Raw genomic sequence first — 121,896 nt, forward strand, 5'->3', positions numbered from 1 at the left:
GGGGGTTTATACGAAACCGAAACCGTGATTTTGCTCTCCCTCAAAATACACACAACCAAACTTAATGGAAATCTACCTGCCTTAATGGAAATTAATTTCTAAACCTTTTCTTCTCATGTGCATCATTTCAATCACTTACAGGAAAGATAGTATGATCAAACTCTACACGAACATTGGCCCACCCAGTACCCATATGTGAGCCAAATGCTATGTCACATAATTATCCGAAAAGTAATGCAATGTAAGATAATCTTACACAAATTTCAACCTATTCAACGTTTCTGATTCAATCTGACCCATGAATAGATTAGATGCGAGAAAATATCATAGGACCAGTCATTTAGATCGCTAAATACTGCGCCTTACGGTACAATCCTTTGTCGATATGACGTACCGTTTAGCAGCAGTTAATCTGTAAATGAAGGTCTGCAATATTGTAAACATTCATATACTTTCGTATGTCCATCTGTATATATTCATTGATGTCGATTTGTAGCGATCGAGAAAGGATGTGTCTGCTATTGTAATCAGTACTCCCTACACCGACTTCGACTGCTGGCAGTAGGAATGGGGTCCTTCTCCAACTCCTGTGTAACTGGCATTAATAAGGAGGGCCTACCATTTTAATGAATAATTCACTTTTCGATTTGTCTTGCAGAAGGCAAGGGATCATGCAGTTTTGTTCGAAAGTCCCCTACTCTATTGTGTTTGGCTCTAGGCCAGGGTGCCCGCCATTATAAACAAATGTTCCAATCTAAAATTTGACTAGCATTAGGCATAGTGGCCTGCTATTTTCATGGAAACTCACTAATTCCATGTGACTGGCAGTAAGCTGGCTAGCAGCAGTAAAAAGGGACTGTCATTATAATGATAACTGCACAACTCAATTTTTACTGGTGGTAGGGAAGTTGCCTGGTATTATAATAAAAACTCCTCAACTGTAACCTGTCTGAAAGTAGGAAATGGGTCTGCCATTGTAACTAAAACTCCCCAAATCGATTGTGACCGCGCAGTAGGCATTGGGGCCTGCAATTATAACGTAAACTTGCCAACTCGATTGTGAATGGCAGTAGGCAAGTGAGCCTGGCGTTATCATCACAACTCCGCAACCCTCACTTTACATTGGAAACAACGTATGTGGACCTCCCCATGCTATTTCTCGGATAAGGCTAAGAGACATGCAATTTTAAAACAATCTCATTTGCTGCACGCACAGTATTTACGTCGATATCCGTATACAATGTAGAATACCGTAGCGAAGCACGGGTACATTTGCTAGTCTTATATATGGCATTGTTTAATTCACCTCAGAGATAATAATCACAGGGGGATAAATCGAAGTACCGAGGCGTCAAAAATCCCTACTAATAACTCTGTTCGTGAATCACTTTAGCAGTGTAAGCAATGGCAGAGTCCTGTTGAAAAAATAAATGCACAATCAAGATCCCTGTCAATTCAACGGAAAAGTGGGTTTAGTACAGTATTCGCATCAGTAACCGAATAAACCGTTTTCTCAAACTTTCACTTCTGATGGCCTGCCATACAGCGATTTTTGCGCCATTTAGGGCCATTTTATGTACGAAGTCAAGTTTAACAACACTCCAATAACGACTGTCGAGTGAACACACATGATCAGGGAGGTAAAAACATGCCTTGTCTAAGAAGAATGTTAAATATGGGTTTATTTGTCCACCGTATATAGTTTCCAGACTCCACTCAAGAAATGTGCGCCTACGTACAGGGTCATCTAGTAGAAGAGCATGTACCACAGTAATTTTATACGGCTTTAAGTGGAATAATTTAGAAGCCTTTTGCACAGACGCATACGAAATTAACATTATTTTGTCGTGCAAGACGACGAAGTGTTTTTTAGGATAATTTTCTAAACGATGAGAACGGTGAGAACTACACGCTGTCGTTTTGGTTTCTTACGTTGGATATTTCCAGTTTCCTGAAATTTATTCTAAAGATTATGGACTGTTTTACGACTTGGAACGTCTACATCCTGGAATTTTTCTTGAATCCGTGTTCGAACTTCACGAACTGACCGAGTTAGCACATATGGATCGTACATAAAGACACGCTACCATAATACCCATTATGACTAATTATAGAATTAAGAAAACACCGAGCGATTGGCCGTGCGGTTGTGAGCTTGCATTCGGGAGAAAGTGAGTTCGAACCCCGCTGTCGGGAGCCCTGAAGATGGTTTTCTTGTTTCCAGTTTTCACATCAGGCAAATGCTGGGGCTGTACCTTAACGTAAGCCCACGACCGCGTCCTTCCCTCTACTAGCCTTTTCCTATTCTATCGTTGCCACAAGACATATCTGTGCCGGTGCGACGTAAAGCAATTTCTAAAAAATTAGCGCAAAACACACACACGAACAGCTGAAATACGACTGCAACATCGGGCGCTTGTACAAGGTCAGCTAATAGCGATGCTCGCGCACACAAAACAAAGACTCGGGTGAAAGAGCAAAACATGTGATGGCATACCACGCCATCCCCTTCCCGCATACAGTGAACGAGCCGGGAGCTCACCGACTGGAAAAACACTGCGCGCGCCGGAGTAAAACATATCTGATCACCAGGCCCCGGATTTTATTGACCTAAAATGCTTTAAGAAACGTACCAACAAAATGACCGCAAAATTCTCAAAAAATGTCCTACAAGCTGACAAAAATGACCTAAAACACTAATTGTTTATTGTTTATATGTATTTCTAGATAGGAACAATAAACATAACTCTATAGTTTTTACATTACAATATTTCATTTCTTTGCTTTGGAATCTCTCTTTTCCTTAGAAACAAATGTGAGAAGATCTGTAGGTCATAATTGTTTTGACACCGTGTAGTCCATAAAGATAAATGGTCTGTAAAGGAAAACAACTTTCCTGTATAAAGATAATCGTACTCTAAACTTCCAAAGGTGAACATTCACGCTAACTTTCTAGTACCTAGGTACAGAAAGTGGTTGGATGATGAAGTATAAGATGGATACAGGCTTAAAAATCACCAATAAGAAAAGATAAACAGTTATCACTGACAAAATAAAGACACAAAAAAAAGACCTCAATTTAAAGTACAAAACTGACGAAAAGATTACTTAATAAATGTGCATTCCTGTAATCTGGGGGTCATAAACAGGATGTGTACGTAAGTTAGCAACGCGTATGATGCACCAATTAAAAAAGGACATAATATTGAAATACGGGCCCTGGTGATCACTCTGCAGAAAACGACTTGAACCCGCACCAGTTGGTTTACTACAGTCAATCTGAACTCTTTGCTACTCTTGTCTTTGCCATACATCCAAGTAACGAAAGGAAAAGGCAACTAGCGTTTCTACTGATAATCGTGACATAATTAGGAACCGCTATACTTTTAATAAACAGACATTTCACCGGTAACATAATGGATTATCGAAAAAAAATTCAAAAGTTTCAGAGAAATGGGAAATTTACGGAATTAATAGATTATTCCAGTCTCTAATTCCTCTTCCTATAAACGAATACTTACCGCAATGTATCCTCTTGAATTCCAATTTTATCTTCATATCACGACCCTTCTCACTTTTAAAAACTCCATTCAAGCTTGTTCGTCTACTGCTGCAATGTCACTCCACGCCAACTGTCTACTGACAGCTCAAAACATACATCACAAGTCTTTCCAGCCCAAAGATTGAAACATTTTCGTAAGAATACCTTTTATCGCAAATCGTTCTGCTTTACCTTGGATCCTTTCCAGTTCTAGAATCAAGTAATCCTGGTGAAGGAACCATACTCTAACTTGCCAGTGACTTGTTCGGCCTCGCCTTTACATCCTTACATGATCACATTCTTATACGACTTCAAGCATTTAGAATCTTTCACTTCAACTAACATAACAAATTTGTTCTACTCGATCTCAATGTATGGTCTGTCTATCATAACGCAAAGAAAAGTACGGCATGGGATATAAACGCTACCATGCGCTATAAAAATGAAATAATTTGTAACAGCCCGCTGCCTATCAACTCTACCAAAGCGATATAAAATTAACTTTGAGAACAGGCCGCGACTCACCACTGCGAAGTACTGTCTATCATGCGTTTCTTCATCTCTTTATCTTAACGACCTATGGCTTCAATGGTTCAAAACAATTTCTTAGCTGTAACTTATTATCTAACACACGGGTGTCAAGTGGTTTCCCGTTTACACACCAGGTAACTGCTGGGGCTGTACCTTCATTAAGGCCACGGCCGCTTCCTTCCCACTCCTAAGGCCGGACCGAGTACTGGGCCGAGTCACTCGTTTGTTATTTATTGAGAAGTAGATGTGATTACTTGAGGAAGAGAAAGGGTGCGGGGACATGGTTATGCGAAGTAGGAAAATGAGGAAAACGAAGAGATCATACCTGCCATAATAGAGGAAATCGAAGATGACATTACCAACAATTTTTTTTTTTTTTTTTTTTTTTTTTTTTACACCAGAGTCAGAACTTGTGATAAGCAGCATCACGAATGTTTTTGTTCTGTACACAGCAGATTTGACGTCCCATAAACATTCGTGTGTTTTGTGCTCTTGAATGAATTTTAACGTTGTTTCACTACTCCATTTAGCCATTGTCATTGAAGAAATCAAATTGCAGCGCGCCAGACAACACAAGAACACTCCTTCACAATTGACTTGACTGATTACACTGACCAAGTGAAGAGCGAGTGAAGCGCCGAGGTGAGTGGGCAGGTGGTGGGGTACTCATTCGGCCGAGCAGTTGGCCACGTTTCTATCCACTGTCTCGCCCAAATCGCTCGCTCGCTACTAGGCCGAGTACTGGCTGTACTTATCACATTAGCCGAGTACTCGGTAGGTGTAATGCCGGCTTAACCTCGATTGTCATGACATTTTTATTTGATTGAATATCACTTTTGCTTATAGGGTTTGTATTATTTATTTCAGCCTTAGTAATTTTTTATAGTGATGAATATATATATGGTGATTTAACTATTAATCGATTTATTATTTCGGTATTAATGTTTGTTTTATCAATAATGTTTTTAATTATTAGACCAAATTTAATTAGAATTTTATTGTGATGAGATGGATTAGGTCTTGTTTCTTATTGTTTGGTTATTTATTATCAAAATGTGAAATATTATAATACGGGTCTATTAACAACACTATCAAATCGAATTGGGGATGTAGCGTTGTTAATAGCTATTGCGTTAATAATAGCGTATGGGAGCTGAAATGATGTGTATTATTTAGATTTTGGTAAGGATTCTTTTATTATAATATACACTGACTGACAGAGCAAATGCAACACCAAGAAGGAGTGGTTCGAAAGGGATGGAAGTTGGGGAAAAAGCAGAGACGGCACGGACGAATAATTGATGTTTATTTCAAACCGATATGCAGGTTACAAAATGCGCACGGCATCGACTCAGTAGGATGTAGGACCACCGCGAGCGGCGATGCACGCAGAAACACGTCGAGGTACAGAGTCAATAAGAGTGCGGATGGTGTCCTGAGGGATGGTTCTCCATTCTCTGTCAACCATTTGCCACAGTTGGTCGTCCGTACGAGGCTGGGGCAGAGTTTGCAAACGGCGTCCAATGAGATCCCACACGTGTTCGATTGGTGAGAGACCCGGATAGTACGCTGGCCACGGAAGCATCTGTACACCTCGTAGAGTCTGTTGGGAGATGCGAGCAGTGTGTGGGCGGGCATTATCCTGCTGAAACAGAGCATTGGGCAGCCCCTGAAGGTACGGGAGTGCCACCGGCCGCAGCACATGCTGCACGTAGCGGTGGGCATTTAATGTGCCTTGAATACGCACTAGAGGTGACGTGGAATCATACGCAATAGCGTCCCAAACCATGATGCCGCGTTGTCTAGCGGTAGGGCGCTCCACACTTACTGCCGGATTTCACCTTTCTCCACGCCGACGCCACACTCGTCTGCGGTGACTATCACTGACAGAACAGAAGCGTGACTCATCGGAGAACACGACCTTCCGCCATTCCCTCGTCCAAGTCGCTCTAGCCCGGCACCATGCCAGGCGTGCACGTCTATGCTGTGGAGTCAATGGTAGTCTTCTGAGCGGACGCCGGGAGTGCAGGCCTCCTTCAACCAATCGACGGGAAATTGTTCTGGTCGATATTGGAACAGCCAGTGTGTCTTGCACATGCTGAAGAATGGCGGTTGACGTGGCGTGCGGGGCTGCCACCGTTTGGCGGCGGATGCGCCGATCCTCGCGTGCTGACGTCACTCGGGCTGCGCCTGGACCCCTCGCACGTGCCACATGTCCCTGCGCCAACCATCTTCGCCACAGCCGCTGCACCGTGGACACATCCCTATGGGTATCGGCTGCGATTTGACGAAGCGACCAACCTGCCCTTCTCAGCCCGATCACCATACCCCTCGTAAAGTCGTCTGTCTGCTGGAAATGCCTCCGTTGACGGCGGCCTGGCATTCTTAGCTATACACGTGTCCTGTGGCACACGACAACACGTTCTACAATGACTGTCGGCTGAGAAATCACGGTACGAAGTGGGCCATTCGCCAACGCCGTGTCCCATTTATCGTTCGCTACGTGCGCAGCACAGCGGCGCATTTCACATCATGAGCATACCTCAGTGACGTCAGTCTACCCTGCAATTGGCATAAAGTTCTGACCACTCCTTCTTGGTGTAGCATTTGCTCTGTCAGTCAGTGTAGATTAGTACTATAGTAGTACTAGCTGCTATAACTAAAAGGGCGCAGGTTCCTTTTTCTTCGTGATTACCAGCAGCTATGGCTGCCCCGACACCTGTATCGGCTTTAGTTCACTCATCAACGTTGGTTACAGCGGGGGTCTATTTACTAATTCGATTTAATAGAGCATTTATTGATACTTGATTATCTAAATTTTTATTGATTATGGCTGGTCTTACTATATTTATAGCAGGATTGGGGGCAAATTTTGAATTTGATTTAAAAAAGATTATTGGTTTATCGACTTGGCAGAAATACTTGTGCACGAGGGCGTAAGTCCCTTCCCCTCCGTCGGCTTGCACTTCCCCATGTTGCTGACTCAGGACTGTCTACCGCTGATAGACTCCAGTTACCTGTACTGATCTACAAGTAATGGTTGAAACAATCAGCTGCATAGAGCTGTGACATGAGGACTGACACACTAATTGTGTGTGTGTGTGTGTGTGTGTGTGTGTGTGTGTGTGTGTGTGTGTGTGTGTGTGTGTGTGTGTGTCAACATGGCTGCTTGAAGAGATGCTACTTTAATCATAGCCTATTTTTGTTTTAAGTGTATAAACATGACGTTTTGCTACAGAAGGGATTTGGTGATATAAATGCTGAGTGAGTTTGCGACTTAAAACCGCAAGAACTCCTTAAGGGTATACGGAAAGCAATTTTGGAGGGGAAAATCAAAAAAAGGTTTTTTGGTTGTTATTAAACTTTGGAATTTCCTCTTTAAAATGACATATAATTCTTGAACAAATAATGTATAGAAGCATTTTAAATGATTTTTTAAAAATTTATTGTCTTACGCACGGTGAGTATTCTGCCATGGCATGGCGGATGACTTATTGTCAACATTTTGACGTTTCATTATTTTTGTGCATATCGTGCTGATCTAGGAATTATTTCTTTGTTTGAAAGTAGCGTTGTCTTAGATTATTGTATGTTAGTCATATTGTAACAGCTTACATTATTGATAGTCCTTTGTTTGCTGTTTAGCAACAGGTTGGGCCACGTTTTTTCGCAAGATCTTTCTGTGAGTTTATGTAAAGTTTGTGGAAGTTATGCCTCAATTTTCGAACAAAATGTTCAGGAAACGTGTGGCGAAAGATGAAATGTCCTTCTTCAACTCTGCCAAAACCCATTGTTTAGAACATCCACGATTTGAAGCAGGGCCGAATACACCTAACCTAATAAACGTGAGTGAAAATATTTCTGAAACCCCGTCTGATAAGACGGATGCTGGGACTGAGTGCTCATCTAATAGAAAACTGAATGGTGTCCAACAGAAATACGATAACTTTCGTACTGGACCTCAAATTAACGAAGTGATAGATATATCGATTTTATCTGATATATTAAAGCATAAATTATGTTGCAAAGAGTGTGGAAAGTATGGAATTTCCTTGAAAACAAAGAGACATATTGGCCTTGCTACTGACTTAGAACTTTTCTGTGCTTGTTGTTAATACAGTGTCAAGTTTTTCAATTCCTCAGCTATAAATAGTTTACAACAAGACAAGAGCCTTTACACTATAAATATTAGATTAGTTTATGGCACTCGGTCATTAGGGAAGGGCAGAGCAGCAGGTGGGCTCCCGAACAGTAAATGCTATGCATTCTATAGACATGGAGAGACTAAGATCATCTGAAAATGCTACCAAGTACATCATGAACTGTGGAAGAAACAGGAGAGCAACCAAGAAAAAGCTTCTTGATGAATTGCAAGAGGATACTGATTATCTCAGCAATGCACCAGGCATGCATTGATGTTGAAACTTTGGAAGCGATTTCCCACAAAGTTACTTTTTTCCTGCAAAAGGAACATTATCTCAAAAACTATTACAGATATCACTATGAAATTTTCAGTACTCCTTTGTAAGAGTATGCCATATATTCTGAAGCAATATAAACAAACATATTGCAAAAGTTCTGAGGTAGGCTGGAAAAAATTCAGGAGAATATTAGCAAAAAATTTTGCATTATTAAAAATATATATTTTTTCCAAAAAATGATCTTTATTTTAATGATCTTAGCATCAGTACACAGCTAATATGCCTGTTTATAATATATAAAATTTTCAAGAGTCTGCGTCAAACAGTTTCTGAGAAAATGTTCCTTAAAGGTGACGTAAATTAACATTGTGAAGATAGGGCTTTCCGTATACCCTTAAATGGGAAACAAATCTGCAGAAAGCGTTTTCCAATCAAATGAAGCGTGTAGTCACTCTTCGACATCATTTTCAACATTTGATATAAATGCTGAGTGAGTTTGCGAACACACTATATATGCTGGCTTTCATGTACCCAGTAATGAGAGTTGCTCCATAGAAATATTAAATTTTCTGTGTTCACCTCAAATGAGGATTGGCCCGCTTTTGCACACACAGCATCAGTTGTATAGAAAATGAAAAAGAATGCTGTCGAGCTTAGAGTCAGTGACGTAAATTGTTCGTTCCCTTTTCAATACAGTTCAATTGATTCGCCTAAGGTCGGTGACATCAGTCTGAGATTGTTTGAGTGCGACAATTCTGTGTCGTTGGATTCAAGCATATTTAAGGGACTACTGAGGGATAAAACTCCGACACCCTTGAATCTATTTAGTGGATAATAAACATATTATATTTTTAAACTTAATTTTATTCCATAGTTATTTGAACAGCTCGTTACGACAATGGAACTGCTCTTCACTAAATAATAATAAGTTCATCAAAGGACGTAACTGCTTCTCGATGTCAATAGAATATAAGCCTAATAATGAGGGGTTTTCTAAGCAGTATTTGTCGAGTATTGAATCTCGGAAAGATTTGTAGGTCATAATTTTCACCTGAAAATCACATTATGCCAATAAAGTTATCTGCCATTAAAACTCCAAGCAAAGTAATAAGCCAGACAGGAATAACTAGGAGAAACAAAATATTGTTTTATTTCATCAACAATGATATATTTAATAACAACAAATAATTTCATGTCTTAGTTTCATATTGCAATACATTTATGGGAACAGTAAACAAAGATCATTTAACCTCCTTAGTTATAATGTCTAATTGGCTGTACATACTATTTCACATTCACTCACAACTGTTCAGAAGCGGACTATCAGAGTTTATTCGTGGATTATAAACTTCAAACTTTGGCTATATAAAACTTATCCTGTGTTCCATACTCGATGACTAATAATTATTGACAATGAAATAAATATTTAATCGTCGTCACCTAACATTTGGTCCTTTAGAAGAGAACTTACCATTTCTCTCCCTTTGTTACTGACGCTTGTAATTTATAGGTCGATTGGATTCTGAGCATTCATTCGCACAGTGAAGGTACTCTACTTACTACTTGCATTGAGATACCGTTTGCTTGGGGGATATTTGGTGATGTTCATTTTATGCTAGCAGCAATGATAGGATCAAGGATCAATTTTGGACATAATTCGTGCTGAAAACAACTGAAGTTTGTTTTATTTTGTCTATATTTACAACAATGCGTCGAATGTGTAGCCTACTGCACATATTGTTAAGCACTCAATGTTGACATCTATTACTAAGTGATCATAACAATCATAATGAATTACATACACTTTACTACTGTCTTTGATGATAAATAAATTACCTCGTTGGAGCACTTACAAGCAACTTTAGTTCGACTATCTTCAGCAACTTATTCTTGAAACAAGAACACTTAACACCTTGTCTCATTATCAACAATGAGGTTATAAACAGCATGTTGGTAATGAACACAAGACAACGAGTGTTGATGTCCCGGTAGCCAGTAGCTGAGTGAGGACCGCCAAAGGAAAGTCGGTTCAAAGTGCTTCCAAAATGTAATTCATGTACTATGAAAACGTTATTACATTCAGTAATTGATTACCACTTGTTAATAAAAGATCAGTGAAGGAAAGATATTCCTACTTCTCATGCTTTCTGAAACCTGATGAAATTACGAAGCAAAGTTTGTAAGATACGGACATGAAGTCAGAATGAAAGAAATCCCCGATTCTATGACTCTCAATAGTAATTGGTGTTCATATACCACAACACGCATGCCCAGAATTGGTAAGAAAATGTCGAAGAACATGAACGTGTGATTGAAATGACTGAATTCCACAAAGCGGAGGGTTATGTTCCTATTGACTGAGTTTTGTCTATGGCAACGCATGTGTGGGTGAGAGCACTGTCTCATGGTAGGTTAGAGGTTGAACGCCGCACTAACTCATCGAGGATTTTGGCGATGCAAGGTGGGAAAGGGCGAGGAATAGGAAGATGGTGGCCGTGGCGTTAGTTAAGGTACAGCCCCAGCATTTCCGCACGGAAAACCATCTTCAGGGTTGCCGACGGTGGGAATCGAATCTACTATTTCCCGAATGTATGCTCACAGCTGCGTGACCCTAACTGCGCGGCTAATTCGGTCGATCTGATAGTAGGCAAAAAAAGTCTGAAGGGCAGTATAATGCAGGCACAACAAGCCTGCGTGTTCAGCCACACAGCGGAAGACACGAAACAGTCACAGAAAGGCAACACGAAGAGCGCGTGGACAAGTTTAATCGAACCAATCGACGTATGAAGCAGGCCGACATCGCCACAGCTATCAGGTTTTCACTTCGGCGAGTCTATCCATGCTTTTGTTTGATACTGAAAACTGTGGGCGCGGTGAGATCCACAAATACTGACTCTCGAAAGGCAACAGTAGCGGAAAATGGTTTCGTCAGAAGAATCTGTCTCGATATGCACTGCAAAGTGACTAATTCCTTCGCCGGATGATCTCTGGTGACGTGTCCTGGGCACACCATTATGATCCAGGAAACAAGCTAAAGTTAATAAGAGTATATATATAAGGACTCAACTAAATTTGAAAAGTTCAGACACCGCTTCAGCGGGGAAGATGCTGATGACCATCTTCAGGGATTGGTACGAGATAGTCTACACAATATTTGTCGGCGTGACAACACTGACATGTATGAGGGAACTTTGTGGAAGCTCACCCCCCGACTGCTGCGAGTTCGTGGCGAGAAAAAGAATGTTCTCCCCAAGACTACGCTAGAGCACACACGAATCGACAAACACAAGATACATTACGGCGTCTCAAATTTCATTATGTTTTACACCATTCGCCTTATAGTCTGTATCTCGCACCTTGTGACTTGCCTGTTTCGAATATGAAAAAACATTTCAAGAGTCACCGTCGGACCTGCGACGAGGTGGTGTCAGCAGCAGACCCCTGATTTCTTCATCAATAGGATGCGGAAACTTGGTTAAAGTTCGCGCGTGTGTATGGACAGGGATGGTAACTACGTTCAAAAATAAATAAGTGTCTGGTAGAGTATATCCTAGGCTCTAAGCAAACTCACAGTTCTGGGCAGTATTTCTCATATTGTTGAAGTTTTCACATAGGAAGTAAAGCTTTTCAAAACGCTCTTGTAGAAATACAAAGAAAAATGAAACTTGGAACACAATATTCTCTGCACGCATACTAAGGAGATTAAGAGTAAATGCACAGTTCATACAGGCTTTTTTCCAGGTACAGTACTAACCAATAATTCGCTAAACTGTACATTTCTTTACAAAGCACGACGTTGTCATACGTAATTCCCACCCGAAAAGAGAATGTTGACTAGATCTAACGTGCCAGACTTAGCACTGGATTGTAACCATGACAGATGATATACAGTACATACAATGTCTTATTTCCACCTCCACTTGAAATGTGACTTCAGCTTAAGTTACACTATATCACAGCACTAGCTCCAGTATTTGTCATAACAATATTTGTCACTCCAAAAATCTTGAAGTTTGTTGTACACCTTTGGTGAAGGATCATTATAATTAAGTGCCTCACACAGTCTACAATAGTGAAACACTGGCGTTTGAAAGTAGCCATGCTCATTTAACACTTTGAAACATTTCTTCCACTCAAAGTATGCATTATACTCCGAGTGTGATTTATCTAGATACTGAAGAAATCTAGCTAAATCAGCAGGAGAGGCAAATTCTGAAGCGTGGATGTAAGATTTTGGCGGGAGTAGCCTCTTGCTATCTTCTTGGGATATGCCCATTATCACAGGCACAGCGCCGTAGTGATAAGCATTCCACCAAGCCTTCTCGGTGACGTAGTCCCGGCAGTTGGAGTTTTCAAACGCCAAATAGAACTTGTATTTGGACAGAGCAGAACATTCTTTGGTAAAGTGACCGGGGCAGCTGAAACAGAAGACGAAGTCAAATATGTATTCCATGATAGCATTATTCAGGCAGTTGGAGAATTATTTCTTACAATACAAAAAATGAAATTGAGTGTTGGTGTGGTCGAAGGTAGCGCTATCTGTTGTGTGAAGAGTTTTTTTTTTGTTTTTTTTTTGCTATTTGCTTTATGTTGCACCGACACAGACAGGTCTTATGGCGACGATGGGATAGGAAAGGCCTAGGAATGAGAAGGAGGCGGCCGTGACCTTAAGGTACAGCCCATTTGCCTGGTGTGAAAATGGGAAAACATGGAAAACCATCTTCAGGGCTGCCGACAGTGGGATTCTAACCCACTGTCTCCCGGATTCAAGCTCACAGCTCTGCGCTCCTAACCACATGGCCAACTCGCCTGGAGATTGAGAGTTGCAGGGGTATTGGTGTCATGTGAGAGTTTCAGGGGCACTGGAGTCACTATAAACACCGAGGCAATTAACCGTTCACAATTAAAATCCTACGACCCAGCCGGAAATTGAATTCGAGACGAGTCAGCCACGGAGCTGGAAAGAAGAAAAAGAAGAAGAAGAATGTGTTTGGCTACTGCACCATGGCGCAGCCCTTGCAAGACACACCCTGTGATGAGACAGAAGGCATGGCTGTGGGAATTTAGCTGCATGTCGCAGTAGTGAAGGGAACTGTGATGTGAGAGTTGCAGGAATGTAAATGTTCTCCCCGTTTATGACTCCTTATTCCTTCATTTTTCGAGTGATCATTTCTTCCAGTTTTCCTTCATATTTTGATCGTCATCGTCATATTTCTGATCAGACTGTTCGATCGTGGCTGATTAGATAGACATCTCTTCCACAACCCGCACAACGCACTGAAAGGTGGGACAAGAAAGTAAATAATTACGAGCTAGTCAGCCTCGGGAGGTCAAGTGAGTAGAGAGAGGTTCGATTACCTCCTCAGCCATCCTCGAAGTTGTTTTCTGTGGTTTCCCACTTCTGCAGACAGATACCGGGACGGTACCTAACTTAAGGCCTCGGACGCTTTCTTCCCTCCTCCTTGTCTATTCTTTCCAATTTTCCCATCCTCCTCGGTGAGGTACTGGTCCTCCTACCAGTTGTACCCTCAACCCGAAGTCTCACACTCCAGAACACTGCCCTTGAGGCGGTAGAGGTTTGATTATTCTCTGAGTCTGAGGGAGAAACCAACCCTGGACTGTGAAGAAAGAAAGAAAGAAAGAAAGAAAGAAAGAAAGAAAGAAAGAAAGAATGAAAGAAAGAAGGAAAGAAATAATAATAATAATAACAATAATAATAATAATAATAATAATAATAATAATAATTTGGTTTCAGTTAATAATCCGGGTCAGAGGATTTATTCAACTCGGTTCAGTAATCCAGCCGTAAAAGTAGTATAGCAGTCGTGGTCATCCAAATAACAATAATGAGCACGTGGAATACGCAAAGGTGAGGTATGTGCCCATACACGAGTGAAACAAATGTAGTCTTTCTGATAAACAGTCGCGGAGGGAAATTTTGTCAAAAGGAAGGCCAGACGGAGACGAAACAGGTGTCATCACTCCAACTCCTCCACTACATGGTTCGCTATCCAAACCTGAATTTTAAAATCCCTTACTCAGCTCGATTTTCAGGACATATTATCAGCTCCTCTCTCTCAGTGTGGTCTCCACAATATTGAGCATAGTAATAAAAACAAAATAGCTCACATTTATACCTATACTGCAAGCTAAAGTACTTTTTAATAGCATAAATGTATTGTTATTCTTCGTATCGTCTCGAGGCCGTATCAACTACTAACTTACTAACGTACAACTAACCTCTTAAGCCACTGCACTAATGGTTCTGTCTTCCTACAACAGTGTGACTGCAAGAAGTTTCTGTCTCATTAATGTATCTCATTTTGACGAATGAAAGTAAATCAAATAGCGAATATTTAAGATAAATATTATATTAAAGTGGCCCGCCTATTCAATACATATATAATTTATTAAATCTAATACATGTTTAATCCCTTAGAGAGTCTATCTCTTCTCATTTTCCCATTCCCCTGCGTGCGGTACTGGTCCTCCTACAAGTTGTATCCTCAATCCAAAGTCTCACACTCCAGAATACTGCCAATGAAGTGGTAGAGGTTTGATTCTTCACTGAGTCTGAGGGAGAAACCAACCCTGGACGGTTAATTTCACTACAATCGACCAATATCATGTACCTCTAATTGTTTAACTGTGTAGCGTAGAACATGCATAGAAATTAATATACAACAAACAAGATAGGAATTTATATTGTCTATTACTACTGTTATTTGTAATTAACAGGAATAAAGAAGAAAGTTTAGAAATTAACATGGCGTCATATCGGTATCGTAGCCCTGGGACCTCCACTGTTTTGTGCAATTCGAACCATAGAGACTTGAGATGTTAGAAAACTTTTATGTAACAAGCTTCAACAGCTTCATTTCTAATAATAATCCCGTATTGACTAGATATCAAATAGTGAATATTTAAGATAAACTTACTGTAAATAGTATAAACAAGTGGTCCGCCTATTCAATACAATTTATAATTTATTATATTAGTACATGTTTCGTCCCCTAAGGCACATCATCAACTATAATAAATTAACATTAATATATCGGAATACAGAATAGATATTATTAAAATTGGCAAGATACATTAAAAAGCACTGATGTATGGTACGACATTTAAATACAATCTTAGCAAATTTTGCTAAAATTATAAGTCACAATCGACTGTAAAGTATTAATTATAACAGCAGACACCCCCTTTTTGATATATACAAATCGACTTGAATGAATATATATAGATCGGCATTCGAAAGTGTATGCAATTTACAATATTGCAGACCTTCATTCACAGATTAATTAACTGCTGCAAAACAGTAATGAAATGGTGTATGGCTTTTAGTGCCGGGAGCGCCCGAGGACAAGTACGGCTCGCCAGATACAGGTCTTTTGATTTGACTCCCGTAGGCGACCTGCGCGTCGTGATGAGGATTAAATGATGACGAAGACGAAACATACACCCAGTCCCGTGCCAGCGAAATTAACCAATTATGGTTAAAATTCCCAACCCTACTGGAAATCGAACCAGGACCCCTTTGACCAAAGGCCAGCACGCTAACCATTTAGCCATGGATCTGGACTACAAGTGTGTCAAACTATGAATTATACGTTAACAAAGTACACAATTTACGTACAATCGAGAAATACAGCCAAATCTAACGTATAAAGGACAGAAATACGACAAAAATTCATAGGGTCAAAGGTGTACATCACTCCAAATTCAACAGAGAGTGTGCCATGCGTTTTGTGATACGACTTACCGTTTAGCCACCAAATACCTCTAAATTAAGATCTGCACAGTCATTAAATTTTGCCTCCATTTTCCAGTATTTTTCGGGGATAAAAAATGAAACATTTAAACATCCCGTAATTGTTTCCGTCGGTTACAGGCTAAAAGCTACAATTCTGCCATTTTTAAATTTTCTAGCTCGTCTGTCAAATTGTGCCGCCATCTTGATTTGGGGGAGGGGGTTAAAATGATAACTTTCAGGAAACTTTTAAGCCCATGAAACCTAAAGGTTATCGTTTTGAATAAAATATCCGACTGCGTTCTTATACTGAGCCCCAGATTTGAAACCCCCAGCGTGGCCTCCTCAGGGAATTTTGAGAATTGTCGATTTTTCCATGGATCCGGAAGTCACCAGCTTTCTTGGGACCAAGCTTTAAGTTTCCAAGATGCCTGAAGTGCCTCATTAATTCACGTCTATTTTCAATTGTATTCCTTAGTCGATATACAGTATATATATCGCTCCAATCCGACTTCCATTTACTAATATAGATTATATTTCACCCTCTTCTCTATAGTATTTTTTTTTTTCAGAGAATAGGTAATATTTGTAGACCTCCACCACCCTAAACGGGCCGAACTTGTACTTTAACGTACGGAGTGTCACTATTCATCTCAGCGACCCCGAAATCTAGGGATTCGACACTATTTTCGATTATTTTTATATATCAGTCCCCCTCGTCCCCTACCCCCAAAGGAGGCTGAACTTGGAATTTAAAAACTCTGAAGTGTCACTATTCATCTCACCAACCCCGGAAACTATGGATTCGACAATATTTTCGATTATTTTTATACCTAACCCCCAACCCGAAGGGTGCTAGGGATGGATTAGCCCCACAGTGCTCGTGTCTAGATAGTAAATCATAAGTGTGCCAAGTTTGGTTGATATTGCTCCAATGGTTTTGGAGGAGATGTGTCATTTACATACATCCAATCATGTTTATATAAATACTAGCAAATGTACCCGTGCTTCGCTACGGTATTTTACATTGGATACAGATATCGAAGTTAATTACTGAACATGCAGTGAATAAGATATTTTAATAGCATGTCCCTTGGCCCGCTCCCCACCAAATCCCATGGCTCAACAGCCCCGAACGACCTTGGCCTACCAAGCGACCGCTGCCCAGCTCGAAGGCTGCAGGTAATGAGATGTCGTGTGGTCAGCACGACGTATCCTCTCGGCCGTTATTCTTGGCTTTCTTGACCGGGGCCGCTATCTCATCGTCAGATAGCTCCTCAATTGTAATCACGTAGGCTGAGTGGACCTGGAACCAGCCTCCAGACCCAGCTAAAAATCCCTGATCTGGCCGAGAATCGGACCCGGAGTCTCCGCGTAAGAGGCAGGCAAGCTAATCCTACACCGTGGGGCCGGCTATGTCTCTTAGCGTTATCCGAAAAACAGAATAGGGAGGTCCACATATGCTGTTTCCAATGTAAAGTGCGAGTTGCGAAGTTGTGATGATAATGGCAGAATCCACTTGCCTACTGCCATTCACAATCGAGTTAAGAATTTTCATTACAATGGCAGACCCCATTGCCTACTGTACGGTCACAATCGATGTGGGGAGTTCGTTACAAAAGCAAGCCCCATTTCCTACTTCCAGACAGATTACAGTTGAGGAATTTTTATTACAATGGCAGGCACCTTCCCTGCTGCCAGTCGACATTGATTTGTGCTGTTATCATGATACTGACAGGCCCCTTTTCCTAATTCAAGTGAGCTTACTGCCAGTCACACGAAGTTGGAGAGTTTCTGTTAGAATAGCAGGCTACTATGCCTAACATCAGTCACATTTTTGCTGGGTAAAATTGCTTATAATGGCGGACACCCTTCCCTACTGCCAAACGCAATCGGGTAAAAAGGTTTTGAAAAAAATTGCATGCTCCCTTGCGTTCTGCCAGTCAAATCGAGAAAGGAATTATTTATTACAATGGTGCACATGAGTTGGAGAAAGACCCCATTCCTACTGCCAGTCAAAGTCAATGTCGGGAGTACTGATTACAATAGCAGACACCCTCCTGCTGACAATCACAACCGATTACAATCGCAGGCACGCCCGTTCTAGATGGCTACAAATCGACTTAAATATACAGCGTTATTCACCTAACACCTTACACGGAAATAACTTCTAAACCATTGAAGATCTCGGCATTTTGTTTTCATATTCGTAAATGGTACTCAGGGTCTTGTAAAAGAACGTGCTACTTAGTCTCATGGGGTGATTAATAACCGAGATATTGATACCAACTCCATATTTTTAAATAGAACGGCACAAATTCATACATCTGGCCTAAAAGTTCAACTGCGTACAAGTTCAAATATGCAAGTATTTTCAATATCGGACAGTTACTTTTTAAGATATCAATAAAAACCACATTTGGGCTTTTGCGTGCCGCATCAGACGGCGTGCAGTCGGCCAATGACGTGATGGCATGCAAGCTGCTTCCTGGCATTGATTCCAGCCACAGAACGGATACCAGGCATGTACTGTAAACATAATGTGATGTACCGTAACATACCCTGGACGTGCAGCGTTCCTGTATGACTGACAAGCACACAACGCTGAAGGGAGATTAAAGTTGTTTTGTTTTGTTTTTACATCCATGTGTAATAGGTTGCGCTCAGTTTAGCGTCGTTTCCCGCGGATGAGAATAGCAAGGATTTGGAAAGGAGGTCGGCCGTGGTCTATCCCAAAGTAACCTATCCGGCATTTGCCTGGTGTTCAACATGAGACACCATGAAAATCACTTTCAGATTGGGCGACGCAAGACTCGAACTTGCGCTCTCCCGAACGCACGCTACTACAGTCGCGCTTGAGCTGCGCGGAGATTAATGCGTGTAAAATAAATTAGTAATAGTGTTGCTGCCATCTCACCACGATCAGCTCTGAACATCCCACATAATAAGTCGAGCTGTTTGTCTCCTAATGTCTAACGTATCCCAACCCAAATAATCCAGCATTGGTAACACTACACCTTCGCCTGAAATAGCCCAGCACAAAACGAGGTTCGCTTTGTACTACACACACACCCAAGCAAACGGGGCTACATGACCACGCTGTCAAAGCCCCGGAAATGAAATAACAACAAACAGCCACTCTTCTCCGCAGCTTGTCGAGTTTCTTAATCACGTGTCGCGGCTAGCATTCGTAGCTGTCGCCGCAGTCGTCCGAGTTCAATTCAATTTCCGGCTCTGATAAGCAATTTAATTCTGGTTGGAGGGCTGGAGCGGGGTACATTCAGCCTCGTGAGGCAAAACGGAGAAGACGTGGGTTCGGCACCTATCTCAGCTATCCCGGAAGTGTTTCCGTGGTTTCCCACTGCTACTCCAGGCAAATATCGGGATGGTTCCTTACTTACGACAACCGCCACCTCCGACCCAATTCCTCACCTGAATTACAAATAGAGTACACTACTACAGACACCACAATAACACAGGTTATCAGACACATTCTAACAAACATGCAGTGCACACACACACACACACACACACACACACACATCCAAGCACATGGGGCTTCACGACCACGATGTTCAAGCCCCGGAAAGGAAATAACAACGGCTATTCTCTGTACCCCATCTAGTGTCTTAATCACATACGTCTGGAGAGGAACCCGAACAATAAGATGCATTACTGGAAGTGCGACCGTATAAGCAATACTCTTCTGGAGTCGACTTATTGTTTGAAAATGTGGATGTTGTTATGCACTCGCAGTGTGAATGACGCACGTCCTGCAAATAAATGGAAGTAATACGGTATTGTAGCTGCTATTACAGGGCGTAGGAGGAGAAGGTCTTGTACGCCCTGTCATATCGCTGATACAGCGCCGCTCGCAATCAGTATTCAGTGAGTGAACGGACCGATCTAAAATTGAACCGCGACCTCATAATACAGGGAGTGGGGTAGAAATAAGAATTATAGAGTCAAGATAAGGGAATACAATCCCAAAGTGTCAAGGTAAAATAATTGTTCAAAGAAATTAAGACACACATTGGGAACATTAAGGCGATGCAGTTCTGAAAAGTTGAAACCAACCAGGTATGGTGAAATATTTGAATATACACGGGATGTTTGCGAGTCTCTTATCACGATATGTACACGGTCAAAGGACAACGAGGCGAAGCTTAGAGAACGCACATAGGCCGGAAAAGTTTCAGATATTCAAGCTTCCAGAACAATTAAGAGATTATAACTTTACCAAAGAAGGAATATTACAGACCAATAGGAAAACGACAAATCAGAATCACGAGGTGTACGATGTCATCGGGGAATGGTAGTTTCGAGAACACTGAGATGACTTAAGGAGGGACAGAGGAGATTAGTCAGTCAGTTGTTGGCAGTCAGAGAGTTGGAAACAGAAGTCGGGAGCAGGGAAGTCCAGTAGGACAGTAACCCAGTCAGGTCGCGAAACAGTATTCAAGTAAGAGCTCGAAGTCAGAATCTGCCAGAGACTGGTAACTAGTACTCTTGGGCAGTGTGCCGGGAATTTATCTACCCTTGGATGATGGAGTACTAGGTCAGGTAACACTTGAGCGGAATAGTTTAGCCGCGGTACGAAGTGAAAGCCTTTCAGGAGCAACAGGCGACCAGGGAACAGTACAATTAATTGGCCAAGGATTCGATACCTATAATCGTCTCACTGCAATTTAAGACAATCCCTAAGGAAAGTGGCTGTAAAAGACTTTGATTGTTCATCTTACCGACAAGTGAAGGTCTCTGGAGGAGCCCACTTAATAGTCGTTAATCTATACGGAAATAATTCAAGGGAAGGAAGCACTTTAGAGGCGCAGAGTATCCATACTACAGACTCGAGCGAGGACAAGAACTTTACGAGTATTGACCGGACAGTTGGGAAGAGGTAACCACGGGGACAGTAGATCCAGAACATCCATTAAGGCCAACACCAAAGGGGTCACACTGACAGTAGCTAGTAGAAGTAACAGAACTGCATCCTCTTGGGTAACAGTGAAGAAAATCAGTGAAACCAGTGAGTGTTCGTGTGCGCAAGTGAACTTATAACTTGAGGAGGGAAGACGTCGTGGACAACAGCATTCTCCCGAAAGATAAGTATCAACTAGTATTACAGATAGGAAACCAAAGACTTCTTAAGGGGGGGGGGGGGAGACATAGCTCAACACGGGGAAAATTGGTCAATACTCATTCGATTGTTATGTATGCTACAAACGTTGTTGACAAATGCTGCACATACCCCAGGATTGGCATGCTTAAGAGCAATCAGAAGCAACTTCAATAATGTCAAAATTCTAATTATAACGTTCTAAAATAAAATGTTCAAAATTTCTCGCCTTTTTTTACAATATTATCACGGTTTCCTTCATAACTCTCTTACTGATTCACGGATAATTATATTTTTTTTTCAGAGTTTCCTCCCATAATGTTGTACTACAATCTGTACCTCATTCAGATCAATAGGATTTACGTAGAATCGATTTTATGTAACTTTTTTGTTTAAAAAGCTATTAATATTTTCTGGTGCTCGGAATAAAAACGCGACAAAAAATCCAAATCACAGTCTATGTTAATGATTGAGGTTCATTTTGTAGCTGGAGTTTTGATACACACTTTAAAAAAGGAAAAGTACGAAAATTCTTATAAACTTGGAATTTATACGGGAAACTGATATACTGTTAAAAAGGCGGGAAATTTTGAAAATTTTAAAATATTAAAATTCTGACATTATTGAAGTTGCTTCTGGTTGCCAGGAAGCATGCCAATACTGGGATATGTGCAGCAATTGTCAACAACAATTGTAGCATATTTAACAATCGAATGAATATTAACCTATTATTTTTCCTTTGTTAAGCTGGGTCTCCCCCCTTAAGTAGCTCGAAGTGTAAAGGTTAGGAAGTTCCCTAGAAGCAAGACAATTCTTACCAGTTGTATAAAGTTGTATATAATTGTAAATTATTGTACAGTGCATTCAATACTATTTCAATATAGTTGGCTAGGTAATTAGCCACTCTTACGTGGTGTTGTCATTGTAGAGCTTTAGTGCATTTAGAACCCTTTCCAGTCCCCAGCATGCCGTATTCGTAGGATACGACACCCCTGTGTTTCGGGAGTACCTACGTCTGGAGTACTTACGCAATGCCCTACACAAACCAAGAGAAACTGGACATGTTTCTCCTGTACGGACAGTGTGGAAGGAGTTCTAGGAGAGCTTCGCAACTGTATGCTGAGAGGTATCCCGCTAGGGATCATCCGTCTCATATGACAATCCGACGTCTTTGCCGCAAGTTGTTGCAGAACGGATACTGGAATAATAATGTGAAGAGAAACAGGAGCACACCAGCGACAGAGAAAGAGAAGGCAATAGGCGTTCTGGCGGCCGTCGCCCATAATCCACATATACTACCTCAAACGCAATTGCACGTGATGCCGGGATAAGCCAGGCAAGTGTCATTCGTATTATTATTATTATTATTATTATTATTATTATTATTATTATTATTATTATTATTATTATTATTATTATTATCTTTTGCAAGTTGCTTTACGTCGCACCAACACAGATAGGTCTTATGGCGACGATGGGACAGGAAAGGGCTAGGAATGGGAAGGAAGTGGCCGTTGCCTTAATTAAGGTACAGCCCCAGCATTTGCAATTCGCATTTTACAGCGACACAAGTTTCATCTCTATCACGTATCTTCGCATCATCAACTTGATGAACGAGATTATGGATAACGTGTGGATTTCTGCCGTACTGTTCTTTTGCGAGTACGGGACGATAGGAACTTCCTGCAGAGACTTCTCTTCACTCAAGAAGCGACCTTCAGCAACCATGGGGATATCAATCTATGGAATATGCACTACTGGTCTTGTGAGAACGCACACTGGCTCAGGCAGGTGGATCATCAGCGGCAATGGAGTGTCGATGTGTGGTGTGAGATAATCGGCGACCATATAGTAGGGCCATATTTTCTTGAAGGTGCTTTAACGGGGAACAGATATGCCGAATTTCTATCAGAAGTGCTACCGGCTCTCCTGGAAAACGTACCCCTTAACATACGACAGGATATGTGGTTCCACCACGACGGGTCTCCTGCCCACTATTCGCTTGTGGCCCGGCAAGTCTTAAACGAGATATAACCAGTCGATGGATCGGACGTGGAGGCGCCATCAGGTGGCCAGCACGGTCAACTGATTTGACACAGCTGGACTTTTTCCTCTGGGGTACGTGCCAGGACATGGTCTACGCGCAAGCTCCAACAACATCACAGGATCTCAAGCGACGTATCATAACAGCATGTGCTGCAATACCGAAGGGAATCTCTTCGCTCTGTGACATCATCCCTCGCGACACGACTGCAAATGTGCATTGCCGTCGATGGCCAACATTTCGAGCACATAATTAAATAGACGCATTGTGTACGTGGGTCACTGAGACGCACGTGTTCAATCATCACCTATCTCGTATCTTCATTGTTGTGATAATTCAGCCTGCAGTCAATGAACGATTGGCCACGAGTGGCTTTGCCACATAAAGTACTGAACTCGTTGCCAACATGGTATCTACATACAAAATGTCCGCCTCATAACAATTACACTGACGAGACGTTATGTTCGCGTGCCTACGCCCTTAGGATCACTTCCAATGAAGTGTACCTCGGACATTATTAATTTGCTTTTCTAGCAGGAGCTATTCCAGTGTTTTGTGTTATATTTATTTCTCAACTCATACAGTAGTATGTACTGCACACTAAAACGAGTGACAATTATAGCTTTCGTTACGTTCCTTTCAAGCTAAAGTACTTATTTTATTCTTTTTAACTCATCAACCCTCCATATCCTGCCATGAGTTCGCCTGTCATACACACTTTGCAAACCCATGACATGTGTACGAGGTGCTTACATGCCTGGTACCCATTCTAGGGGTGAACTCACTCCCAGGAAACTGCTTGCACGTCACTATGTCCTTGCCCGACTTCACGCCGTCTGATGCGGCATGCAAAACCACGCATACTGTTCTTATTTATATATCAAAAATTAATTATCCGATTTTGAAAATACTTACATATTTGAACTCGTACGCAGTTGAACGTTTAGGCCACCTGTATGAATTTGTGTCGTTCCATTTAAAAACATCGAGGTAGTATCAATATCTCGGTTATTAATCATCCATGAGACGAAGTAGCACGTTATTTTCCAAGTCCCTGGCTACCATTTACGAATATGAAAACAGAATGCCAATATCTTTAATGTTTTAGAAGTTATGTCCGTGTAACATGTTAGGTGAATAACCCTGCATATAAATATTGATCGACATACGAAAGTATCTGCATGTTTACAATATTGCAGACCTTCATTTAGAGATTAACTGCTGCTAAATGGTAACCATATCGACAAACGGATTATACGATAAGATGACTCATTTAGCGGTCTAAATGTCTGGTCCTATGATATTTTCTCAATCTCTACCCCTACACCGAGTTAGAAACGTTGAATAGGGTGTAATTAGGGTAAGGTTTTCTCACCCTGCATTACTCCTCGGATACTTACGTGACAGCTACAAATATAGAATTTGGCTCACATATGGCTACTGAGTGGGCCAATGTACGTGTATAATTTGATGATCCTATTATTCCTATAAATGATTCTAACTATCAATCATACGTGTAAAAAGTGAAAACTTTATGTATAATCAAGAAATACAGAAAAATCTAACGTATAAGGGATTCAGATCCGACAGAAAGTCATAAGACCAAAGTTGTAGATCACTCCAAATTTTACAGAGGTTGAGCCATTCGGTTTGTGATACGACTTACCGATTAGCCATCAAATAACTCGAAAGGATGGTCTGTGCCGCCATTAAAATTGCCTCTATATTTCGATATGTTTGGGCGATAAAAAATAAAAAGTTTAAGAATCTCGTAATTCTACCGTCAGTTACAGGCTAAGAGCTATAATTTTGCCAAATTTAAGTTTTTTAGATCGTCTTGCACATTGTGCCGCCGTCCTTATTTGGAGGAGGGGATTAAAAATTAGGGCATTCAGGAAATTTTTAATCCCATGAAACCTATAGGTTATCGCTTTGGCTAACTATATCCGACTGTGTTCTTATGCTCAGCCCCAAATTTGTAATACACGGTACAGTATATATAGATCACTCCAAACCGACTTCCATTTCTTAATATAGATTATATATCAGCCCCACCCTAGGGTTTTCTTGCCATTTGTTTTACGTCGCACCGACACAGATAGGTCGTATGGCGACGATGGGATAGGAAAGGCCTAGGAATGGGAAGGAAGCGGCCGTGGCCTTAATTAAGATGCAGCCCCAGCATTTGTCTGGTGTGAAAATGAGAAACCACGGAAAAAATCTTCAGGGCTGCCGACAGTGGGGTTCGAACCCATTATCTCCCGGATGCAAGCTCACAGCTGCGCGCCCCTAACCGCACGGCCAGCTAGGGGTTCTAAGGGCATCTTGTACCCACAGTAATTTTCCAGATATTAGGTAATATTTGTGCAACCCCCACACCAAAGGGGGCCGAACTTGTACTTTAAAAATATCTGGAGTATCACTATTCATCTCAGCGTCCTCGAAAAGTATGGATTCTACACCATTTTCGATTATTGTTTGTCTCACTGCCCCCCTCGCCCCCCCCCCCCCCCCCCGCAACCGAATGGGGCCTGAACTTGGACTTTAAAAAATCCGGAATATTGCCATTCACGGATAAATATGGATTCTATATTATTTTCGATTACTTTTGTATGTAAATCCCCCTAGCCCCCCACCAAAAAGTGGGTTGAACTTGGACTTTAAAAAATGTGGAGTGTCACTATTCATCTCAGCAACGCCAAGATTTGTTTTGGACACAATTCTCAATTATTTTTAAACCTAACCCCCCTGACCCCACACTCCTAAGGGTGCTAGGGATGGCTTAACCCCACAATGCTCGTCTCCGGATAGTAAGTCAAGTGTACCAAGTTTCACTGAAATTGCTCCAATGGATTAGGAGGAGATGTATCATTTACACACACACACATCCATTTTTATATATAGTAAGATAGATATAATTTTAATCGCACTTTCCCTGGATATTGAGTTCTGTAAAGTTATATTCAGATTTTTACGTGCGATACTGTCCGAGATAATTATGCAACCAAACCTACCACTGCATACCTATAAACCAGAAAGTGGCATATTTAAAAATAAAAGTTTTAAATATTTAATGAGAGAGACAGAATTTTGAATTGAATATATTATTTAAAGTTAAAAATTTGTAACTTCTATTTAATTCAACTTAACAACGGAGTATTGAAATTTGGATCCTTCCTTCTATTTAATATTGAATATATTAGGTACAATTTGTCACAGGGGCTAGTGAGTCCCTTAATGTAGCCTGTACAGTGAGTACAGTACGAGTGTACAATTATTATCTTGTTAATAATTGAAGCGAGACTTAAAACCTTAAAAGTATTTTAATTATATTTAATTAAACATGGGAAGTCTAAGTCAAAATATCAAGGAGTATGTTTTGTGTTGAGCGAAGGCATATATACGACATGTAAAATAATTTACAGCTGACTAATCTCAAGTACTGGGTAGGTAAGGGTTATTCTGCCCGAAGGTAGGGCCGAACCTCCGCAGAGGTGTTCCTGAGCTGGAGTTGGCGTGCGGTAGGGTGGCCAGTTCCTTTCCGCTCCTCCATTCCCTTACCCCCCACCAACAGCGCGTGGCAACCCATCCAGCTCCTGACCACGCCCAATGTTGCTTAACTTCGGAGATCTCACGGGATCCGGTGTTTCAACACTGCTACGGCCGTTGGCAAGTACTGGGTAGTTACAATTAAACTTTCTCTACTTAACCCACTCAGACAGGAAACTATTTATAGTCCCCGTACCAAACTCTGTACGAATAATGTCCAGGTTCTAGGATACAAGATTTGCATGGTTCACCGGTACGTGAACGAGAGTTTATCAGAGGAAAATTCACTCATGTGTCAATCTAGAGCAGGGCCTCTCAAACGCCCAAAATCTCACGCGTGCAGATAGAGGCGCAAGTGCTCCGTGCACTGTGCATCGCTGCCGCTCGGCATGGCTCGGATCAACGCTTCGTCTCTGGGCTACTCGGCTAAGCTCGGCTCAACTCGCCTATGCTCGGCTCAAGTCAGCTTGGATTTGGAGCGCTACGGCGCAAGTGGGGCAGAGGGAGACAGGCGAAGCGAGCGAGACAGGCGTGAGGAAAGAGAGAGTAAGCGCTATTGCTCCAAATCGAGGAGTGGGGGGTCTGCACTCCGTTCAGCCAAGCCAAATCGTCTCTTGCACCGTGCACAGTGCATGCACCACGCGCATGCACCCTGAGAGGCCCTGATCTAGAGACAAGCAAATTAATTGAGGCATCAGTAGGGATGTTGCCAGTATATCGATAAGAGTAAATATCGATGTTTTTCTATCGATATTCGATATTTCAGTATAGACGTCTTTGTTTTGATACGTTTGTTGTATCGATACTATTTAATGATGTTACTGAAATCCAAATGATCGTTAGAAAAATGAAGGAATAGTAGTACGGTATTAATCGAACAGTGAGTGGAAAATTATAATTTAATGTAAACTTCATAACAGCCTATGAATGTGAAAGAAAGACACGAGGTATTTTAATATTTAAAAAAAAGGTAGTGACCGATAACAATGACATTGTTGGCTATCCATTTAGTTGTGTGTGTATGTATATATAGCATACCTGCTGTTGGCCTGTTGTAGACATTTTTGACTTTGCGAGTAAATCTGAATTATTCGTCGCGTATAATATTTCTGCATTGGTGGTTTCTCGAGGAAGTTACTTCAGTTGCGGAAATGGTCCTGGTACAGTGTGGATGTGGATTCATTTCACAAAAAGACAGTTAAATGTCACAGTGTAGCAAACAATGCTCTAAACATTTCATATTCATTGGAAATACAACAATATTTAGATCACGATACAACACACAATAAATACGATACCTATATTTGATTCTCTAAATTGTATGGCTTTTCTTGGGATCGCTATGATCCCAAATTTAAAGATCTTCAATATAATTTCAAATCCTTGTGTTTCGAAAAAAAATCACTGTTATCGAGATATGTCGATACAAAATTTTTCAGCAGCATCGGCTTAATTAAAGATCGATATCGAATGAAATATCGATATTTTAGTATATCGGACCGTCCCTAAGTATCAGACACACTCAGAGATACTTCGTGCAGCCGAGTAGCAAACTATCGTACGCTTCCAGACTGTTCTGGACAAAGATGTGCGCCATTTCTAGCACACTTTGTAGTGTGACGAACGCTACGTTAAAAAGCACAGAAAACCAGGCTTATTGATTGTATGATACGGCAACGCAGTTCATGTGTTTTACTGGAACTGGTTATCCACTGTCTACCTTCCCTATGTCTTTGGCAATGTTCACATCACGTTTCATCTTCATGTGATAGCTCGTCTTTCACATAGGGACTGTTAATCCTCCATTAGTCGCGTATGAGTCTAACAGCCTATTTTAGTTTTAATATTTAACCAATCGGATGGTAACAATTAGGGCTCGGATGTTTATGCAGTAATAGGTTAGAATGCAAACTTACTGAAGCGAGTAATAAGTAGAGTCCACCCGCACAACGGTATTGCTGTGTGGTTTGCATACACATTAGGGGTTTGGCCCATTAGAAACCCTAGAATGTATTTTGTTAGTAGGAAATATCGACTAGCCCGCTCTAACATAATGTAGTGGAGTAACATAAATTCTAGCGGTTCTAATGAGCCGAACTCCTAATGTTTATGCAAAGTCATAGCATTACCGTCGTGCGGGTAAACTCTACTTATTACTCGCTTCAGTAAGTTTGCATTCTAACCAATTACTGCATAAACATCCGGGCCCTAGTAATAATATTTTTGGTTTTACACCCCACTAATTACTTCTACGATTTTCGGAGATGCGGAGGTGCCGTAATGTAGCCGCGCACGGATTCTTGACCGTGCCAGTAAATCTAGCTACCCAGCCCGTCCCTATGAGATGAGTTTATATTCTTATTGTTTCAGGATATCTTACATCATACCTTGATAGCATTTTCCTGGAGAGACGAAATGGGGAGCCTAGTACACACAGGCGATCATAGTCAGCTGCTGCGTCCCATGGAACTGATAGCCCCTGCGCAGGAAATTATGTAACCTTCTGTTAGTGAACGGTCAGAGCAATTACTTCAGTTCAGTACGCGGCGTTAGTACATCTTCGTGTGGAATACACTATTTCAATGTCGTATGCGAAGCTTGCTGCTTACTGAGCATGACTGAAGAGGTATAAGACTAATTTTTGTGACGCAAGACTGTTCCAGCATGGAGATATATTGTGAAGAGCAACCAGAAGGACCCTTTGGATGCAGTCATATTGAGACTTCCAGAACCAAGTCATGGTAGGTACAGGATGGAACATCACGGCCGAGCCGGACAGTTGACCAAGACGTGCAGAGAGGACTACGTACAGTACGAAGAACTCACGATGCCTCGCAGACGCGTTAGACAGCCTATCCAACAACTGACAGCATTTGACAGACCCGCATTGTCGGCCTGCAGGAGGCTGGTTGGTTGTATCGTGCAATTGCCAGGCATGTGAACCATTCAGATGTCACAGTGGACCAATATTGGACTCAATGGGTACATGAGATCACCCAATCACATCGCCTGCGTTTGTAGTGGTGCCCTTCCCGGGAGGCATGGGCAGAGGACGACTGGCGTCGCATCATGTCCTGTGATGAGTCCCGCTTCTCCATAACTTTCGGTGGCCATCGCGTGCGGGTTTGGCGGCGTCGAGGGCAGAGGGTAGATCCTGCCAATATTGTATAATCCCCGGCATCATGATGTGGGGATTCATAGGATATGCGTTAAGGTCACCTCTAATAGTACTTCGGCAGACTTTTACGGCTCAGCGAAACGTCACAGACATTCTGCGTCCGCACGTCATACCTCTTACGGTACAGCACCCTGAGACAGTGTTCCAACTAGATAATGCACATCCACACACAGCACATGTCTATGGACTGCCTAAGCATGTTGAGGTCCTCCCGTCGCCAGCAGGATTCCCGGACCTCTCCATCATTGAACATGTGTGGAATGACATTGGAAGGAGACTCCGTCCCAGTACCAACTTGCGGGCTCTGGAGGGACAGTTGCAACAACTGTGGACGAGCTTGCCTCAGGAGAGATCCAAAGACTGTTTGACACCATCCCGAACCGCGTAATGTCATGCATTGCGGCCAGGGGGTACCAGTTTGAAGTTAGTAAAACTCTCCCACAGGCACAGTACGAAAACACCACAAGGAGCTATCAGAAATGTTCGCTTTTCCCAAAAGCCATCAGCAGTATGACAGCATCTCTGGTTTCATGAACTGTTGTTTCATACATTCCGAAAACAGTAAATATGTGGTTTTCCTTTCAAGTCTGCATGTATCATCAATGAGGTATCAGATGGTATGAAGAAGAAGCCTTAGATTATACTAAATTGTAACACCACCCCGGAGATGAAGTAATTCATAAATTAAGAGGAATGTACAATGTAGCTGGATCAATTTAAACGTGACCGATTGTAAGCTATTTTAAGGTCCTAAACATCGCAGGAAGAAAATTAAGAATTACGTTCGTGAGAAAAAATGAATACGCCAACAGACATGAGAATCAGGGGAAAAATGGCTCGAAATTTCCTGTTAGACCAGACAAAATATACAGGAAAGTCTGACAGAACATGAAAAATCATTTGCGATAAATGTCTCAGAGGGCCATATCTCTTCAATATTTGCTCTGATTAGGGTTAGGATATTACAGAAGACGAGTTTTACTACCTCTTGAAACTTCATGGACAATGCACAAAGTGTCAGTGACTCTGAATATTATTAACAATACATTTAACTGGAAAAACTGTTAGCTAAAGTCTACTCATAAAAATACAGAACATTATTAATGATTTTTAATAACAGGAGGGAGTTCTTGATAACATTATAAGAGCTGACAAATTTGTTAACATTGTAGATATTATATCTTGATATTATCAACTCAATTTTTTTTAAACATTCATTTTAATTATTCATGTGTACATAGTAAATTAGCAATAATATACAGGTGTCCTTGAAGAAGGTTCCAATATTTACAGAGGAGGCAGCACGCAACAAACGAAGGAAGGTAGGTACTGTAAACATTGGTCACAAACCCACGCAGTTATGGTTCGCTCCCACTACCATCAATGATCACGATCTTCGCATAATTTACGGAGGGTCGTGTGCAAGAAAGGGTGGAAACAGTTTCTGCCTAAACATTGGTCCTAAACGACTGCAAATGTGGCACTTGCATGATGGGGCACCGGCCCATTTTCATATTAGGTTTATGTGGCACCTAACATGGATCTTCCATGATGGAATGGTCGGTGGGGACCAATACCTTAGTCTTCCCGTTCGCCCGACCTTACCCCTTCAGATTGTTGGCTCTGGGGACACAACCCTGGTGAATATGGTCCCCACAAATGATGTAGATACACTACGGGAACACGGGTTCACTGCCTGTGGTGCAATATGGCAACAGCGAGGGATTTTCCAACGAATGCGTGATTCCAAGCGACGTAAGGTGGAAGGCTGTATTGAAATGGACGGCGGTCACATCGAGCACCTGTTGTGAAGAGTAGATCACTGATGGCAACAGTAGAGGACTAACTCCCCAGATATTGAATTTGCGACGAGTGTTTATAGGACTATTTTTCCTTTGTTTATTGCACGCTGCCTCCTCTGTAAATATTGGAACCGTTTTCAAAAAAAAGCCTGCATATTCCTGAAAAACAAAACTAATGAACAATAACTTCAGAAAGAACAGCACGGGCCACCAGATCCAACGCGATTATTGGCGTTCCGCAAACCCACGCACCTGACCGAAAGTTAAGTACAGAAAATTTAATTGTAACTATCTCGTATTACAAAGATTACGGAGATTCAAATGGGTTGCTTTATTTGCAATAATGAACTATGTTGATGATGGGCAAGTAGGAGGCAGTGCGGTTTTCTTAACTACTGAAAGGAAGTAACCAATCAATTTTCAATAAGGAAAACTAGAAAATGATTTTAGAATATGTCCTGGTTTATAGAAAACTTAATGTTATGACGAACGCAGTACACACAACAATTATTCGCGAATTAATGTCCTCGATTGAATATTTATAATACTCAAGTAATGCATGCAGTCTATACATTACGAGCTGTTACATTCTTCCAGGACGGAGGTTCAAAGGCGTGGTGTTAGCAGAATTCGTAAAGGGGTGAAAATTAAATGTATTTAAAATGTTGTGATGCTGTGCATGCGAATGAATTGTTGAATTTAAGAGTACGGTGGACGGGAATTTGAAGGGTGGATTTTTGTACCTGTCCCTTCTGTCAAGGATGGTGTTCATTGGTCTGAGTAGGTTATAGAGATAACATGGGGAGAAACAGAAAGAGAAAAGAGAGAGTTATATCTTTTTTTTATTAGTTGTCAGTCTAAATGAACTTACTTGAGATTTCCACAACGGCCGTACACGTCAACTCGCACATGCTTCTGCAGTTCATGGATATAATCCCAGCGGCCATTACGGCCACCACAGTTAGAGCCCATCACAGCCACTAGAGCAGTCTTATCCTTGGCGTAATTGTGTGGAAGGGTCATATAAATCTGCCTCTGCTCTTCTGGGTCGAGCGGTATGGTTCGTCCATAAGGAACAGGTACATCAGAGTCCATCCTGTAATGAGGGCATCACTGAGGCTATGAAAATTAATTTCAAGCAAACGACCTGTTGTATATTGTATATATGACAATTGTTGATGTTACTCCAGCAATGTTTAAGTGATCCGCCGTAGATGGACACCAGAAGTAATAAGAAGGTATAGCAAACAAACAAACAAACAACACTAAAACACCATAACCTCGTAAGTACACTGCACAAACATTTCTACGAGGGCTATACATAAAGTAGGGACGATATTGATAGTAACGTATCCACACAGACGCGCACGAGATGCTGTCAGTTGGTACAATACTTCTATTCACAAATTAATATACATATTAATCACCGTATCACAAAACTTGTAGAATATCAAAAAAGCCGCCATATTTAGACAGTTAACAACTGACACCGAATACCACCGAGGTTACACTTTGAAGCGCAGTTGAAAACAGATTACTACCGCTCAATTCAACATGGAGATTGCCTAATCGGCATGTCAGCCACGTGCTACTGAACCTCTTCCAACAACTACCAATGATTAACTTCAGTAACTCAACAGTAACTGACTTCACCGTCAAGATCGTCCCTTTATATATATATATATATATAGCCATATTTCCAGAAAGATACGTTAGGAAAGAAACTACCTTCTTGAATATTCCAGAGTGTAGAATATTCTCCAACATTCTAGTGCCTTATTACCATTCTGGAAGTTACAGTGCGTTTCAAAATTACGGATTATAAATTATACGGGTAAGAATAAATTAATTTACAGGTATTTACATTAACGGAACCGATATAAATGCCTATGTACAACACATAACCTCACATAAAATACGTTCATTCAACTACGTAAATAATAGTTACACTAATACTAAATGGATGTACACTTCATAGCTATACATACAAGCAATGATAATAATAACCATAATCGAAAAATAATAATAATAATAATAATAATAATAATAATAATAATAATAATAATAATAATAGTAAAATAATAATTATTATTCTAGCTCGATATTTGCGTTAGTTACCCATGGATGAGATAATATTTTCAAGTTATACCTGTTATCGCACTTGCGTCAATAGAATGCAATATTTAATGAACTAACAAGCACGATTACATTACATTCTTTCAATGTAGTCACCCGCCAAATATCGGGAAGCCGTTGGGGACCACTGGCAAGGCGTTCTCTGCTGATGACAGCGACGAAGCACCCTACTGCGTGGAGCACAGTTGTCACGTCAGTAAATTAGCGGCTTCGCAGGGAGTTCCTTCAACTTCGGAAACAGGTCGAAGTCACAAGGACTCATGTTTGGTTAGTATGGACGATGTTCCAAGACGCTGCAGAAATGAGTCTCCTTCATTGCGGTATCCGCCCAGTGGATGCCAGCCGGTGCATACCGGCCATTTCTGTACGTCGCTGACTTGATGTGGAACCCAATTTTCCTCATATTAAGACATTTTGTTAGTATGTGCCACACAGTTTGATTACCAAAATTACGGATAATTCCTGGATAGTCCATCGATGGTCTAAGGAAAGGAGAGCACTCACTATGTCAATATGATCTTGAGGAATGGACGGCCGGCCTGTGCGACGCAAATAAGCAGTCTCATTCCGAACCGCACGAAACGTCTTGACCCATCATGCAACCGTCCTATTACGGTAGAGGCTTTACATAATCCTCGATACCTTTTGAAAACATGCTTTAGAGCGGTGAAATCGACACTTCACCTCAACACCACTCCCAACTGGACGCCCACTACACATCGACAACAGTGCCACCTGACCGCTCGAATATCGTATCGTATCTCCTGCGAGTGTCTGGACTACGTTGCCACTACTGTATTTACAGCCCTCGTAGATTACCTTCCCGCTGTAAAACTTTAAATACCTGATCAGAAGAATAGGGATACATTGAAATCCAAAGTTGAACTCTGATAGATTTTATCTCAAGGTAACTATCAAGAGCAGTATTCTTTTAAATAATTAATATGAAATCAGTTTTTGGAACACCAGTACTTCCATTATGACCATCTATAATACTAGAGTGTATGATAACAGGCAAAATTTGCAACTAAAATTTGTTCACAATTGTAGACATTAATTGTGTACCATTTCTGGACCTAATGTTGACGTACAGTATATGTACAAATGAAATGCCCAGAATTATGACAAGAAATACATTCTATCTTCTCCACTAACAGAGTCTGGATCTAATCCTGCATCGAATTCTTAAATAAACCGGTTAGGTGTGACTTAAAATAATACAAATGAAAATGTAATTTCCTTAACTTATACGAGCACACTGTCTTTCTTGTTCTAGAGGCACTGTTTTACATAAAGAATATACATGAAATGTTCAAGAAATAAGACAGTCTAGTTCACGGTTTTTTTCTATGATCTACAATAAGCTAGTTGAATGTTCAAGCGGCAAAGATCGCTCAAGATACCGAAATATTTTTTTCCATATGAAGAGTTGTACACTCGCAATCATTAGTAACTGACCTCAAACCCCATGGCGCAACAGGCCCGAACGGCCATGGCCTACTAAGCGACCGCTGCTTAGCCCGAAGGCCTGCAGATTACGAGGTGCCGTCGGGGCCTCCATCACACCGTCATATAGCTCCTTAATTGCAGTCGCGTAGGCTGAGTGAACCTCGAACCAGCCTTCTGGTCCAGGTAAAAATCCTTGACCTGGCAGGGAATCGAAGTCGGGACCTCCTAGTAAGAGGCAAGCACGCTACCCGTACACTGCTGGGCCGGCTCATTAGTAACTAGTGGTCAGAAATATTAATTGCAGGCAAGCAAATATGTACAGCTCTCAGAATCGCCCAGTATCGGCTTACACCCTGTCTCGTTGGTTAGATCATAGCCATCCAGAAGCGTAATACATGCACACAACTGAAGAAAAAAGATATATATGTCAAATAATTTGCGGACAACTTCTCCTGTTTCTTTGTAATTCTTGTGAAACAGGACAAAACAGGCCGTTTTAGAGGACAGTCTCGTAATATGGCCACCCATAAGAATGTTGCTTATGACCAGTTTACACACAAAATGACTATACCACACTGCACATTTCTGTTTTTGGATGGGGTTTCATTTTGCTTTCCTCTTCCAATAATATGTCGTGGAGAAGTCACTATCTAGCCATAAACGCGACAAGACTTCTGCGTACCGGGCGAGTTGGCCGTGCGGTTAGGAGCGCGCAGCTGTGAACTTACATCCGGGAGATAGTGGTTTCGAACCCCACTGTCGGCAGCCCTGAATATGGTTTTCTGTGGTTTCCAATTTTCACGCCAGGCAAATGCTGGGGCTGTACCTTACTTAAGGCCACGGTCGCTTCCTTCCAACTCCTGGGCCTTTCCTATCCTATCGTCGCCATCAGACCTATCTAAGTCGGTGCGAAGTAAAACCACTAGCAACAAAAAAAGACTTCTGCGTGTATTTTTTCCCCTTGGTATAGAAGGCATAGGACAAAGACAACTGTCTACGTAGCGTAGCCCGTGGAATGTCACAGGACTTCGACGCTTCTGAAAAATTCAGTCGACCGGAACTTACAGTGTCTATTGCTTCCCTCCTTTCTATAACCCAGCTCTGGCACTGCATTATTTTGACGCATTTTAGACGTCTACATATATCAAGCGGTAAGTTAAACATATTTGTGAAATTTTAGAATTTTGCAGTGCATTTCAATCAGGTCAGAAACTAGCCTCTATAAGCCTATGGAAGGAGAGCAAAAATAGTGGAGTACTTGAAATATTTCATTCTGTACCATTTTATGAAATACATTTTAAAACTGCATGTAAAATATAACCATGTCCACAGGTCAGTGCAAATTCGAATGAGCCTAGTAAACAGCCGTGAAGCTAACCGTATTACAAGTTTCACGATCTGCACTATATATATATGTAATATCCTTATGTTGTGTGTCATTCACAGCGATATGAGTAAACGAGAAAGTTATAACAGCTAAAATTAGTATCAGTTTTAAATTGTTATGTCTTCTTTACAGGAAAAATACAACAAACCTTTCAAGACCACGACTTTTGAACATTTTAAAATAAAAATACGTTTATTTTATCGAAGGGATTGTCTCATATTCACCGTGATGACGTACACAGTTATATCTATCAGCATGAGTTGTAACTACGTTCATCCTGATTTCTGTTATCTTCAACTGATATATTGAGAAAACGGGAACGTTTGAGAGACCGAAACTGGTACCATAGCCTAAATAGGTTACAAGACCATCATACCGGAAATGTTTAGTGAAAAATACTACCTTTCAATGAGGTGAATCAATACTTGTTTTCCATTCTTTTGTATGAAAACACATTATCTTCATAGATATGCACGAGATAGAATGCCTTACACTGAATGTGAGGAATGACATCTCAAAAAAATAATGTTGATCGTGGATGTTTCGTTGTAGGTGTTTCCATGGTACATTGTGGTGGTGGTGATTATTACTTTAAGAGGAAGTATGAATGAATGAATGAATGAATGAATGAATGAATGAATGAATGAATGAATTTATTGAACTGAACATAACAGGCTTTCGCCCAGTTACAATGTTCCAATAAAATAAACACTCACAGACTATAGCTAGACACTAACTACTTACTACTTAACTACTTCTAAATCTACTTTGTAGCATATTGCACATGGGCGGATCGCCAGCTCCACATGCAACACACCACCTAACTAAACTAACTACTTTACTACATAAATATACTACTTAACTACTTCTAAATCTACTTTGTAGCATCCTGCACATGGGCGGATCGCCAGCTCCACATGCAACACACCACCTAACTAAACTAACTACTTTACTACATAAATATACTACTTAACTACTTCTAAATCTACTTTGTAGCATCCTGCACATGGGCGGATCGCCAGCTCCACATGCAACACACCACCTAATTAAACTAACTACTTTACTACATGAATATATATTAAGCCGCATAATGTGGTTAAGTGTAAGAGAGGGCCAAGAGCCCTAACTTCGCCACAAATAAATAAATAAATAAATAAATAAATAAATAAATAAATAAATAAATAAATAAATAAATAAATAAATAAATAAATAAATAAATAAATAAATAAATAAATAAATCCTAAATCTGTCTGGCCGCGACATCACCCCTGCTGAGGAACTGCTACCACCCTTCCCTGGGATGTCACGACCAGACATGTCTCATGAGGCTCGGAAGCCGATACCTCATAGACCCTTTATGCCGTCAATGTTATTTCCTCGCCACTCCTTCCTGTAACAACCCACATGTGTGCGGATTGCCTAGCTCTACATGTAGGCTGTCACACCTGTATTTCACTGCCGAGACGGATTCCATAACTCGGCTCATCTTTCACTGTCTCATTGACAACTTACTTCCTCTAACCTAACACTATTCACTACTTTACTCTACTTTACATGTGCAGACGTACCGAATCAACACTTTAGCTTGAAATAGGTCAGGCCTATCCCCGCCTCTTCCAACTCTACTGTACGTCAGCAGCCAAAACAAACAAACTAAAAAAAACTAAAATAAAACCAAAATAAAATAAAATAAAACGGGCAGACAGACACAACCAACAATCTCATTAGAAGGTAGCCAAAACAAACTAACTAACAAAACCAAATTAAAATAAAACAGGCAGACAAACAACAAACAAGCTCATTAGAAGTAATACGGTACGACTTACATATCAATGAACTGGATCTACTAATTAGAAATATACAATACCTAAGAAACAAGGGAATAAAACTGAACAGATATAAAAAACGAAAATAATACTAAACTTATAATTATTGTCGCCCTTAGTTATTAGTGAGTTAAACTCTATAATGTTCCATATCTGTGAATCAAATTTGTTTTATGTACATACATGATTACAAAACTTCGTTATTATTAACCCATACAGAGATGATACTTCAGAGATAACTACTTTCCGTATGTTTTCTTCTACTGACTATAATGATTTTAAACTTCTTATTCAGTGTACGGGTAACTGGTCGATTTGGAGTCTCCCTCTTCCAACTTCGGTCGTCCGAAGTAGGAGAGCCGAGACTTGGTTCATCCTGAAATACTAGCATGCATTCCTGTATGTGTAGCTTAAGTGTCCCATAATATCCTTTCAACCATGTGTTCTCGTGCTAATTTCGCTGTTTCATTTTTTTCAGCAGCATGTGCCCCTTCCCTCATGCACTAATTTCATTTTTTTCTCCCACAAGCTTGTTATAATTGTGAATAGTTTTGATAGTTTCCCTGGCCTTCTCCATTCCCTGTTTATTAATTTGACAAGAGTATAGTACTCAGATTCTCTTTCCATTTTATTTATCTCTTCCGCTTCCAAGTATTTAACCCGTAATGCTCTTGTACTTTCACACTGTCTCAAGAAATGTGCATTTCCTAACTCCTTTTCACACAATAAACATGTATTTGCAACTTCTGTAAATGCCTTATTTTTATAAACTCCCATCAACCACCATATCATTCCCCTGTATTCTCTTTTGGTTAATTTATCATGTATTATTTTCATACCTGGATATATATTCATTAATTCCTCCAGAGTTCTCCTATTATTACCCTCAGCTCTTAGCCTTTGTATTTCTATATCTTGCTATCTATCTGCTTTACGTCGCACCGACACAGATGTCTTATGGCGACGATGGGATGGGAAAGGTATAGGAAGTGGAAGGAAGCGGCCGTGGCCTTAATTAAGGTACAGCCCCGGCATTTGCCTGGTGTGAAAATGGGAAACCACGGAAAACCATCTTCAGGGCTGCTGTACCAATCAGTTTTGCTCCTTCTGCTACCCTCTGTGCCACTCTCCCACAGACTTTTCTTTCTTCTAAATCGTTGTCCCAATAGTTCCCCATCCCAATTCCTTCTAGTATTTTCTTTAGGTTGCCCGCCCAGTACCCATCCTGATACCTCATTTGGTGTCGGTAAGCTATATCTAGAATTTCTCCCCCTCCTCCCCTTTTTAACCTAAACCAATATTTTATTAATCTCTTAATTATATCCACTTTTGTCAGTACACATTAATCTTGCTCCACTATTCGCTGTACATATTGGTAAGCCTGTAATTATTTTAATAAATCTACTAGTGACTGAATCGAGCATTATTATTTCCCTTTCTGTGCCCCATACTTCTGAACCGTATATCATTTTAGATTTAATCACAGCGTTGTATACATTTCTTTGTACCCTAAAATCAATATTAGGCATCCTGTTATCTAATATTCTTATACTAGCTAGGGCTGCTGTACCAATCAGTTTTGCTCTCTTGACGTGTTCAGACCAATTTCCATTTCCTGATATGATAATTCCTAAAAATTGTAACTTATTAACTACTTCCAGATTTACTCCTTCAAGATACCATTTTTCTTTTTTGCTAATTTGTTCCCGTTTTTGCACACCATTAGTCTAGTTTTCTGTGCGTTAATTTTCATATTCCACTCTTTACAGTACTTCTCGATACCATCAATAGTTTAAGAGGAAGTACAACTGGGCAACCATCCTTTTCCATGGTAGAGATATGATTTGAATAAGATGGGACTTCGCATGTTTGGTTCATTCTCGATTAAGTGCCTCTCATTCGACAAGATCAGATCATTTTGTTGCACGTAATATTAACGTCGTCTGTTGGCATGAGACTGAACCGAGTCCTACCGTCTGCTGTGAATTTTTCACGTACTGAATGCGAGAACTGACAAAACACTCGTTAATATTATTTTCTCATTCACTGCAGTGAAGTTGTCATTTTGAAGCAAGTTGCAACATTAATATAATCTACTGGCTTTAATCTGAACGACGTCCTGCTGCCTGCTTTGACGTGTTCGTATTACAGAGAGCAATATTAGCAAATAAGTACAATAATTAATTTTTTTTCTGTTCTGGGCATGTAAGTGTCTGGGTAGTATTTACTCACATTGTAATGACATATTTAATAGGTGAATTAGAATCATTTACCGGCAGATTATATTTATTACTAGCAAATGTACTCGTGCTTCGCTGTGGTATTATACCTTGTATACGGAGTTGTACGGAAGTTACTGCACACGCAATGAGTACGATTATATTACATTGTACGTCTCATAGCACTATCCGAGAAACAAAACGGGGAAGACCCCATACGTTGGTTCCGATGTAAGGTGCACTTTGGGGAAATTTAGATGATAATGGTAGGCCACATTTCCTACTGCCATTCACAATCGAGTTCGGAAGTTTCTACAATAATGGCAGGCTCACTTGCCAGATACCATTCGCAATAGAGGTGGACAGGATTCATTATAATGATAGGCCCCTTTTCCTAATGCCAGTCGCAATCGAGCTGGAGGGATTTGATAGTATCCGAGAAATGCTGCGCTCCGTAAAGTATAAAGAATAGAGATACTACAATAAGGAGTAGGACCAAAGTTGAAGATCTCTCCAAATTGAGCAGCGTTTAGCCACCAATTTTCCCGGAAAGAAGATCTGCACCGTCATTGAAATTGCCTCCATATTTTGATATGTTCTGGGGCCAAAAAGTTATTCATTAGAACAGCTTGGAATTTGTCCTCAAAGGAAAGAGCGTCCAGCACTCGCATGCATACGGAGTAATTAAGGAAGAAAATATTACAGTTAAGAAAGATGAAATTAACACAAAATAGGATTATAACTGATGGGACAAATATGTAAATACCAAGTGGATGTGTTGTAAAATGAAATGTATCTCACTAAATTGTGATGATATGAGTTAGGATGTAAGAAGGCAGTAACAGAGGAGAAATTTAGTTGCAGGGATTCTTAGGTAAACAGATAAGAAGATGACTTATGGTGTTATTCCTTAAACCTAAGGAGGAAATACAAAGGCAATAAATCAAAGCGGAAAACAGAAGTAGAAGATAAATCAGTAAAATGTATAGCAAATGCCAGAAAATACCTTGCGGTGTGAAATCATGGGCTACACTCCACGGCACTGTTCAAATATTAACAGACCCTTTAGAGCTATTCGACGACGATTGCAACCTCCAACGGGATTCCGCAAATATCCTGCAGAATGTCAGCATGACATTTTTCTCGTCTTCTACGCGAGGAACAACCATGAATTTACAGAAATTTTGAAGAAAATTGCATTAGCCTATGTTACTTCTCTGCTGGCATGCAACCAGGGACGTTGCCGTGCTAAGCGGTAGGTTCGTTGTCGGTCTATCGGCCACTCAATGCAGAGCATGAAACCCGCAGAAAGTAGTAATTTCCTTCGTTATTTGAAGAGTAAGCGAAATTATGCTCAGAACAAAAGTTGTCTAAAATTTCCATGATGCTTGTTGTTTAGAGGGGCCTAACATCGAGGTCATCGGCCCCTATGGTACGAAATGAGACGGAATGCGATTACAGTTTAAAAGTACAAAATTCATCCACTGACCAGGATTCAAAACGGGATGATGAGGAATAAATTAATGAATATGAACTTAAAACAATCAGTGGATAAGACGCGCAATGCCTCGCATTCCCAGAAACAATATTACTGACCAATGAACTGCTTCCAAAGCCCAATCCTGAATTGATGATGCTTGTCTAAACGGGTCAATATCTATGTCAACGATCCCGCATAATGGCATTTATCTATAGTAAAGGAGAGCCATAGTATTTCTCAAGTTGCGGTACTAATCAAAGGTAGCGTAAACTCACGGTGTTCCAAACATTATGGTACTACTCACAAGTATTGTACGTCGTACAGGTAACGCAGACCTCTGGTGTTTCTCACACAATGGCGCCACTAACAGCCAACGCAAACCGATGATGTTCCTCACCTAGGTGAACTAATCATGGGCGCCGGTATTCCCGTGGTGTTCCTCACATAGTGGGTACTAATCACAGGCAACGCAGACCCACGGTGTCGCTCATATAGTGGTACAACTAAGGCAACGCCCAGACCCGTGGTGTTGCTCACATGGGTACGACTCACGGGTACTGGAAGTCCACAGTCCACACACACTGCTGCTACTAATCACAAACCTATTTCGTACCTGATATAGTGGTACTACTCTCAAGTAAAGGCGACCCATGGTGTTCCCCGCGTGATGGTACTAATCAAAAGTAGTTTCATGGTTAAAAGACAATCTTCCCTTGGTCGCCCCTTTTAGTGGCCTCTCACGACAGACAGGGCATACCGTGGGTGTATTTTTCGTCTGCGTCCCCTACCCACGGGGAGTAGAGAGAGAGAGAAAAAAGAAGAGGAAAGAAGGGATCCGTCACTTCGAAAAATGAAGTAACAGACGAAGAAAGGCAAGGGCCACGAAGGACGTGAAAATGAAAGACTCCCTAGGCTTCGAATGCTCCAATACCGTCGGGGTCGAAAAATAACAAGAGTTGACCAAGGGAGGTCGGACAGCATAGACGAAAGTGAGGAGCCTGGCACAAGTAAGTGGAAGCAATGCCAAGACTCAGCTAAGGGCCCCATGGTCGCCAATCCCCACTCCCAAGCTGAGAGCCCCTTGGTCCCCTTTTAGTCGCCTCTTACAACAGGCAGGAGATACCGTGGGTGTATTCTACATGTGCGTCCCCCACCTGCAGGGGGTTGTCTAAAATGAACGGACGTTTCATACTGTATGTAGTCCGCGGATTTTACAGAATATCAATAGTATAAGACAAAATGGAAGAAAACGGTTGAGGTTTCCCTATAAAACCCCATTCTATTCAGTGATTTTTAAGTCTATGCATATCTAAACCTTCCTCCGGATGAGTATAAAACGATAAGTTTGTGGAAAGATGATTCGAGTAACGTTAAGTCATAGGAAAGATGACGATGGTGCTTGTTGTTTAAAGGGGCCTAACATCGAAGGTCATCGGCCCCTAAGTCACAGGAAAGAGAGAGAGTAATATACAGCGTGAAGCGAAATTCGCGCGCTCGGGCGTCGCAGCGCGACTCCTCACATGGCAACAATAAAAACATGTCTCTCACAAAAGTTTGTCCTGCGAGTATACCCGGCAGAAAAAGAACGTTGAAGAGTGGCAATCTGGCAACACTGTAACCACATGTAGGATAACTACCTCTGTCAGCACATATTAGCCGTGCTGTACGGTTGATGCAGTGGATAGAGTTTTGGGTTAGCGTGTAGGCGGTCACGGGTTCGATCCTGTGTTGAAGCGCATTTTTTATTTGCTAATTTCTGTCAGACATTACATACTGTAATACAGTAAGACACCGTTTCTTAGATCACATGTATCCTACATTTACAAAATTTAGCAATGCTGAACACGTTGTAACGCATCTAGTAGATGAAATGGTGCGAATAAATTCACGTCCACGAAGTTTGAAAGGGCCTCTTTCAAAGCTGACCAATGAAAACGAATGTTCGTCCAATTCTAGGATCGTAGTATGTAAGTGCAAATGGTTTCTAGAGGACCGCTGCAATCGCTGTTGACGATTAAGATACCAGATACCATACCACGTGGACTACATTTACGAAATAAAAAACATACGCCTCAACCCTGGATCGACCCCTCGACCTCCTGCATGCTAACCCAAAACTCTATCCACTGCACCAACTGTACAGCACGACTAATATGTGCTGACAGAGGTAGTTACCCTACATGTGGTTACAGTGTTGCCAGATTGCCACGCTTCAACGTCCTTTTTCTCCCGGATATACTCGCAGGACGAACTTTTGTGAGATACATTTTTTTTTCTTGCTGGCATGTGAGGAGTCGCGCTGCGACGCCCGAGTGCGCGAATTTCGCTTCATCCTGTATCTAAATACACAGACCTCCACGTCTAACATAAAATTAACATTAGAAAATACAGAGGAAATGAGACAGGCTTAATCATATGGGACGATGTAACTATGGCTCCCCATCACGCACTTTCAGCAGTGGATCAGTTACCTACCATCAACAACAAATCACCTTTCGCTAGACAAGTGATTTTGCTTGGTGCAGACTTCCGATAGTACCTGTCACTGTCACAGAACAGCTGTTGTCCAGTCAAGTTTAAAATATTCTACTCTATGGCCCAACATTTAGATTTAACTTCAATGAATGACTTCCACATCTCAAAAACAGAGAAGTAAGTCAAATGGTATTAGCGAGATTCGACAAAACCAGTTTTCAAAAAAACATATTGTGCGAGAGTCACTTGGTTTTTCTTTTCATCGAAGTGAGAGAACATCTTTTTCCAAAATACCAATTTTGTGCCCAAAAACGGTCAAGGTAACTCCATCAACCAACAGGTTCTAAATAGTTCGATAGGTGACTAAATAACGTACTTTATTTAGCATTGACTCTGTAGAGTCCGATGATGTTAATGAAGTTAATAAACCTGGTTTGTGCAACGAAACGAGACTGACTGCACTTAATCCAGAAAAAAATATCGTTCATGCAGAAATTCTGACGGGGAAAAGTATAGAAGAATATTTCGTGTGCCTAACCTGTAATCATCAGAACAGTTAAGATATTTATCGCAATGAGTGATGAAACGGTCAATCCCATCCTTGAAAAAGCTGAAGGGCTGTCGATGGAATCACGTCTGTAACCAATCATACTCATCGTCGTTAACTAGCATCTTAACTACCGGGTGTCCACAAGTAAACTGACTGTGTTTAGCATGGCACAGCACAGGCTGTAAAGATTGTAGGGGTCTGAAATTGCAAAGGTGTGTTAGCTCAGCAATACGCTCGCGAATTATGCCAGAACAATTATTATTATTCCAAAGTCTTGCCAGCAAGCGAAAATATGGCGCTGTAAGCAGTTAGAGTGTACAATATTGCGTAACTCTGATGTCAGTTCCTTGGTAACGCTTATTGATGCCCTTTTGCTGCGAAACCTTCAGTAACGACCGTATCATCTCCGGGCATTTTCCAGATGTGTGGCCTTCAAATCCCTCGACCCAAATCCATGTGACTTCTGGTTGTGACGATATTTGAAGGATCGTGTCTATCAGAGACATGTCCGGCCTCTTACTTACTTGTCGGCGATACAGTACATGTAGGTCTTTGGCCTCCTTAATCACCTGCCTTTATTTGTCCCGGTCCTCGGCTTTCCTTCTCCAGCAATTAATTCCCATCTTTCTAAGGTCATGTCCGGCCTCTTACTCACTTGTCTGCGCTACAGTACATGTAGATCCTTGGCCTCCTTAATCACCTGCCTCTATTCGTCCCAGTCCTCGGCTTTCCCTCTCCAGCATTTAACTCCCATCTTTCTAAGGCCATGTCCGGCCTCTGCCTGATCTAAAGACTAGCATACAATGACATGTCGCTCTGATGCTGCGGGCAACTGTCGACCATGCCGTGTTACGGATGCAGCACGTTGCTGATTTGGGAGGCCATACTGAATATTTTTTAAATCATAATTCCTAATAAATGTGCCAGAACCACTGTTATCGTGTGTTTGACCTTTTCTGCCATTTTTCTGTGACACTACAAATTCTTACAGTGCCACTCATGGTAGCAAGACTTGGAAGTAATGTTTTTGGCCATAATTCGCAAGCTCATAGCTGAGTTAGCTTATCTACGAAATTGCATACGCCTACTATCATTATAGCCCGTACTGTTCAGTTTAATTGAGAACACCCGGTAGTTCAAGTGTACATACTCTCAATTGTGTTTCCACGCAGGGTGATAACATAGTCGGTAATTTTTTGTTTGTGATTACCATGAATTTCGTTTTCTGCTTACTCAAACAGTATTGGACATCATCTAAATTGTCACAAGTATCACGATGTCATCTCCTCTGATATAAACAATTACCGGGCGAGTTGGCCGTGCGTGTAGAGGCGCGCGGCTGTGAGCTTGCATCCGGGAGATAGTAGGTTCGAATCCCACTATCGGCAGCCCTGAAGATGGTTTTCCGTGGTTTCCCATTTTCACACCAGGCAAATGCTGGGGCTGTACCTTAATTAAGGCCACGGCCGCTTCCTTCCAACTCCTAGGCCTTTCCTATCCCATCGTCGCCATAAGACCTATCTGTGTCGGTGCGACGTAAAGCCCCTAGCAAAAAAAAAAGATATAGACAATTAAATTAATTTACCTGTAAGTCATAGACCAGTTGAAGAGGCCATCATACATCTCCCACTTGTTATTCTTTTTATACCAGAAGGTGTTGTAGGGACTCTCGTCCGAGAGGAAGACCCACCGCTGGTGTGGAGGTCGAGGTTTTCGGGGTGGTAACATTGAGTCTCCCTTCAACTGATGAAGATGGAACAACACTGCGTCCGCTGTATCCAGGTCTTCATCCTTGTACGACAGCTTGCAATTGCTCACTGAACATCCCTCAAACGGGTCATGACTGGAACATAAAAAATAGAGTTTACTGTCTGTGGCTGAGGTTTTTACAGCACTGAATGGTGAACATTCTACACGGTGTACGAAAAAAAAGTGTTCAAAAGTCATAGGCTGTCATTCCCCACCCCTCCTCCCCCATCTTTCTCTCTTAATGATTTACTTTGTTACTCATTATATAATTTATATCTTAACCTTCCTGGATTTGGCATCTCTATTTTCATTTTTTTATGTTTCATGTTTAGTTTAATACTTTAATATTATAAAAATGTAGTTACTGTGATCATAAATCTGTATTGTATTATAAGAATACGCTACATAAAGGGGCTTTTCAGCCTCAGTGGCATGTAAATCATTATCAATAAATTCAATTCAATTCAATTCAATTCAATTCAATTCAATTCTCTCTTCCAACAATCTATATTGTATTACATATACTGGCGGAAGATCTGCCACCTTTGAAGAAAGCTCAAAGATGCTCCACCATGTTCTCTGGTGACAGGAAGGAATAAATTCTCACTTATAAACTGATATATTTCTTCTTGTATTCCCACTATTCGTGCAATTAATTGCAGAACACGATTTAGGCATTTTTCCTTGCTGGAAACTAACAGCTGAAGAGTGTCCTCCAGGAAACATGGTGGACGTGCTGCAAAATTTATCACTTAGGAGCGCTGTATGAGCCCTTCCAGCCAGTCTATGTAGTATAATATAAGTCGTTATTCTCTTCGAGTCCCTGAACATACACTAATACGCATAATTGATCGCAATCAAATATAACAAGCGCAGCATTCTCATAAACCATGTAGAGATTTAAACGGCGCAGTGGAATATCATGGAATGAAAATATTATTGCAGATATTAAGCTGCCAATTTTGGTCATCGACCGAAAAACCGTAAACCAGGCATGAGCTGGACTTGGACCTCGTAGGTCGAAATAATCATAAACTTCAGGGGCTACAGTACAAATAATATAATCAACACACAAAGTTTAAATGAAAAATGTATTCTAATTAAACATAAAAATATTAAATCAATCACTACTGATCTGCATTTAGCGCAGTCGCCCAGGTGGCAGATATCCTTTCTGTTTTTTTCTCTAGACTTTTTTTTAATGATTCCAAAGAAAGTGGAAATTTATTGAACATCTCCCTTAGTAAGTTATTACAATCCCTAACTCCCATTCCTATAAATGAATATTTGCCCAAATTTGCCCTCTTGAATTCCAGCTTTATCTTCGTATTGTGATATTTCCTACTTTTAAAGACACCACTAAAAATTCGTCTACTGATGTCATTCCACGCCATCTCTCCACTGACAGCTCAGAACATACCACTTAGTCAAACAGCTCGTCTCCTTTCTCCCAAGTCTTCCACGCCCAAACTTTGCAACATTTTTGTAACGCTACTCTTTTGTCGGAAATCACCCAGAATAAATCGAGCTTCTTTGGTTTTTGGATTTCTTCCAGTTCTTGAATCAAGTAATCTTGGTAAGGGTCCCATACCATAGTGTTATATGCCCTCTCCTTTACATTCTTACTACAAGCCCCAAATACCCTCATAACCATGTGCAGAGATCGGTATCCTTTATTTACAATCATATTTATCTGATTACCCCAAAGAAGTATTTCCTTATATTCACACCTAGGTACTTACAATGATCCCCAAAAGAAACTTTCACCCCATCAACGCAGTAATTAAAACTGCCAGGACTTTTCCTATTTGTGAAACTCACAACTTGGCTTTTAACCCCGTTTATCATCATACCATTGCCTACGGTCCATCCTAGGTCATTTTGCAGGTGCTCACAATCTTATAACGTATTTATTACTCTATACAGAATAACGTCATCGGCAAAAAGCTTTATCTCTGATTCCACTTCTTTACTCATATCATTGATATATATGAAAAAATAAAGGTCCAATAATAATGCCTTAAGGAATTTCCCTCTTAATTATTTCAGGGACAGATAAAGCTTCGCCTACTCTAATTCTCCGCGTTCTATTTTCTAGAAATATAGCCACCCATTCAGACACTATTTTGTCTCGTCCAATTCCACTCATTTTTGCCAGTAGTCTTCTATCATCTACCCTATCAAATGTCTCCGATAGGTCAATCGCGACACAGTCCATTTGACCTCCTGAATCCAGGATGTCCGCTATATCTTGCTGGAATCCTACAAGTTGAGCTTCAGTGGAGTAACATTTCCTAAACCCGAACTGCCTTCATTGGGAAGATTGGTAACAATATATAAAACCGTTTTGCATACATACTGACATTACAGTCTACACCAAAAGCATCTCATTCTTAGTACAATCACATTAACTTCGTCTCGTTTCAATTCGTACCGGGACAACAAAATGACGGTATTGTCCCAAAAAAAAGAGAGAAAATATAAATCGTTCCATTTAGAGCAGTTCCTTTACACCAGGTAAAGTTAAAACGTATTCCTTCCTCACACCTTCAAAAAAGTTTGTTAACAATTTACGATAACCGAACTCAAGGAATAGTAACAGAAATCATGGCAGAAGTAGGGATGTGAGCAGAGAGATGAAATACAGCAGGCACCAAGCGCCAGAGAAAACGTACTTACCTAGATCAATGAAACGGTTGCCATAGAAACCTAAAAACATACACGAAGAATGGGACACAAGGACCATTTAATTGAAAGAAAGGCAAATAAAAAGGCGAAACGCCCCAAAAGTAAAAGAAGGTAATACATAGTAAAACAGGAAATCCAGTCTCTAATACACGTCCCTATAAATCTTCACACACAACACAACACAACACACAACACAACACACACACACAAACCCATCCAAATACCAAATCAGGACCGAAAACAGCAATCTGGTGCCTTCATCCACCTACCTTCACCCATCATTATAACCAAGGCGTCAATTCAAATGATCATAAGTCTAGGGAGAACGACCTTTAATAGTGTACGGTTTGCCACCACAGCCGTTCCTTTTAGTTTCAATACCTCGCCATCACCCATAACTTCTGCCAACGCATGCCCATACAGTACAAATCAAACTCTGTACGGACTTGAAGTGCGATCAGCAGACAACAAAAATATCAAAACTTCTCGGCACGAGCACTTTCCGTCTTTCCAACTGTAAGTCATTCTTCGGTCTCAAAACACAGGTGCACAAGACAACCACTCTACCACCCTTGCAAGGTGAAAGGACGTATATCGAGACTTATTCACATACGGAGGGTACAGAGCAAAACTAGACCAAGTACATGTTACACAGTTTTGAGAAAAGTAGTGTTAAAGTTAGAAGTCAATAATTTATTCTAGAGAGGAATAAAAAATTATATTCAGCATTATATTCCTTCATAGGATTTGAACTTAAACATTGGTCTTAATTTTAAATATCACTGAAATTGTTTATGAATATTTCTGTCCATGAACATTTGAACTTGGTTGATGTGTGCTCTGAAAATTTTGATCAAGTGGTTCTTACAGGAAAGCTAATAAGAGGAAAATTTTATTAGGAGACATTACAATTTAGCTAAAAATTTACTATTATATAATTAAACAACTTAATCTGTAATAATACTAGAAAAATGCACTTATCAGTAAGAAAATATTGTTCCTAAATACTAAAACTAAACAACTTATACGTTTCACCTTGATCGTCAGATGTTCACTCGCATAAAAACCTTCTGCTTGACACACAGGTATGCTTTTCAATGAAGTGTAAAAATACAATTAAATTGATTTAAGGGATCATTAATGCACTAAAACACACACAAGGTTCTTTTGTTCTATCCTAAACATAAAACAATTCACCTTGCTGAGCTTCATTGTCAGGAATTACTTCACATGAAGACCTTGTATGTGACACACAAGGAAGAAGTTATGGTACACAGGTGGAATGTAAGGCAACAGATCATCCATATCCTGCCTGTGTTACAACACGTCGAGTGTACTTTGCTCAAGATGAAACAAATTTTCTGGGTGACGGCCAGGGGGGACGTCTTTTGCAAATCTAAAGAATCGAATCCAACATCAGGATTCAGAGTTGTTTTAATATGGATTCTCACTTTGAAATCGCAGCCATCGAACATTAAACCAGCTGAAGTCATTGCCATCGGTAGTTTTTTTCAGTTTACCACCGAATTTTCACGTGATTTAGTTGATAAAAACTCTTCTTCTTTCATCTCAATTATTTTGAATGGAGGAAGTTTACGTTTAGACTCAGTTTAAATCATTCTTCATGAGAATGAATTAACTATCTCTTTCTACTTTTCCTCTCTATGATGCCAAAATCCGCATTGTTAGGAAGAAACGAATGTCCACTCACCACAAATTCCTCATCAATTGTTTCTACAGCCATGGTGGGATCTTGAGACAACTGCATTAGTGATAAAGCCATTTTTATATTTTTGTTCTGGCCTGTGCAAGATTTCGAATATAGAACTATTTTCTGATGAGTTGATGCATGCATTTTTAAATGTTCACCAAACATGATGCCAAATCTCGGGAGCCCCTTCCTTCCTCCATCCCATTCCACATGTACATTAATTATTTTCCAGAATTAAGTACATGAAAATCAAAATTGTATACATAAAGGTTTCTTTTATAGCATGCAATGAAAGTAGCTAACTTTGGTAACGGTAAAGCCTTTTGCAAGTCAAAAGTCAGTACGTAATTATTGCAAGAAGCGAGTTCTTGATCTTCCTTAAGAGAATGTCTTGATTGATCTGCTTTAGCCGAATGGATATTTTTGTCTAAATGTAGAGCTTTTTTCTCTACTTCATCTTGTTCACAATTTATTTTTAATTCTAATTCATCACATTTGCGACAGGTATCTTTAGCTGGTGGTTTGAACTGCAAATTGAATTTGGTACTAAATACATTATAGCAAAACTTTTCCTTGACTGGCATTGTGTTTTTGCTTCATATTTCTCAACATAATGCAGATACATTTTACGACTTGTTAAGTCAGGATTAAGCTATTTCCTTTTACGATTATTTTTCTCTTGTGCAATGGCTTTGATACACTGGAAAATAATTGATGCGATCAATAACTTCTTTGTCATCAATTTTCTTGGCAGGGATGTTTTTCACCTCGATTGTCAGTAACAGCAAAACCTTCCTCTTTAGACAAACATCTGTACAGTCTACACCAACTGATTTGCAGCGTCTGTAAAAAAAGTTTACAAACCTGAATTGTTCTTCTTTCAACCTGCAGAAAGTACTTGTAGATAATTTTATTTTAGCAGAACTAGAGCCAACTCTAATATTAGTTCTTGCAACAGTGCATACCTGTACTAATCCTCTGAAGAATGTATTTTGCTGTGAATATTCACCTAACATCTAAAACGAATTAAAAATATTCTGGCGAGCTTCCATATTAATTTTAACACTGCACTGACTTCTGCATTTACAGTCATAAACTGGAAGAGATTTTTAGGACCTTCTACGCCTTTACGATTTGTATAATCCTCTCGTCTGTTTCTACCTTTTTTTTCCATGCGGATGGATCCCGTATCGTTTTTCTTCCTTTCGCAGTATACTTTCAGCACGAATGTCATTATTTCGATCATTTGTAGGCATGCTGACTGCTACTTGACCTTGTTGACTAGTAGCCGTAAATGATTCCTCTCCTAAAACATGTAAGAAAGAGACATTACATTGCAATAGTTTATAACTATATACATGCAATATTATAAATTATATAATATACAATATATAGTTTCAGTACCTTATTTTGTTCATTAGTAGGCCTGCTGACTCCTACTTGACAACTTGCCTAGCAGGCAAAGGCCTAGTTGTAGAAAATGCTCGCCCTGAAACGGGAAGAAAAAACTTAAATTGTAACACTACATACATACCGTATATAAATACTAGGTACCCTACAATTCAAAATTAACTGTAAATGTGTTGCGTAAGAAATTAAAAATTACTATAGGTTACAGTTTGCACTTAACCTAAAAACTAAATTAACAATAAACATCTTACCTGAGTTCTCATACAAATTAGAAGTTACGCTATCACTTTCACTCGACGCTTCATAATCCGCATCATCTAAACATCTCTTAATACTCGTAATATCCATAATTAACGACTTTGAAATGAAAGCAAGTAATTATGAACACAGGTTGTATATCAGTAGCTGGGTACCTATGGACTTGGCCTCATTGTGCTCTGAAAATGTATGGCAATTACTTCCTGATCTGGACTTGGTCTGTTGTAGCTCTGAAAAGTATTAATTTTAACAGCAGTTGTGAATGCTACATCAAAGAAAATGTAAAAAATGGACTTCGTCTACTTGTACTCTAAGCCATCCATATAAAAGTAAGGAAGGAAATCACATATGCTTAAAACATAAAGCTCGAGCCTTAATTAAGGAAAAATATAGACGTAAACTAAAATCTCAAGAATAATTATGCTAACGTTTCAGGTTAAAAGACAACAAAATAGAACACGAAAGGGAAAATCGAAAGTATCATAATACTGAGAGTACCAATACCTTTTACTACTACTACTAAATGGTTTTTATTCCTCCCATGAAGTGGGAGGCGGGTCTTCTAGACGGTGACGCCGTCTCTCAGGCCACGAGAAGTGCGTAAAAGATGAGAGAGTTGCTGGCCGTGGCCTAAACTAGCAACTGACCCGGCATTCGCCTTAGTGCAAGAGAATAGAAACCCACGGAAAACCATTCTCAGGACAGCCGACGGTGGGGACCAGCCCCTCTCCTTCTCCCGAATACAGAAGCGCAGAGCCACGGCCACCCCTCCTCTGCTCGCTTGGCCGGTCCAGAGTGCAGAGCTGTCGGACCAAGGACGAGCCATGACAACTTGTGGGCCGAGACCCACTCTGCATCCACCGACGTACCAATACCTTTCTACTAAACATCTTTTCATTCCTCCCCTGAAGGGGGAGACGGGCCTTCTAGACGGTGACGCCGTCTCCCAGGCCAGGAGATGAGTTTCTTGAGTAAGCGAGAATTTACAACATCGTCTTTAAAACGTTTACAATAACGTTTGTACATCAGAAAATCCGCACCAATGGTGTTCGGCGTCATTTTCGAACACACTAGAATGGATGGGTCAAATCTAGTGGAATAAAATGTCCAGTCTCTAGTAAAAGAAACACCTTCGTGACTGATGTAACCTGAATACGCCATCTCTCAGCATTGGGACAAGTTGACAAGTTCAGATAAAGACTCACTCTGCGAGTCCAAGGCAGCCATAATCGAAGGATACAGCTGTTTGCCAACAATATGAATTCATCATAAGTTACAATCTCGTTTGAAATCCACTAAGTGGGGCTCAGCTGTGACAAAGAAGAAATGTCGATAGGAACTAAACTTCTAAATTGTAAATGTCATAGAGATTCAACTAGATTTTGTAGATTTTCCCTCTTAATGTATTTTAGATTTTACTTAATAATGTATATCAAGTAGAATAACGTAATCCAATTAAATCTAAAATATACGTGTTTACCAATTATAGAATAAGCAGTCAGTTCAGTAACAGTAATAGTCTTTATCTGGTACTGAGACGGTTAATTAAATTTATGTAATATTTAAAAAAATTATATTTATTTCTTTTGCATTTCTTTGAGTTGTAATAAAAATATTTTCCAAATAAGTACAATGTAGGTAGTTCTTACTTTTTTCTTAAGCATTACGGTATTATTATTTCATAGTTCATAGCAACTTTTTTATGTTTTAATCAGTTTTATAGTATTGGTGTGAGAGAGGACCAGGAGTCCTAACTTCGTCACGGAAAATAAAGGCCTTAGAAGCCTCTACCATGTCTTAAATCACAGTTATTTCAGGAAAGTCACGTTGTCATTGTCTATGGGTTCACGATGTCAAGACGTTCTTAAAACCAGGATGTCTAATTTTTGGCACGAATGCAACACGTCCTTCAAAACAAAAGTAATCAACTGAGATCAATTACAACGACCGTAAAGATTTCTAATTGATAAACTATGTTCGAAAAACTACATTACGTTATTTATTTCAGAATAAATTTGAATATCGCTCGACCTCGTTGGGAAGAGAAATAACGTGTTTTTAAAAAATATGTGAGGGTACTCTAGAGCCAAAGAATGTACTATACTAGAGGAAAGAAGGGACAAAATTACTTTCAATACTTACAGAATTTGGGTAAGGAATCGCCCGATTGGAAAATTCTAAACATTGCACAAAATCACAATGAATAAGACGGAGGCAAGTATATGCTATAAATTCTCGATCGTTATTTTCTTCATATTCCTTTGAATGAATCACTGTACCTGCATAGATACATTTCTGATAACATTTGTCTCACAGGGCAACCTCGGAAAATTATTTAAAGAAAATGCAAAAATACGTGTCTATTGATTCATGGGATCTCCAGTTTTACGCTGAATCCGAATCACAGATATATGAATGTTCATTTAAAATATCCCACATACATTGGTCTGGACTGATATCGCACCGGCATTGGTCACGCTTCTCCACAACTTCCCTTTGCTGTGGTATAATGGCGCAGTATTTCGGCAACGAAGTGAACGGAAGGGAAGGGAAGTGAAGGAAGCTGGTTGCTTAAAGTCACACCAACGCAGATAGGACTTACGGCGACGATGGGACAGAAAAGGCCTAGGAATGGGAAGGAAGCGGGGGAAGGAAGCGGCCGTGGCCTTAATTAAGGTACAGCCCCAGCACTTGCCTGGTGTGAAAATGGGAAAGCACGGAAAACCATCTCCAGGCCTGCCGACAGTGGGGTTCGAACCCACTATCTCCCGCATGCGAGCTCACAGCTGCGCGCTTCTAACCGCACGGCCAACTCGCCCGGTAAGGGAAGGAAGCAGCCGTGGTCTAACTAAGATGGAGCCCCAAAATTTACCTGATGAGATTATTCGAAACCTCGGAAAATCATCTTCAGGACTCTGAAATGGAGTTACCCCGAATGTACGGCGCTTGCTACGCTCCTAATTCGTTCTACAACTAATGAGACAAGCAGAGCTGTAACAGGCAGCGAGGACATTCGCTGTTTCGCAATTGATCTTATAAGCCATCATTTCTTTCTTTCTTTCTTTCTTTCTCTTTCTTTCTTTCCATCGAGAGAAAGGTTAGGACATGAGCAGCGGTGGTTCTAGATCCGCGCTGGGTGGGCAATTATCCACTCATATTTTAAGTGTCAATTTTTCTGCAAATATAACCGCAGTCCGATTAAAATAACTGTATATAGTTTTTCAACAAAAGAAAAACTTTTTTTGCTAGTGGCTTTACGTCGCACCGACACAGACAGGTCTTATGGTGACGATGAGTTACGAATGGGCTCGGAGTTGGAAGGAAGTGGCCGTGGCCTTAATTAAGATACAGATCCAGCATTTGCCTGGTGTGAAAATGGGAAACCACGGAAAAACAATTTCAGGGCTGACGACAATGCGATTCGAACCCATTATCTCCCAGATGCAAGTTCACAGCTGTGCGAACTCCTAACCGCACGGCCATCTCGCCCGGTAAAAGAAAAACTAAACTATATTTCAATATAAATGACAAAAAACAAATACGTAGATACACTTATCCAAAATATCAAATCTCATTGGTCCGAAGTTCATTATGGCAAATTTCTTTTTATATAAGCCGTATGCCTACTTTCAAGAACCTAGAACCTCCCTGGTCATGAGTAAGAGAAATGATGGCAATCTCCGAATGAATCTCCGTTCTAATCCCCTCCCCATCTAAACAGCCATATTGTATGAGTTGAAAATTTTGTTACATGGATTCAAGAAAAGTGAAAGCCTGGTTTCATTGCTGAATGGTCAACGTAAAGTAGTGATCCTAGGAAGAGGGCCTCGGGTTCGAAGTATGAAGTACAACTCGGCAACCATCCTCTGTATAACAGTACCCAAAGACAGAAAAGAAGGAAGGAATCCGATACTTCGATAAATGAAAGTATCGGCCAAAGAAAGAAAAGAACCACGAAGGGCGTGAAAATGAAAGACTACCTAGCCCTCGGGACCTAATAGAGTCGGCGTCGGAAAATAACAAGAGTTGACCTAGGAAGGTCGGATAGGATAGATGAAACTGAGGAGCCTGGCACAAGTAAGTGGAAGCAATGTCAGGACTCAGCTAAAGGTGGCCAAACCTCGCTCCCAAGCAGAGACACCCTGGGGGCCCCTTTGAGTCACCTCTTACGACAGGTAGGGGCTACCGTGGGCGTTATTCTCGCCCCCACCCACAGGGGAGGATTCCCGGGCAGGTCAGACATTTCAGCTTGTTAATTCTTCTGGCTCGGGGACTCTGTGCTTGTCACTGCCTTAACATAAACCTCTTCATTTACAGACAATACACCAAGCGAGTTGGCCGTGTGGTTAGGGGAGCGCAGCTGAGAGTTTGCATTCCGGAAATAGGGGTTCGAACCTCACTGTTGGCAGATCTCAAGATGATTTTAAGTAGTTTCTCATTTTCACATCAGGCAAATGCTAGGACTATACCTTAATTAAGACCACGGTCGTTTCCTTCCCACTCCTAGCCCTTTCCTATCCCATCGTCTCTATAAGACCTATCTGTGTTGGTGCAACGTAAAGCCAGTTGTATAAAAGGAAACACACAATACAGCATATTACCAACCAGTACAGAAACACGGAATATTTCAATACATCAGGAAGGTCACCCAGATGTAAACCTGGGCCACGTCCGTATACACGACATACTGTAGATCGCATCTGCGAGGAGAGGGAGAAGTGGTGGAAGGAGACGTAGTACTCTTGAAAACTGAAACATATTTAACTAGTAATGCGAAACGAAACTAAACTGCAGGAAGACTTCCGTTTCGTGAAGAGCTTGTTCCGTTTAATCAGAAATGTTACTACAATACTTTAAAAATGATGATGATGATGATGATTGCTGTTTCATGGGACCAAACATCGACGCCAGCGGTCCATAACAATTTTACAGTTACCCCGTTTATTAATCCGGCCAGTAGAAATATGAATAATATAGTTATCTATCTATCTATCTATCTATCTATCTATCTATCTATCTATCAAGTACGAAACGCAAAATGTTGGCGAAGGAATCCAGTCTTTCCCGACGAAATGCAGCCCAGTCCGGAATATAGGATGAGTCTGCTAAATTCTGGCATACATTGTGCATACAATTATTACTTTTAGCAAAATAACTATTATTGTTCCAAATGTAAACGAAAATTTCATTTTTAGTCAGTTTTCCTCATACTCATTGCATATTTAAAATAAACTATGTTTCTATGCAACGCTATACGACACGCTTATAGTTTTGTTATAAACGAGTTGTTTCGTTTAACAATCCGTTTAATTATTGTTATGACTAATCAGTTCGAAAGCTGTTTAGATAGTGGGCACTAACAATGAATTTAAATAAAAACTGATTCTTCCATACTGATTACACCATGTTATAAATCATGTGTTGGAATGTTTGGGATTATATCACATCTCAGGGCAGATTATAATGGGCATTATTCAATTTGTTGGAAATGTTTTAGGAACTGCTTAATAGTATGACTTACATATCTGAGGTGAAGCGTTTCAACATTCTCCTCTCTAAAAACTTTCCTAGTTTCCATATTAGGATTGTGAAGGACTTATTTTGAGGAACAAGACCTTCAGTGTTGTGGTGAAACAACATATCACCAAGCCGAGACAGATTACCGACCTGCAAGATAAGAAACATACATGTAATATTATATTATAGGTATCAACAGAGGAAAAGGGAAAACTGAGCCAGGGCCTAACCCTGGGGAGCTGTGACAAGGCTACCTCAGGGTCATACAACTTGTACCCTAGGACCGATTGGTCTTACGAGAATAGCTGGCCACTACACTTTCGTACTATGGCCCTAGCTGGCACAGTCGTTAACGTGAATACATTACTCATATGATAATAGTTGGCAAAAACCAATTGCGTTTATAATATCATCTTATGGACTAACTCTGTAGACCTGGCACAGGAGCTAATGCACATATATACGTATAAATTTGCCGTGCTAGAACCCAATTTATTAATATGTATTCTTGGAACAATTAGGAATGTGTGCCTGTTGGGAAAAGTATTATCCAGCCGATGTACAGTAATGGCACCCACACACAAGTAAAGTGTATTGTTGGTTGATTTGTTGACGGTTGTGATTGCAAAAATTCGGAAAAAATACTGTAAGCTATTGAGCAGTGGAGTAAATACATTGTTTGAAGCTTGGCAAACCTGCCTTCTGCATAGCAAGAGAGGCATTCAACTGACGACTGGTAAACAAATCCAGTATACTAGAAATGAGGCGACATCCAAGCAAGATTGTCAGTTTGCCTCACTTCTATGCACTGTGCACTAAAATGCCCCGTCATACGCTATGGCAGATGGTATCATCATGACTAACACAGCAGAACATGTGACAAGTTGACGTTGCAAACATTGTTCAGGTGAATCAAAGCGCTGTCTCCAGGTTGTGGAAAAAGATCCAAAACACTCATTCAGCAGCAGATCAACATCGCGCGGGCCATCCACACAGCTCAATACCAGTATATACTACAACTGTGCAATGAGCGAGCCTGAGCTCATACCGTTAGATTACACTTCTACTACTCAGCCTGCTGCTCAGACTCGTTGCTGCTCGATTTAAAAAGAGAGCTGTGTGTAACAAAGCGAACTCGAAACTCAATCACTGGCTCGGTACACCAGTATACTTGTTCAATCGCTCAGTCGGTGATCCGACTGCGATTTGATGCCTTGTTTCTGCTTCGCGAGTGTGCGTTATGGAAGCTATATGAAAAGAAGAAGGCTGAATAATAAAGATGTGCCGATGTGGCAACAGTGTAAAAATGAGCAAGCCACGTGAATTTCCGAGTTCCCTAGCTTCTCGATCTGCTCAGACTGTTTCTGCTCATAGTGATCAGACAGCACGGGCAGTTCGGTAGACTCATTTGTTCAGCGAAGTTGAGCACGTCTTTTCGATAGTATACTACAGCTGAGGCACGTGGAACAGACTCCATGGCTCAGGCGGCAGCACGTCGGCCTCTCACCGCAGGGTTCCGTGCTTCAAATCCCGGTCACTCCATTTGAGATTTGTGCTGGACAAAGCGGAGGCGGGACAGGTTTTTCTCCGGGTACTCCGATTTTCCCTGTCATATTTCATTCCAGCAACACTCACCACTATCATTTCATTTCATCTGTCAGTCATTAATCATTGCCCCAGAGGAGTGCGACAGGCTTCGGCATCCGGTAAAATTCCTATCCTCGCTGCAAGGTGGGGGCTTCATTCATTCCATCCCTGACGTGGTCACTGACTGAAAAACAGGTTGTAGTCGGAGCGGTGTCGCCAAATTGTGATCAGCCGGTACACAACACAGCGCTAGAACAGAATCGCACTAAGCCATCCACGTGTTGAAAATAAAATTTATGTTATAACTAGCAAATGTACCCGTGCTTCGCTACGGTATTCTACATTGTATACGGATATCGAAGTAAATACTGTGCGTCCAGTAAATAAGATTGTATTAAAATTGCATGTCTCTAAGCGTAATCCGAGAAATAGGATGGAGAGGTCCCCATACGTTGTTTCCAATGTAAAGTGTGGGTTGTGCAGTTGTGATGATAATGGCTGGCTCATTTACCTACTGCCATTCAAAATCGAGTCGGGAAGTTTACATTATACACTGACTGACAGTGACAATGCAACACCAAGGAGGAGTGGTTCGAAAGTGATGAAAGTTGGGGAAAAACAGAGACGGCACGGATGAATAATTGATGTTTATTTCAAACCGATATGCAGGTTACACAATGAGCACGGCATCGACTCAGTAGGATGTAGGACCACCGCGAGCGGCGATGCACGCAGAAACACGTCGAGGTACAGAGTCACTAAGAGTGCGGATGGTGTCCTGAGGGATGGTTCTCCATTCTCTGTCAACCATTTGCCACAGTTGGTCGTCCGTACGAGGCTGGGGCAGAGTTTGCAAACGGCGTCCAATGAGATCCCACACGTGTTCGATTGGTGAGAGATCCGGAGAGTACGCTGGCCACGGAAGCATCTGTACACCTCGTAGAGCCTGTTGGGAGACGCGAGCAGTGTGTGGGCGGGCATTATCCTGCTGAAACAGAGCATTGGGCAGCCCCTGAAGGTACGGGAGTGCCACCGGCCGCAGCACATGCTGCACGTAGCGGTGGGCATTTAACGTGCCTTGAATACGCACTAGAGGTGACGTGGAATCATACGAATGCCGCGTTGTCTAGCGGTAGGGCGCTCCACAGTTACTGCCGGATTTGACCTTTCTCCACGCCGACGCCACACTCGTCTGCGGTGACTATCACTGACAGAACAGAAGCGTGACTCATCGGAGAACACGACGTTCCGCCATTCCCTCATCCAAGTCGCTCTAGCCCGGCACCATGCCAGGCGTGCACGTCTATGCTGTGGAGTCAATGGTAGTCTTCTGAGCGGACGCCGGGAGTGCAGGCCTCCTTCAACCAATCGACGGGAAATTGTTCTGGTCGATATTGGAACAGCCAGGGTGTCTTGCACATGCTGAAGAATGGCGGTTGACGTGGCGTGCGGGGCTGCCACCGCTCGGCGGCGGATGCGCCGATCCTCGCGTGCTGACGTCACTCGGGCTGCGCCTGGACCCCTCGCACGTGCCACATGTCCCTGCGCCAACCATCTTCGCCACAGGCGCTGCACCGTGGACACATCCCTATGGGTATCGGCTGCGATTTGTCGAAGCGACCAACCTGCCCTTCTCAGCCCGATCACCATAAACCCTCGTAAAGTCGTCTGTCTGCTGGAAATGCCTCCGTTGACGGCGGCCTGGTATTCTTAGCTATACACGTGTCCTGTGGCACACGACAACACGTTCTACAATGACTGTCGGCTGAGAAATCACGGTACGAAGTGGGCCATTCGCCAACGCCGTGTCCCATTTATCGTTCGCTACGTACGCAGCACAGCGGCACATTTCACATCATGAGCATACCTCAGTGACGTCAATCTACCCTGCAATTGGCATAAAGTTCTGACCACTCCTTCTTGGTGTTGCATTTGCTCTGTCAGTCAGTGTAAATGCAGACCCCATTGCCTACTGCGCGGTCAAAATCGATTTGGGGAGTTTTCGTTACAATGACAGGCCCACTTTCCTACTTCCAGACAGAAAACAAGAGAGGAGATTTAAAATAATGGCAGGCAACTTCCCTACTAAAAAACGAGTTGTGCAGTTATCATTACAATGACAGGCATTTTTTCCTTCTGACAGCCAGCTTACTGCCAGTTAAATAGAGTTGGTGAGTTTCCATTAAAATAGCAGACCACTATGCCTAATGCTAGTCATATTTTAGATGGGTACATTTGTTTATAATGGCCCACACCCAAACACAATTGGGTAGGGGAGTTTTGAACAAAATTGCATGCTCTCTTACTTTCTGCCTGTCAAATCGAGAAGTGAATTATTCATTACAATGGCAGGCCCACCTTACAAATGCCAGTTACACAGGAGGTGGAGAAGGACCCCATTCCTACTGCCAGTCAAAGTCGGTGTGGGGAGTACTGATTACAATAGCAGACACACCCTTCCTCGATCGCTACAAAAAGACATCAGTGAATATATATATAGATCGATATACGAAAGTATATGCATGTTTACAATATTGCAGACCTTCATTTACAAATTAACTGCTGCTAAACGGTACGTCATATCGACAAAGGATTGTACCATAAGACGCAGTATTTAGCGGCCTAAATGGCTTGTCCTATGATATTTCCTCGCAGCGCATCTATGCATGGGTCAGATTGAGTTAGAAACGTTGAATAGTTTGAAATATGTGTAAGATTATCTTACATTGCATTACGTTTCTGATAATTATGTGACATAATTTGGCTCACATATGGGTACTGGGTGGGCCAATGTTCATGAAGAGTATGAAGATTCTATCTGTTCTGTAAGTGATTGAAAGTATGAATTATGCAGGTAAAACGTCCAAATGTACTTAAAATCGAGAAACAGAGACGAATATAACGCATAAGGGATACAGATACGGCAAAAAGTCATCAGACCAAAGTTGAAGATTACTCCAAATTGAACGGAGATTTTGCCATCCGTTATGTGACATGACTTCCCGTTTATCCCACGAAATACCTCGAAACGAAGGTCTGCACCATCATTAAAATTGAATCCATATTTCGATATTCTTCGGGGATAAAAAGTGAAAAAATTTCAAGATCTTGGGAGGTTTTCCGTCCGTTACAGCCTAAAACGTATAATTTTGCCAAATTTCAATGTTCTTTCTCGTCTGTCAGATTATGCCGCAATCTGAATTTGGGTCAGGGGAGTAAAAATTAAGACTTTCATTAAACTACACCAAAAATACGCAGATGGTCATTGTTATCCCTCAAACGGGTAGCTGGACGAAAATTTCACCAAAATAGTCAATGTACAGCCACACACAGTCATTACAATTTGATTTATATAAATAGAGAAGGAATTTGCTCCACGTACAACACATTTTGGGCTACGTCCGCTCGACTTATCCTGCAAAACCGACCGTTCATGATATCTCAATTATTAATCCTCCTGTCGAAAAATTCATATGAGAAGAAAGTTTTAGAAATGGATTTCGATTAAGGATTGCAGTTTTCCATTAATTTCGGATGTGCATATTTTGAGAGTGCCAAATCATGGTGGTTTTGGTTTCGAATAAACCCCAGTAAATCTAGGTATTTATAAATAATATTGGCCCTAAAACCTACTCATGGACAGGTCGATTCTAAATATAAAGTTTGGTAGAAATATATACAGTAGTTTTCAAGTTATATGAACTCATCAGACAGACAGTCACCAAAGCTAAGAAATATGCAGATGGTCATTATTACACCTGAAACGGATAACTGTACAGAAATTCCGCCAAAATAGTTAATGTACAGACAGACGGTCGTTACGATTATATTTATATAGATGACAGATAAGCATGGGCACGTTTGTAAGTGCAAACCTTCATTTCGAGATTTACTGCTCTTAAACGGTACATCACACCAACAATCGGTTTGCACCCTCAAACGTCCCTTTTATCACTCTACATGTTTGCTCTTAAAAATTTTCTCGTATCTCCCGTATTTACGGTTTCCATTGAGTTACGATATTTGAATGGGGTGAAATTTGGGAACATTTTTTACATTTTACGTTATTTTTCACATGCTTATGTGGAAGCTAGAATCATGAAATTTGGTTCGCATATAGCCATTGGTCGTGTCAATGTACGTGCCAAATTCGATAACTCTATCTTCCCTATATGTGTGTCAATCTAAGTAATATTCGCGTAAAAAGCACAAAGTTTACGAACAATCGAAATATACAGCCAAATCTACCCTATAAGGGAGAGAGACGAAAAATGTCACAGGACCAAAGTTGTACATCACTCCAAATTGAACGGAGATTGTGCCATCCGTTGTGTGATAGGACTTACCGTTTAGCTGTGAAACACCTCGAAACGAATGTCTGCACCGTCATTAAATTGCCTCTATATTTCGATATTCTTCGGCATCAAAATGAGAAATTTGAAGATCTTGGAAATTTTTCGTAGGTTACCGGCTGAAACGTACAATTTTGCTTAATTCAATTTTCCAGCTCGTGTGGCAGATTGTGAGGCAATCTTGATCTCGGGCGAGGGGGGTTAAATTTAGGACTTTCAGAAAACTGTAGGTAAAAAAGTATGCAGATGGTCATTATTACCCCGTAAACGGAAAGCTGTACGAAAATTTCGCCAAAATAGTCAATGCACAGACACACGATCGTTACGATATGATTTATGTAGATAGGTGAGGAATCTGCTCCACGTATAACACCTTTTGGGCTACGTCCGCTTGACTTAGCCTGACAAACCGACCTTCCCTTATATCACCCGTATTAATCCTCATGTTGAAATATGCACATAAGAAAAAAATTAGAATTGGATTTCCATCACGTTTGGTCGATTTCCAGTCAGGTAAAATCACCATTTCGTTTCCCTATAAAACTCCAGACATTCCGGGAATTTGGAATGATATTGACCTTAAAACCTACCCTTGGACAGGTGGATGCTAAATATAAATTTTGGTTCATATATATTTAGTAGTTTTCAAGTTGTAAGAAATACGCCTTACACGCACCCGCTCTTGCGTTCAGTCCGGTGGGACTTGTACCGAAAAACGGTCCGTTAATGATATCTCGCTTATTAATCCTGGTATCGAAATGACGTACATGAGAAAAAAAGATGTAGAAATGAATTTCCATTAAGGCAGGTAGATATCCGTTAAGTTTGGTTGTGTATATTCTGAGGGAGTGCAAATTCACGGTTACGGTTTCGTATAAAGCCCCAGTCAGGTCAGGAATTAAGAAACAATTTTTGCGCTTAAACCTACCCAAGGACAGGTGGATTATAAATATGAAGTTTGGTGGAAATATATCCAGTAGTTTTCAAGTTATAGAAGGACAGACACACGGTCGTTACGATTTTATGTATATAGAAAATACGAAGTAATACAGTTATTGCGAATCATATCGCACTTCGGCCATAGTCAACCAGCTTGCTGTGAATATGAATGTCTTGACGCAGCATTTTTTAGCCGAAGGTCAGGAATCAGACGATGGAGGAGGGACGTCGGAAGCTGGCGATCTCAATTTTCGCAGCCTACGTCCCCACAACTATTCGAAAGGATTGGAAGTCCCACCGGATTACAGGGTGTACCAAATCGCGACGGCTCTGGAAGCTCTTCTACCCGGAATACCAGCCGGACGCGACCACCACGATGCCACCACCACACTCTGGCTCCTCTCAGCATGGGAACATCTGGACCACGCGCAACGCAAGTATGCCTTCAACAGGGCAAACCTCCTATATATCGCCCTCTCAAGGGGATGGCAAGCAGCCATTCAGCTCGACCAAGCCACCGGAGACGAAGTGGCCTTGCTACCCCAAGGCTTCCAATTCCAGCCTCTTCCGAGGTTACCGGTCAGCCGCGCCCCAGCAACAAGGGAGAGGGGCCGCGGCGGACGGGGCGGAAGAGGTCGAGGGACAGCAGCTGCCACAGTGGTAGCAGCACCTCAACAGTAGACAAGGCAACAGTCACCTCTCCTCCGGCCTCATTCCCCCGAGTACGGAGGAGCCCACTGCCATCGCCGACCATGAGCGACCGGGAGAATCCACTTCCAGCTCCACCCAAACGGCGACGCAAGAACATCCGAGGACGGCCGCCCAGCAGACGCAGCCCCAGGAAATCAGTTGGACAACGCAGAGTCCCGTAATGGAAAGTGTATATATATGTGTCTTTTTAGGGTTACTATTTCTTGCTATATGTTTATGGTGTTTCTTTGTTTTTAAACTCAGTTGCCTATCTACTGTATAATATTTAAATAAACAGCACGGTGAAACCACCCTTCAGGGGTTTCACGGCTCTATAGCCTCTTGCCCCAGCGCGGCTGCGCCAGTGCTTTTTTCCCCCTTACACGCGCCAAGCCTATCGGCTATAAAAGGCGAGGGGGAGAAGGCTCTGGGTCAGTCGCAAAGCTGGGACAGGAGGCAGAGCCAACACGCGCCTAGCCAATCGACTATAAAAGGCGAGGGGGAGAAGGCTCTGGGTCAGTCGCAAAGCTGGGACAGGAGGCAGAGCCAACTACATAAAGAATCAATACACAGTGAACCCCTGTGGTCCATACCGAAGGATACCTACCTTTCTTACCTATCAGCAAAGTTCATGAGATCTGTCTCTTGGGTCGTATCGGGTTCTTCGTCACTTGCTGAGGTAAAGGTAGGGTTCAGTAATTCTAATCTATCTACTCAAATGAAAGGTTTGTTTAAAAAATGTTCCTATTTATTCAAGTATTTCATGTAGCATTTCTGTTTTATCAACGGTATAATTTAACTAAATTGTGTCCACTGGACACCACAATTATTTTACATAGAGGACCAGAACACTGGTGTGAGCCCTTGACGTAACTGCCTGATGGGCATCCTTACTAGAAACCAGTGTCTCAATTACTACTTAAAGAACGGAAAGTCTGGAAATCCTTAAATTCGGCTTCGATGTGAGACTACATGTACCATCATAGTGATTATTTATGGTCCAGACCTCGTAACACGAACTCTGGACTCTGGGTATAATTAAGTCAGTCCAATCGGTGTGTTCCATACAGTGGTTATACGGCATGGACCCTTAATTGAATCGATGTGACCTGCGACTATGTCATGGACCGACATCTAAATTTCTAAGTTACTTTAAAGTCATTGTGGATGATGACCGCAAGGAAAATGATGCTACAGTGGCATAAGGCCCTAATCTAAGTCACTGAGGTTGATGACCCCCTGACCATCCAAGTTCCTAAGCTGAAGGCTAAACACTTAAGTTACATCGGTTGATGACCAAAGTTTCCACTTTACTATCCCCAGGACATTCACTGCTCAATCAATCAAAGTTAAATAATACAACAATAGCAATGCTCACAATACTTTGTGGCAGTAAAATCCATTACCTTCGGATATGTCCCCTTAATCGTTACGTTAACATTTACACATTCCCCAAAAAAAAATGCATCTCCAAGTTATTCGCTTGATTTAAAGTTATTTCAAAATGCGGTTTTCACGGAATTTAATAATTAATATAAATGATTTAAATGGAATCTTAATGAACAACAAATTCTATCTCCGCGGACTAATGGTTTCTTCACAAATTCCTACGCAATTGTGACGTAATTTTTTTTAATCCTGTGATGTTTATCTGTTGATTCCGATAGCTGGAAAGGAACTATATTCATGTCCAGTTTATATCTTGTTTCATGACCTCACACTTTAAATCTAATCTAACACTAGCCATTATTAACACTTGGATAACCCCAATAATCTACGTACAAACCAAAGTAATTCACCGTATAATGTAAGCCAATTACGATGTCATATCTCGTCATAACATTTTATAAAGTTTGCGCACCCCTCACAGACAAACAATCATCACTACCATCGCTCTATATTTTGGACAACCCTGAATTTGGCTAATCTTGTTCATTATACTCTAAGTTCGTGGTCTCAAATGCACATTACGTTCTCAGTTAAACAAGTTTACAGTATCTAATAACACACACGTTATTCCCGGATGAAAATTACAACTAAATTCAACATTTAACGTTATCCCCTGTCGAGAAATGCAATCTCAATTCCATGCGTAACACACTCTGCCTGTTCCGTTATCCCAGCGGCGAACCCCTATCAGCTGACGGCATTTCGCCCCAAGCCCGCTTGGCAGTGATATGAGACATCTGGTCGTTCTACCTAACTGTCCTCTCAGAATGCAACCTTTAAACTCTGCCGACATAATTAAACAAATACGATATATCTAACCAACAAAATGCACATAGATTATACTTCAAAATGCCCACAATAACTATTCACGTCGCAAATTAATACCGGCGCGGATTCTTGTATATTGCTTTCCATTCCCAACATTATACAAATCTTCCTCGGGCTTCCACAAGTCCCGGCTTCATTGACAGGTCTCCAACCTGATTCATAAATCTCATCTCGACACACACGACAAAACTACCTCTGTTTCCCAACTCACGACTATCACCGACAAAAGAACTGGAATAAAATCCTTACTAGAATCCACGACGTCTAATAACGCACAGTGCTTTAATAATGAATAACTTCGCATAAAATGATATCGTATTTTAATAACTGGATTTTCACGAAAATGACTGAAAAATTCTAAATCTTTTTTTATTGTCAGTCAGACACAGTTTAAATGGGCCTAGAAAAACGTTTCACTCCGTGACCAAATTCATCACTCTATACTCTCACCCGACAGCGCGCTTCCACTTGATTGAAAATGAGTAACCATGGATTTCTCACATTATTTACGTCAAAATTTCAGACAGAAAATTTTACGTCGAATGAACATCTTAATTTGACATCACAAAATATAGGCAATAAACACACGGAAATGACGATCTACATTGGACGTGATATCACTTCAAAGCCCTATTTAATAACTTTTTACAACATCATACGGTACTCGCAAGACTTCAAAATTTTATCCAAGTGGAAAATAAAAGAAATGACCCTTCTTCGTCGTATTCTGACATTTACAAAAACAACATAGGGGCGACCAACTGCGTCGTATATACTCTCTTCAATTACACATATTTTAGACGTCATAAAACAAGATATAATAGGTGGTAAGATGGTAAGTCACATACCTTATGTTACGCCATCGTTCATCATAGGGCTCACCTGTGACCCTGGCATTTTTATTTAGCCATTTTTACATTTTTGGCTGTACAGATCACTTTATTCTTCCGGTTTCCTGGAAATAAAGCATATAAAAAAGAAAATACCCTTCACTTGTTCTTGTTGACGCACACGATGGACTGTAATTATTTCCGCAAACGAATTAATTTATTTATCACATACAAATTCATTCAGTACCTTGACCGTCCTATCTGGTACAATTATTTCCACTCAAGAAAACTATCTCCACATGGAGTCAAGACCCCAGCCACAATGACTAAAATCTGTTGGTTGGACTTAGTCTACCTTTGTCGTTCGATTTTACAGAACAGCTCAACCCTCTGTTTTCAGCCTCGTGATACAAAATGCAGTGGGCTTCGTCATGGTGTCAATTCTAATTTATAGAAACTTCTCCCTCTCTCCGGGCATCCCCCTTTGCCGCCAAGAACATTTCTGTAACTTTTCTGACTTAACTAAACTGTAATTACAAGAGTTCTGAAGGTGACTACATACTTTCTACATTTCCGGCGGTAGTGTTCATGGACATTTAAAATTTATACATGTTCAATTAGCTGGATAAATGACCTCCTTTGATAGGCACTATATTTTGTGGACTTGGCTTGGTCACGCCATACACACGCGCTCTTCTGAAATAGTCCCCAAAATGACTTAAGATTCTTCCACCGTCGACACGTGCGAATGACGTCACGTATCCCAGAGCGTGGGACAGAAGGCAGCCACCCCCTCGCCACGTGTCAATTCCTTGCTATCAAGAATCGAACTTCTTATTCCAATTGACAATTTAATACATAATATTCTTAGGGCAGGAAGATCATGGGTTCAACAGTAATTAAGAAGTGAAATACCAAGCCAAAAACAGCATATTATAAAAAATTGGAATAATATAACCAAAACCAAAACCCCATGGCACTACAGCCCTTGAAGGGCCTTGGCCTACCAAGCGACCGCTGCTCAGCCCGAAGGCCTACAGATTGCGAGGTGTCGTGTGGTCAGCACGACGAATCTTCTCGGCCGTTATTCTTGGCTTTCTAGACCGGGGCCGCTATCTCACCGTCGCATAGCTCCTCAATTCTAATCACGTAGTCTGAGCAGACCTCGAACCAGCCCTCAAGTCCAGGTAAAAATCCATGACCTGGCCGGGAATCGAACCCGGGGCCTCCGGGTAGAAGCAAGCACGCTACCCCTACACCACGGGGCCGGCGGAATAATATAACTATTGAGTATAATTACGCACGTAGGACAAGAATAATAAGGTACAATATAAAAAATGACCTCAAACATTTAATGAAAAGGTTAATTCTAACATGAGTAATAATGCACTTTGGATAACAACGTGAAATATAACAAATGCACACTCAAGTCCGGCTCCATGGCTAAATAGTTAGCGCGCTGGCCTTTGGTCCCAGGATAGCCGGATTTAATCCCCGGCAGTGTTGGGAACTTTAACCATAATCGGTTGATTCCGCTGAAACGGGGGCTGGGTGTACTGTATGTGTCGTCGTCTTCATCATCATTTCATCCTCATCACGACACGCGGGTCGCTTACAGGCGTCATATCAAAAAAACAAAAATTCACCTGGCGAACCGAGTTTGTTCTCGGACACTCCCGGCACTAAAAAAAGCCATACACCATTTTCAATAAACGCTCAAGTGAATGAAATATCGGTCAAATTTCACATAAGGTATAGAAAATACGTTACGGTATTGTAAAAAATGAGACAATACAAAATTGCACACCCCGAGAAACATTACGTGATCTCTTAAAACAGTACGCAAACTTTATCTCCATCGAAAATAATAATAATAATAATAATAATAATAATAATAATAATAATAATAATAATAATAATAATAATAATAATAGTTTCCTAGTAAACTTACCGATAATAATATTCACCATATCTACAGCAGCTGGTATAAAATTCTGCGATGGTATGGGAATTTTCAGATTTCACTATTCTGCTATCGGCGTCTGGCGAGAAGTCGCGGCAGCTTGTAGGTACGGCACGACTTACATATGCTACGCTCTAAGCTACAAACATTAGTCGTGACAAACAATGCGAACTCTCTGAATGAATGCAAATTCCTTATGAAACTGTTCATTACGCAGTACATGCAGTAAATGTATAACTAAGGCACAATAATTGCTCTACCACTTTGAAACTTGAAGACTGCACCTCAGTTCGCAAGCGTCACCGCGGACGGGACAGATGTTTATTGACAGGTCTTGACACTTGAGATGAGCGCTCGCGAGGTACCCATGTTTACGCCGCGCACAACTTGCTCCATATTCACGCGACCTTTCGTCAGATGATCATAGCATACCACTTTGTAAGAAATAATGTTATTGGCTTTACGTCCCACTAACTACTATTTCGGTTTTCGGAGACGCCGAGGTGCAGGAGTTTTGACCCGCAGGAGTTCTTTTACGTGCCAGTAAATCTACCGACACGAGGCTGGCGTATCTGAGCACCTTTAAATACCACCGGACTGAACCAGGATCGAACCTGCCATGCTGGAGTCAGAAGGCCAGCGCCTCAACCGTCTGAGCCATTCAGCTCGACACTTTGAAAGATGCTTGCAAAGAATTTATTCGTATTCATCCATGATATAAAATTTAGACTTTCCCTCTTTTAATGTTTTCTACTAACTAGTAAAGTTGTCACGAGAATTGGTAACTATATTACTATGAGTGGTTTCTAAATGGCATTTCAATTTATTTGGTGGCATATACCTGTAATCCACAGCCAAAACTTCCGTACACAGCCTTCACTGCTTTCTGCGTCTATAACCAAGGACCCTTTAAAACTATAATTATCATCATCACTTTTGTCAGCGTTTTTTTTCTCGCCTATTTAACATCAAAGTCCGAACAACTGTCATATATTCGATATTTTCTGTTTTTCGTCTTGTTACCTTTAGTTAATGGAGCACGCATTTTTCCTCACGATTATCAATTAAAGCAGCTCCATTTAAATATACCAGATGAAATATATTTGAAAACTTTTAACGATTTTCTTGAAAACACCATGCGTGGAATACAGTTATTTTATAACAATGAAATGGCACACACATGTAAATGGAAATTTGCATTTATAACATTTTATTATCCTACATACCTCACTCGTTCTTATTGCAGTAGACAATTGTTTGCCCTAACAGAGTTTAATGTGTTTTCTAATATTTCTAAGTATAGGCTTATTTTTCACACACTAAAGTTTTATTTAACAATGGTTTATGGTAACTATCACCACGCAGATATCACGCATGCGCTATGTGGCTGTTGATAACGAAATCAGAGTATCGCTTTTGACCATGTAGGTCCTCCGTTATTCCACGTTAAAAACACTTGACCTTGCAACACGCTGATACACAAGACCATTCAGGTGACACAACACCCAAACACTAATTCACACCACGCGTAGTCTTCAACTATTGATGTATGAAAGTTAGCTGTCGGGACAATTATTATTATTATTATTATTATTATTATTATTATTATTATTATTATTATTATTATTATTATTAACAGGTGCCTTTACGTCGTACGACAAAGATACGTCTTATGGCGACGATGGGATAGGACAAGGCTAGGAGTGGGATGGAAGCGGCCGTGGCCTTAATTAAGGTACAGCCCCAAAATGGGTTACCACGCAAGACCATCTTAAGGGCTGCTGACAGTGGGGTTCCAACTCACCATTCCCTGAACGCAAGCTCACAGCTGCGCGCACCTAACCGCACGGCCAACTCTCTCGGTACAGGTATTAACACTTTAGCGAAGAGTACAGGGTGGAGGTCACTGCATGGCAATGCACTGAGATTAAATTTTGCTTCCCTCATTTGGAGAAGGTGAAACCCAGTGTCGGCACATAGCCTACTCCTGTCGAATAAAATCGAGGTGTCTGGTCAAGGCGCAACGCCCCCATCCGACGGACGAATCACCATTACCAGCGCCAATTGCCCATATGAACACTGCGGAACCCAGGCTTTTGGCACGCGATACAGTGATTAAAAATTGCATGCCACCACCTCTTCTGCCCTGCTGGCCAGCATTTACATGGAGATATTTTTTCTACCAACGGGACTCGAACCGGCTAACCGAGGTGTCAGATTATATAGATTTTGCTACTTGTTTAACGTCGCACCAACACATCGAAAGATTCCGGCGACGGAAGGATGGGAAAAGGCAAGGATTGGGAAACTAGCGGCCGTGGCCTGAATTAAAATACAGTTCCAGCATTTGCCTGCTGTGAAATTGCGTAACCACGAATAAACATCATCAGGGCTGTCGATTGTGGGAGTCGAATGCAAGCTCACAGTTAGACCACAGGCGCCTTAGCTATCGTGTACAGTATACCACGCGGGCTTAACAAACAGTTATTGGTTGAGTGATTGATTTGCTGCAGGCCAGCTAAACATCACTTTCTATCACATTGCATAGAAAAACGAAAACATAACGAAAATGATGTTACAATCCGTGGCGGTTTGCGACGAAACGCTGGCTCCACCAGGGCGTCATGGGGGCATACTTGTAAACCACTTAGTACATATTTCATTCTTTCTACCTTTCTTAATTCGTTCACCCACCAGGGGAGGTTTTTCCCTCGTACTCAGCGAGGTATCCCACCTCTACCGCCCCAAGGGCAGTGTCCTGGAGCGTGAGACTTTGGACCGGGAGGTACAACAGGAAAGGAGGACCAGTACCTCGCCCAGGCCGCTCGCCTGTTATGCTGAACAGGGATTTTGTGGAGGATGGGAAGATTGGAAGGGACAGACAAGAAAGAGAGAAGGAAGTGGCCGTGACCTTGACTTAGATACCATCTCGGCATTTGCCTGGAGAAGTAGTGGGAGATCACGGAAAACCACTCCGAGGATGGCTGAGGTTGGAATCGAACCCTCCTCTACTCAGTTGACCTCCGGACGCATAGACAAGGAAGATGGAAGGAAGCGGCCGTGGCCTTGAGTTAGGTACCATCCCAGCATTTGCCTGGAGAAGTAGTGGGAGATCACGGAAAACCACTCCGAGGATGGCTGAGGTTGGAATCGAACCCTCCTCTACTCAGTTGACCTCCGGACGCATAGACAAGGAAGATGGAAGGAAGCGGCTGTGGCCTTGAGTTGGGTACCATCCCAGCATTTGCCTGGAGAAGAAGTGAGAGATCATGAAAAACCACTCCGAGGATGGCTGAGGTTGGAATCGAACCCTCCTCTACTCAGTTGACCTCCCGAGGCTGAGTGGATTCCGTTCCAGCCTTCATACCACTTTTCAAATTTCGTGGCAGAGCTGGGAATCGAACCCGGGCCTCTGGGAGTGGCAGCTAATCCCACTAAGTACTACACCACAGAGGCGGATTTAGTATATATTTACCGTACGTAATGTTGATGTCTGAGTCATCAGCTCTCCACTCCACCCTATCCTGTGCTTACCTTCTCATTTCTACGAAACTACTATATCATCTGCTCTAATCTGCTTGCCATATTCATACCACGGTCTAAACCCTCCCTACATACCGCCAGCACTTACCTCGAAAACGAACTGAACAAGTCCTGTGTATCTTAAGATGTATCTTATCGATCTAGTCAAATTCAGCCTAATCGATCTCCTCTCACCAGTTCGATTCAGTATCCCTTCATTCGTGATTCGATATACCTATCTCACTTTCAGCATTCTTCTGTAACACCACATTTCTAAAGCTTCTATTCTCCTTCTTTCTGAGCTAGTTATCATCGACCATCTTTCTCTTCCATACAATGCCACGCTCAAGACGAAATTCTTCAAAACTATCTTCTTAATTCCTAATATCAATGTTCGAAGTCAGCAAATTTCTCTAAGTAAGGTCATTCTTGCTTGTGCTAGTCTGCATTTTACATCCTCCGTACATCTGCCATCGTTAGTTATTTCACTATCCAAGTAACAATATCCAACTACTTCCTTTAAGCATTTCCTAATCCAATATTTCCTGCATCCCCCTGACTTACTTTTGTTTTGCAGTTATTTATTTTCATCTTGCACTCCTTCCCCAAGACTGTGTCCGTACATTTAGCAATTTCTCCCGATTTTCTGCAGACTCAGATAAAATAACAATATCATCGGTGAATATCAGGGCTTTGATTTCCTCTCCTTGGATTGTGATACCCTTCCCGAATTCACCTTTAATTTCATTTACCTCCTGTTATATACAAATATTGAAAAGGAAGGAAAGACAAACTACAGCCTTGCCTCACTCCTTTCTGAATTGCTGCTGCTGCTTCTTCTTCTCCTTCTTCTTCAAAACAATCAATCAATCAATCAATCACTACTGATCTGTATTGAGAGCAGTCACCCAGGTGGTAGATTCCCTATCTGTTGTTTTCCTCACCTTTTCTTAAATTAAAGCAAGGAAATTAGAAATTTATTGAATATCTCCCTTGGTAAGTTATTCTAATCCCTCACTCCCTTTCTTATAAAGGAATATTTGCCCAATTTTTCCTCTTGATTTTCAGCTTTATCTTCATATTGTGATCCTTCCAACTTTTAAAGGCACCACTCAAACTTATTCGTCTACTGATGTCATTCCACGTCATCTCTCCACTGACAGTCGGAACATACCACTTAATCGAGCACCTCGTTTCCTTTCTCCGTAGTCTTCCCAGCCCAAACTTTGCAACAGTTTTGTAATGTTACTCTCTTGTCGGAAATCACCCAGAACAAATCGAGCTGTTTTTCTTTGGACTTTTTCCAGTTTTTGAATCATCAGGTAATCATGGTGAGGGTCCCATACACTGGAACCATACTCTAGTTGGGCTCTTACCAGATACTTATATGCCCTCTCCTTTACATTCTTACTACAACCCCTAAATACCCTCATAACCAAGTGCAGATACCTGTACCCATTATTTGCAATCATATTTATGCGATTTCCCCAAAGAATATATTTCCTTACATTAACACATAGGTATTTACAATGATCCCCAAAAGGAACTTTCAGCCCATCAACGCAGTAATTAAAACTGAGAGGACTTTTCCTATTTGTGAAACTCACAACCTCATTTCTAACCCGATTTATCATCATACCATTGTCTAGTATCCATCTCACATCATCATCGAGGTCATTTTGCAGTTGCTCACAATCTTATTACTCTTTATTGTTCTGTAGCGAATAACATCATCTGTAAAAAGCCTCATCTCTTCTTTACTTCTTTACTCAGATCATGTGCATGTATAAGAAAACATAAAGGTACAATAATACTACCTTGAGGAATTCCCCTCTTAATTATTACACGGTCAGATAAAGCTTCGCCTACTCTGGTTCTCTGAGTTCCATTTTCTAGAAATATAGCAACCCATTCAGTCACTCTTTTGTCTATTCCAAATACACTCATTTTTGCCACTAGGCTCCCATGATCTACTCTATCAAATGCTTTAAATAGGTCAATTGCAATACAGTCCATTTGACCTTGTGAAGCTAGGATATTCGCTGTACTGTAACTTGCTGAAATTCTACAAGTTGAGCTTCAGTGGAATAACCTTTCCTAAACACTAACTGCCTTCTATCGAATCAGTTATTAATTTCGCAAACATGTCTAATATAATCAGAAAGAATGCTTTCCCAAAGCTTACATGCAATGCATGTCAAAAACTGACTGGCCTGTAATTTTCAGCTTTATGTGTATCACCCTCTCCTTTATACATAGGGCCTACTATAGCACTATTGCTCCTTCATGTAAACAGTAATCTAATAAGTACTTCAGACATGGTACTATATCTCAACACGTTGTCTTTACTATATCCCCCGAAACCTTGTCAATTCCAGCTGCTTTTCTAGTTTTCAACTTTTGTATCTTACTGTAAATATCGTTGTTATCGTAGGTAAATTTTATTACTCCTTTAGTATTAGTCACATCATCTGTCTGGACATTATTCTTGTAACCAACAATACATACTGCTGGCTGCCTTTTGAAGATCCTCCCATACACACTCCCCCTTATTCTTTAATGATTTCTGGAATCTCCTTCTTGGAACCTGTTTCTGCCTTAAAGTACCTATACATACACTCCCATTTTTCACTAAAATGTGTGTGACTGCCAATTATGCTTGCCATCAGTTATCGTTAGCTGACTTCATTGCTAGATTCAGTTTCCTGTTAAGTTCCTTCAATTTCTCCTTACTTCCACAGCTATTTCTAACTATTTCTTTACAACCTGCACCTAATTCTTAATCTCTTTACTTCTCTGTTTTAATATAGTGCATCTTTACCACGTTTAAAGGTACAACCTGTTTTCGCGTTCCTCAACAATTGCTTTAAACCGTTTTCCACCGATAATATTTACTTTCTAAAAACTCCCTCATACCTGTTTTTTCAGCCATATGGTACTGCCTAACAGTCCTAATTTTAAGACCTTCCTTTCTATTTTTAACTACGACAAAAACAGCTTCGCGATCACTAATGCCATCTATTACTTCAGTTTCTCTATAGAGCTCATGTGGTTTTACCAGCACCACGTCCAGAATATTCTTCCCTCTATTTGGTTCCATCACATTCTGAATCAGCTGCTCTTCCCATATTAAATTATTTGCCATTTGTTTGGTCATGCTTCCTGTCGTTCGCATTACCTTCCCAACTGACATTTGGTACATTGAGATCACCCGCTACAATCATATTCATTTCCATATCCCCTCCCACATAGCTGATTATCTTACCAAATAATTCTGAATCAGCGTCTGCGCTACTCTTTCCCGGTCTATACACTCCAAAGACATCAAATTGCCTATTATCTTTAGAGATGAGCCTTACACCTAGAATTTCATGTTTGTCATCCTTAACCGTTTCGTAGCTTACAAATTATTTTTTCACCGGAATTAATACTCCCTCGCCTACCATTCCTATCCTATCTCTACGATTCTTATCACTGCAGACTGATTTTTATACAAATTGTAAATAATTCCTCTTTCTCGGTATCTGATTCCGATCACCGTCCTTATCAAGCAAGCGAGCAACCAAGCAAGCAAGCAAACTAAAACAAGAAAAAAAAGCAAGAAAAATGTAAACAGATAAGTAAATGAATTCCACTGGCGTATGATTCTCAGTCTGGATGACCTTAAGGAAGAATATGTATCCCACAATTCTACAGCAAGGATCCAAGTCACAATAAATAATAAATCTATTTGTTTTCTGGAATTTTCACTATGCCTGTGTAGCCTTACGTAACAGACATGCAATTGGCAATCGATACGTTTGATTCAATTGGGTTACGATTGCCTTTCATGCATAGCGATCATCGCTAGTAACGTACCGGGCAAGTTGGCCGTGCGGTTGGGGTGCGCGGCTACGATCTTGCATCCGGGAGATAGTGGGCTCCAGCCCCACTGTCGGCAGCCCTGAAGATGGTTTTCTGTGGTTTCCTATTTTCACACCAGACAAATGCTGGGTCTGTACCTTAATTATGGCCAAAGCCGCTTCCTTACATCTCCTACGCCTTTCTTATCCCATCGTCGCCATAAAACCTATCTGTGTCGGTGCGACGTAAAGCAAAGTTGCTAGTAACGTGATGTCGATTGTTAGAGTATAACTAACATCAAGTCTTCCGGTGTCATTTTGCACCACGTGTATCGTTCATCTGCGGCCATACAAGCACTAATCACTTTAGCAATCCTTATCGTGTATTCCATCTTTACAATACGATTTGAGTCTTTATTAATAGACTACATTAAAATCGATACACGTCATTTTGATCTATAATGTGAACGTAATTTTCACTGTGTGCAGTATATGTACCAATTTTTATAAGGTCTGACATTCATGTGTCGACTGATGATGTCCCGCTGGGGATGAAACATGTATCGATTTTACTACTACTACTACTACTACTACTACAAGGTTTTCATTCCTCACCTGAAGGGGGAGGCGGGCCTATTAGACGGTTACGCCGTCTCTCAGTCCGGGAGATTTGTTACGGTGAAGGAGATGCTCGGAGAAGGTGAGGGGGTTGGCGGCCGTGGCCTATACTACGAACTGTCCCAGCATTCGCCTTAGTGCAGGAGAATGGAAAACCACGGAAAACCATTCTCAGAACAGCCGACGTTTGGGCCCACCCGCGAGGTCCAGCCCTGCCCCGTCTCCCGAATGCAGAGGCGTAGAGCCACGGTAAACCCGTGGCCACCTCTCCTCTGCTCGGTTGACCGGTCAGAGTACAGAGCTGTTGGACCACGGACCAGCAGTGGCCTGTTAAGGGACAAAACCCAAGGGCCGAAACCCACTCTGCATCTACCGACCGATTTTAATGTGGTCTACTAATATAAACTCAATTTGTATTGTAAAGGTAGAATACGTGATGAGGATTGCTAAAGTGATACTTACGACAATACGGGCTTAGCACGATGAAATTTATTTTATGTAAAGCAGTAATCAATATCAATAATGAAACAGAAATTATTGCAATTATATTTTTACTCATGGACCTCCATTCTGTTGTATCTTACCCCACTTATGTTGAGGGTTTCTTCGTTGCACATGCCTTCATAATACGCTGGAATTCCGTTGAATGGCGTTGCGACTGGTCTATATATCGGCAGCAGGAGCATCATCATCATGGAGGCGACGACTACAGCTAAAAGGATGAATCTTCTTTCCCTATGCCTCATTGTTACAGTATAATGGGGAATTCTGCCCACTAAACAACTGGCCTCACCATACCGCAAGCCTGCAACACGGATAAAAAGCCAACAATAAATATAAATAAATAAATAAATAAATAAATAAATAAATAAATAAATAAATAAATAAATAAATAAATAAATAAATAAATAATCCTTGGTCCCGTTCCTTGATACGAGGTCAGGGATGAAGTGAGATGAATTCATACGGTATATTTTACGGCCGAATGCCCTTACTAACGCCTTTATAGGTTACTGGTACATGTACCGCTAGCTTTTATGACTCATATTGTGCTTGAAACATGCGTGATTACAGTCTTTATGAGAGACTTAGTGGTCTGAATTTGCTTTCTTCATTAATTATCGCAATTCCCGCGAGAACGCATCTGCGACATTCATCTGTTTAAAATGTGGTAAACATGTGTACCAGAGAGCGTTAGTTCGCGGGGGAAGTTTTGCATTGCCGACATTGGATGTTAAAATACATTTTACTCCATTTACATTGAACTCATGCCAAAGTAAGTTACTTTATAATTACTGTAGACATTATAAACTTATTAGCTGCATAACTATCTAGAGATTTGTTACCAAAGAATGCAGGTAAATAGAGATATTAGTATGCGGTTACTATCGTACTTGGAAAAATCGTGTTTCGTGCCATATATTTGTTCGGCATTGTTGCAATGAGTGTTTGTTTTATTTGATATTTCTCATTTGATATGAGTGTATTGAATACCTTTGATTTGAGTGGTAAAGTACTTTCCTGCAGGATATTTGCCGTTAAGATGTTATAATGTGAAGAGTGTACACACGTAACGAAACGTGAGGTCATGTTGTGCCTGAATCTTGCCAAGGAGTGAACGGACGTACAGTTTGTACGTCATATCTTTTTCAATTTATTGCAGGAATGGGTACAAAAGGGAAGTTAACAGAAAATGAAATATTTCATCTCATTACCGATGAAATGGCGGAAAATTCAGATGCTGGAGGAGATTCTGATGCAGAGGATTATAATCCAGCTAACAATTCAACAGCGTCAAATGTTACATCTTATTCCGATGAAGTGGGTACAGAAGACCAGGGGGAGGAAGACAATCAAGAAGAAATAGATGGCGGGGAAACTCTAAACGTTGGAAGTCACTTAGTGGAAGATACACAGAATGAGAATTATGAACAGGATGAGGTGGAACAATCAACCAGTGATAGTGATGATGATCTTGTGTGGGATAAGAATGGGCATATGCCTAAACATTTTTCAAGCAGTGACTTTTCACAGCCATTTGGTATTTCTACCAGGCACAAATCAATCTAGGTAGTCCGAAACACATTTTTATACAGATACTCACGCTTGCTTTCCTGCGACACATAGTTCAACAATCAAACTTATATGCCACACAGAAGAACTCAACCCTCAATCTGACAGTAGAGGAATTGCAGGATTTCTTAGGAATTTTAATTATTATGGGATTCAATAGCCTTCCAAGCACGCGACTGTACTGGACTACTAATAAAAATTTCCACAACAGCAGAATAGCAAGTGTGATGCCAGTCAAAAGGTTCCTAAAAATATTAAGATTTATTCATCTGAACGACAACACTGCAAGACCAAAAAAAGGGCAACCAAACTATAGAACACTAACTTCAAAAAGCTATTTCATCCATCTCGATATTTATCCGTAGATGAATCGATGGTAAAATTCAAGGAGCGGAGCACTTTGAAGCAGTACATGCCAATGAAGCCCATAAAACGAGGCTTCAAAATATGGGTGATTGCATATGCAGTTACGGGCTACTGCTTGGGCTTGTCCTTATATGAAGGAAGAGAACAAACGTCGGGGGAAACCTCTTTAGGAGAAAGAGTAGTGACAAAACTAGCCCAAGGTTTTGAAGGACTTGCTTACTGCTTATTTTTTGATAATATTTTTAGTAACATTTTCATGGTAAAGAACTTGCTAGAGAAGAAGTTGTTTGCATGTGCTACAATTAGGCAAACAAGAAGGCAATTTCCTTCACACAAACTCTTTTCTGATAAGGATCTAAAAATGGGTGAAAGAGATTATGTCATGACTGGTGACATACGTATATCTAAGTGGAAAGACAGAGGGGAAAAGTGTGTATGTGTTATTAGTACCATGCGCAATGCTAGTGAGAGTGCACATGTTCTGAGAACAAACAAAGAAGGACAACGTGAACCTGTAACATGCCCAGTTTCGATCAAGGACTATAACTCTTACATGGGGGGGCGTTGATAATTTTGACCAGCTTCATTCAGCCTACGATGTGAGCTGGAAATCTCGGAGGTGGTGGCTGAAAATAATTTACTACTGTCTCGATGCATGCATTGTGAATGTTTATATTCTCTACAAAACAACATCATACGCTGTCAATTCCCAACATAAACCAGTATCTCATCCGAAATTTCGATCAGTGATAGCCGACGAACTAATAGGAAATTACAGTGCTGGGGTAAAGAAAGGTCCGCTGTCACAGACAGGTAGAGGAAGAAAGCGAAACAACCCAGATAGTAGATCCACCTTACCAAATGGTAAAAGACTGCCAAATGTTGCTGAGCATCTTCCTGTCTCAGGGACACGGAGAAGGTGTGCTTTCTGCAGCACACAGAAAGAGCAAAAGCGTTCAACCATTACATGTGCCCGCTGTGAAGTAGCGCTAGGTTTAGAATGTTTTGTATCTTTCCATAAGTCATAAATTATTCATTGTTGTAAACAAAAGTGTTTATAAAAATGTAATTGTGTTATAAAACGTGATCATTGTGAAATGAGCAGAAGTTTAGGGTTTTATTACTTTTTATAATATACTGCCTTTTATACTGCACATTGTTTCGCAGTTATTATATTCCATTGTTTCTTCGATGATAAAGTGGTACATATGTGTACCACTGAACACTATGTGTAAATTTGTCAGTGAATAGTCTCTGGTACATATACGTACCACACCATATCATCGAACTAGACACCTTCAGGATCTCATATGGCTTCATTTTACATTCAATACATCCCGGAGACAATAAATAGCACAACTAACATATTTTTGAAAGGCCCCAGAGTACTGCCCTATAAAGGGTTAAGGAGCTAATGAAGATGAAATGAATGATGGTGAATGAATTTGGGCAAGGAGGTGGAAGGAATAGGAACTGTCCCGACATTTTCCTGGAAGTGAAAATGGGGAAACCACAGAAAACGGACAGCCGACGCTGGAGTTTTGCACCCATGCTTCTCCCGAATGCAGAGCCAAGCTAACTAGAGTGCGACTAATTTCAAAGAATTCTCACTCTTATGATATATGCTGCAGGTCAGTATTTCTCCCACAATATTATCACATAGCAGTTTTCACAGGCGCAACGACAATATGTTACATGTATAACATTTCAATTCAATTTCACTTTTCTTTACCACTATCATCCGAGGAAATCATCACGGGGTCCTAATCCACTGATTTTCTTACTTCGCTACATGCTTTGCCATGCACTGAAAATTGTAGGCCTAGAAATCCGATACCGTACTGCGTATGGACTCCTCCAGGAACTGAACTGCATTAAGACATTTTGCAGGTATAGTGTCTATTTTAAATGTCGCACTAAATATGGGAGGTTTTCGACGACGGAAGGATGGTAAAGGGCTAGGATTGAGAAGGAAGCGACCGTGGCCTTAATTAAGGTACAGCCCCATCATTTCATTTCATTTCCCCGGTGTGAAAATGGGAAACCTAGTGTAGCGATTAGTCAGTGACGAAATCAGATTTGACTTGATATATATATATATATATATATATATATGTGTGTGTGTGTGTGTGTGTGTGTGTGTGTGTGGCCTACTAGCAGAATTACCCGTTCATTATATACTTTACCGGTGCTTTGGGTTTTTTATTATGGGCGAGCATGCGCTCGTTTGCCGCGTGCTGCTCGAGGTCAGTAACGGAAATGTAAACCATACTACAGCAGCACAAACAATTTCTAGAAAGGTGATGCTGAAACTTCCCTCCTTCATTCTCCACACACTATTAGCACCTCGTTAGGAAATTATTATTCACTCGCTGTAGTTCACGTTGAGGAAACCAGGCAATCTCCTAACGAATATTAGGTTTCAGTTTTTGTATGGTGTGCAAGTTCGTCTTATATATGGCATTGTTTAATTCACCTCAGAGATAATAATCACAGGTGAATAAATCGAAGTACCGAGGCGCCAAACATCCCTACTAAAAACTCTGTTCGTGAATCACTTTAGCAGTGTAAGAAATGGCAGAGTCCTGTTGAAAAAATAAATGCACAATCAAGATCCGTGTCAATTCTCCGGAAAAGTGGGTTTAGTACAGTATTCACATCAATAACTGAATAAACCGTTTTCTCAAACTTTCACTTCTGATGGCATTGCATACAGCGATTTTTGCGCCATTTAGGGCCATTTTATGTACGAAGTCAAGTTTAACAACACTCCAATAACGACTGTCGAGTGAACACACATGATCAGGGAGGTAGAAGCATGCCTTGTCTGAGAAGAATGTTAAATATGGGTTTATCTGTCCATCGTATATAGTTTCCAGACTCCACTCAATAAATGTGCGCCTACGTACAGGGTCACCTAGTAGAAGAGCATGTGCCACAGTAATTTTATACGGCTTTAAGTGGAATAATTTAGAAGCCTTTTGCACAGACGCATATGAAATTCATATTATTTTGTTGTGTAAGACAACGAAGTGATTTTTAGGACAATTTTCTAAACGATGAGAACTACTCGCTGTCGTTTTGGTTTCTTACGTTGGATATTTCCAGTTTCCTGAAATTTATTCTAAAGATTATGGACTGTTTTACGACTTGGAACGTCTACATCCTGGAATCTTTCTTGAATCCGTGTTCGAACTTCACGAACTGACCGAGTTAGCACATATGGATCGTACATAAAGACACGCTACCATAATACCCGTTATGACTAATTATAGAATTAAGAAAACACCGAGCGATTGGCCGTGCAGTTGTGAGCTTGCATTCGGGAGAAAGGGAGTTCGAACCCCGCTGTCGGGAGCCCTGAAGATGGTTTTCCGTTGTTTCCAGTTTTCACATCAGGCAAATGCTGGGGCTGTACCTTAACGTAAGCCCACGACCGCGTCCTTCCCTCTACTAGCCTTTTCCTATTCTATCGTTGCCACAAGACATACCTGTGTCGGTGCGACGTAAAGCAATTTCTAAAAAAATAGCGCAAAACACACACACGAACAGCTGAAATACGACTGCAACATCGGGCGCTTGTACAAGGTCAGCTAATATCGATGCTCGCGCACACAAAACGAAGACTCGGGTGAAAGAGCAAAACATGTGATGGCATACCACGCCATCCCCTTCCCGCATACAGCGAACGAGCGGGGAGCTCACCCACTGGAAAAACACTGCGCATGCCGGAGTAAAACATATCTGATCACCAGGCCCCGGATTTTGTTGACCTAAAATACTTTAAGAGACGTACCTACAAAATGACCGCAAAATTCTCACAAAATGTCCTACAAGCTGACAAAAATGACCTAAACACGAAATGTTTATTGAGAAAACTGAACTGTATGTATTTCTAGGTAGAAACAACAATCATAACTCTATAGTTTTTACATTACAATATTTCATTTCTTTGCTTTGGAATCTCTCTTTTCCTTGGAAACAAATGTGAGAAGATCTGTAGGTCATAATTGTTTTGACACCGTGTAGTCCATAAAGATAAATAGTCTGTAAAGGAAAACAACTTTCCTGTATAAAGATAATCGTACTCTAAACTTCCAAAGGTGAACATTCACGCTAACTTTCTAGTGCCTAGGTACAGAAACTGGTTGGATTATGAAGTATAAGATGGATACAGGCTTAAAAATTACCAATAAGAAAAGATAAACAGTTGTCAATGACAAAGACACAAAAAGCAAAAAAGACCTCAATTTAAAATACAAAACTGACGAAAAGATATGCATTCCTGTAATCTGGGGGTCATAAACAGGATTTGTACGTAAGTTAGCAATGTGTATGATGCAGCAATTAAAAGAGGACATACTATCGAAATCCGGGCCTTGGTAATTACTCTGCAGAAAACTACTTGAGTCCGCACCAGGTTTTTTTTTTTTTTTTTTTTTTTTTTTTTTTTTTTTTTTTTTTTTGCTATGGGTTTTACGGCGCACCGACACAGATAGGTCTTATGGCGAACCAGTTGGTTTACTACACTCAGTCTGAACTCTTTGCTACTCTTGTCTTTGCCATACATCCAAGTAACGAAGGGAAAAGGCAATTAGCGTTTCCATTGATAATCGTGACATAATTAGAAACCGCTATACTTTTAATAAACACACATTTCACCGGTAAAATATTGGATTATCGAAAAAAGATTCAAAAGTTTCAAAGAAATGCGAAATTTACGGAATTAATAGATTATTCCAGTCTCTAATTCCTCTTCCTATAAACGAATACTTACCGCAATTTATCCTCTTGAATTCCAATTTTATCTTCATATCACGACCCTTCTCACTTTTCAAAACTCCATTCAAGCTTGTTCGTCTACTGCTGCAATGTCACTCCACGCCAACTGTCTACTGACAGCTCAAAACGGTTTTCTTATCTTCTTAATCACAAGGCCAAAAGCTTGAAACATTCTCGTAAGAATACCTTTTATCGCAAATCGTTCTGCTTTACCTTGGATCCTTTCCAGTTCTAGAATGAAGTAATCCTGGTGAAGGAACCATACTCTAACTTACCAGTGACTTGTTCGGCCTCGCCTTTACATCATTACCTGATCACATTCTTACGACTTCAAGCATTTAGAATCTTTCACTTCAACTAACATAACATATTTGTTCTACTAAATCTCAATGTATGGTCTGTCTACCATAACGCAAAGAAAAGTACGGCATGGGATATAAACGCTACCATGCGATATAAAAATGAAATAATTTGTAGCAGCCCGCTGCCTATCAACTCTACCAAAGCGATATAAAATTAACTATGAGAACAGGCCGCGACTGACCACTGCGAAGTACTGTCTATCATGCGTTTCTTCATCTCTTTATCTTAACGACCTATGGCTTCAATGGTTCAAAACAATTTCTTAGCTGTAACTTATTATCTAACACACGGGTGTCAAGTGGTTTCCCGTTTACACACCAGGTAAATGCTGGGGCTGTACACTCATTAAGGCCACGGCCGCTTCCTTCCCACTCCTAAGGCCGGACCGAGTACTGGGCCGAGTCACTCGCTTTGTTACTTATTGAGGAGTAGATGTGATTACTTGAGGAAGAGACAGTGGAACAGTCAGTGCACAGAAACGTTTAAAGGGTGCGGGAACATGGTTATGCGAAGTAGGAAAATGAGGAAAACGAAGAGATCATACCTGCCATAATAGAGGAAATCGAAGATGACATTACCAACAAAATAATTTATTTTTTTTTTTTTTTTTTTTTACATCTGGTACACCAGAGTCAGAACTTGTGATAAGCAGCATCACGAATGTTTTTGTCTTTTACACAGCAGATTTGACGTCCCATAAACATTCGTGCGTTTTGTGCTCTTGAATGAATTTTAACGTTGTTTCACTGCTCCATTTAGCCATTGTCATTGAAGAAATCAAATCGCAGCGCACCAGACAACATAAGAACACTCCTTCACAATTGACTTGACTGATTACACTGACCAAGTGAAGAGCGAGTGAAGCGCTGTGGTGAGTGGGCAGGTGGTGGGGTACTCATTCGGCCGAGCAGTTGGCCACGTTTCTATCCACTGTCTCGCCCAAATCACTCGCTCGCTACTAGGCCGAGTACTGACTGTACTTATCACATTACCAGAGTACTCGGTAGTTGCAATGCCGGCTTAAGCCTTTCCTCTCCAATCGTCGCCATAAGACCTATTCTGTAGCGGTGCGACGTAAAAAGAAAAAAGGGTGTCAAAGCTTGCTCGCCGAAGAATACTGGTGAGTAAGGGTTTGATGAATTTTATACCTTCAATGGCTATGTGGTGATTTCTTCTTAGTTCTTCAAATATGATTGCGCCTCCTTCCTTAAATTTGATAGGTGAAATTGGATTATTTAATTAGTTGCATGATCATGGGCAACTATAGCTGCATTGATGTTATTACTTTTAGAGCGGTGTATAGGCCTACACTATATTTATATGCTTATAGCCAACATGGTATAATATACTCTGGAATTTATTCATGTTCTAAAGGGTATAGCCATGAAATTTTTTTTTTTATTACTCATTGATTGCCATTAAATATTTTGCTATTAAGGGGGATTTATGTATGTTGTGATTATGTTTAAATAGTTTAATATAAAATGTTGGTTTGTGATTCCAACGATGTGGGCAACTACTTTAAACCATTTTACGATCATTGTCTATTTGTTTCTTGAGTTTTCTATTTTTGTTCATTGTGGTGTTAACTTTAATTATAATGGGGTTTTATTTTACTATATATGATTTAGTGATTTTTGTTGAGTGGGAAGTATTAAATTTAAATAGAAGCTCAATTGTCATGATATTTTTATTTGATTGAATATCACTTTTGTAAATAGGGTTTGTATTATTTATTTCAGCCTTAGTAAGTTTTTATAGTGATGAATATATATATATATATATATATATATGGTGATTTAACTATTAATCGATTTATTTCGGTATTAATGTTTGTTTTATCAATAATGTTTTTAATTATTAGACCAAATTTAATTAGAATTTTATTGGGATGAGATGGATTAGGTCTTGTTTCTTATTGTTTGGTTATTTATTATCAAAATGTTAAATCTTATAATGCGGGTCTATTAACAGCACTATTAAATCGAATTGGGGATGTGGCGTTGTTAATAATAGCGTACGGGAGCTGAAATGATGTGTATTATTTAGATTTTGGTAAGGATTCTTTTATTATAATATAGATTAGTACTATAGTGGTACTAGCTGCTATAACTAAAAGGGCGCAGGTTCCTTTTTCTTCGTGATTACCAGCAGCTATGGCTGCCCCGACACCTGTATCGGCTTTAGTTCACTCATCAACGTTGGTTACAGCGAGGGTCTATTTACTAATTCGATTTAATAGGGCATTTACTGATACTTGATTATCTAAATTTTTATTGATTATGGCTGGTCTTACTATATTTATAGCAGGATTGGGGGCAAATTTTTAATTTGATTAAAAAAGATTATTGCTTTATCGACTTGCTAGAAATACCTGTGCACGAGGGCGTAAGTCCCTTCCCCTCTGCCGGCTTGCACTTCCCCATTTTGCTGACTCAGGACTGTCTACCGCTGATAGGCTCCAGTTACCTGTACTGATCTACAAGTAATGGTTGAAACAATCAGCTGCATAGAGCTGTGACATGAGGACTGACACACTAATTGTGTGTGTGTGTGTGTGTGTGTGTGTGTGTGTCAACATGGTTGCTTGAAGAGATGCTACTTTAATCATAGCCTATTTTATTTTGTTTAAGTGTATAAACATGACGTTTTGCTACAGAAGGGATTTGGTAGCGGCTTAGTATTCGGTATTATTCTGCTTTATCGGAGAGTTGAGCATGTTAAGCCCTATAAATTAAATGCCTTTTATTTTATAACTCATTGCTTATGTCAACCGTTAAAGCATCGCCCTCCACTATGAGCTAATGCGCCTTCTCATTCGCCCAGTCACACATACAAACGAGCGAACACGGCGTAGTTACCAGTTCAGGCGTTTGGAGTCTGGTTGACGAGACCCGTTCAGTGATCATTGCTAAAAGTGTTGCTGTAATTTGAGCCTGTGTTTGCCTTATTTGGTTTGTTTCCAAGGCCGTAAACTAGTTTAATATTTATGTTCATGCATTTCAGTGGGCTTGGCAGACTGATATGAAATAGCAACTGCTGGCTCGGTGAGGAAAGCAACGGGAAACTAGCTTACTCCTCATTTCCCTAGTACGCCTCTTCAGTGATGCCTAGGCTATTTATGACAGCTGTTGTTGGAGCTGCAGAGGATCAAACCAGCCTTCGGGCTGAATACCCAACATACAAAATACATGTACACTGACTGACAGAGCAAATGCAACACCAAGAAGGAGTGGTCAGAACTTTATGCCAATTGCAGGGTAGACTGACGTCACTGAGGTATGCTCATGATGTGAAATGCGCCGCTGTGCTGCGCACGTAGCGAACGATAAATGGGACACGGCGTTGGCGAATGGCCCACTTCGTACCGTGATTTCTCAGCCGACAGTCATTGTAGAACGTGTTGTCGTGTGCCACAGGACACGTGTATAGCTAAGAATGCCAGGCCGCCGTCAACGGAGGCATTTCCAGCAGACAGACGACTTTACGAGGGGTATGGTGATCGGGCTGAGAAGGGCAGGTTGGTCGCTTCGTCAAATCGCAGCCGATACCCATAGGGATGTGTCCACGGTGCAGCGCCTGTGGCGAAGATGGTTGGCGCAGGGACATGTGGCACGTGCGAGGGGTCCAGGCGCAGCCCGAGTGACGTCAGCACGCGAGGATCGGCGCATCCGCCGCCAAGCGGTGGCAGCCCCGCACGCCACGTCAACCGCCATTCTTCAGCATGTGCAAGACACCCTGGCTGTTCCAATATCGACCAGAACAATTTCCCGTCGATTGGCTGAAGGAGGCCTGCACTCCCGGCGTCCGCTCAGAAGACTACCATTGACTCCACAGCATAGACGTGCACGCCTGGCATGGTGCCGTGCTAGAGCGACTTGGATGAGGGAATGGCGGAACGTCGTGTTCTCCGATGAGTCACGCTTCTGTTCTGTCAGTGATAGTCACCGCAGACGAGTGTGGCGTCGGCGTGGAGAAAGGTCAAATCCGGCAGTAACTGTGGAGCGCCCTTCCGCTAGACAACGCGGCATTCGTATGATTCCACGTCACCTCTAGTGCGTATTCAAGGCACGTTAAATGCCCACCGCTACGTGCAGCATGTGCTGCGGCCAGTGGCACTCCCGTACCTTCAGGGGCTGCCCAATGCTCTGTTTCAGCAGGATAATGCCCGCCCACACACTGCTCGCATCTCCCAACAGGCTCTACGAGGTGTACAGATGCTTCCGTGGCCAGCATACTCTCCGGATCTCTCACCAATCGAACACGTGTGGGATCTCATTGGACGCCGTTTGCAAACTCTGCCCCAGCCTCGTACGGACGACCAACTGTGGCAAATGGTTGACAGAGAATGGAGAACCATCCCTCAGGACACCATCCGCACTCTTAGTGACTCTGTACCTCGACGTGTTTCTGCGTGCATCGCCGCTCGCGGTGGTCCTACATCCTACTGAGTCGATGCCGTGCGCATTGTGTAACCTGCATATCGGTTTGAAATAAACATCAAATATTCATCCGTGCCGTCTCTGTTTTTTCCCCAACTTTCATCCCTTTCGAACCACTCCTCCTTGGTGTTGCATTGTCACTGTCAGTCAGTGTACATAATATGGTTTACTGTTGTGTGCCTTTAATTAAGAGCAAAAACAGATCGGAGAATGAGATTTAGTTTCATGAATTTCCTTTCAACGAACAACAACGTCAAGAATGGCTAAATGTTATTTCAAGAAAGGATTTCTCGCCGAATTTCAATTCTAGATCATCGACACTATGTTTGCCACATCGAGTTAAATCCACACGTTGACGCTACGTAGGAATTATAAACTGTAAGACTCGAATAACGCCCTTACAATAGTAAAGGGGAGCCACTTAGCTGAAAGTCAGCGCCTAAATGAACCAGAGAGATTGTGTTTATTTGTACTCCATCGAAGAGCAGATGCTATACGACAAGAAACTGGGCACTTTCTTTGAACAGAAAGACACTTCATTCCATGTTGAGCGAATAAGAACTACTCAAGATGACTGTCATGCAAACGAAAGTAGAAATCCAACTACCCTGTTCAATAGCCTTGTCGTTTTTGAAATTTCTGGTCTGACTGCAAAATACAGCAGCATTTTTCTTCTCTAGGAGGCTCTGAGGTACAGAGCTACATACTTAACGCTCACAACAATAAAGGAAATCGAAGATTGCGGTTTTTTCGTGTTGCGTATTGTGAGTGACAATCATAAGACTAATGCTAGTGTGATGAAAAGACTGTCTTCCTCAAAAGACATAAAACCAAAGATCTGTCATCCCGCTGATAGTCAAAGGCTTCTTTTTCTTGCTTACTGCCAATGGCACATTCTGAAAAACATAAGGAATTCTTTACTCGAAACATCTATGTTTGATGGTTACCAATACATAATTGGTAATTCTATCAAGAAACTGTAGCAGATGTAATTTAAAATAATTGTGAAACGGGTTCCTTTCCATATAAGTAAACACATCGAGCCGTCTATGAGAAAATTAAGATAATAATAATAATAATAATAATAATAATAATAATAATAATAATAATAATAATGTTATTGCCTTTACGTCAGTTACGGTCTTCGGAGACGCCGAGGTGCCAAATTTAGTCCCTCAGGAGTTCTTTAACGTGCCAAGTAAATCTACCGACACGAGGCTGACGTATTTGAGCACCTTCAAATACCACCGGACTGAGCCAGGATCGAACCTGCCAAGTTGGGGTCAGAAGGCCAGCGCCTCAACCGACTGAGCCACTCAGCCCGGCAAATTAAGATACTTTGGCAGCCGAAGTATTAACAGCCCTAGAATATTTAAGAGATCGTTCATCTCATAAAAATGCGCACGATTTTCATAATGCAGACTATCAAGTACTTGTTATCAGTAAAGAAATATTTTATGCCAGTAGCACATACAGTAGGCTATGTAGCAAAATTGCAGCCGGACAGATGTACTTCGTCATCTTGGCTGACGAGATATTTCAGTGGATGGAAAATGATTTTGTTCAGTATCTGAATGAACTTAAGACCTCAGTGAGAAAGCTGGAAAGGAATTTATAATCAGGGAGGTGTATAAGGCCATTCTGTTCAGTGCAGCATCAACAGTGTTGGGTGTCAAGTAATTTCTTCAGACAGGGTTTCAATATGTTCTGACCCTGGTATTCAATGGTGACTATAGAAGTGGTTTTTAGTGCTCTGCGGCAAATGTCAGACACCGATGACATGCTGGATGCTAGACTAGAGCTTTCTTCTTCGGTCTCAACAGCTTTTTGAAGATGCGAATTGTGGCTAATCCCGCAAGCAGAAACGTGGAGATGGAGTGAGACACTTCTGTGATCGGAAATGCAGAAGACTATCTTACAAACAGCTCCAATATCAGCGCGACACGGCACATTTAGCAGATGATGTCACTTGTATCCGTGAGGATCTGCACAAGTCCCCTGGTAAGAGACTTCGATGCCTGCGGTATGTATGTTCAGTCTTCAGCCCTAAGGCTGGTTGGATCCTCAACAGCTCTGCCGTCAGCTGTCATAGATGGCCTACGCATCCCTGAAGAGGCGTACTAGGGAAATGAGGAGTGAGATAGTTTCCCGTTGCTTTCCTCACCGAGACAGAAGTTGCTATTACATATCAGTCTGTCAAGCCTACTGCAATGGATGCACCAACCGACCCTATGAGCAACATTTTCACACCATTCATAGCAGGGACTGGCTGCAGAAGGAATGGCCTTAGTAGCTAATGATTAAATATATTGTACAGTAAATATTTCTTCGTTTTGGCCTGAGCCACGATTTAAGATACCAGTTCTCTCTTTTTTCTGCTCTGTGCCACGCTTCTATGAAGTTATCTATCTAATACAGGACGTTTTGTTGCTCGAAAAACCAAGTGTGATATCTGCTTGATTTTTGTGACAAGACGAAGGTGCTGATCAGTGGTAATGGACTTGATTAATAAGGGAGATGACAACAGCAGGCTGCAGTACCCATCTGAATTTCTACAGTGGATTTGGACAGTTACTTATTATTTTGTAGTGAAATCACAACCATGCATGCATAAAAAAACCTGACGCGTCTGCTGTATGAGTGAATATGTTCTAGGATTTTGTTCACTTAAGTCGTCCTGAAATTGTTCATTCACAGTTATTGCGTGAAGTTATTTGCGGGTGTGCTATTCTTGTATTTTTAAGCCACATCAACAACAGAAATCTTTGAAAAACCGAAATATTTGAACACGAGACTCTTAAATAGAAAGGTATTGTGTAAGAAGCTCCAAAAATAGAGAGGTAGGTGAAATTATTTTTTCCTATAGTCTTTTACTACGGTTAACATCATTTTGTAGGGATTTTTCCGCTTCGTAGGCACACGCTCTTCACTGAACTTCTTTATTAAGGTGCAATGTACGATTTAAATACTGTATGTTTATCTAGTGATTAGCAATATATTTAAACATAAATATAAAAGAAATACTTTACGTGGGCTGTAATGAACAGTGTTGCCAACTCAGCGGATTGTCCGCCAAATTTGGCGGATTTTTAAATGGAACAGCGGATAAATTTTCCATTTAGCGGATAGCGGATTTTTTGACGGATTTTCAAACTTCTTTTTAGCGATTTTCAGCGGTAACAATATCACCTTTCATCATCAGGAGACGAAAAAAATAGAACTTAGTACGGCATAATAGTCTACTTACTCCTGTTGTATTTAGCTTGTGCTGCATACTACTAGTTTTCTAGACCAGCTCTGGTCCACTGCCTCAGTCAGTACAGTATTTGTTACAATCGTTACTGTACTCTTGATGAGCCGGGTAGTGTCGTGTTTGGTAACGTGTTTCTTTTGACATCAGGTTCATTTTGGTTCGTTGAAAGAAAAGGTTAAAAACTTGTCAAATATTTCGTAACGAGTAGTTAAATAATTAGACTTCAAAAGACTAGTTGGTTGAGCTTCCCAGTGATATCAAATACGGACGGTGCGTCTATTTGGCAGTGCAATATAAATGCGAAATTTTGACATTAATTCTTTCCGCACTTATCAAAAATAATTAAAATCAGTAATGAAAGTGAAAATACTTTCGAAATAGATCTAAAAATGTTCGTATGGTCTTTGCTGCTGTGAGCTGCCAGCATATTCTTTGAAAAAGAATAGTACCATGTGGCTTCATATGAAACCGCATGACCTCAACTCAGCACATCTGCTTCAGAGCATATAGTGCGCGGAGGAGAAGATGAACTCCTCCTGTTCTGCAACTGATGAGTGTTGAGTTAATCTCTTTTACGGTATTAAAACGGCTGGTATATGCTATTTTGCTTCAGTTCGAAATTTAGCGGAATTTAGCGGATTTTCAGCTAAAATTTAGCGGAGAAAAGATTTATGGGTTGGCAACCCTGGTAATGAACAATCGTGTTTCAATGCCAGCGGTGGAGCGCTCGGCGGTAAAAATGGGAACTACGCCCATATCGCTCATCTCGCTGTATTGGCAAGACGTATTAGCGCAGTAACAGTACAGGGCGATGATTAAACGTAATTATTTCTTTTCCTGGTGCACGGTGATTGCAAAGCGGGGTATTTCGGGCATTTCTTTTAAAACGCCATGTTGAACACATTTAATAATGTACTAGCAGTTTCCCGCTGGCTAAGCCCGCAATGTACAAAGTACGGTGTTGTTCGTTACTATCCTCACGGATGTATTTGCAAAGTTCCGACTTAATGAAATAAAGCACATGATCTGCTGCGGTAATAGAATGTAATATTGTGTCAAGAAAACACTTGAAAATACATCACACAAAGAAACTGAATTAAACGTTCCTTGGAACAACACTACGCGCCGAACTATTAAAAAGTCCTTCAAAGATCTTCGTCATGGAGACAAATGTACTCATAACTATTCTCATAATCTACCAATGTAAGTAGTTATTGCCTCAGAAGAAAGCGCTTGATCCACTGAGCGTTTTTACACCAAAACGAACTGCGTACCTCAATTAGAACGAAAGATATGATTGGTTCAATGAGAAAAAATGTTGAAGAAATGAGACGTCAAATTTAATGTGCACTCATAATTCTGCTCAGAATGAACCAATTTGAATAGTTAAGAGCTGAAATGAAAGAACCTGCTCCACTGAGTGTTCTTAGGCCAAAACGAACTCCGTACCTCAATTAGAACCAAATATGTAATTGCTTCAAAGATACAAAAAATTGAAAAAATGAAATAATTTGAGGAAGGTGTAAGTTAAGTGATTTATAGTAGGCTACCTGATGACAAATTTGTGCATGGATACCTTTAAGTTAAAACAAAAATGAAGGAAATCGACCGGATAGAATGGCCGAACTGACTGACTTTAGTTTTCATAATATTTTTTATTATATAGATGTCAGTATATGAAAGAATAGGCTACATGCTATACATGTATTGTGTGGAGTACCGTAGATATGGACGTGAAATGTACACCCTCCCCTGGACTAGCGCTAGTAACAGCTGTTTCTCGTGCACGCAGAGTTGTCAGTCAGCTTGTGACCTTGACATGTCTGATCTAACAGGAACCTCCAAATCAAATGTCTGTCTCATTTGTTTAGCGATACATGAGAAAACGTGATCAGTGGCATTTCACATTAGATAGATAGATAGATAGATAGATAGATAGATATATAGATATTACCGAGAATGTTGAAAATCACGTGGGTAGTTCATATGAAATATGAATGAACAGTCGATCTGAGCTCATAAACAACAATTAAAGCGAAGAAACTGGAATATATAGGCAACATTATGAGGAATCATTTCCTACATGAAATGTTTCAAGTAAAAATAGAAAGCAGAATACGAACATTTTGGCTCCACAGTTTGAGAAAATGGATTGGTACGTTCACATCGGAACTCTTCAACAGCGCAAATAACAAAAGAAGATAAAAGAAGACAGCCATGACAAAGTTTGTTTTTTTTATTACAGTTTGCTTTACGTCGCACAGACACAGATAGATCGTATGGCGAAGATGGGATAGGAAAGGGCTAGGAGTGGGAAGGAAGCGGCCGTGGCCTTAATAAAGGCACATCCCCAGCATTTAGTTGGTGTCAAAATGGGAAACCACGGATAAACCATCTTCAGGGCTGCCGACAGTGGGGTTCGAACGCACTATCTCCCGGATGCAAGCTCACAACTGCGCGCCCCTAATCGCTCGACCAACTCGCCTGGTAACAAATAGGTAGATAGATAGATAGATATAGATAGATAGATATAGATAGATAGATATGAATAATTTCACAAGACCATGAGATGTATTAATATTATGGTCAAGTTTCCGCTCTATATGGGTTCCATTATGGAAAGGTTTGTCTGTAAATGTCCCTTTAGACGACCACCTGACACCTTAGTCAGTCAACAGATTGGGCTAAAGTGAATTCATATGTATATTCAGGTTTCTATAGAACGGGTCCAACTCCTTGACTTAATAGTCAGCGTACCGTCCTTTGGTTCAGATGGCTCCGGATTCGATTCTTGGCCCGATCGAGGATTTTAACTACATATGACTAATTCCTCTGGCTTGGGGGGCTGGGTATTTGTGTTCGTCTTAATATATTTCTCTTCATATACACACAACTCACCTCACTACCAAGCATCACAGAAACACGCAACTGTTAATACATCCATCCAAATAGAATTGGCGTCAGGAAGGGCATACGGCCGTAAAAGTGGGCAAAATCTACAAACCGAGCCTACCCAATACTAAATCAGACAGGAAGAAGAGGAATAATAAGGAAAGCTATAGAACGGTTTGATCAAGCATTAGATTCTGGTTAGAAGAATGGGGGCTGGAAGATAATAGAAAGGCAGAATTGCTAATCATTACCATCGTCATCCACTGCGTACGTAAGGTGGAAACTTTTTAAGGTCACTGATAACGTGTTATAATAAATGCTGCTCATGTCAACACGCAAAAGATAAAGGAGGTAGCACGCTAGGTGATGAAGGTGTACCTTGCAAACACTTACTGCATTCTTGGCTCTTCCCAGAATGTCTCCCTGTGGGTGGGGACGGTACTCACTGCCTGTCGTTTTAGATACTACTCAAAGGGGCCTCAGCGGCTCCCAACTTAGCAGCATGGGTTGGTGTCCACGTGACCTCTAGCTGAGTTGGCCACTGTTTCCAGTAATACTTGTGCCAATCTCCTCACTTCGTCTTCCCTAACCGACCTCTCTTGGTCAAATCTTGTTCTCTTCCGACCTCAAAGGTATTACGTTTGCGGGACTAAGTGAATCTTTCATTTTCACACCCTTCACGGCTCATCCTTACTCGTGCCGATACCTTTAATCTTCGAAGTGTTGGAAATGCTTCCCCTTTTCCTTCTGCTTAGTGTTAAGAGGGGTGGTGGTGATGATGATTTTTGTTTTAAGAGGAAGTACAACTAGGCAACCATCCTCTATACAACACTAATCAGAGAGAAAGAAAGGAAGTGATCCGGCACTTCGAAAATGGTCAAAGATAGACAAGGGCCACGGAGGGCGTGAAAATGAATGACTCTCTAGGCTTCGAATGTTCTAATACTGTCGGGGTCGGAAAAGAACACGAGTTTACCAAGAGAGGTCGGATAGGATACATGAAAGTGAGGACCATGGCACAAGTAAGTGGAAACAATGTCAATACTCGGCTAAGGAACCCGTGATCGCCAACCCATGCTCCTAAGTTGAGCGCACTTGAAGCCCCTTTTAGTCGCCTCTTACGACCGGCAGGGATACCGTGGATGTTACTGTACCACCTCCACCCACAGGGGTTTTAGTGTTAAGAGAGGATAACTGCCCACAACTCCCACCTCCTCTTACTAGAGTGCAGAACCTTGTAGGGCCACTGCTTTGTAGCATAGAGTGGTGAATTCAGAGTCCCTAGCTGAGTCAGACATTTCTTGAAGCGGGTGGTATAGTCCAGTGGTACGGTTCGAATCCCAGCCAGTGCACGTACGGTTTTTGAAAGGAATAGTCATTGCACCTGCGATTCGGTACCCACGTAAAACTAGAGTTCCTGTGGTGATGATCCCGATTTCAACAGTCACGTGAAAGCATGAATGAATAGAATACTCCTCTCTCCCAATTAGGTATTAATAACACAAGGTAACAAACAAAACCCTTGCCGCAGACTACCAAGGCGACACTCCCCAGCATGCAGATATTCGAGTGTCATGTGGTCAGCATCACGACAACCTCAATCTCATTGCTTCGCTTTGGTGACCAGAACCACTGCCTTTCATATTGGGCAGGTCCTCAGTCGTTCACGTGAGTCTGAATAAATTCCTTTATAATCCTGACCAGAATGGTTTAATATTTATCGAATGTTATATATTTTTTTTTTTGCTAGGGGCTTTACGTCGCACCGACACAGATAGGTCTTATGGCGACGATGGGATGGGAAAGGCCTAGGAAGTGGAAGGAAGCGGCCGTGACCTTAATTAAGGTATAGCCCCGGCATTTGCCTGGTGTGAAAATTGGAAACCACGGAAAGCCATCTTCAGGGCTGCCGACAGTGGGGCTCAAACCCATGATCTCCCAATTACTGGATACTGGCCGCACTTAAGCGACTGCAGCTATCGAGCTCGGTCGAATGATTTTAATCCCGGTGGTGTCCGAGGACATGTTCGAATCACCTGTCTATAAGGGGCAGTGAAATCATGGTTTTATTCAAAAGTAATTACCAATAGCGTGAATACATTATCTCACTGGGAAATGAGACGATCTGTTCCAGTTTTGTAGAAAGAGGTAGATCTCTGACGGATCTACAACCGCACCCACTCTTGCAATTCTTCGTCCGAATGAAACAGGCGTACACGAACGTCTTTCTTCCTCTGTGATTCGTCGGTTTTCCCGGATAAGGCCATCAATCCGCCCTATCACATCACGAGTAATGGCTCAATGGGCCTGTAAATATGGAATGGTCCCACTGGCACGGTATTATCAATATATCAACTGAGGAAAGCGGAGACCTGAAGAAAAAAAAAGGGCACTGCCAACTCCAATCCCCTCTTTATTCCAACCTACCTCGTTCTGAGCACTGTAAAGCTTAGAAAAGCATTATGACAGTTAAGCAACATCGGGCGTGGTCACCAACTGGATGGGTGACAATCCGCCTTGTAAGGGGAACATGTCACATTCTGACCAATCCAGAATGAAGAACAACACGGGCCACCAAACAAGCAGTCAAGAAGAAATAGCGCAAAAAGCTCAAAACGAGGCTAATAGGCTATAAACTCACGGTCTGCGCCAATGAGACGGTCCTGCGCGCGCATCGCCTTCTCGGAATCTCCTATGCCACTCGTCATGGACACGCAGTGTTCGCCATACACACCAGCACCCTCAGTCACCAGAAAACGAAACACACTTCTCTGCTCTTCTTTGCTTGCCTCCATTTCCACAACTGGACGAACAAACTAGACCAGTAAGCGCACCAACAAAGACATAACCCAACAACTGCGTGCGCGTAGTAGTTCTCCTACAACAACGATGACAGTATCGATACGTAACAACAGTGCTGCCACCTTTCGGGCCGGAATGTGTGTTATGGCGGCTGTTCGGTTTTCGTTTGACTGCCCCTTATATTCGACATCTATGGGTGACGTGACCTTCTGGATGTGGGATGATGATATTGAGGTAGGGAGAGGGTGAAACCCGGTGTCGCCGCATAGCTTACTCCTGTCAAATAATATCAAGGGGTCTGTTAAGGTATCGATCCGAAGGACGAATTACCATCAACACCACCATATGCCCTCACACTTGATGAGAACTGCGGGGAGGTTTAGAATTGAATCGAGGCTTCTGGCACACAATATAGTGAATACAAAATTGTATACTGCCATCTCTCCTGCCCTGCCAGTTAACAGTCTGATGGTGAAATGTTTTTTCACCAGCGGGGCTCGAACTGGCTAACCATTGAACAGACCAGATAGATTTGGCGCCTTAACGATCGTGACCACCAGCCGGGTTGATAACCTGTAAATAGTAGTTTAGAGGTCAGTAAAACACGCCACCTCTCTATGTGGTAATATTAATTTTGAGGGCCCTGATAACCCACCACAACACTAAAGACACTAAAACAACAAAATGTTACACAAAATTGAAATACATATATCACAAGTGCTGACCTCGCTGCCCAGGGTCCTCTTATGCAGAGACCTCGCGTACGATCTCGGGCCATGTCAGGGATCTGAGGGCTTACTCGAGGTCCACCCAGCGTATGTGTGAACAATTGAGGAGATAACGTCCCCGGTCCAGATTGCCAAGAATAAATGCAGAGAGGATTCGTCGAGCTGACCACGCGTCACCTCGTAATCTGCAGGCTTTCGAGCCGAGTAGCGGTCGCTTGGTAGGTTAAGATCGATCAGAGCTGTAGCTTCATGGTGAGGTTTATATATCCCAAATTCTACCTAAATCTTTTAATAGTTAGGCTAATCAAACTTAATGAAGTAATTCTTAACTTGTTAATCACAGAGTTCAAGGTACGAGTTAATTGACTGTAAGTGACTCTTGGTATCACGATCATAGCCTCCAGCTGTACGTAATCCTAACGACTTCCGACTTTTCATTTCAATCTGAATGATTTCCGAGTTTTAATTTCAAAACTCCCGCATGCAGGGGCGGTATTCGAACAATGGTCGCCTTTTTAACCCATTATGAGAGGCAACACCACTCGGCTATAATGTCCCAATCTACGATACCTCCTCATGCACAACCATGCTACTAGCAGCATGTATCTTCTTTGTCTTTACCTTCCATCTATTTCCTTTTCCTAATTATGTTCATAATGTTGCATAGTTTCGCTCTTCTCTCTGGTTTTATTCATTCTCTATAACTTAACAGAAGTATAAAATTCAAGTTAATTTTCTATTCTACTTATACTTTTTTATTTCTTTACAGTCTATCATGTGTGCCAGTTCCATACATTTACTGGGCAAAGTGCAATGATTTTCCTCTTTTTTTTCCTTCTTTACTTCTTATAGCTTAATTCTCATATAATTAATTTAACAACGAATATCATCTATCTCATTTCTCTTCAGTTAACTTTTCGCTCCATATTCTGATGATGTCCTGCTAGTATTCTCTTCTTGAAAAATTCTGTCCTAAGTTTTGTTTTTATATGTTTTACTCTTTGGAACACCTTACACAACTTTCTGTCTTACCTTTAGAGATATATTTCTTAACAGAACCACCATTTATCTTCTATTACTTTCCTCATCCTATCCACTTAGAAACTCTCATTTTGATATCTTATTTTGGTTCCGATACGCTTTCCCAAGAATGTCACCTTCACCTTCACCTTTTTAGTCTCACAAAATACCTGACTATTCACTTTAAACATATCTGTCAGGATACTTGTAACTTAACATATTTTTCTCACTCCACTGTTTGCAGGACAACTTGGTAGTCATTACTACTTTCACCACTTTACACGAGTAGGCCGCATCTAATATATAATAATATAAAATCTTCCGTGTTCTTCTTTCACACACTCGTGGTGTCGCACATGTGGACAAAACACTGTTTTGTAGCTGGATACCTTCACTGACATCCCGCTGCAGAGTAACATCCAACATACGCGTCACGTTTGACAAAGGTTTAAAAAAAAAAAATTACAATTGGCTTTACGTCGCACCAACGTAGATAGGTCTTATGGCGACGATGGCATACGAAGGGGCTAGGAGGGGGAAGGAAGCGGCGGTGGCCTTAATTAACGTACAGCCCCAGCATTTGCCTGGTATGAAAATAGGAAACCACTGAAAACTATCTTCAGGGCTGCCGACAGGAGGGTTCGAACCCACTATCTCCCGAATGCAAGCTCACAGCTGCGCACCCCGAAACCGCACACCCAACTCGCTGGGTGTTTGGGATATCTTCAAATTATTATTATTATTATTATTATTATTATTATTATTATTATTATTATTATTATTATTATTATTAGAAAAGCGCACGAAAATGCATTACATAGAAAATATGTAAAAATATGTGTTATCACGACTCAAATGAGAACTGTGAGTGCTCGTTGTGTGATCAGTTCTGTGACATATATCACATCACAAGATGTAAAAACAACGACAAATATCTTCAAGTTATCACGATATATTTGAGGCGGACTTTATCACCTTGTCCTATATATATATAGCTAGGTCATTGGCCTCTAATGACACAAGGTGCAACGAAATGAAACGATAATTAAAACTTCAAAATATATCCACTGACAACAATCTAAAACGAATGATGAGAAAAAATGTCCATGAATAAAGAAACAGTCAGTGGATACGATTCAAAATGCCATGTTTTCCAAAGGGGTCCAAAATCCAGGTCACTGGCCCCTTATAAGAGTACTGATCATTGGTAAAGCAGAACCATGATGTTTCTCCTATAGTAGTACCAATCACAGGTAACGAATAACAGAAGAAGTTGCTCCAGGACACCTAATTCTCGAACAGCTATACAAATATCATATTAATTATGATGATGAGGATGATGATGATGATGATGATGATGATGATGTTGATTTGGATTCCAGTCAATCTCCGAGCTAGTGATTTAACAAACAAAGAAGAGAGTAAAGAAATTTAGAAAAATCCTCAGTTCCAGCCATTCAGACAAACAACACAATATTGAAAACATTCTAGGGATATGAGCTACGAATTTTAGGTGAATAAAATATTATGAAGTTTGAGAATATATACTTGATTTATTCCTAAAAATTACAATCCTTAATCGTTATCCGGTCAATTAGATTAGAAGTTTGCCTTTTTCTACCACTACGAGCGCTAATGCGAGAAAATGCAGAGTTCTACTTAAGCCCTCATAATAACATTCGGTGTGGACATATTTCAAAAAATCAAAAAAGACTTGAGGGTATTGAACCAAGGAAAATATTAGAGAAAGAATTATGTAAATAAGACTAATTTGGCTAGGATTTTAATACAAAATAAAATGGGTAAAGAAACAAGCAATTTTACACTGTTTTCCGGAACTCCATTTAGGTCGAAAATTATCTTCGAAATTTGTTGTTCTTTTAGTTTGGTAGACGAATCCAATTGATGATCTGAGAGAATCTGAGGATGTTCTTGTAGAACGAAACATGTCATTCTTTGTTTTTCTCCTTGCTTTACGTCGCACCGACACAGATAGGTCTTATGGCGACGATGGGACAGGAAAGGGCTAGGAGTGGGAAGGAAGCGGCCGTGGCCGTAATTAAGGTACAGCCCCAGCATTTGCCTGGTGTGAAAATGGGAAACCACGGAAAACCATTTTCAGGCCTGCCGACAGTGGGGTTCGAACCTACTATCTCCCGAATACTGGATACTGGCCGCACTTAAGCGACTGCAGCTATCGAGCTCGGTCATTCTTTGTTTAATAGTGTGTATTATGATAAAATTGACTCTCACTAATACCAAATCAAAAGTGAAGTTTAGGGGTGAAACATCAGAGACATTTGAAATTAAAACTGGACTACGGCAGGGAGATGGGCTCTCACCACTATTATTTAATTGTGCTCTAGAAATGGTAATGAGGGAATGGTTTAGGAAATGTCCCCCACAATATGAAGATGGGCTGAAAAATCAAAACAAATTGCCTGGGTTTCGCTGACGATTTAGCATTACTAGCAGTGGACATAAAAGAAGCAAAAACCCAGATATCAGAACTTCAAAACATTGCAAATAAAATTGGCCTGAAAATATCATTTCAAAAAACAGAAATTGTGCCCCAAAAACCAACACATCTAAAAGAAGTTACCATAAATGGTAATAAAATCAAAATAGTAACTCAATTTAAATATCTTGGAGAAATAGTAACACATAACCCAAATGAAAAATCTCAATCCAAAGTAGAACAAATAGATTAGCTAAATCACAAAAATTAACATGGGATATCTACAAAAATAAATGTCTACATTTATAAAACCGGAAGCTACTGACAGACTTCAGAAAATTGAAAGGAGGATTGGAAGAACCTGCGTCAACAAAAAATACCAGAAAGATGGACAGTGGCGGTTAATACCTAACAAAGTCGTGTACAAAGAGCTAGAACCCATTACAGATACTATGCGTAAGAGGAGACTGGGATTCTTTGGACATATCATGAGGATGCAGGATTCGAGACTTCAGAAACAACTAGTACAACACAATCTCGTCTCAAAAAACACCACAACAGGATGTAAATGGATCAGAGAAGTAAGAGAGGATCTGAAGGAAATAGGCCTTACAACAGAAGACACCACAAATAAGATAAAACTGAATACAAAACTCAAGAATACAAACCTCCGCTTTACCCTTACACAAAACAAACCAACAACATGCATATTTTCAACTGAGGAAAGGGCACGAAGATCGGAGTGTCTGAAGAAGTACTGGGAATATCTCAAAGCCCGAACAATCCCTTCAAAGAGACCTGAACGACGGACTGACTAAAGTGATCCTATGTGGTCATAAAAGACGAAGAAGAAGAATCAGAATCCAAGACTCAGCACATCAACTTCCGGCAAAATTGAAGAAATTCATTAATTTTTACGCTTTTCGTAGTATGCGGACCCCTACTTTGTCTGCTAAGACAGGTTTTCAACATTAAATCTCGTTTTCCTTATACGGAGATTTTGTGATAATCATACGGAAACACATGACAGAAAGGAGTCAGTCATCCAGACTTTAGACACGCAGTAAAATACATTCCAGGGAAATTTCCTTGCTCCTGCCTCTGAGTACCAGATCTCACGTGGAAACCTCACAAGTGTCAAAGTCACGAAGCTTGCGTGCGTTAGAAGAGACACGTGTGGATTTCGTGGAGGTAATTGTGCAGTATTGCTATATAAACTGCAGCTCGCAGGAAGGTGCAGCGTACTACATCTTAATTTCAACATGAAGCTTTCAGTGGTAAGTTGATAAACTGTTTACTCAACACTGTGCATCTTCTTATTCATTTCTGTGGTCCTTCTGTTCAAACCGCACTGAACTTACTAGTCTTCAGTGTTTATTTCCATTCACCTTGTTTTCATACATTTTTCTTGTCATGTTCCTTTCGTTATCATATAATTTCTTGCTTTTTCCACTAGTAATAGTGAACTATACAGTAGAGTTTCTAAAACCCATTGGACTGTATACTTTACTTCTCTTGCTTCTTCGTACACCATTCACCCACTGTTACCTAGTTATTCCCCATTTCCCGTTGCTCTCAGCTTTCCAATTTAGCATCATATTGGAAATTCTGTCATCTTTCATCCTTCCTATCTATTCAAACCATTTACTTTCTTCAGTAGAATCCAATACATTTTTCTCTACCTCAATTATTTCTCTAAATTTTGTGTTCCTTACCTTATCTAATCTTAACTGTGGTCCCCCCTCCACAAACATCAAGGTGTAGGTTAATAATTTTGAAGATTTAGACTGATGCTTTCACATTCCGCAATTGTAGACCTGAAAATAAGCTGTTGCGCCAGGAAACAAGGTGAGACTCTTCACGTTCCGCAGAGAGCTTAGCTCTGCATCATCAGAAAAATAACTCGTCTGTTCACGAGCGAGAATTGAAGTAGCGGGGCAAAGTTCTCTGCGAAATTTAAATAATTTCACCTTATTTTCTGACTCGGTGAAATTCCATGTCTACAAATTTGAAGATGGTGTGCATTCTTTGTTCTCATGTAAAATTTTGTTTTAATGAAATGTATCGTTATTTTTGTGTTAGGTGGAGGTTATCGCATTATCTCATATGTAAAATACATTGCTGTACTACTAAAAGCATGCATTGCCACCGGGACAGAGAAATAAGCGGTTCGAAACCCCCACTGTCGTCAACCATGAAGATGGTTTTCGGTGTGGTATTCCATTCCATACCAGACAAATTCTGGCGCTGTACTTTAATTAAGGCCATTGACGATCCCTTCCCAATCCTATTCCACCGCCACCATGAAAATGTTAAGAGTTGGTGGGATGTAAAACCAGTAATAATAATAATAATAATAATAATAATAATAATAATAATAATAGCCGGGACTCGAAGAAATAGAAGAGTTATCACGCACATCAAGGCACTGAAATGCGGTGACCTGTTACCAAAGTACACCGCACAAAATTTATTTGACTGTACCGATGCTTTGGCTCTCTGGAAAATGAAGGAAAAATGTGAATTAAAAACAGAAAAGACTGAACGATTATTTCCCGACAGAGCATAAGTCACGTTATATCGGGTGCTCCTAGTACAAGTTACTAATTTAAATTTGAACAGTATGACGTAAGTCATACGAAATACAGTGTGTTTCTAAATATAATTTTGTTAATAAGTTGCGAGTTTCCGGCAAGCTACATATAATATAGTGGTCTTTCAAATTCAGTTAACGCACAGTTTCCAGTAAAAACACGCGTAGTTTGCATTATCCGTTCAGTCTGCATTAACCCGGATAATCAATAGTTTACTGTATTAAAGAATGAAAATACGATTTTTCTGAAATATGTGGATGTAGGTCTATTAATTTCAACCCCGCTGCAACTAATACTGTATTTGCTTTCAAAACTTCAAACGTATGTCCTGAAATGCAGTTATACTCTTTATCGCTGGCACTAATAAAGTATAAGGAGTGAAGCACTCTGCATACTGAACGAACCACCGTTTAATGAAGAAATTAGGATATTATTCTCTTTTGTATTTCAATAACGAAATCGTTTAAAATCCAACCGTAGTGGATATTAACATACCTTAGCGGGCTAATATCCAACTCTTGTCCAAAATTATGTTCGTATATAGCTCACATAGTATGTAAACCCACTGTCATTAATGAGTTTCTTATGCTTTTTGTTTTACGTCGCACCTATTGAGACAGGTCTTACGGCGACGATGGGATACGAAAGGGCTAGCACTGAGAAGACAGAGAATGTGGCCTTGTAAGGTACATTTACATGGTGTAAAGAGGAAAAGTACGCAAAACCATCTTCAGGGCTGTTGACACTGGGGTTCAAACTCACCATCTCCTGAACACAAGCTTATAGATACACGGCCAAACCACGTAGCTAATTCGCTCGGTCTGGAATAATGTGATATCACTGCTTTGAAAGGTAGAAGTTCAGCTGCTATTTGGAGATTGTTGACTTAATCAAGTGAGTTCATGTAGGTTCTTTTTCAAATAAATCACTGCACTGCTCAGAAAGCGCGAACATTTCATCAAGAAACAACGAGAGTTTCTAAACGTTCATACAATGATTTTGAACAATTTCATCTTAAAAACACAACATGTGTTTTACCGGGCGAGTTGGCCTTGTGGTTAGGAGCGAGCAGCTGTGAGCTTGCATCCGGGAGGGAGTCGGTTCGAACCCCACTGTCGGCAGCCCTGAAGATGGTTTCCCGTGTTTTCCCATTTTCACTGTACATCAAAAAAGGCCACGGCCGCATCCTTCCCACTCTTAGCCCTTTCCTATAAAATCGTCGCCATAAGACCTACCTGTGTCGGTTCGACGTAAAGCAGAATGTGTTTTAATAGGGCAACACAGTCAGATGAAGATCTAGAACACAGAGGGCGAAGTATCCCTCCACGAGCAGCCATAGACACGCATTTAGATATTCTAAGGAGTGACCTCCGGGTTCTCTCCAACTGAGACCACGTGGCCTCTAAGTTAGTCTGATATGCTCTTACTTACATGTGTCAGGTTCCTCACATCTGTCTGTCCCATGAGACCTCTCTTGGTCAAAACTTGTTCTCTTTTGGGGCCGATGACCTTCGATGTTAGGCCCCTTTAAACAACAAGCATCATCATCATCATCATCATCATCATGTTCTCTCTCGGCACGGACAGTATTAAGTACGCAGGGCCTGCGAAACCATTCATTTTTCCGCCCTTCCCCTTTTATCATTCGATACCTTTATTCTTCTGCAAGCCGGACTGAGTGGCTCAGACGGTTAAGGCGCTGGCCTTCTAACCCCAACTTGGCAGGTTCGATCCTGGCTCAGTCCGGTGGTATTTGAAGGTGCTCAAATACGAAAGCCCCGTGTCGGTAGATTTACTGGCACGTAAAAGAACTCCTGCGGGACTAAATTCCGGCACCTCGGCGTCTCCGAAGACCATAAAAAGCAGTTAGTGGGACGTAAAACAAATAACATTATTATTCTTCTGAAAATCAAACCTTCCTTTTCCTCGTCCAATTAATGTTAAGGAGTTATCTACGGGTAGTTGTACTTCGGAGTAAAACAGTAATCGACAACATATGTGGTTCAGTCGTTAGAGTGCTGATCTTCTGATCCAAAGTAAGCAGGTTCGATCTCAGCTCAGGCCGGCGACATAAATGAACTCCTGTGAGACAGAATTCAGGCACCTCAGCATCTCCGAATGCTGTAGAAGTGGTAATTGATGCGTAAAATCAATATAATTATTATATACTATATTATATACAATATTACGAAATTATGGATTACATCCTAAATTAGTTAAAATGATAAGCTTAACGTTAACATATACTAAATCAAAAGTGAAGTTTAGAGGAAAATTATCCGAAGTATTCACAATCAGAACAGGACTATGCCAAGGTGGTGTATTATCAGCACTTTTATTTAATTGTACTCTGAAATACTTGATGAAAGAATGGTGTAAATATAATAACAAAAATATAAGAAATTGGATACACTAAAGCTGAAATAACCCTAAACTGCTTAGGATTTCCAGATGATCTGGCACTACTAGCTAATAACCTTAATGAAGCTCGGAATCAAATCACTAGTCTCCAAACTGCAGCTGGGAAAATAGGATTAAGAATTTCATTTTTTTAAACTAATACAATGGCAATAGAAAATGAAAACCTACAACCTGTTTTCCAGTCAGTGACCGGGTCAGGGATGGAATGAAAGAAGCCCCCATCTTGCGGCGAGGATAGGAGTTGTGCCGGATGCCGAAGCCTGTCACACTCCTCTGGGGAAATGATTAATGACAGATGAAATGAAATGAGAGTGGAGAGTGATGCTAGAATGAATATGAGAGAGAAAACCGGAGTACACGGAGAAAAACCTGTCCCGCCTCCGCTTTGTCCAGTACAAATCCGTGATGGAGTGACCGGGATTTGAACCATGGAACCCAGCGGTGAGAAACCGACGGGCTGCCGTCTAAGGCACGGAGGCTACAAGAAATGGCACTAGATCCCGTTTCAATGCGCAGTGTTCTGATATGTGGGAATGAAATAGAAATCGAAAAACAATTTAAATACCTCGGAGAAAGTATAACATAAACATTAAATTTAAATATTTCTTGGACAGAGAGAACGAATAAATTATCCAGAGCAAAAAAGGAACTATAAATACATACAACCAGAAATGTTTGTCAATAAATACGAAATTGAAACATTATAAGGTTGTAGTCCAACCTGAAATAAGTTATGGAAGCGAAACATTTTTAAACTAAGGCAAAAGAATAACATAGACAACATTTTAAAAATTGAAAGAGGAATAGTAAGAACATGGATTAATAAGCAGCACCAAAAAGAAGTAGATTTGCGTATCATCCCAAATGCAACAGTATATCAGGAAATAGAACGTATGACGGATTCCATAAGAGAGAAGAGAATATCATTATTTGGTCATCTGTTAAGAACACCTGGAGACAGGTTAATATGCAAAATTCTGGAGAAGCTTTGGAAACAAAAAAAAATAAACCTGTCTGGATAAAACAAATAAAAGGAGACATGAAAAGAATCAGACATAAGACTGAAGGATTTAAAGAATAAATCAAACAAAGTAAATAAACTGAAGAATAGCACAATCAGATTCCTACCAAAAATTGATAAAAGAGAAAAAACAACCAACAGGCTATTTTCAGAAGAAGAACTAAAAAGAAGATCAGACAGAATGAAGATATACTGGAAGAACAGAAAGGAAAAAACATAAAACATCATGGAAGACCGGGCAGAAATCGACTACAGTGGCCAATGCGGCCGTCAAAGCGCAATAAATTTTGTTTTTTGCTAGGGGCTTTACGTCGCACCGACACAGACAGGTCTTATGGCGACGATGGGATAGGAAAGGCCTAGGAGTTGGAAGGAAGCGGCCGTGGCCTTAATTAAGGTACAGCCCCAGCATTTGCCTGGTGTGAAAATGGGAAACCACGGAAAACCATTTTCAGGGCTGCCGATAGTGGGATTCGAACCTACTATCTCCCGGATGCAAGCTCACAGCCGCGCGCCTCTACGCGCACGGCCAACTCGCCCGGTAGCGCAATAAATAATAATAACAATAATAATATAAATAATCACAACCACCACAATATACTTTTGCTTCCGTTCTCCACATTCTTACTCCCACCCTCCTACTCAACACCTTCAGACATATTTTCCTTGGTCGTTCCTGCAATCCCCACACTCTTGCATTTCCACCATAAACTTCCCTAAATCTCTGTTCAGAAAATATTTCCAAATATTTCATAATGCTTAGTCATGTCAGTATGCTGCCTTTTATACCAAGCTACTACATCCAATCTGTTATGAAAGGCCTTATGTTCATAATTATTGCTTATATTCCATTGACCACTGTAATTAACAAAAGAACTTGTGGCACATAGAGCCCAATATGGGCCATGGTTTTCCATGCACGTCTGAATGTATCTCAATAGGCGTGTCAGTGATAAGTTGTTCGACAAGGGTGCTTTCATCTGAACATTAGCCTCGCAGTCAGAGCCGGAGAGAATCAATTATTTCGTACCGCCTAACCTTTCCATCGTATATTCTGGCTTCGATGAGGTGTTACAGTTATCAACAATTTGGGCACACCTCAGTCCGTTATGATTGAACGTCGACTTACGGGATGTGTGGAAACTGTTAGCACGCTGGTATCGACTGCACACCACCGTCTGTCTACATCACATGCATAGGAGAGCATGCTCGAAAATACAAGAAACATAATACGGCCAAGAAAAAGAAAATGTAGGAACTTATAGAAATAAAAATATATCCTATTGAAACGCCTGGAGGACCGAGCTCGATAGCTGCAGTCGCTTAAGTGCAGCCAGTATCCAGTATTCGGGAGATAGTAGGTTCGAACCCCGCTGTCGGCAGCCCTGAAAATGGTTTTCCGTGGTTTCCCATTTTCACACCAGGCTGTACCTTAATCAAGGCCACGGCCGCTTCCTTCCCACTCCTAGCCCTTCCTTGTCCCATCGTCGCCATAAGACCTATCTGTGTCTGTGCGACGTAATGCAAAAAAAATATATATATAGAAACGCCTGGAGGGAGTCAAAATCCATGGGTGCACCGAAACTCTTTGGAGTATTGATCACATGACCGCAGTTCTTCCCAGACATGTTCAGCTAGGAAAAATTCGTTCATCAGGACAGGGAAAAATTACCTTTAATTAGAGCTGGGTAATAGTCACCCAGCTCCCAGCTTCCATCACTATCCAAAATATCTAGAATTAGAAGGGGAAGTCATGGTACTCTCCTGTGGGCTTGAAGGAGAAAGATATTCCAATGAAGTCGGCGGAAGGATGGCACAACATAATTCCAAATTAATATATGGTCTACCGGGCGAGTTGGCCGTGCGCGTAGAGGCGCGTGGCTGTGAGCTTGCATCCGGGAGATAGTAGGTTCGAATCCCACTATCGGCAGCCCTGAAGATGGTTTTCCGTGGTTTCCCATTTTCACACCAGGCAAATGCTCGGGCTGTACCTTAATTAAGGCCACGGCCGCTTCCTTCCAACTCCTAGGCCTTTCCCATCCCATCGTCGCCGTAAAACCTATCTGTGTCGGTGCGACGAAAAGCCCTTAGCAAAAAATAAAAATATATATGGTCTAAAATCTGAGTAGGCCCCTTCGTCTTCTTTCTCGATCTCTTTCTGGGAGACCCAAGGAGAAAAGAGAATACTGGCAGCATACTGAATTCAAATATGCTGTCAGAATTTGTGCAATGCCACTACTTCCAAGGTACAAAGCCTCCTACTAGTTATCCAGTACCAACGAAGGAACGAAAATCGTCGGAGGTCCACACGGCCTGTTGGGTTGCATCTTGAGTAATACGATCTCATGCTAGTGGATCACTGATGATTTCGTTCAGTGATCTAAAGAAGTAGTCTATTTCTAAATTACAAGCGCACAATTTGTCAGGGAATTTGTAACTTCTTTCTGATGTAGTGCTTCCTGTTTCGTTTATAACATGTATATACTAGCTCTACGCTCGGTTCATATTTGTCGAGTATGGTAATGACCGAACTTCGCTTCTCACAGGCGAGGCGAGCTATGTTCGTTGAACCTTGCTCCCTTCATACTCGCTTCACGCGCTATCTCAGGCACAGGTAGAAGTGCTCGCCTCCCCTCTTTCTTGTTTACCACTACACTGCTCGTTTGTCTCGCGCACCTTTATCTATCGAAACATTCGCTTTTGCCTCAACAATGGATTTATGATTGGCCATGTAACTGCCAATAGTTTAAACTCATATTTTTAGACTGTCATCGGGCTGCCTCGTATGTAAGCAAAACGGGAAATAATGTAAAAAAAAATATCACCACTGTCAGAGAAATGGTTAATGCATTTCACGTGCTGCCACCATGCTGTTTGTTTACGATGTTGCATTCACTTCTTGGATAGTTAATGTTCTTATTTTTATGACTGCAGGTGCTGTGTCTTCTGCTGGTGGTGCTGGTCTGTCTGATTAGTTCAGTCCAATCTCATGGCAGGTATCTTTCTCAGTACCGGAGGCCTTACGGTTTCGGCACATTTAGACGTAATTGGCCACACGGATATGGCTGCAACAGACCTTACAATCACAAACATAAAACTGAGGAGAAGAACGAAACTGAAGAGCCGGAGGAAGTAACTGAGAAGACGCAGAAAGTAACTGAGACGACGCAGAAAGTAACTGAAGAGCCGCAGAAAGTAACTGAAGAGCCGAAGAAACTTACTGAAGAAATTAAAGATCTAAAAAAAAACTTGACATTTTGAAAATATTGTAAAAGTGTAGCAAATTCAAAAGGAAAGATTCCCAGAGATTTTAATAAATTGATTCAGCATTATGATTGCTTTATTAGTTATTGTACAGTCACTCCTAATCTTGATCACCATATATGAAACAATTCGGTTTATATTGTGTAACCAGCTACGATGTTCGCCTCAAATAACTCATAAGCCGTTTACAGATATAAATATCTCTTTTCACTTTTAGAAATGTTACCAAGGGGTTCTTAATGAAACTTGCAATAATGTTCCAAAATGGCAGTATCTGCCGATATAAGGTAGGAAGTTTCTTTCTTTCCTTTTTTCTTTCTTTCTTTATTGAAATAGAACACTGTTTAATACACCTATTTTCTTGCTATTTGCTTTACGTCGCACCGACACAGATAGGTCTTATGGCGACGTTGGGACAGGAAAGGCCTAGGAATGGGAAGGAAGAGGCAGTGGCCGTAAATAAGGTTCAGTCCCAGCATTTGCCTGGTGTGAAATGGGAAACTACGGAAAACCAACTTCGGAACTGACGACATTGGGGTTCGAACCCACTATCTCCCGATTGCGAGCTCACAGCTGTGCGCCCATAACCGCACGGCCAACTCGCCCGGTACACCTTATATTAGAGTCATGGATATTTACTCATTACTTTCATAATCGACAAGTAGTTTTCGGAATGTCTTCAAACATGCTCCATTAACTGCGGAGATTATGAGGGAATCATATTTTCACGCCCGTCATGACCCTCTCCTCTCCTTTGACGATACCTTCATTCTTCGACGTGTGGAGCCTCTTTCTTGTACCCTTCTGATTAGTGTTAAGAGAGGATGATTGCAGCTGTGAGCTTGCATCCGGGAGATAGTGGATCCGAATCCCACTGTCGGCAGCCCTCATTTTCCGTGGTTTCCAATTTTCACACCAGGCAAATGCTGGGGCTGTACCTTAATGAAAGTACTCCTAGGTCTTTACTATCCCATCGTCGCCATAAGACCTATCTGTGTCAGTGCTACGTAAAACAAATTGACAAAACAATAATCACCACCAGTAGGTATTCACTCTAGCGTGCACGTAAATACACTGTTATTTAGAAACCCATTACGTGAAAGTTGGTATCAGTTTCTGTACTGAAATATTTAAGATATCTTTTACTACAAGTACCGTTCTTCACACACGGAGATTGAGGATTGTAAAGGCCACATGGGCCGTGTACTATGTGGGATTTTACAACATCAAAGAGTTCTGGATCATCTTATCGGTCTGGCAATTCTGCTCGAATAACATCATCAATTTCCTGTGGTCTTATTTTCGTGTCTAACCATATCAAAATGTGGGCACGGGGCAAATCATGCTTCTGCCATTCTACAGTATCCATAAGTAGATGAGCTATGTATGTTCCAAAAAAGAATGGGCGCTGAATCGGCTTAAGCATGCATACGAGAGCAAGCCTAAGCTCATAGACTCCATTGGAGGGCCTAGTTGGTCAGGGAATGATCAGGGGCACTTTTGACACCCCTAGGTGAGGTTACGACGTCATACGCATACGTACGAGGGCAATGACAACTTCACTGGCCAAACTGAAATGTGTTTGACCGCTAGATGAGTTTATTACGTCATACCCTTACGTACGAGGGCATTGCCAACCTCACGGGCCACTTTGGAGGAGCCGAATAGTACGAGCGCCCCTTCGAAAAGCCGAGTCGGTAAGGTGACGGACCCCTTCGGAGGAGCCGAGGGCCGATCGGGCGCCCATGGAGAAGCCACAAATCGTTTAGGTGAGCTGCAGATGAGTAACCTAACCTTCCGCACGAACGCTATCCTAGCCTCACAAACACAGGCTCCCCATGGAGGAGTCCAATCGGTTAGGTGACTGGTATTTGAGGTTATGACGTGTTAACATAACCTCTCTACGAAGAACGCTAACTTAACCTCAGACTGGTTTACCTTTGAGGTGAGTTGTAGGTGTGGTTAACACGTGTGTTAACCTAACCTTGGCTACGAACGGTAAGTGAACCTCATACAGGCTCTTCGTCGTCTCCCCCTTCGACTAGTGACACAACCGAACACGCAGGCCTTCTCCTGACAGAGCTGTGACGTCATAGTGTGGGTGATTTGAAGTGCGGACTGCTGGCTAAGTGAGCTTGACGTTATAACCTATCGTGCGTCCATTCCTTGTCCCGTTTCTCTACGGTGTTAGGTTTGTGCTGAGATGAATTTGTTAAGAGATGAATTTTTATATTCGGGTGCCCTTCCTGACGTCAACTTCATCAGGGAAGATAAGATGAAATGAATGGCATGATATATGATAGTAGGAACGGAGAGGGTAAAACCCGGTAGTGGCACATAGCCTTCCTGTCGAAGAGCATCGAGAGGTCTGCTCAAGGCTTTACGTCTCCATTCGACAGACAAATCACCACCAACAGATTTATACGCCTTCACTCCATATGAGCCCTGCGGAGAGGGTTGAAATTTAATCAAGGCTATTTTTGGGCACACAATCTAGTAATTAGAAAAATGTATACAATTACCTACCTTACAATGCCAGGCTGAATGGCTCAGGCGGGTGGCACATAATCTAGTAATTAGAAATTGTATACCACCACCTACCTTACCCTATCAGGCTGAAGGGCTCAAACGATTGAGGCGTTGGCCTTCCGTCGCAAACTTTGCAGGTTCGATCCTGGCTCATCTGTGTGGAAGTGGGGAGGGGGGACATATCGGCGCACTCACGCGGCATCTTCGTGAGTTAATGTACACAAATATCCCGCTAGAGACATAACCGTACGCTCTAATGACAACTTAATGAGGTAGTAGGAAAGCAACAAACGATCCTCTGTTAAAAGTAGAACTGATTGCCACGTGAATAAGTATGTTAACTCATTTCCTTTCAAGTCTTTCTTATGTTACAAATAACCTTTTGCGCTCATGTACATCAGCTTGGGACACACTTTGACGGCGAGTTTGCAAGTTACTCTAAAACGGGTTAATTACACACTCTGATAGCCGTGGCAGAAAGTAGGATGGCGGGGGGCCCTATCGATCTAAAGAAATGACAAGCTGTTCTCCATCCTTCGGATAGGTTTCGCATGCATGTATGCATGACAGATGACATAGGCGCTAATTTTAAATGCTGTATGTATGTGTTTAGAAGCAAGCGGATACTGTGCGGTCGACATCGAGAAGAACAAGAGATGACTGAGGGAGGTTGGATAGGAGCGTGGTAAGAGAGGAACAACGGTTGTGATAAAAAAGGAACAAGTAGTTCCTCGGCCTATTTTTTCATAAAAATAAAATGGTGACAACTAGGAAAATATTTTATAGGTGTGAGGAGGCAAAGGGAATGCAATAAGAAGAACATTGTAATGTTAATGGAATATTTATTGTGTAATTATTTTCGCAATAATACCTATGTGTGTCAGTGCGACATAAAGCCAATTTAAAAAAAAGGATAATTTGAGATATCATATAAAAACCTTGCCGCACCTACCAAGACGAAACTCCCCAGCATGCAGATATTCTTGTGCCATGTGGTCAGCATCACGATAACTTCAACCTCATCGTTTCGCTTTGGTGACCGGAACCACTGCCTGTCATATTGGGCAGTTCCTCAGTTGTTCACATGAGTCTGAGTGAACTCCTTTATAATCCTCACCAGAATGATTTAATATTTATCGAATTATTTTAATCCCGGTACTCTAGTGTCCGAGACCATGTTCGGATCACCTTTCTACAAGGGGCAATGAAATGATGGTTTTATTCGAATGTACACTGACTGACAGAGCAAATGCAACACCAAGAAGGAGTGGTCAGAACTTTATGCCAATTGCAGGGTAGACTGACGTCACTGAGGTATGCTCATGATGTGAAATGCGCCGCTGTGCTGCGCACGTAGCGAACGATAAATGGGACACGGCGTTGGCGAATGGCCCACTTCGTACCGTGATTTCTCAGCCGACAGTCATTGTAGAACGCGTTGTCGTGTGCCACAGGACACGTGTATAGCTAAGAATGCCAGGCCGCCGTCAACGGAGGCATTTCCAGCAGACAGACGACTTTACGAGGGGTATGGTGATCGGGCTGAGAAGGGCAGGTTGGTCGCTTCGTCAAATCGCAGCCGATACCCATAGGGATGTGTCCACGGTGCAGCGCCTGTGGCGAAGATGGTTGGCGCAGGGACATGTGGCACGTGCGAGGGGTCCAGGAGCAGCCCGAGTGACGTCAGCACGCGAGGATCGGCGCATCCGCCGCCAAGCGGTGGCAGCCCCGCACGCCACGTCAACCGCCATTCTTCAGCATGTGCAAGACACCCTGGCTGTTCCAATATCGACCAGAACAATTTCCCGTCGATTGGTTGAAGGAGGCCTGCACTCCCGGCGTCCGCTCAGAAGACTACCATTGACTCCACAGCATAGACGTGCACGCCTGGCATGGTGCCGGGCTAGAGCGACTTGGATGAGGGAATGGCGGAACGTCGTGTTCTCCGATGAGTTACGCTTCTGTTCTGTCAGTGATAGTCACCGCAGACGAGTGTGGCGTCGGCGTGGAGAAAGGTCAAATCCGGCAGTAACTGTGGAGCGCCCTACCGCTAGACAACGCGGCATCATGGTTTGGGGCGCTATTGCGTATGATTCCACGTCACCTCTAGTGCGTATTCAAGGCACGTTAAATGCCCACCGCTACGTGCAGCATGTGCTGCGGCCGGTGACACTCCCGTACCTTCAGGGGCTGCCCAATGCTCTGTTTCAGCAGGATAATGCCCGCCCACACACTGCTCGCATCTCCCAACAGGCTCTACGAGGTGTTCAGATGCTTCCGTGGCCAGCATACTCTTCGGATCTCTCACCAATCGAACACGTGTGGGATCTCATTGGACGCCGTTTGCAAACTCTGCCCCAGCCTCGTACGGACGACCAACTGTGGCAAATGGTTGACAGAGAATGGAGAACCATCCCTCAGGACACCATCCGCACTCTTATTGACTCTGTACCTCGACGTGTTTCTGCGTGCATCGCCGCTCGCGGTGGCCCTACATCCTACTGAGTCGATGCCGTGCGCATTGTGTAACCTGCATATAGGTTTGAAATAAACATCAATTATTCGTCCGTGCCGTCTCTGTTTTTTCCCCAACTTTCATCCCTTTCGAACCACTCCTTCTTGGTGTTGCATTTGCTCTGTCAGTCAGTGTAATTACCAATAGCGTGAATACATTTATCTCACTGGGAGACGAGACGATCTGTTCCAGTTCTGTAGAAAGAGGTAGGTCTCTGACAGATCTACAACCGCACCCACTCTTGCACTTCTTCGTCCGAATGAAACAGACTTACACGGAAGTCTTTCTTCATTCGTGATTCGTCGGTTTTCCCGGATAAGGCCATCAATCCGCCCTATCACATCACGAGTAATGGCTCAAAGAGCCTGTAGTGGGCGCGCATCGTCCTGCTCTTCTTTGCTTGCCTTCATTTCTACTACTGGACGAACAAACTAGACCAGTAAGCGCACCAACAAAAACATAACCAAACAACTGTGTGCACCTAGGAGTTGTCACTATGCAGTTCTCCTACAACATCGATGACAGTATCGATACGTAACAACAGTGTTGCCACCTTTCGGGCCGGAATGTGTGTTATGGCGGGTGTTCGGTTTTCACTTGACTGCCCCTTATATTTGACGTCCATCCATGGGCGACGGGAGAGAGTGAAACCGGGTGCCGCCGCATAGCTTACTCCTGTCGAATAATATCAAGCGGTCTGCTTAAAGCTTAATGTATCGATCCGACGGACGAATTACCATTAACAGCACCATATGCCCTCGCACTGTATGAAAACAGCGGAGAGGTTTAGAATTTAATCGAGGCTTTTGGCACACAATGTAGTGAATAAAAATTGTATACTGCCACCTCTCCTGCCCTGCCAGTTAACAGTCTGATGGTGAAATGTTTTTTTTCACCAGCGGGACTCGAACTGGCTAACCATTGAGTCGGCCATATAGATTTGACGCCTTAACGATCGTGACCTCCAGCCGGGTTGGTAACCTGTAAATAGTAGTTTAGAGGACAGTAAAACACGCCACCTCTCTATGTGGTAATATTCATTTTAAGGTCCCTGATAACCCACCACAACACTAAAGACAACAAAATGTTATACAGAACTGAAGTACATATATCACAAGTGCTGACCTCGCGATCCAGAGTCCTCTTATCCAGAGATCTCGGGTTCGATTTCGGGCCTTTCAGGGATTTTTACGTGGATCTCGGGGCTTGCTCGAGATCCATTCAGCGTATGTGTGAACAATTTAGGAGATAGTATCCCCAGTCCAGATTGCCAAGAATAACTGCCGAGAAGATTCATCAAGCTGACCACGCGTCACCTCGTAATCTGCATGCCTTCGGGCCGAGTATCGGTCGCTTGGTAGGTTAAGATCGATCAGAGCTGTAGCTTCATGGTGAGGTTTATATATCCCAAATTCTACCTAAATATTTTAATAGTTAGGCTAATCAAACTTAATGAATTCTTAACTTGTTAATCACAGAGTTTAAGGTACGAGTTAATTGGCTGGAAGTGACTCTTGGTATCACGATCATAGACTCCAGCTGTACGTAATCTTAACTACTTCCGACTTTCTATTTCAATCCGAATGATTTCGGTTTTTTATTTCAAAACTCCCGCATGCAGGGGCGGTATTCGAACAGTGATCGCATTTTTAACCCATTATGGGTGGCAACACCACTCGGCTATAATGTTCCAATCTACGATACCTCTTCATGCACAACCATACTACTAGCAGCATGTATCTTCTTTGTCTTTACGTCCCATGATTTCCTTTTCCTAATTATTTTCATAATGTTTCATAGTTTCGCTCTTCTCGCTGATTTTATTCATTCTCTATAACTTAACAGAAGTATAAAATACAAGTTAATTTTCTATTCTACTTATACTGTTTGTTTCTTTACAGTCTATCACGTGTGCCAGTTCCATACATTTACTGGGTAAAGTGCAATGATTTTCCTCTTCTTTTTTCCTTCTTTACTTCTTATAGCTTAATTCTCATATACTTCATTTAACAGCGAATATCATCTATCTCATTTCTCTTCAGTTAACTTTTCGCTCCATATTCTGATGATGTCCTGCTAGTATTCTCTTCTTGAAAAATTCTGTCGTAAGTTTTGTTTGTCTATGTTTTACTCTTTGGAACACCTTACACAACTTTTTGTCTTACCTTTACAGATATATTTCTTAACAGTACCACCATTTATCTTCTATTACTTTCCTGATCATATCCACTTAGAAACTCTCATTTTGATCTTTTATTTTGATTCAGATACGCTTTCCCAAGAATGTCACCTTCACCTTCACCTTTTTAGTCTCACAAAATACCTGACTATTCCCTTTAAACATATCTGTCAGGATACTTGTAACTTAACATATTTTTCTCACTCCACTGTTTGCAGGACAACTTGGTAGTCATTACTACTTCCACCACTTTACTTAACACGAGTAGGCCGCATCTAATATGTAATAATATAAAATCTTCCGTGTCCTTCTTTCACAACCCTGTTTTGTAGCTGGATACCTTCACTGACATCCCGCTGCAGAGTAACATCCAACATACTCGTCAGGTTTGACATAGGTTTTTTTTTTTTTTGTTTTTTTTTTTTTTTTTTTTTTTTTTTTTTTTTTTTTTTTTTTTTACAATTGGCTTTACGTCGCACCGACATAGATAGATACGCCTTATGGCGACGATGCCATAGGAAGGGGCTGGGAGTGGAAAGGAAGCGGCCGTGACTTTAATTAACATACAGCCCCAGCATTTGCCTGGTATGGAAATGGGAAACCACTGAAAACAATCTTCAGGGCTTCCGACAATGGGGTTTGAACCCACTATCTCCCGAATGCAAGTTCACAGCTGCGCGTCCCGAAACCGCACGGCCAACTCGCTGGGTGTTTGGGATATCTTCAACGTATCAGGATATATTTGAAGCGGACTTTCTTATCAACTTGTCCTATATATAAT

The 121,896-nt window shown here is 41.3% G+C and overlaps 1 protein-coding gene and 1 long non-coding RNA gene across 3 annotated transcripts; one reads left to right on the top strand and one right to left on the bottom strand.

Moving 5' to 3' along the window:
* Positions 1 to 11,662: 11,662 nt before the first annotated feature.
* LOC136886284 (4-galactosyl-N-acetylglucosaminide 3-alpha-L-fucosyltransferase FUT6) lies at positions 11,663 to 100,359 on the bottom strand. 2 transcript variants are annotated; one of them, XM_068231036.1, is made up of 6 exons: positions 100,226 to 100,349; positions 79,998 to 80,218; positions 58,798 to 58,943; positions 47,046 to 47,303; positions 32,810 to 33,034; positions 11,663 to 12,911 (listed from the first exon to the last, which is right to left on the bottom strand). In XM_068231036.1, the coding sequence occupies exons 1-6, from the start codon at positions 100,290 to 100,292 to the stop codon at positions 12,455 to 12,457; spliced, it is 1,374 nt and encodes a 457-aa protein (XP_068087137.1). In that variant the 5' UTR covers positions 100,293 to 100,349; the 3' UTR covers positions 11,663 to 12,454. The 2 variants fall into 2 exon arrangements, with proteins under 2 accessions (XP_068087137.1, XP_068087138.1); XM_068231037.1 differs by lacking the exon at positions 47,046 to 47,303 and having other exon boundaries at positions 100,226 to 100,359.
* A 4,999-nt stretch (positions 100,360 to 105,358) lies between these two features.
* On the top strand, positions 105,359 to 113,960 carry LOC136886271 (uncharacterized). Its single transcript, XR_010861750.2, has 2 exons — positions 105,359 to 105,869; positions 113,563 to 113,960. It is a non-coding gene; the product is annotated as an uncharacterized lncRNA (long non-coding RNA).
* Positions 113,961 to 121,896: the final 7,936 nt, after the last annotated feature.

Source organism: Anabrus simplex, chromosome 1, assembly GCF_040414725.1.
Source record: "Anabrus simplex isolate iqAnaSimp1 chromosome 1, ASM4041472v1, whole genome shotgun sequence".
Taxonomy (NCBI): domain Eukaryota; kingdom Metazoa; phylum Arthropoda; class Insecta; order Orthoptera; family Tettigoniidae; genus Anabrus; species Anabrus simplex.

Bases quoted from the DNA above. Each gene is read 5' to 3' on its own strand.
- LOC136886284 (XM_068231036.1), bottom strand. From the start codon at position 100,292: ATGACGAGTGGCATAGGAGATTCCGAGAAGGCGATGCGCGCGCAGGAC. The intron at 58,944-79,997 runs GTAAGATACAAC...CTTATCTTGCAG, and splicing joins AAACCCTCAACATAAGTGGG to GTCGGTAATCTGTCTCGGCT. The intron at 33,035-47,045 runs GTAAATTAATTT...CCCTCATTACAG, and splicing joins AACTGGTCTATGACTTACAG to GATGGACTCTGATGTACCTG.